This window comes from Thermobia domestica, chromosome 4, assembly GCF_964235325.1.
Source record: "Thermobia domestica chromosome 4, izTheDome1.hap1.1, whole genome shotgun sequence".
Classification (NCBI taxonomy): Eukaryota; Metazoa; Arthropoda; class Insecta; order Zygentoma; family Lepismatidae; genus Thermobia; species Thermobia domestica.
The window spans coordinates 294046468-294190646 of record NC_137457.1 but is presented as its reverse complement, the minus strand read 5'-3'; the positions used below and the strand labels follow the sequence as shown (position 1 = coordinate 294190646).

The 144179-nt window shown below is 36.7% G+C and overlaps 2 protein-coding genes across 2 annotated transcripts; one reads left to right on the top strand and one right to left on the bottom strand.

Moving 5' to 3' along the window:
- The first annotated feature begins 40691 nt into the window (after positions 1 to 40691).
- On the top strand, positions 40692 to 60394 carry LOC145684193 (protein N-lysine methyltransferase METTL21D-like). Its single transcript, XM_081756224.1, has 3 exons — positions 40692 to 41022; positions 44701 to 44887; positions 49773 to 60394. The coding sequence occupies exons 1-3, from the start codon at positions 40790 to 40792 to the stop codon at positions 49992 to 49994; spliced, it is 642 nt and encodes a 213-aa protein (XP_081612350.1). The 5' UTR covers positions 40692 to 40789; the 3' UTR covers positions 49995 to 60394.
- Positions 60395 to 62100: 1706 nt separating this feature from the next.
- Positions 62101 to 114894, bottom strand: LOC145684192 (juvenile hormone epoxide hydrolase 1-like). The gene is made up of 6 exons (XM_081756223.1): positions 114727 to 114894; positions 100505 to 100703; positions 88639 to 89183; positions 82252 to 82457; positions 67155 to 67389; positions 62101 to 65292 (listed from the first exon to the last, which is right to left on the bottom strand). The coding sequence occupies exons 2-6, from the start codon at positions 100694 to 100696 to the stop codon at positions 65058 to 65060; spliced, it is 1413 nt and encodes a 470-aa protein (XP_081612349.1). The 5' UTR covers positions 100697 to 100703; positions 114727 to 114894; the 3' UTR covers positions 62101 to 65057.
- Positions 114895 to 144179: the final 29285 nt, after the last annotated feature.

Genomic DNA, 144179 nt, shown 5'->3' with positions numbered 1-144179 from the left:
AGTAACCTTCACCTTCAAAAACTAAAACGTTGCAAAAATAAAATATATCATGATTATACAATAACCTACCCCAAGAATGATATTAGCTCGGTATAACTTATGTACAAAGACCTTTCTGCTTTATTGTGGAAAAAAACATTTGTTATTCTTTCTCACCATGTCTCCAAAGACTGCGAGATCCAACAGATAGGTATCCGGAGACACCGCAAAGAGTCCAGTTTTACCACACCGGGTAAAACAACCAAGTAAATCTGCTATCTGGATACTTGGCCTGAACTTGAACCCATGATACCAAAACTGTAGTAGCTGATCCAACCTGTCCTGTGTTCCTACATACCGAAAAAAAGCTGTGACGGTGTAACGATTACTCTTAGTTCTCATGGCAAAAAAGGTAGCGGTTTGAAAAAGAGAACTGTGTGCAGTTATACGTGAAACCGAAGACAAAAAATCTGCTTTAATGTCCACCTGTGATAAACTTTCCGAGTCAAAGTCTTTCTTAACAAATTCTGCCATAAACCATTTGTTATAGCGACTATTAAATAAATATGTATCCATCAAATAATCGTCAACAACATCGTTATAGTGGGCATTGTGCTCAATAAAACGTGGATGTATCGAATGATCCAAACGAAAATATCTTACTGTGGACCTAGAGAAAGCAAGATGACCATTATGTCGTACCACAGGGAAATGAGAAACTTCGGCCATTGTAACACACACAAGAAAGCAAAATAATACCAAATTATATATATAAACCAATTTGTACGTATACACTAAAGTACATAAATGTAATATACACAACCAAGAGGGTGGTTGGGTGGGGGAAGTTTCGGTGGGTGGTGTCGCTACACATAAAATAAACAAATAGGTACTACAGAGATCTCACCCAAGTCATCTACCACCATGTAACAGTACACATCATTGGGCTCCAGTCTGCAATTGCATGTATGGCTTTTATACTGAACTACGGGATGAATGCCGTACTTGTATCTTACTCATGCTCACTGTGAGCATCTAACACACCAATGTGTTGTAATACGCATAATTATACATATATTAATTAACTACATTCATTGCTTAATTATATATTATTTAACTATATTCATTAAGGTTAACAAAGTATAAAGAAACAAGACGGCTGCAGACATACAATTCTTTTCTCTTTAAAAAAAAAAAAAAGAAACAAGACAGAAGGTAGTCCTCATTATTTTACGGCCACACACGAGAAAAAAATAGACAACAAGCTTGTAAGTTCGTGGTTTCTTTCATGAAATTTTAGACTGTAGCGTCTTTACCACCCTGGAGAGGAATTTTAACATAGACAATTCATTGACTGATACGAAACAGACCATTTATTTATTTTAAGATTGTTACTTGTAGCTTGTCACCAAGGCACTTTTAAGAAAATGACCATAGAAATAACAGACGAACTGCGGTTTTAAACCGTGGGCGAACCATTTCCCAAAACTAACTAACATACACACAGTCCAGACTATCTGGGGACATACTAACAGAAACAGAATGTCCAATATGTTGTCACATTTATAAGATCAATAAGCACGCAAAATTTTAAGGTATAAATAAAGCTTCGCTACTAAGAGAGTATAATAAAATAGATAACATTGCCGCGAGAGGGATAGTACTATTTAGTAATGCGACGAGCGAGAATAATGAGCTATATAATGGATTATTAGAATTAGACGCGTAGAGATGTGGCAACAGTTAAACACATGTTTGAAAGAAATTACCCCAACGCTGTGAATCTGACACTTCGCTTCGGAAAAGAAGAGAAAACCACCCAAAATAGGCTACGTAAGGGGTCCAGAATAGCTGGCCATGACGCTAGAAAAATATTTTAATTATTCGACACATAAGCGAAAGACACACACCGCATGGTGACAGAAAAGTAACACGGCTAAGTTTTGTGGTCATTTTAAGAAATTTTCTCAAGACTCTCTGGCGTCTTGCGATATTTATTAAGACAAGTAACAAGTACTACGAGGAGACCTAGTTCCCAACAGCGGTCAGTCTGCGGCCGCAAGAGAGAGAGAAAGAAAAGAAAAGGTCTTTGAAAAGCAACCCTAAGAAAAAAACATCACAGAACAAGGAACGTAGAAAGAATAGGGGGTAAAAATACACAGGAAGAAAAAGAGAGTGGGGGAATTTTATTAACTAAAATTACTATAATACGTAAGAATGATCAAAATTGAGTATATTTTATACGCAAATCTAAACAAATAAATGGAGCACTATTTCTTTGAAAGGATTTCCCTATGTCTGTCTGTCTATCTGGCTGTCTTTCTCTATCTCTATGTATATGAGATCTATATATTACATATAATCATATAAGTATTAACAACATCAATTAAGTGCTAGGCAAAAGATCATTCCTAAACTAGTTAAAAGCTGTACATAATCTGTGAAAATATTTAGAATAAAATCTGATTATTATTATTATTATTGTTATTATTATTATTATTATTATTATTATTACTGGTAACTAGTATTTTGCATAAAGAATTATTAAAAAGGAGGATCATTTTAGTTGTGTATAACATATTCAAGTAGATATAGATATTTTATAGGGATACCACAACTATCATTAGTCTTATTTAACCAACAAATATTATTATTATTAACGCTAGAAATATTGTGATAGAAATATTGTTTTATTCAACATTATTAATACCACCACTATTATAGCAAGATAAGATTGTCATAGAAATATAAATATTCGTATTCCAATAAGTAACATCTGAGAAAATCAAATTAAATTGCCACAAAAGAATATAATATTTAATAAATCGGGTTTAATAAATAGTAAAATCTATATTTGAAAATAAGATAATTTCGTAAGGCATTCTCATTTGTCACTGGAGGGTCATTCAAAATTGGTCGCGCGGCAACCTCAGCAGGGTGTCCCTGGCTAAAGAGGGTGACTTTGAAAAAAAGGGTGAGGTCTTTCTTAAGAAACAGGAGGAAAACCAATGAAAAGAGAGGGTGGTCAAGAAAAGGGAGAGAAACCAATAAGACAGAAAATGAAACTTAATGAAACAAAATGAAAAGAACAATTATTGGTTAGATTAGACAAGGGGTGTGTCAAAATGGTCAGAGTGTGTAAAGGACAAATAGGAAAGGAGAAAGAAAAATGAATAAGTAATTAGTGTGAAATGATAAATGAAGAGGACAGAAAGAGGACAAAAAGTTTTTAGTTAGGTTGAGAGAGTCAAGTTGTCGAGATCATCGAATCGCGAAGTCCAGACTGAATTCAGGGGTAACAACCCGTATAATAATACATCTTCGCGCTCTGAGCGGTGAAAGACAGTTTCAGTGGCGCAAGTAGTGGTAAAGATGCGAGAGGCGGCAAGAGTACGCTATTTTCGGCTGTGACAAAAGAACAGTATTGCAATTCTTTCTTGTACCAGAAGACCGTATAATAAGTATAATAATTTAATCAACGTTTTATAAAAGTGTAGCGTCGCCTGTAGTGATAAAACGCAGTAAATGGAGTAAGCGTTTGGAACTTTGCGAACTTTTCAAGAGTGTGAACCATCTAAAACTTTCCGGGGAACGAGACAACAAAGAAACACGGATACATTACACGGAGAGTCAGCGGGGCTACATTGCTAGAAGAAAAGGAAGATGTTCAACGGACAGTCATCAGAAAGAAGGTAAAGTGGCAAACATTTCATTAACTAAATTTGAGTGCAGTGCGCGACAAAGCTAAAATTCCAAATGACACACCCTCAAATTAAGGTCATTTATAATTTGAGTAAAATTAAATTTCCTCCCTCTTGTTTTACAAAATAAATGTAATTATTAGTGTTAAAGAAAAGGTCAACTTATATTCTTGTGCTAGGTGAAGTATAAAATATTTTCAATCAATCTGTAAATTCAATCAGAGTTAAATACAATTCTGCAATTAATATAAAGTTGATATTCTATAAATAACATTTATCATTCAACAACGTGATAACTGGATTTATATTTGTAACTTTCATTTTATCTTTCATTTCAATTATTAAAGTAACTAAATGAACAATGAAGTTTTCATTAACCAAAATTTATTGTTGAGCAAATAAAGAGTTAAAAGAGTTATGGTACAGGTAACTTTAGATGGAAAGCTAGCAGCAAACAGAGGCTCGACAGAAGCCCGAGGCCACGAAACCCTGAGATAAGAGTAAGTAATATTTTTACTTTAAGTTTCAGCAATTTTCACTTTATTACACAGTACGCTTCCAGCCAGCGCGGCTCATTACTATTACACATGGCGCTCCCATCTTTGGGGCCAATGAGCTTCTGTGCAGAGTGTTTGCTATTAGTTTTCTTTCTTAACCATGTTGGCCTAAGTTGTTAAAAAAAAAAGTTGGTCCTTTTCTTTAGCAAAAGTCACTTCTCAACGTCCAGTACCCCGTGTGTAGGATTTTGCTCGTAATTTATTAAATAAGTAGCATGATTTCTGATAACTTTGGTATTGAAGCAAAGTGATTTTCTCAGATGTACTTACTATTTAAGTGTTATTATGTGCTATTTAAGTTTTATGAGTAAATTTACGAATTTGAATTTTGTCATTTTTTCTCATTTTCTCTGCTCTTTTAAAGAGATAGTGCTTTATTTGGTCATTTTGTTGAACTTGATTAGAACGAAATGTTGCGTAAGCCTAGAAAAATCCGCGAAACGCGAACTCAGAAACGGCCAGCTAAGAAAACTAGTAATTTAGTTAGTGAAGGAAGGAATGAACTACACAACATGGATCAGGCAAATAGTAGTCAGGGAAGTAGTAGTCTTAGGTTCGAAGCTAGTGGAAGTGTGGAGAATAGTAACCTTGCGTTAGATAATTCGGTTGGCCAGGGATTAACTTTACTTGATTTAGCGAATATTTTTCGACAAGGTATTGCTAGATTGGAGAAAAAGTTGGATGATGCAGTACAAAACCTAGATTGTAAAATAAATAGTGTGCAGATAGAATCGAGGGAATTAGTAGAGACTCAAGGGGTCGAGTTACGGGAGTTTTGTTGTATGCAAACAGAAGGGTTACGAGAAGAGCTAATTGAACGTTTTGACACCATAGTTCGCGAAAACACAAGTGCTATGCGGGAAGAGCAAAATTCGTTAAACACGCAAATTAGTTCCGTAAGAGAGCAAGTAGAAACTTTGCAAAGAGATTGTTCTTCTGTACGATCTGAAATCAGGAGTTTGAACGTGTTGCCAGTCATACGCGCGGACGATTCAAATCTTGGTAACCCTAGTAATAACATAACACAAACAGTTGGTAATCCACCTTCATTGTGTCAAGATAGCAGCGCGAGTATTTTCTTACATAGAGACCTCAAACTTCCTATATTTTACGGTAGTGAACACGAGGTGCAGGCCTTTAGCTTCATTCACGAGTTAGAAACATACCTGCATTTAACGCAGACACCGCCTGAACAAATGGTCAGTGTCAGTGTACACTCATTACGTAATGACGCAGCTTCTTGGTACAGAATAGTGAAACAAAATATTTCGTCTTTTGAGGAATTCAAGGCAGCATTTATTTCGGAATATTTGGGGGAGGACAAAATGATCGATTTACGAGCGGAAATATTAACATCTCGGTACCAACCTAACTCCGGAAAGAAATTAACCGAATATTTTACAGAGATCTTACAAAAGAATAGTGTTTTAGAAACACCGCTGGATGACAGGACACTTATAAAAGTGGTCAGTAGGCAAATGCCGTATAGGCAAATGCCGTATAATGTAAGGCGGGTATTGATAAGTGCTCAACCACAAACCAAAAGTGAATTACTACGACTACTACGTGAATTGCAAGAAATTCCCACCCATGGGGAGGGGGGAGTAATCAAAACAATGCGCCCCGGCAAAGAGGACATATAAATCACGTACAATATCAGAGAAGTAACAGAGAGAATGGGATGAACTCAAATAATTCTCGTGATTTCCCGCGTTCCGCTAATGCGAACAACAATTACAGAAGACAACCGCGTAGGGAGGATAATTATCAGACAGGACATAGCAGGAATAAGCGAAGAAATGTCAGGAATGGGGGGAGAGAAAACCAGTCGCAGCATAATAATCAAAATCGGTTTTCAAATAATGGTCGAGGCCTTGAGGTCAATCATGTACAATATGGAAGACAAGAAAACAGGGACTATGATCGCGATCCAAATAGTAGAGAGAACGTATCACGCGAAGAAAATGCCCAAGGAAGATTTGCGGGAATCGACCCGGGACCACCGCAAAACACAAACAGAGCGTGACTAACGAGATCACAACAGCAAAATACACCGAGGGGAGAAATTAATCAAACCGTGATAGTAGATAAAAAGGAATCGAACCAAGGAAACGAGATTGATACCGAAGAAGATAAAGAAACTTGTTTGAAAACAAGAGAGCAAATAACTTCAATTTTTGATGAACTCATTACCGAGAATGCGGAAATTCCCAGGCAACAAAATGCTTCAGTGTTGCCAGAAATAAAAGGGGAAATTGGAGAAATAGCTGTAAAAATTCTCTGTGACTCGGGCGCCAGCATTTCTTGTTTGAGTGAGACCCTATGGTCACAAATATTAGAGAAGGATCCTAATGTACCACATGTAAAACCCGGTGCCTTAAAGATTCTTTCTGCTTTTGGTACGAGAGCTGCAAAAGTTATAGCACAGACGTTTTTGTCAGTTAAGATAGGAGGAGAACATTTTGATGTTGCAGCGCTAGTAGTGCGTTCTTTGGTTAGACCATTTATTCTAGGGGGGGACTTTCTTTGAAGAATATAAGGCTGTAATGGATTATCAGCATGGTCTGTTAAAATTAGAGAATGGGAAAAAGGTAGTTAGTGTCCCTTTCGTTCAGGAGGATACGTCTGAAGTGGTAAATATTTTAAATGAACTTACCCTTGTGTTCGAAGAAATACAAGAAGAAGCGAGATTATTGCCCCTTAGAAATATAGAGGGATTCGATCCCTGGACCTTAAAGGGAATGGAACCCATAACATTAAAGACAAACATAAGCGAAATGGGAAGTTATTATAATAACATGGACCAAAATAATGGTAGAGAAATTAAATGTAGTATGATTGAAAATGTAAAGGGGGGAGGAAAGAACAGTGTTGTCAACCCCTATTTACCATTGGAATGCGCGCAAAATATGGGAAAAGAAAGGGAAATTAAAGTAGTAATGGACTCCGTCTCTCCACATGAGTATAGAGAGCATAATAAGTTGTGTTTACATAACACGTCTTTACCCAGCCAAGGGGCGGGAGCAGTTAGTAGTAGAATGTTGCGTTTCAACGAGTTAGAAAGTGATGTTTGTCCCACCGGATCGTGTTTTCCTGTCTTGGCGACTTCTGTTACTAGTAATATCAATTGGTCCAAAGTTCCCACAAGGGCTACCCCTGAACAAATTCGCGAACACGTTATGCAGGCGGAAAATTTAACTGCGGAACAAAGACAGCAGTTGGAAACACTGCTGTTGTCACACCAGAAAGTTTTCGACAATAAACCGGGATTATTAAAGGGATATGAACACCAAATAGAGCTCACAGACCACAAGCTATTTCAAGCAAAATTCTACCCATACCCTTTTAAATATAGGAAGCAAGTGAATGGGGAAGTGGAAAAATTATTAGCTTGGGATATAATAGAAAAACAAAGTACTGAATATACGTCACCTCTTGTGATTGTCCCAAAGAAAAACTCTGAAGATATAAGAATTTGTTTGGATATGCGAAATGTAAATGGGCGAATACGCGGTATGAGCGATATTCCTCCTCAGCCTTTTGAAGTACTACAAAAGTTTGAAGGAAAGAAAATTATTAGTACATTGGATCTTTCGTGTTTTTTCAATCAAATTTCAGTGCGAAAAGAAGATAGAAAATTCTTAGGTTTTGTGCATGGTGGTCAATCGTACGTATATAAAAGATTGTGTTTCGGATTAAAGACAGCAGTATCCTCGAGTATTAGAGCACTAAAGACAGTATTAACAAATGAAATTGATGAGTTTTGCGAGGCGTACATAGATGATGTCATATGTGGCTCGGATTCGTTGAAAACCATTTAAGACACTTAGACATTGTGCTGGGAAAATTAGAAAAGGCAGGCCTAACAATAAAGCTATCAAAATGCAAATTTGCCAGGCATACAGTGCCTATATTAGGCTATGTTTTGACTCCTTCTGGAATCGAAAAAGATCCTCAGAAAATACAAACAATAAACGAGTTCACTCCTCCCAGAAATGTAAAACAGCTGAGGTCTTATCTGGGATTCCTAAATTTCTACAGGGTGTTCCAAAATAAATATGCAGATTTGGTCTCGCCACTTTTGCCACTTTTGCGCAAAGGAACGCCGTTCCGCTGGACTCCTGAATGTCAAACGGCATTTGAAAACATTAAAAGAGCATTTTCAGAGGAGGTCACACTACATCGTCCTATGATGGATAGAGTGTTTTATTTAGCAGTTGATGCAAGCAGTGTTGCCATCGGAGCGCAATGTTTCCAGTATGATGATAATGGGGACATTAGAATAATAGGATTCGCTAGTCGAACGCTGAATAAGCATGAGATCCACTATACAATTACAGAGCTCGAATTTCTATCACTGATATATGGCATATCAAAATTCAGAGTGTACCTGGTTTCATCAAAATTTATTGTGTTGTCTGACCACGCTGCGCTTAAATTCATTTTAAAGTGTAAGTTAGGAAATGCTAGGCTCTCTAGGTGGATATTAGCCATCCAAGACCTGAATTTTGAATTCCGGTTTGTACCTTCAAACCAAAATATGTCAGATTATCTTTCGAGATACCCAATCAATTCTGATTCTGAAAGTTATAAAATAAATCAGAATCCAATTTCGCCTGAGGTGGTGGCTGAGTTAACATGTCGGATACCAGGCGAGTTACGCATGCAGTTAGCTAATTTGTCGACACTGCAACAAAATGACGAGGTCCTAAGTGAAATATTAAAGGAGGTAAAAGACGGTGAGAAACAACAGAGCAAGTACTATAGTTATTTTGTACAAAATGGGTTGTTATGTAAAGAAGATAATAGGGGGACGCGAGTTTGTTTGCCCAAAGAAATTAGACTTCCTGTGATGGAATATTTTCACAATTTAGGACATTTTGCATACGAGAAAACGTTGGCTTCAATTAGTGAGTATTTTGTATGGCCGGGGATGAGGAGAGAAGTCAAACAATTTGCCGCTTCGTGTGACATTCAGAAATCAAGGTACCCTCAGAAATACAAAGCGGGTTCATTAAAGCCCATCATCACAACAGGCGTGGCCCAATGTGTAAGTTTAGATTTCATAGGGCCATTGCCGCGTGAAAGAGGAGGTGTTCAGTATTGTGCAGTGTTTTGCGATCTCTTTAGCAAATATGTAGTAATATACCCTTTAAAAAAGGCAACTACAGAAGCTGTATTAAACAAGCTAAAAAATGAATATTTGCTCGTCAACCCAGGGGTGCAAATCATTATCACGGATCGGGGGACACAGTTCTTAAGTAGGAAATGGAAAAATGGATTAGCGGAACTAGGAATCGAACACAAAACAACTACACCTTATCATCCTGCTGGAAACCCAGTAAAAAATTTGCAACAAAACTGTAGGACGAATTTTGAGAATTCTGTGTCACGAGAAACATAGCAAATGGCCATTGTGTGTTAACTTTGCAGCAAATTGCATAAATTTAGCTGTTCATAGTTCCACGGGGTGCACGCCCTTTGAGTTACATTTTAACAGAAAACCAACAAACGAGCTTTACAAGATTCTAGGGTTGGAGTCGCCCCCTCAGGACACACAAATGAGAATAGAACTAGCTCGTGCCAAACTAAGGAAGAAGGCAGAGCAACGTAAGCGTGCGTTTGACCAATTACACGCTCTTGTGACTTATAAGTTGGGACAGAAGGTTCTTTTGCGAAACTTTCACCATTCAGATGCCTTAAAAGGCGTGACAAAGAAACTCTTATTACTTTTCCTCGGACCGTACCGGATTTCCAGAGTCGTAAATCCCAACGCGTACGAACTCACAGAGGTCAATTCTGGAAAATAGTAGGCGTATACAATGCCATTCATTAAAAGAATATATCGAGAGGCAAGAAACATAAAAAAAATATGAGAGAGAGAACAGACGAGGAAAACATACATATATGTAGAGAGAAAAACAAATAGAGTACCCAAGTTAGTTACGATTTTGTATCATTTCTTTAGTGTAGATACAGAAGGGATGTAGATGTTTAGAAGTAGGAGCAGTGTTGCAAAATCACGTTTTCACATTTTCACGCATTTTCTAAATGATGAAAAACTGAAAACGTGAGGGGGGAAATATGTAATACGCATAATTATACATATATTAATTAACTACATTCATTGCTTAATTATATATTATTTAACTATATTCATTAAGGTTAACAAAGTATAAAGAAACCAGACGGCTGCAGACATACAATTCTTTTCTCTTTAAAAAAAAAAAGAAACAAGACAGAAGGTAGTCCTCATTATTTTACGGCCACACACGAGAAAAAAATAGACAACAAGCTTGTAAGTTCGTGGTTTCTTTCATGAAATTTTAGACTGTAGCGTCTTTACCACCCTGGAGAGGAATTTTAACATAGACAATTCATTGACTGATACGAAACAGACCATTTATTTATTTTAAGATTGTTACTTGTAGCTTGTCACCAAGGCACTTTTAAGAAAATGACCATAGAAATAACAGACGAACTGCGGTTTTAAACCGTGGGTGAACCATTTCCCAAAACTAACTAACATACACACAGTCCAGACTATCTGGGGACATACTAACAGAAACAGAATGTCCAATATGTTGTCACATTTATAAGATCAATAAGCACGCAAAATTTTAAGGTATAAATAAAGCTTCGCTACTAAGAGAGTATAATAAAATAGATAACATTGCCGCGAGAGGGATAGTACTATTTAGTAATGCGACGAGCGAGAATAATGAGCTATATAATGGATTATTAGAATTAGACGCGTAGAGATGTGGCAACAGTTAAACACATGTTTGAAAGAAATTACCCCAACGCTGTGAATCTGACACTTCGCTTCGGAAAAGAAGAGAAAACCACCCAAAATAGGCTACGTAAGGGGTCCAGAATAGCTGGCCATGACGCTAGAAAAATATTTTAATTATTCGACACATAAGCGAAAGACACACACCGCATGGTGACAGAAAAGTAACACGGCTAAGTTTTGTGGTCATTTTAAGAAATTTTCTCAAGACTCTCTGGCGTCTTGCGATATTTATTAAGACAAGTAACAAGTACTACGAGGAGACCTAGTTCCCAACAGCGGTCAGTCTGCGGCCGCAAGAGAGAGAGAAAGAAAAGAAAAGGTCTTTGAAAAGCAACCCTAAGAAAAAAAACATCACAGAACAAGGAACGTAGAAAGAATAGGGGGTAAAAATACACAGGAAGAAAAAGAGAGTGGGGGAATTTTATTAACTAAAATTACTATAATACGTAAGAATGATCAAAATTGAGTATATTTTATACGCAAATCTAAACAAATAAATGGAGCACTATTTCTTTGAAAGGATTTCCCTATGTCTGTCTGTCTATCTGGCTGTCTTTCTCTATCTCTATGTATATGAGATCTATATATTACATATAATCATATAAGTATTAACAACATCAATTAAGTGCTAGGCAAAAGATCATTCCTAAACTAGTTAAAAGCTGTACATAATCTGTGAAAATATTTAGAATAAAATCTGATTATTATTATTATTATTGTTATTATTATTATTATTATTATTATTATTACTGGTAACTAGTATTTTGCATAAAGAATTATTAAAAAGGAGGATCATTTTAGTTGTGTATAACATATTCAAGTAGATATAGATATTTTATAGGGATACCACAACTATCATTAGTCTTATTTAACCAACAAATATTATTATTATTAACGCTAGAAATATTGTGATAGAAATATTGTTTTATTCAACATTATTAATACCACCACTATTATAGCAAGATAAGATTGTCATAGAAATATAAATATTCGTATTCCAATAAGTAACATCTGAGAAAATCAAATTAAATTGCCACAAAAGAATATAATATTTAATAAATCGGGTTTAATAAATAGTAAAATCTATATTTGAAAATAAGATAATTTCGTAAGGCATTCTCATTTGTCACTGGAGGGTCATTCAAAATTGGTCGCGCGGCAACCTCAGCAGGGTGTCCCTGGCTAAAGAGGGTGACTTTGAAAAAAAGGGTGAGGTCTTTCTTAAGAAACAGGAGGAAAACCAATGAAAAGAGAGGGTGGTCAAGAAAAGGGAGAGAAACCAATAAGACAGAAAATGAAACTTAATGAAACAAAATGAAAAGAACAATTATTGGTTAGATTAGACAAGGGGTGTGTCAAAATGGTCAGAGTGTGTAAAGGACAAATAGGAAAGGAGAAAGAAAAATGAATAAGTAATTAGTGTGAAATGATAAATGAAGAGGACAGAAAGAGGACAAAAAGTTTTTAGTTAGGTTGAGAGAGTCAAGTTGTCGAGATCATCGAATCGCGAAGTCCAGACTGAATTCAGGGGTAACAACCCGTATAATAATACATCTTCGCGCTCTGAGCGGTGAAAGACAGTTTCAGTGGCGCAAGTAGTGGTAAAGATGCGAGAGGCGGCAAGAGTACGCTATTTTCGGCTGTGACAAAAGAACAGTATTGCAATTCTTTCTTGTACCAGAAGACCGTATAATAAGTATAATAATTTAATCAACGTTTTATAAAAGTGTAGCGTCGCCTGTAGTGATAAAACGCAGTAAATGGAGTAAGCGTTTGGAACTTTGCGAACTTTTCAAGAGTGTGAACCATCTAAAACTTTCCGGGGAACGAGACAACAAAGAAACACGGATACATTACACGGAGAGTCAGCGGGGCTACATTGCTAGAAGAAAAGGAAGATGTTCAACGGACAGTCATCAGAAAGAAGGTAAAGTGGCAAACATTTCATTAACTAAATTTGAGTGCAGTGCGCGACAAAGCTAAAATTCCAAATGACACACCCTCAAATTAAGGTCATTTATAATTTGAGTAAAATTAAATTTCCTCCCTCTTGTTTTACAAAATAAATGTAATTATTAGTGTTAAAGAAAAGGTCAACTTATATTCTTGTGCTAGGTGAAGTATAAAATATTTTCAATCAATCTGTAAATTCAATCAGAGTTAAATACAATTCTGCAATTAATATAAAGTTGATATTCTATAAATAACATTTATCATTCAACAACGTGATAACTGGATTTATATTTGTAACTTTCATTTTATCTTTCATTTCAATTATTAAAGTAACTAAATGAACAATGAAGTTTTCATTAACCAAAATTTATTGTTGAGCAAATAAAGAGTTAAAAGAGTTATGGTACAGGTAACTTTAGATGGAAAGCTAGCAGCAAACAGAGGCTCGACAGAAGCCCGAGGCCACGAAACCCTGAGATAAGAGTAAGTAATATTTTTACTTTAAGTTTCAGCAATTTTCACTTTATTACACAGTACGCTTCCAGCCAGCGCGGCTCATTACTATTACACATGGCGCTCCCATCTTTGGGGCCAATGAGCTTCTGTGCAGAGTGTTTGCTATTAGTTTTCTTTCTTAACCATGTTGGCCTAAGTTGTTAAAAAAAAAAAGTTGGTCCTTTTCTTTAGCAAAAGTCACTTCTCAACGTCCAGTACCCCGTGTGTAGGATTTTGCTCGTAATTTATTAAATAAGTAGCATGATTTCTGATAACTTTGGTATTGAAGCAAAGTGATTTTCTCAGATGTACTTACTATTTAAGTGTTATTATGTGCTATTTAAGTTTTATGAGTGATTTACGAATTTGAATTTTGTCATTTTTTCTCATTTTCTCTGCTCTTTTAAAGAGATAGTGCTTTATTTGGTCATTTTGTTGAACTTGATTAGAACGAAATGTTGCGTAAGCCTAGAAAAATCCGCGAAACGCGAACTCAGAAACGGCCAGCTAAGAAAACTAGTAATTTAGTTAGTGAAGGAAGGAATGAACTACACAACATGGATCAGGCAAATAGTAGTCAGGGAAGTAGTAGTCTTAGGTTCGAAGCTAGTGGAAGTGTGGAGAATAGTAACCTTGCGTTAGATAATTCGGTTGGCCAGGGATTAACTTTACTTGATTTAGCGAATATTTTTCGACAAGGTATTGCTAGATTGGAGAAAAAGTTGGATGATGCAGTACAAAACCTAGATTGTAAAATAAATAGTGTGCAGATAGAATCGAGGGAATTAGTAGAGACTCAAGGGGTCGAGTTACGGGAGTTTTGTTGTATGCAAACAGAAGGGTTACGAGAAGAGCTAATTGAACGTTTTGACACCATAGTTCGCGAAAACACAAGTGCTATGCGGGAAGAGCAAAATTCGTTAAACACGCAAATTAGTTCCGTAAGAGAGCAAGTAGAAACTTTGCAAAGAGATTGTTCTTCTGTACGATCTGAAATCAGGAGTTTGAACGTGTTGCCAGTCATACGCGCGGACGATTCAAATCTTGGTAACCCTAGTAATAACATAACACAAACAGTTGGTAATCCACCTTCATTGTGTCAAGATAGCAGCGCGAGTATTTTCTTACATAGAGACCTCAAACTTCCTATATTTTACGGTAGTGAACACGAGGTGCAGGCCTTTAGCTTCATTCACGAGTTAGAAACATACCTGCATTTAACGCAGACACCGCCTGAACAAATGGTCAGTGTCAGTGTACACTCATTACGTAATGACGCAGCTTCTTGGTACAGAATAGTGAAACAAAATATTTCGTCTTTTGAGGAATTCACGGCAGCATTTATTTCGGAATATTTGGGGGAGGACAAAATGATCGATTTACGAGCGGAAATATTAACATCTCGGTACCAACCTAACTCCGGAAAGAAATTAACCGAATATTTTACAGAGATCTTACAAAAGAATAGTGTTTTAGAAACACCGCTGGATGACAGGACACTTATAAAAGTGGTCAGTAGGCAAATGCCGTATAGGCAAATGCCGTATAATGTAAGGCGGGTATTGATAAGTGCTCAACCACAAACCAAAAGTGAATTACTACGACTACTACGTGAATTGCAAGAAATTCCCACCCATGGGGAGGGGGGAGTAATCAAAACAATGCGCCCCGGCAAAGAGGACATATAAATCACGTACAATATCAGAGAAGTAACAGAGAGAATGGGATGAACTCAAATAATTCTCGTGATTTCCCGCGTTCCGCTAATGCGAACAACAATTACAGAAGACAACCGCGTAGGGAGGATAATTATCAGACAGGACATAGCAGGAATAAGCGAAGAAATGTCAGGAATGGGGGGAGAGAAAACCAGTCGCAGCATAATAATCAAAATCGGTTTTCAAATAATGGTCGAGGCCTTGAGGTCAATCATGTACAATATGGAAGACAAGAAAACAGGGACTATGATCGCGATCCAAATAGTAGAGAGAACGTATCACGCGAAGAAAATGCCCAAGGAAGATTTGCGGGAATCGACCCGGGACCACCGCAAAACACAAACAGAGCGTGACTAACGAGATCACAACAGCAAAATACACCGAGGGGAGAAATTAATCAAACCGTGATAGTAGATAAAAAGGAATCGAACCAAGGAAACGAGATTGATACCGAAGAAGATAAAGAAACTTGTTTGAAAACAAGAGAGCAAATAACTTCAATTTTTGATGAACTCATTACCGAGAATGCGGAAATTCCCAGGCAACAAAATGCTTCAGTGTTGCCAGAAATAAAAGGGGAAATTGGAGAAATAGCTGTAAAAATTCTCTGTGACTCGGGCGCCAGCATTTCTTGTTTGAGTGAGACCCTATGGTCACAAATATTAGAGAAGGATCCTAATGTACCACATGTAAAACCCGGTGCCTTAAAGATTCTTTCTGCTTTTGGTACGAGAGCTGCAAAAGTTATAGCACAGACGTTTTTGTCAGTTAAGATAGGAGGAGAACATTTTGATGTTGCAGCGCTAGTAGTGCGTTCTTTGGTTAGACCATTTATTCTAGGGGGGGACTTTCTTTGAAGAATATAAGGCTGTAATGGATTATCAGCATGGTCTGTTAAAATTAGAGAATGGGAAAAAGGTAGTTAGTGTCCCTTTCGTTCAGGAGGATACGTCTGAAGTGGTAAATATTTTAAATGAACTTACCCTTGTGTTCGAAGAAATACAAGAAGAAGCGAGATTATTGCCCCTTAGAAATATAGAGGGATTCGATCCCTGGACCTTAAAGGGAATGGAACCCATAACATTAAAGACAAACATAAGCGAAATGGGAAGTTATTATAATAACATGGACCAAAATAATGGTAGAGAAATTAAATGTAGTATGATTGAAAATGTAAAGGGGGGAGGAAAGAACAGTGTTGTCAACCCCTATTTACCATTGGAATGCGCGCAAAATATGGGAAAAGAAAGGGAAATTAAAGTAGTAATGGACTCCGTCTCTCCACATGAGTATAGAGAGCATAATAAGTTGTGTTTACATAACACGTCTTTACCCAGCCAAGGGGCGGGAGCAGTTAGTAGTAGAATGTTGCGTTTCAACGAGTTAGAAAGTGATGTTTGTCCCACCGGATCGTGTTTTCCTGTCTTGGCGACTTCTGTTACTAGTAATATCAATTGGTCCAAAGTTCCCACAAGGGCTACCCCTGAATAAATTCGCGAACACGTTATGCAGGCGGAAAATTTAACTGCGGAACAAAGACAGCAGTTGGAAACACTGCTGTTGTCACACCAGAAAGTTTTCGACAATAAACCGGGATTATTAAAGGGATATGAACACCAAATAGAGCTCACAGACCACAAGCTATTTCAAGCAAAATTCTACCCATACCCTTTTAAATATAGGAAGCAAGTGAATGGGGAAGTGGAAAAATTATTAGCTTGGGATATAATAGAAAAACAAAGTACTGAATATACGTCACCTCTTGTGATTGTCCCAAAGAAAAACTCTGAAGATATAAGAATTTGTTTGGATATGCGAAATGTAAATGTGCGAATACGCGGTATGAGCGACATTCCTCCTCAGCCTTTTGAAGTACTACAAAAGTTTGAAGGAAAGAAAATTATTAGTACATTGGATCTTTCGTGTTTTTTCAATCAAATTTCAGTGCGAAAAGAAGATAGAAAATTCTTAGGTTTTGTGCATGGTGGTCAATCGTACGTATATAAAAGATTGTGTTTCGGATTAAAGACAGCAGTATCCTCGAGTATTAGAGCACTAAAGACAGTATTAACAAATGAAATTGATGAGTTTTGCGAGGCGTACATAGATGATGTCATATGTGGCTCGGATTCGTTGAAAACCATTTAAGACACTTAGACATTGTGCTGGGAAAATTAGAAAAGGCAGGCCTAACAATAAAGCTATCAAAATGCAAATTTGCCAGGCATACAGTGCCTATATTAGGCTATGTTTTGACTCCTTCTGGAATCGAAAAAGATCCTCAGAAAATACAAACAATAAACGAGTTCACTCCTCCCAGAAATGTAAAACAGCTGAGGTCTTATCTGGGATTCCTAAATTTCTACAGGGCGTTCCAAAATAAATATGCAGATTTGGTCTCGCCACTTTTGCCACTTTTGCGCAAAGGAACGCCGTTCCGCTGGACTCCTGAATGTCAAACGGCATTTGAAAACATTAAAAGAGCATTTTCAGAGGAGGTCACACTACATCGTCCTATGATGGATAGAGTGTTTTATTTAGCAGTTGATGCAAGCAGTGTTGCCATCGGAGCGCAATGTTTCCAGTATGATGATAATGGGGACATTAGAATAATAGGATTCGCTAGTCGAACGCTGAATAAGCATGAGATCCACTATACAATTACAGAGCTCGAATTTCTATCACTGATATAAGGCATATCAAAATTCAGAGTGTACCTAGTTTCATCAAAATTTATTGTGTTGTCTGACCACGCTGCGCTTAAATTCATTTTAAAGTGTAAGTTAGGAAATGCTAGGCTCTCTAGGTGGATATTAGCCATCCAAGACCTGAATTTTGAATTCCGGTTTGTACCTTCAAACCAAAATATGTCAGATTATCTTTCGAGATACCCAATCAATTCTGATTCTGAAAGTTATAAAATAAATCAGAATCCAATTTCGCCTGAGGTGGTGGCTGAGTTAACATGTCGGATACCAGGCGAGTTACGCAGGCAGTTAGCTAATTTGTCGACACTGCAACAAAATGACGAGGTCCTAAGTGAAATATTAAAGGAGGTAAAAGACGGTGAGAAACAACAGAGCAAGTACTATAGTTATTTTGTACAAAATGGGTTGTTATGTAAAGAAGATAATAGGGGGACGCGAGTTTGTTTGCCCAAAGAAATTAGACTTCCTGTGATGGAATATTTTCACAATTTAGGACATTTTGCATACGAGAAAACGTTGGCTTCAATTAGTGAGTATTTTGTATGGCCGGGGATGAGGAGAGAAGTCAAACAATTTGCCGCTTCGTGTGACATTCAGAAATCAAGGTACCCTCAGAAATACAAAGCGGGTTCATTAAAGCCCATCATCACAACAGGCGTGGCCCAATGTGTAAGTTTAGATTTCATAGGGCCATTGCCGCGTGAAAGAGGAGGTGTTCAGTATTGTGCAGTGTTTTGCGATCTCTTTAGCAAATATGTAGTAATATACCCTTTAAAAAAGGCAACTACAGAAGCTGTATTAAACAAGCTAAAAAATGAATATTTGCTCGTCAACCCAGGGGTGCAAATCATTATCACGGATCGGGGGACACAGTTCTTAAGTAGGAAATGGAAAAATGGATTAGCGGAACTAGGAATCGAACACAGAACAACTACACCTTATCATCCTGCTGGAAACCCAGTAAAAAAATTTGCAACAAAACTGTAGGACGAATTTTGAGAATTCTGTGTCACGAGAAACATAGCAAATGGCCATTGTGTGTTAACTTTGCAGCAAATTGCATAAATTTAGCTGTTCATAGTTCCACGGGGTGCACGCCCTTTGAGTTACATTTTAACAGAAAACCAACAAACGAGCTTTACAAGATTCTAGGGTTGGAGTCGCCCCCTCAGGACACACAAATGAGAATAGAACTAGCTCGTGCCAAACTAAGGAAGAAGGCAGAGCAACGTAAGCGTGCGTTTGACCAATCACACGCTCTTGTGACTTATAAGTTGGGACAGAAGGTTCTTTTGCGAAACTTTCACCATTCAGATGCCTTAAAAGGCGTGACAAAGAAACTCTTATTAGTTTTCCTCGGACCGTACCGGATTTCCAGAGTCGTAAATCCCAACGCGTACGAACTCACAGAGGTCAATTCTGGAAAAGTAGTAGGCGTATACAATGCCATTCATTTGAAAGAATATATCGAGAGGCAAGAAACATAAAAAAAATATGAGAGAGAGAACAGACGAGGAAAACATACATATATGTAGAGAGAAAAACAAATAGAGTACCCAAGTTAGTTACGATTTTGTATCATTTCTTTAGTGTAGATACAGAAGGGATGTAGATGTTTAGAAGTAGGAGCAGTGTTGCAAAATCACGTTTTCACATTTTCACGCATTTTCTAAATGATGAAAAACTGAAAACGTGAGGGGGGAAATATGTAATACGCATAATTATACATATATTAATTAACTACATTCATTGCTTAATTATATATTATTTAACTATATTCATTAAGGTTAACAAAGTATAAAGAAACCAGACGGCTGCAGACATACAATTCTTTTCTCTTTAAAAAAAAAAGAAACAAGACAGAAGGTAGTCCTCATTATTTTACGGCCACACACGAGAAAAAAATAGACAACAAGCTTGTAAGTTCGTGGTTTCTTTCATGAAATTTTAGACTGTAGCGTCTTTACCACCCTGGAGAGGAATTTTAACATAGACAATTCATTGACTGATACGAAACAGACCATTTATTTATTTTAAGATTGTTACTTGTAGCTTGTCACCAAGGCACTTTTAAGAAAATGACCATAGAAATAACAGACGAACTGCGGTTTTAAACCGTGGGTGAACCATTTCCCAAAACTAACTAACATACACACAGTCCAGACTATCTGGGGACATACTAACAGAAACAGAATGTCCAATATGTTGTCACATTTATAAGATCAATAAGCACGCAAAATTTTAAGGTATAAATAAAGCTTCGCTACTAAGAGAGTATAATAAAATAGATAACATTGCCGCGAGAGGGATAGTACTATTTAGTAATGCGACGAGCGAGAATAATGAGCTATATAATGGATTATTAGAATTAGACGCGTAGAGATGTGGCAACAGTTAAACACATGTTTGAAAGAAATTACCCCAACGCTGTGAATCTGACACTTCGCTTCGGAAAAGAAGAGAAAACCACCCAAAATAGGCTACGTAAGGGGTCCAGAATAGCTGGCCATGACGCTAGAAAAATATTTTAATTATTCGACACATAAGCGAAAGACACACACCGCATGGTGACAGAAAAGTAACACGGCTAAGTTTTGTGGTCATTTTAAGAAATTTTCTCAAGACTCTCTGGCGTCTTGCGATATTTATTGAGACAAGTAACAAGTACTACGAGGAGACCTAGTTCCCAACAGCGGTCAGTCTGCGGCCGCAAGAGAGAGAGAAAGAAAAGAAAAGGTCTTTGAAAAGCAACCCTAAGAAAAAAAACATCACAGAACAAGGAACGTAGAAAGAATAGGGGGTAAAAATACACAGGAAGTAAAAGAGAGTGGGGGAATTTTATTAACTAAAATTACTATAATACGTAAGAATGATCAAAATTGAGTATATTTTATACGCAAATCTAAACAAATAAATGGAGCACTATTTCTTTGAAAGGATTTCCCTATGTCTGTCTGTCTGTCTGGCTGTCTCTCTCTATCTCTATGTATATGAGATCTATATATTACATATAATCATATAAGAATTATCAACATCAATTAAGTGCTAGGCAAAAGATCATTCCTAAACTAGTTAAAAGCTGTACATAATCTGTGAAAATATTTAGAATAAAATCTGATTATTATTATTATTATTATTATTACTGGTAACTAGTATTTTGCATAAAGAATTATTAAAAAGGAGGATCATTTTAGTTGTGTATAACATATTCAAGTAGATATAGATATTTTATAGGGATACCACAACTATCATTAGTCTTATTTAACCAACAAATATTATTATTATTAACGCTAGAAATATTGTGATAGAAATATTGTTTTATTCAACATTATTAATACCACCACTATTATAGCAAGATAAGATTGTCATAGAAATATAAATATTCGTATTCCAATAAGTAACATCTGAGAAAATCAAATTAAATTGCCACAAAAGAATATAATATTTAATAAATCGGGTTTAATAAATAGTAAAATCTATATTTGAAAATAAGATAATTTCGTAAGGCATTCTCATTTGTCACTGGAGGGTCATTCAAAATTGGTCGCGCGGCAACCTCAGCAGGGTGTCCCTGGCTAAAGAGGGTGACTTTGAAAAAAAGGGTGAGGTCTTTCTTAAGAAACAGGAGGAAAACCAATGAAAAGAGAGGGTGGTCAAGAAAAGGGAGAGAAACCAATAAGACAGAAAATGAAACTTAATGAAACAAAATGAAAAGAACAATTATTGGTTAGATTAGACAAGGGGTGTGTCAAAATGGTCAGAGTGTGTAAAGGACAAATAGGAAAGGAGAAAGAAAAATGAATAAGTAATTAGTGTGAAATGATAAATGAAGAGGACAGAAAGAGGACAAAAAGTTTTTAGTTAGGTTGAGAGAGTCAAGTTGTCGAGATCATCGAATCGCGAAGTCCAGACTGAATTCAGGGGTAACAACCCGTATAATAATACATCTTCGCGCTCTGAGCGGTGAAAGACAGTTTCAGTGGCGCAAGTAGTGGTAAAGATGCGAGAGGCGGCAAGAGTACGCTATTTTCGGCTGTGACAAAAGAACAGTATTGCAATTCTTTCTTGTACCAGAAGACCGTATAATAAGTATAATAATTTAATCAACGTTTTATAAAAGTGTAGCGTCGCCTGTAGTGATAAAACGCAGTAAATGGAGTAAGCGTTTGGAACTTTGCGAACTTTTCAAGAGTGTGAACCATCTAAAACTTTCCGGGGAACGAGACAACAAAGAAACACGGATACATTACACGGAGAGTCAGCGGGGCTACATTGCTAGAAGAAAAGGAAGATGTTCAACGGACAGTCATCAGAAAGAAGGTAAAGTGGCAAACACTTCATTAACTAAATTTGAGTGCAGTGCGCGACAAAGCTAAAATTCCAAATGACACACCCTCAAATTAAGGTCATTTATAATTTGAGTAAAATTAAATTTCCTCCCTCTTGTTTTACAAAATAAATGTAATTATTAGTGTTAAAGAAAAGGCCAACTTATATTCTTGTGTTAGGTGAAGTATAAAATATTTTCAATCAATCTGTAAATTCAATCAGAGTTAAATACAATTCTGCAACTAATATAAAGTTGATATTCTATAAATAACATTTATCATTCAACAACGTGATAACTGGATTTATATTTGTAACTTTCATTTTATCTTTCATTTCAATTATTAAAGTAACTAAATGAACAATGAAGTTTTCATTAACCAAAATTTATTGTTGAGCAAATAAAGAGTTAAAAGAGTTATGGTACAGGTAACTTTAGATGGAAAGCTAGCAGCAAACAGAGGCTCGACAGAAGCCCGAGGCCACGAAACCCTGAGATAAGAGTAAGTAATATTTTTACTTTAAGTTTCAGCAATTTTCACTTTATTACACAGTACGCTTCCAGCCAGCGCGGCTCATTTCTATTACAGTGTTCACCACCAATGAGGTTAACTGGAATAAAACAAACACAATTTTAATTTAAGAGACATGAGCGACTAATAAAACATGGGGATGAAAGTAGATCTAGTTATGAGTCTAAGATAAGTAAGATATTAACGTTAAGTTGTCCTGTTTGTGGGTGATAAGTCAAGGCTTATCCTCACGACAGAATGAGGTTCGACGTGAGCTGCGACGCTCTCTTCTCCTCCGTCTGATTGGATCTGATCTAGATTTTCCAAAATGACAAGTTTTTATTGCTATCGAGTGCAACTGGTTGTTGCCCTCACTTCGTGGTATTTTCCTAGTGAACATCCAAATTCAGCTCGATGACGGCACAAAGTGGGCTTAGTGCAAGTGCACTAACGACGGCTTCTTCCAAGTTGGTCATCGACTGGCAGGACGCTGTCCTCGACGCTGTGACGATGTCGCAGAAAACCAAGAATATTGAACTTGATGACATGAAGTAAATACAGGACCACTTAACATAGCAGAAATAAATAGCAAGAAATCAAGACGGAAGGTAAACAGAAAAGTGATGAGAAAGTACAAGAAACTAAAGGCAAAGGAAGAAGTCGCTGACGCTCTAAGTTTATTGTTTTCTAAAGAATTTTACATTCATGCATCAACTGATGTTTGAGACCACAATTTTTTATGAAGAATAATGTCTTTCTGATGATGACGAGATTCTGCACAATGTCCTATGGGGAGACGATGTCCTCGGTAAGGGTAATAACCGTAGGTGTCCCAGGCAGCTGGTCTTGAGATCGATCCTCTCTCTCTGGCAATCAAAGGTATCCAAATAACCCAGCTTATTTGGATATGCAACATTAATGTTATAGTGCACTTGGACGCAAAGTGTCCTAACTCCAAAGTTGGAATTTTCCACAAGTGAAAGTTGAAGTTTAGTATCTCATGAACAATTCAGATTTCTGCTATGTTGGCAACCAAAACCATAACTATATAGTTTATACTTTTTTTGTTTGTTTTCTACTGTTTATAAAAATCATAAGATAATTATATATAGAAGTGAATATAAACACTTGTCCATTTTTCATTGTTTGGAGTTATGTCACTCATCCAAGCGGTCCATTTATTGTAATATATTATGTAAAATAGTCTTATATCCATATCATAACATGAGGTATAGCCTGCAACAAATGTTACGTTATACATTTTCCATAAACTCATGATATGCTACAACACACTAAAGCGTCAAAATAGAAGGCGAAGCGAATAGTTTAGATCTTTAGAAGTTATTATGTAGGATCATTGCGTTCATAGAAATGAAAATACAATAACTATAACCAGTGGCGTAAAAAGACGGGGGCAATGGGGCATTGCCCCCTCCCCCTAAGTTCTGGTAGAACTTATTGGGGGCACCGAAGGTGCCTAATGATTGCTTTGCCTTTTGTTTATAACCGATTGAAGAATGAAAAAGCTTATTTACAAAAGCAGTGTTTTGTATGCACTGTCAAATCTTCGACAAAATATAGAGTGCTTTGTATTATTATAACTGATGGACACTTTCTCTGTTCCTTTTGATGTTGATTGTCTAGGGCACCTTTGATACAATAAAATAAAGAAATAAAAATTACCTATATGACAGTCAAGCAGCGATACAAATATCATCTTAATCCCTTGTTGAACCTCATTATGTACGGGCGCCTGCTTAGGTAGAATACAGAAGGAAATAATGTAACAATGACGGAGCATTGTAATACATTTTAAAGAATCCTCTGGACATAACAGCAATAATATACGGTGATAAGAAACGAATTTACCTTTGAAATCACAATATAGCAATAGAATTCAATTTTCTTTGTGTTTGTACATACATTCCCGGAATATTCCCATTTTGGGGAATCTTCCCGGGAATTTTCCCAGGGAATATTCCCGAAAAATATCTTCCCGGGAATTTACCCATCACTAGTTGTGTTCCTTCTGGCCAGATCAGAACAAGCAAATTTGTGAATGACTGAGCTATTGATGAGCCATTAGCCTTTTCGAGCTCTTCTACAGTCAGGAAAAATGACAACGATGAGGATGTTTCCATGGGTCCAATGATGACGTTGGCTAGGTATCTTTCTGTAGCATCTGTCGTCTCATCTATCGAAATCCAAATCTTTTTCCCACAAACTTCGTCACGAATCTTTTGCAGAGTCTGTTCATAGCAAGCATTTAAATATGTTTTCCTTAGAGTAGATTCTGACGGTACAACTTCCTTCGTGTATTTTTCCAGGAAATTCTTTAGTGTCTTGTTTTCCAGCTTCCAGAAAGATATTCCCGCTGCCATGAAAGCCTTGCATGCGTCAAAAGAAAATTGTAATTGTCTATTGGATGAACAAACAGCTGTTGAAATCAAGGACAATTTCTTCTGTCCCGTCATTTTCAAAGCAGCATCTTTTTGTTTAGCAGTATTCAGATGCTGAGATACAAAGTATTTCTTGTCGTGATTAATTGCTTTGCCACATACTTTGCACAACAAAACTGCACCATCGGTAGTAAACGTATCTGCGCCAAATTCACGGACGTATCTTTGTAACTTACTGCTCAACGGTATGCTAAATTTTTGGCATGTAATGGTATGGACGGGACGAAGTGTAGAAGACTCGGGCAAAACAAACGTGTATTCGAAGGGCAGAATAATAGAGCAAGACTCCACGATAAATGGTACGCGACAAGTAACTGCAACAGTGTCTGTGCATGGAAGTGCATCCGCCTTGACAGATTATGCCTTCCGAGGATATTGGGATTCCGTTTGGAACAGTGAAAAACCACAATTACAACCCGCGATACGATCACTCGTTTGGAGACTACATAATCTACAAAGGACTACCTCTTATGGAATAGCAATTCGGCACCTCACTCCGGAGTGCAAGACATATCATCTTGGATTGGTGATCAAAAGCGCGACCTACCTGTGATTGAAGCCCACTCCTGGACACCGTTTTGTGCGTTTCTTGTTCAATTTTCTTTTGTTTCGTGTGAACAAGAGACATTTCGGCCCACGTCTGTTTAAACAACACTATCTGAAACAAAGTGCGTACGGATGGGAAAGGCCAGCCCTGTTCTAGCTTACATTTCTTTACGAATGTATCTTTTCCTTTGCACGGTTTGCTACACTGTTTCACGACGGTCCCAAACAGTCACAATATCAGAGAAAGACACCAATATCCTCGGAAGGCATAATCTGTCAAGCGGATGCACTTCCATGCACAGACACTGTTGCAGTTACTTGTCGCGTACCATTTATCGTGGGGTCTTACCCTATTATTCTGCCCTTCGAATACACGTTTGTTTTGCCCGAGTCTTCTACACTTCGTCCCGTCCATATCATTACACTTATGTTTTTCGCGGTTACATCATTGGTTTTCCTTTTGCATTTTACTTACATTGATATATCATACACCCCGCTTCTCATTTCAATACCTTACGCTATATTCAAGATGGCGGCTTTCAAGATGGCCGCCAAGTCAGTGTTATAGCATATCAAATATCCTGATATCCTGGTGCTGCCCATCCTTTCAATTTCCTTTCAACATAAACTGGTATCTTGCGATGTTTACCTTATATCATATTGTCGCGTGGTGCGTTATGTTGCGGAGCATATCTCCGGTGTTTCTGGATGGGGGCAGCTCCAATTTGGCATTTTTTCTTCTTTTCTATTCTGTGTTCTCTGGGCGAAGTTTGAGTCGGATCTGATCGTGCCTTGTTCTGTGCATTGCTTGTTAGTTCTTTCTTTCTTTCTTTTTTACACAAGCTCCAATTTCTTTTGATGCCGACTGGAGAAACAATGACCCCGCGAACAACAACTTGAAGGAAATCGCCGCTCTTTGTTGCAAGCGCAGATATTATTTCTGATAGCACGCTACCGCCTTTGTTCGCATTAATTGTTACAATCCCAAAGTTCGCCGACTTTCGTCTAAGCTAGCGTTTTTAAATCAACCTGAACCTGAAGTCAATGTTATTGTTGAACATGATATCACGCTACGCAGACATTTCAATGAATAAATGGCACTATATATATATCCTGTTGTTTTGTTTCTTTTTAAACGGTTTTTTGGGAGCCATTCCCCCTCTTGGGGGATAGATTCATAAAAATTGGTACGTGAAGCAATGAAGTAGGCCACTACATGGTAATATCGTGTATTTGTACTTCTTGCTTATATGGGGGAGCAGGGAGGGGCAAAGTTAGACAATTTTTGGAGTTTCAGTTTTTTGACGTAAATTACCTTTATTTTTACAACAAACATCAATAGTTCAGCCCCTAATTAAGCTAGAAAGATGATTTCGTACCAAAGTATTCCTGAGGAATGAAGCCTTCCGCTAGTATGCATTTTATTGGGGATGGGCACGAGTCGAGCTAAAACTCGACTCGACTCGACTCGAAACTCGAAGCAAATTCTAGTCGAGTTTCGAGTCCAGTCAAAGGTAATTTTCTCGAGTTGAGTTTCGAGCCAAGTCACTGTTTTGAGTTCGAGTTTGATAAACGGCTCGCTCGTTTAGCTCGTTTTAACTCGTTTTGAAACCATGGCCTGATTAGACTGGAAAGTGAAAGTCATAAGAAATGTAAGCAGTAATATAGAACATTTTTAGTGTTGCTCAGAAAATGGGACACTGCTCGCATCTCGTCTCGTTTCGATTAACAAGTCGACTATGGATTTTTATAATGAGACAGCCTCAAATGTGAGTACCAATGTAAACACCGATAGACCCTATATAGGCCTACTGTAGTCCTTACCACCAAGCCTGAGATCTGCACGATCTAACTTTTGAGCCGAAGCAGAAGCCCAACCCATTTAGTGATGTTAACTGGCTCACTTCGGTTCAACTGAGGAGCAGCTCGAGCCGGCTTGGTTGAGATGAGGTTCCGACTCGGCTCAGGTGAGCCATCGGCTCGAGCTGGATCGGTTGGGTGAGCTGTTGGCTCGGTTCGATAGTGAATGAGCTGTGAGCCGAGCCGCTAGAGCCGTTGAGAACCCAAGCCGAGCAGGTTTGAACATGTTTGGCCGACGCAGTCTAACTTTTAACGATTTTTGGTTCGATCCGGCTCGTTTTGGCTCGACTCGATTCGAAACTAGAGTCGAGTTGGAGGAAATTTTTCGAGCCGAGTTCTCGAGTCGAGCTTAATGATGTCGGTTTCGAATCGAGTCGAGTTTCAATGAAAACTCGTTCGTGCCCATCCCAACATTTTATGTATGTAGGGGGTATTTATGTACCGCCGAGAGAGGGTGGATGAAGTTCGTTTTTTCAAATTTTTCATAATTTTTTCATCAGATTTTGGAGGCCATTCCTCCCCCTTTGTGGTGCATCCACAGAAATTAGTATGTGAAGCAATGAAGTAGTCCCCTACATGATAGTAACCTGTATATGTACTTGTGTTTATAGAGGAAGAGGGGGGTCAAATTTGGCTAATTTACATTTAGCTTCAGAACTGTTCCAAGGCAAGATATATTTTACTGAAGTGGTCTAGAAGCATAATTCATGTTCATATACATGATGTGTGCAGCAAATATGATTTGCATATGGACGTGGTACTGTCGTGGGGGAGGGGACAGAATTTTTAATTCAATGAATGTTTTTCTGCGCATTTTTAATACTTCCTATATAAAACAAATTCATTACGCAATGGCAGCAATGCCTACCATTTCTTATATTATTGCCACAAGTATGTGGTCTACACATTAGCATCATTTTGTCAGCGCAGGTGACTGCAAGAGTTGACAGGGTCCCACAAAGTCAATATTTTCATATTTTTTAATGATTTTATGTCTGTTCCTTTCTACAAATACGGCGGGAATTTCACGAGTGTTACGTCGTTGGAATCTGTGGTCTATAAGCCTTCCAACTGTGTATAAATCATGACTCTGTGATAATTAGGAGGGTCACCAGAACCCCGAACGTGAGAGTCTACCATTTTGTTAAAATCGCTGGCGGACGTCTAAAGGTTAATTGTGTTGTTATACCGTAGACACTAATCATTGTTAACTATCCATGTTGCAGATAGAGATGTATCTTTAAAACTGTCTAGTTAAAAAATGTCATTTGCTCCTTGTAGGCTAGTCACTGCTCTTTTCTATGAGTTGTATTGTATGTATTTGTCAGAGTATTTCTTCTAGCTTATGATGTGAGAACTATTCATTATTATGGAAATGATAGTGACCAAAAAATACTCAAGTTTTGAATTTGTGAATTTGGATCTTAGAATAGTGTATAGTATGTTTAACTTTAGTTGTTCTTGGAATTTAATAAATGTTCAAATACTTCAGTTGAATTTTTGTTGGTTTAGTTATACATACATTGTTGTGCAGAATTTCGTTCAGTAATTGCTGTTATAATGAGAATATAACTCTGCTTTTAGTTTATTCCATACATAAATCCTGCGGAGGATGGGTTGTGTTTGTTAGAATATTAAATTAGCTTCCTCAATCTGATATTTTAGTTGTTTTAAACATGTCCAACCACCATCATAAGAAAAAAACGTTTAAAACAATTAACAATTTATTTAGAACGTTTAAAACAAACTGGATAAAACAACAGCCCTCGTTTAAAACATTTTGTTTTAAACATATCAACCCTGGCACACAGCTTCAACAATGAGCAACCTGTACCACTACATTTCACTGTTATGTTTACTGATAGTACATTTTAAATCTGTGCACATTTGCACATGGCGCTATTTCAAGGTTGCATGGGATAACCTGACACATTCTGTAACTGTTTGCGTGAACGCAACGCAACATTTGCCATTTAAGTTGCTATAAACGCCATAGCAATTACAATATATAAATTTTTTTGTTGTTGTTGTTTTGCATTTTTCACGTTGCATTGCTGCTCGCAGAATTTTTGTGAAGACTGGTGCGGAACGAGAACTAACGTCAGTAACATAAGTAGATGCCTCTTCGAAGGCCACTCATACCATCAAACCCAATGAACAAGCCAGTATATGCCAAGAAATGACCATTGACATTACTACTTTTTTTTTATTTTCGTTTATTGAGAAACACTCGAATATGTTCCTCTCCAAAAAGTGGAGACTATTTTTGATCGGTACGTCGGTGAGTGCACCATATGCTTGCTTACATAACTGCAGGAATTTCATGCAGGTACTAGTATAGAGCTTAGTAATAACATTTTAGCAAATTACTGGGAATTTGTAGATAACTATGCTAAGTTCCTTAATACATATTTTATGTAAATGCAGAATTTAGGAAGAAGATTATTTTTATCTTAGCATTGACTTCAATTTTTGGACTAATTTGAAGAAGTAATAATGCTGCCATCTATCGATTGCCTTATTACTAGTTTAATTTTAATACAACTTTGTATAAAGGTAATATTAGAAAAAGAATGTTTTGATTGGAGCATAATCCCTTTGAGCACCAAGCCTACATGAAACATGGTTCTACAGTTCAATGTGCGTTCAGAATTACATAAGCTTCTGCCAAAAACCAAACGCATTTGCTAACCATAAAGCCGAGCTCTACTTTAAAAAAAAACGTGGTCGAGGAATATGCCCAAAGGGCCTGTGACACGTCCATAAGGTGTCTGGGCCATAACAACAGATTTTGATGAAAAAGGACTCGTCTCGTGGCAACACTAACTATATATAGGTAACCCTATGGGCTTGATTTTGGCATGTTTCTTTGATGCATAGATGCCTGCATCACACTGATGTGTTCCAATAGACCGCGATCATAGGCAGGGGCGGACTGGCGACCATAGGGCCCACCGTGCTAAACTGAAATGAGGGCCCACTGTATAAAAATGTAAAAAATGTACTTGGCATTCTTCATATGTATTACACATAAAAGTCCATCTTCGAACCCATAAATAGTATCCCATATATTCATACAAAAGCAAAATATTAATTACAAAAAATCTGAAGTAGGAACATTTTAATAGTAACTCATACAGTGTGTAATTGGCATTATCATTTTTTATTGTAAACACACACAATACCGGAATTGGTGCTTTCAGTTATTTATATAGTGCCATTGTTTTTTTATGTAATGAATTTAAACCATTTATTTAAACAAATGAATGTCTAGATTCAGAAAACCCAAAATATATACATGTGCAATAAGTAAAAACTAATCTCAAGTCAACTTTGAAACACTAAATAATTAAAGCACTGACAGAAATAATGTAAGTTTCTTTCATCATAAATCAGTTCTAACATCAAATTGGTTGAAATTTTCTACTGATTGCATACTGTAACCTAATATAATATAATATTAATACGAATGCCAGAAATTTATCCTAATATTGATATCTTCATTATGCCCCAGTTACACTCACAATTTCAAATATCTACCTAATTCTTTGGAGCTAAACACAAGATCGTCAATCACTTTGTTGTAATCAAACGTATATGATCTTTCTATGTATAAAAGAATAAAGTCTTCCAACAAATCTTGTCCAAGCGATGAACGCAAACGATTTTTGATCACTTTCATAATGGAGAAAATTCTTTCACATGATGCTTGGGTACACGATGAGTTAGAACATACTTATATGCTTTATACAACGATGGATATAATGGACCATAAAGATTTAATTCGTGAAGTGGGTGCAGTGCACAAACTAGACACACTTTACACTGTCTTGCAGGTTTGCATTTCCATTCATCTTCCTCCTCACTCTCAGTTTCATTATCTTCCTCTTCTTCATTTTCCTCTTTTTCACTACTATGAGCATATTGCTCGCTGCCATGCTCATTTCTTAAAATATCCTGCTTTTTACATATTTGTGGATTGTAGTCCCTATAATGACGAGCAAATTGGAGCAGTCCCTCTTGAATTTGTTCTCTTTCCACTTTGTAATAATGTGGTAGAGTATTGAGAGCTGAATCAGATAGTTCTTCTAAAGTACGTATCTCATGGAAACGCGTAGGATCCAGCCATGCAATGTCCTTCATGAGACTGTAATTGCAGATAAACCGAGAATGTAATTGCTCAATTGCTGTATCGAAAATAACATTGAAAACGTTTATCTGAAACACTTTTGATGGAGAATCTAAAATTCTTGCCTCATCATGGGAAAGCTCGTCTGCTTGAAGAGTTGCTACTGGTATTCTCTTTGCAAGGAGAGAAGTTTCAACTGCAACATCGTATCCTGCATCTTCAATTGTCTTTCAAGTCCTTTGAAAACTCCGTAGCTTTAGTCTCAATAGAACAAAACACGTTCCGTTTTTGCTTTAAGTCTGATTATAACGTACAAATCGTTTTTGTAGCCGTTAGATAATCCAAACCAGATTTTTGCAAATACTGCGAAGTAGGTGTACATAGGTCAAAAAGTTTGGCTGAAAACAAAAGCCACAAGAATGTTTTCAAATTTACACCAATTCTGAACCAAACACTTGGCTTTAAATGTGACTTCTGCTTGAAAATCACTCATACTTGCAATAGTGAGTAGACATTGAAGTAGCGTCATGAACCTCTTCCGATCTTGCAAAGATGTCGAAAAATCATCAAAGATACTCTTTAGAGCTCGATCTTTACTCCACCACCTTGTCAGATTTATTTTTTGTAATCGGCGAAGTAGCTGTCTACCACTTGGGTTTTCTTCGTTGTACTTAATCCACACTTGCATTCTTTTATATGAATCGCAGATGAAAGTAACTGTCATTTGAAGTAACCCAAGAAAGTCTTTTGCGACTTTGCAACATACTGTTGCATTTATCATTACTAAATTTAGAATATGCGTGAGACAATGCACATACTGAACATTCGGATTAAGTTTTTTGAGCTGTGCTTGGACACCGTTATACTGACCACTCATGTTACCTGCACCATCAAAAGAACAGCCTATAATATGCGACGTTGACAGTTTCAGCTTACTAAGTTCATCCTCAATCTGTTTGTAAAGACCCAGTCCAACAGACATGGCGTCAGTGTTGGAAACTTGAAAAAGTTGTAACTTTGTGGCCTCAATGCAACACAAAAAATGCGATTGGAGGTAAAGTTGCGATAGATTTCGAAACGCAAGATTTTCCTTGACATAAGTAAGTCATAATATAATATCTTCATGTCGCAGAAAGATTAGATATCGTCTATCGTCTAGTGTAGTCCGCCCATTCCTCGGCTGGACCCAACATCTCTTTTCATATGAAATGCCTACTTTGCACATCACAAGTAATTTTTACATTTTACTACACTTTTGTTTTAAATTAACTTTAAATAACTAAAGGGAAGCTAACATTTACACGATATACACACTGATTTCACTGACAGCATAAGTGTTCAGCACTTTTAGAAGTTACACCAACGCTTAGTGAGCCCAGTGCCGGCAGCTAGTGCTCTCATACGGGTCAGGTCAGGCTTCATCGGGTCAGGGCTCGAGTCGAACCTCCTTGGGTCACAGGTCGGGTCGGGTCAACTTTCTTATGCGTCGTTTCGGCTAAAACCTATTCGGATCATGAATCGGATCGGGTCGACGTTCAACTCGACCCGAGAAGGATTTAGCCGAAACGGCGCATAAGAAAGTTGACCCGAGCCGACCCGTGGCTAGAGCAGCCTGACCCTAGCCTAGGTGACCTGACCCGACCCGTGTCTCCAGCAGGCTTGACTCGACCCCTGACCCATGAAAGCCTGATCTGACCCGTTTGAAAGCACTACACGGCAGCAAACAGTTCAGTTAATTTCGTGTTCGCCTGTCAAAGTAGTGTAATTTCAAGTAAAAATAGCCATAAAAGATAAGCTACAATTGACTGAAATCATCCAAAGACGTGGTGTATACATTATAATTTATAAACACCTTAGACAGAAAAAAAATACCTGGCAACTGTCCTGCAGTACTCGAATGAGTCACATCACGCTCATTTGTTTCTTGGGGCTTCACAGATTCAAATAGCCTACGTTGTTTTGGGTCAGATGCAGCTTTTTGTAAATCACATCTTCGTTTGTGTTCCCGCTTTTTAGCACCACTTTTATTTTTTTTCCTTATAGTAATCTTACAATCACTCCTACCATCCATACTGACATAACCACATCTGTCTTCCACGACAAATGACACGTAACTGGTGTTTCAATAATTGAATTGCTGCTATCGGATTTGCTCTTCAAAGTAATATACAAATAAAACACGAGCCGATGTCAGCAGCTTCATAGTAATTGTTTGAGGTTTGTTTAAAACAATCGTTGATAGTGGCGACCAATTTCTTTTCGCTTTACCGCACTGGAAAAAAAAAACAACTAAGCCTGATCCGATTTATTTCTTCGAAGCAAGGTCTGAGGACAATGCAGTTCAAAGGCGTTCCGGCTCCACCTCCACTTTCCACAATAACAATATCTACGAAACTATTGTTTCTTTAAAACATCGCCACTCGCCGGACCGGAGTAGGCAATGGTATCCAAATCCAATAACAGCCTGAAATCTATTGTGTTTCTTATATTTAAAAAAGTAGTAGTTAACGTGCTCGTTTTTAACAGCTGCTGTATCACAAACCCCGCAATGTTTTAGGGCCTGATTGTCTTATAGACGGAACCTTTTCAAGTCGATAAACGTGAAGAAGAATAAGGTCTGTTCATAAAAGTTTAACTTTTCGTCTTTTTTATGCAAAACACATGTTTGCGGGAGTTAGCCTGACATATTTTTGATGCTGGTAGGTTTAATTGAGCACATCTTTTTAAAATTGGTGGAGGGGGCCCACATGTTTGGGGGCCCACCCTGCATTTGCAGGGTAGCAGGGTGGGCCAGTCCGCCCCTGAAGGATAGATATAAGTTGGTCATTAATTTGACAATTCTTTTTTGTCGCAATCGTTCAGAACACTGAAAGAAATCTGCTCTATGATTAGACTTGCAATGATAGCACTGTGTAGGATTGGAACAATTAGTTTTAGAATAATTTTGACCACAGGCCTGCTTTACACGTACGGTTCGTGTGACCGTATTTTAAACATCCATCAAGGCACTGCCGATTGGCTGGAATATATGGTTCTACAGGAAGTTTGAGAAAGTATAGTTTTACCGTTGATAGTAATTGTTGAGAATTAAAAATGAGAATAACTGTTCTAATGGGAAATTTCTGGTTATTATTTCCATTTCTAAGAATTCGGCGCGCAGAGATAATTGGTATCTCAGAATCCAAGTCCTGTAGTAAGTCATCTGTTGAAACGTCAACATCAATGTCTTTCACGACTCCCGTAGAATATAAAGCATGATTTGGAATATAGGACGACCAGTCCTGTGTTTTATCGATTGGGTGACACATGAATTGATTTGCTTCAGGTCCTGTGTTAAAGTGATTTTTTAAAAGGTTTCTACCAATTGTTTGAATTTTGTTAATGCCAGGGATTTCTGATAGATAGAGTTTCCGACTTATTGACATAATGTGTTTTCTCCCGAATTCTCCATTGTTAGGTTTTAAAAAGATAAAATATGGGGCAGAATGATGATCACTATATAGATTTACAACATAATCATTAAGTTTCGAAAATTTTTGAAATTCCTGTTTCTTATTTTAAATTTTATCTACGATTGGTATTGATTCAGTTTCCTGAGTGTTTTGAACTTCTTTTGTTACTTCCATTTCGTTTGATATTTCCATTGAATCTGAAGAGACAGAGATGATGTTAGTATTTAAGACGAGTTTTTATTTGGGTGACATTTGCATTTCTATGAGACTCCAATGGATGGACACAATTGATCATGAAATGATATGTTTATTTAAAATAAGATAATGTGTTGAAAATAGCTACACCTAAAAACCAATCAAACACAATATTAAAAATTAATGCCACAATTGAATTAATAATGGACAGATCTTACCGATATCAGATAATATTAATTACTCAAAATGTATCATAAACTGTCGATAAATTTTATATCCTCTCTTATTATTAAACATCAGATAATATAACGGGATGACAAGACCTGGTCAAGGGAATAACTACCACTTTTACACAAAATAACATTACTGCTGCGACAAAGTTGTATCATCTCGGTATGTTACCGGATGGTTAGTAATCAGGAGATTGTAACACCGGCTCTGGAGTTTCTCTGGAGTTTCTCTACGCACTAGCATTTTAGGGATTAAGCTACAGTTGAAATGTTTAAAGGAAAATACTTCTGATTCTTTATTTACAAAGAATCACTGATTTTTACTACATTTCCCCAGGTTTTTTTAAATTAGTGGTATAGGTCCATCAAGCGCTGTTTTCCTGGAGGCCGCTAGTATGGGATACGGACAAAATCTCGCGGCCGAAACTTCGTCGCCCAAAATCTCGCAGATCAAAACCTCACCGCCCAAAACCTCGCGGACCAAAATCACACTTGGCCAAAACCTTGCGAAATGAAACTTTTCCTTAAAGTTTATCCAATGAGTTTCTTAATATGCAATTCCATATTACAAATCCTACTACTACTACTACTAATGATAATAATAATAATAATAATAATAAGAAGAAGAAGAAGAAGAAGAAAATGATGATGATGAAGAAGAACAAGAAGATTCAAAATACCGTGAGAGTGGGATTTCTCGGGATATTCCCATTTCCTCCTACTTTCTTCATTCCATCATTTCCTTAATCATCATCATCTACGTCTCTTTTAATCTACAAGACATAATCCAGGGATGTAAAACACAGATATTATTTCATACTTTCATAAATATTATTAGACTTTGTTAGAATTCCCTAAGGTCTCCGTCAAAGTGAAATAAAACCTTGCCAGGCTCAAACCCCATATATGCTGAAAATTTGATCGAGACCAATCGAGTGCTTCAAGAGTTATTAGTCACAAACGCAGCCACTTTCATTTTTATGTATTTCTATATGTCTCCCCCCTTCCCCTCCAACTTCCCGTCAAAGTGAAATGATAAATAGAACATCCCAGGCTCTAATCTGATCTGTATGGCAAATTAGATCGAGATTGGTCTCGTGGTTCAAGAGTTACTAAGTTTTATTTATGTTTAAATACCAACCCCTCCCCTTCGTTGTGCCGTCAAAATGAAATTATAAAGTACATCTCAGGCCCGAACCTCATCGATGTTGAAAATTTGTTCGAGATCGGTCGGGTGGCTCAAGAGGTATGATGTCACAAACATAGTCATTTTCATTTATATATATACAAATTTTCCAAGCACTCGTTAGAATTTTTCTTCTCATTATTTTAGTGCAATTATGTTATTACACAATATATACATATAGCAATACATAGAGCATTCTACATCGAAGAAATCCGTCCTGACGACGTTTTATACTGACGACATTTCTTCCCAGGCGAAATTACGTCCCGCGTAGTTTAGACCAGGCGAGATTCTGTGTCCAAAGTTCAGGATCGCGAGGTTTTGGCCAGGCGAGGTTTCGGTCCGGCGAGATTTTGGGCCGCGAGGTTTTGGTCAGGCGAAGTTTTGTACCCAAACCCGCTAGTATGTTAACATTGTAGCAGAAGTTTTTACCGAGTTGCCAACGTCCAAGAGCGCTCCTAAACTAGGTAGACTAGAGACAAGACCAGAATGTAATCGAGAGGGAGAACCAGTATCGGCAGCAACTAGTAGGTGTTGGTAGTACTCAGTCTCTTATTTTTCTCAAATAATGGGGATATGAACAACAGAGAGAATTATGATTTCAGAAATAATAAAAACTGCTCTCTTCTTTTACTGTATATTAAACAAGACAGATCGATATTAAGATGCTTTGAAAACAATAATAATAATACCAAATTCTTTAATGGATGCTATACATTTGTTCTGTGTCGCCATAATCAATGGGAATTAATTACTTAGTGTACTAATTATTATAGACTAAAACTTTTCTTCAAACGCAAGTGTAATGTTTTACTGCAGTGTATGTTATTTCTAAGTAACTATATCATATTTTAGTATGACTTTGAACATTGAAGCGAATGAGAATGCCGACTGATTTTGCTTTATTTTCTGGTTCTTTGTCGAATACAAAGGAGATAACTAGATAAGAACAGCGGTTAAAAGGAATGTTAGGTGGTGAGGTCAACGCATATGCACCCCACAGATTTCGTGAATTATGTAGATTTTGCTGTACTACAAGCAAAACCGAGTGGAGCTATTTTACTTGGAACGCAGACTATTGCAACATACGGTATTCTGCAGTTGGTAACTCTGTTGTAGAGATGTTTTGGTAGTAGTTTAACTTGTGGCCACGACGCACTTACCATTTGTCGACCTATAGGAACATCACTGTGTATCACTGTGTGGGGGCACTAGAGGGGCCAAGAATTTGAGCAAGGGGGCCTGTCCACCCTGGTCCTCCCTTGGCTTCGCCGTGGTGTGTATTTTTTGTTAACAAGAATTTTAGAAATGATCCCAGAAAATGGATCAAAAGATTGCGATTTTGCCCAAGAATTTTAGGAATTATCAGAAAAATCACGGGCGTCTCTGGCGGGGGGACGAGGGGGACGCGTCCCCCAATATTTTGAAGTACAAAATATTCAATGTTTTATTCTAATTTAACTTATTTACTAACGACAGAATAACATAAATAATAATAATAATTACATTTGTTTCTAATATACTGTAATATTCAGGCTGTGAAACCATTATAACAGAGTTCTTGACATACCTTAGGGGGTCCGTGGAGGTAAGCAGAAAGGTAACAAATGGAATCGAAGATGATAAACAGGTTGGACTAGGTGGTACAATTTAAATCACTTTCTTTGATGTCCTCCCTCCCCCAAATTTTACATGCCAGAGACGCCAGTGCTAAAAATCCATCAAGATTGCAGTCTTAGGTAATATTTTTTTTTTTTTTTTTTTGGATCAGGGTAAAAACATTTTGAACAGCCCCTAAATCGAGTTTTCGTATGTTTTACGGACTAAGGATATCATACTGAGTTAAGTGATAGTTTGGGTTGGCAACACTATATGTAGTTCTCCAGATTTCACCCTTTGAGTTACTTATGGTACAATTTGTACCATACGGGTGTTTCATGGTACATTGCGTTATTTCTCTTCTATTTGAGCTTTTTTGTCCGTTTTTTTTTTTTTCAAGTCCAGAGGCATTGTAGAAGACATTACGTATGGTTTCAGACCGTCCTGCGTCCAGACATAGGAGGTAATGACGTTATACATAATTTTGAAATATATATTTTCTCTTATGAAGCCTATGTTCATTATTTTTGGCGGGCTTATTTTTGAACGTAGAAGATTGAAATTTTTCTGCACAAACATTCACTTCACCGAGTAGTATTTACCAGATTTTTTTCTCAGATTTCTGCGTTAAAACAGGGGGGGTCCAGAGGGGCAAAGGGTTGAAAAAAGGGATATTTGTACCCCAAAAATTCCGTTTTTCGTCATTTTCCCGACTTAGATACATGATGGAGACACGTGAGTCATACCGTCTGAAAGGCTGTTCTATTCTGAAGAAAGTGATCTGCAAACCATGATCCTAGGGTAATTAGGGATGTCTCAGGGAATTTTTACAAAATATCTCTCTGTATACGGGAATATGGTACATTGTCGGTATATATATTTTTGGCGGGCTTACTTTTGCACCTAGAAGATTGAAATTGTCCACAAATATTCAGCCTACCTAGTAGTTTTTATCAGATTTTTTTCAGATCTCTGCGTTAAAACAGGGGGGTCCAGAGGGGAAAAAGTTAAAAAAGGGATATTTAGAACCAAAAAATCCCGTAATTCGTGATTTTTCCGCCTCACATACATGATGGAGACACGTGAGTCATCGTCTGAAAGGCAGTTCCATTCTGAAGAGAATGACGGTCGGATTATTATCCTAGGGTAATTAGGGATGTCTCAGGGAATTTTTATCAAAATATACTTCTGTATAGGGGAATATGGGGTATTGTCGGTATATTTTTTTTGCGGGCTTATTTTTGCACGTAGAAGATTGAAATTTTGCACAAACATTCACTCCACCGAGTAGTATTTACCAGATTTTCCCCGATTTCTGCGTTAAAACAGGGGGGAATTGAAAAAAGGGAAATTTAGACCAAAAATCCCGTAATTCGTGATTTTCCCGCCTTAGATACATGATGCAGACACATGAGTCATACCGTTCGAAAGGCAGTTCTATTCTGAAGAGAATGACGGTCGAATTATTATCCTAGGGTAATTAGGGATGTCTCAGGAATTTTTTTCCCTAAGATCATGGTGTTTTGCGGTAATTTGGGGCATTGTGGAAATTCTTGATAAAATTTCTCCCGCCTTTACTATTCAAGATAGAAACTTGAAATTTGGTACACACATTTAGTCTACCAAGTAATATTTATCAGATTTTTTTTTTTTTTTTGAGATCTCTATGTTCACACAGGGCCGCTCCAGAGGGACCCAAAGTTTGAAAAAAATTCCCCCCTGAAATTATCCCTTTGACATCACTTTTCCCTCTCCTGGTATATGGTATGGGCATGCAAGTGATACCATTTGAAAGCCAGCTCCATTCTGAAGAGAATGAGGTATGAACCATGATCCTAGGATAAATAGTGACGATGCAGTAGCTGCTTGACTGAAAGACTGAAAAATAGCCCAAAAAGCCAGGATCCCCGGGCCACAAAATTTTTGAATGGCCCCTAAATCAAATTTTCGTATTTTCTACGGATAAACACATCGTACTAGGTTAAGTGGTAGTTTGGGTTTGACTACACTTATGTAGTTCTCCAGATGTAATGCCTACAAGAAAAATTTTGACTAAAATATAATGGAGCTTTTGATCCAAAAAAATAGAAGCAAAAACCAAATGAATAAAACAAACGTAGTTGGCGCTTCCTTTAATATAGCTAAATTAATCTTATCACATAACTTTTCGCAAAGGAATTGTATACTTAACGATCTAGGAAAAATTTGATAAGAAAAGGGAAAGTTTTGGATTAGTCGAGGGAAATTTTCTTCAGGAAACCTACGAGAGTACGAACACTGTTCACAGCTGAACCGTTAGGGTAGGTTGATCTGTGTTTTGAAGACGCGTGCAAGGAAGTTTGTCTCTTGTACTATTTTCTTCTGAGTTGTTTTAGTGACACATTCTAAATGACAAATCTGGGTTATTTTACAAGAGAATTTGTTATTAATGGATTATGTGGACCTCTTGTTTTCATTCAGAAAGAAATAGGAGACGTAAGTTGTGTAGTATGGGATGCTGCTCTAGCGCTTGCTAAGTATCTTGAAGTAGAAGTAAGCCGTGGAAATTCAATAATAGAAAGAAAAGTACTAGAATTAGGAGCTGGAGTAGGTTGCGTTGGTATAACAGCTGCTTGTTTGGGGTAGGTATTTTTTAATTCGTATTTACGCACAGATTAAGAATACAGGGACAAATTTCTGTAAAACATTTCCTCGTAGAGATAATATCCTAATGCCTTCTGCGTTCTCTTGTTGCCGGATGCCGGTATTCCACTTGAAACATATAGCTTAAGTTTAGAAGTACTCCTCCAGTTTCAAACCTATGAAAAAGTAGTCAAAACATTAAAAATTGTTAGGTTAGGTTATCTGGTAAGACTTTTGACGGCATTACTCGAGCAGACGGTTCTACCAGATTTTGACACATTTCTTACTTTTCAGGTTAGAGCTTTGTATTTCTTTTAGCAAAGCATTCACTAAATGAGGAGCTCCATTACTATTTGCAGATTGATGTCAGGACGGCTCAGTATAAATACAGTGTGGATATATGGCATAAAAAACTACGGTGCATACAACACGAACCAACTTGTGCTAGGTGGCCACTAAAAAGCACGAATGCTATCGAACCCAATCAGGGCAGGGGCGCAGCAATTGGGCCTCGAGCGTTAACGAGGAGTTGCGTCCGTATGGAGCAGGCACGTCAGCGACGGGGGAATACACATAAACAAGAATAGTTGAAGAACACACTTAGGCCTACACATTAATACGTTCACTATCACTCAAAATCCATTTCAATATGTTGTGCACTGGCAATAATTACTTACATTCACGCTCTCATTCCTTCACGAGAAATGTTTGACATTTTACCTATAAATTTTCTATTTGGTAAAACAGTCTGCTCGAGTGAACCCGTTCTCATAAAAATTTGATACATTCTCTTCATTATTCTTATATAATTCTGTAAAACTCAATGCGGAAATGTCACATTTAACGCACCGATTCGCCATCCTTTACGACTACTATACTGCTGAATCATAGAAACTTTGCGCGTCTACAGATAGTATTCACTACATATCTTTTCTCGTATTAAACATGACTTTACTGCCAAACTTACACACTTAAACATCACATAAGAACTCCAAATCATCATTTCTTAACTCATTACTCCTGTAAATTTTCCTAATTTTTTTATAAAAAATGGAGGAGCGTCTCTAAACTTAAGCCAAACAGATAGGGTTGAGGAGCACTGCTAGAATTAATTGTTCAAAAGTTACAAATCTTTTACTAATAGCAAGTTCTGTGATCTAATTCTCGTGACACCTTCCCCGAACTGCGTAGGATGTATGCCATAATTGATACAGCCTATCTGCAAACTAATGTGCCATTAAAACAATTACTCATGAGAAAAACACGCACTAGCTTTCTAGGCTGGTCCGTACATTGCGTCTCTATTTCGGTTCATCCTAGGATGAAGCTAGGAAAACCACAGGGCATGTCAATGACGGTGTGTATCTGAATGAAAATTTGCGAGAAACACTTTAGTTGGCAACTTTCAAGATGTCTTTGCATTACAATTGCATAGTAATGAGTCACACTTTTAAACGTTTCTATGTTCGTGTTACTCCTGCTAGATGAAGAAATTTTTAAAACATTATCCTTCTTTACTGAGTTAACACAACTTAAAAGTAAATAGAAGATAGAAAAGAAAAGTGTCTCTGTATTCTTAATCTTCAACAGTTTTAGTTCAAACCCGCATAAAAAAGCTAGCTATTTTATTGTACAAAAATTTGTCTTTTAATGCTTTAAAATATCTTAGCGATTTTACATATTTTACTAGCTAGACTATCCTTGCATGTTGGAGTATGAGCTGAGAGTTCGAAATAATTTACTAAGACATCAATAACATTGGACAATGTCAAACAATATACCTATTGCGAACAAATTAATTTTAAAGAACACCACACTGTATGCCACAGAAAACATTTTGTAAACCTACAAAACCCAAAACATACCTTCAAACACAATAGAATCAAGAAATAGAACACTAAAAGAAACTGTGAAACCACATGGCAGAACTTTGTCTTTCTGCGATGAGCTTTTGTAAGTCAAAAGTTTTATGCAGGAGTTCTGCAAAAAATTTCTGCAGAAGAAACACTTGTGATTCCTCAAACTACGCTTTACGCGACGTAAAAAGCAGTTCAAACTATATTTATGCGAGTAGTCCGTCCATTTAAGACATCTACACATAGCAGGCATGTTTCCATACATTTACATATGATTAGTGTGGTGTAGTAAAAACAAAGAAAAGAAAAAAAAAACATGTTGGTGGATTTTTCAAAGATTGAAGTTCGATGTTTTTATTTTCGGTAATAATATATGTGAACGATAAAAAAAAAATCCAAAAATTAGAAGTAAAGAACGAAAAGGAACCAAAACAAGATACGTAAAATATATTCCATTATTTTTATAAAGAGAGACCTGTGTTCTTGAACCTTCCAAAATTGTAGGGTTTAAGTTCCGCAGATACCTGCACAAAATTACACAATTTACGAAGAAATGAAGTGGATTATAGGCTACTTCGAGACAGACAGAGAAGTGGAGATCATTGTCTCTGTTTTTCCTTAAATTTGAATATGTGAAACTTTGAGAGAATCTAAGAACAACACATATCTTGTTTTAGTTTATAAAAGATATGTACCAGAGATATTGCCGTCAAAAATGCTATACAAAAGTTATAAATTGCAATGTATATTTAAACTTGTACAAAACGGCAAATACTAAAAAAAGAAAAAAAGCTTATATATATCTTAATATGGTAAATGTTTATTCTTCCATATTATCGTGTGCTGAATGGAGGGAGTGAAACACCGAAAGATCATCTTGCCTACGCCATTGCATAAAGATGATTATTCATACAAAAGACACACAGCAACCTGTGCAAAGTTGTCACTGCAAGCAATAATTGTATTATTCCAGATCAGATAAGGCAATGCTGGTTGAGTCAGTCAATGGAAGGAGGCACAGAGCGACGGTGGGTAAGCGCAAAAACTTATTACTACGAAAAACACGTACCAATCTGTGCTAGGTAGTCATTACAAACAAGAATTGTATCTGGGTTCCGGTAGATTTACGGGTAGTTTTAACACTGTATTATGATGAGCGAGCTGAACATGCTACTTACATGCACTTTCAACGTTTATTTATTTATATATTTTGCCCTGTTTTTCTTTGCTTGAATGTGTTATGAGATACGATGAATTTGCACTAATTTCGAGATAAAAAGAAGACTTTATGCAGCAAAAACTCATGTGAGCGGTCGCATATATAAGCAATAATGCGGTTTAGTGAAGCAATAGTAATGATTGCATGTATAATCTTTATCTTCTCATAGTAAATACAGTTTTGCTACTTGTGAAGAAATTCTGCGCCAATAAAAATTAATAATCTATACATCCTTCTTACATGTGCAGTCACTCATTGTAATCATATATATTAATGACATCTTGTAAACCTACAACAGTTTTGCATTTCAGACGATGTCTTTTTATTGACGATAATAGATTTAAAAAATTAATGAACAAGTGGTTTCAAAATATTTATTTTCTATATGGAGTATTCTTTCGACTTTAAAAATGTATATATATATGCTGTATATTTAATCATTTTCTACATATTCAGATACCATACGTTTCCTAGTTTCTTTTGCGTGGATTATTTATACCAAGTTACAAACGGGGGCTGAAAATAATATTCTTAGTATAAGAAAAAACTACCGTTCCGAAATGTCCTTGTTTAATAAGGATTTTGTAACTGTTTTTTTCTAGGGCAAATGTAACCGTGACTGATCTGCCGGAAGTTTTGCCTTTGCTAGAAAAAAATATCGAAATTAACGAAAAGCTATGGAGTCAAGGAGGAGGTAGGATCCAGGCAAAACCCTTGAAATGGGGTTTTGTGGATTCAGTTGAGAAACCAGAAATTATCCTCATGGCAGACTGTGTTTATTACAGAGAGGTAAGATCCACGATAGAACATTGTGACGTAGTATGTAAGTCGGAACGAGTAGCATAATTGAGGTTAGCCGCGTACTCATCATTTGGCCTTTTTGAAACTCACATGAGAGCTTCCGCTTACTTTAGCACATGTATCTATTCTACTATGCCTAATGTAATACAGGGAATCATCTAACAACGAGCAGGAGGTGTACACATGTTTCTTAGTGTTACCACTTTAGACCAGGGGCGGCAAAATCTGTCATAACTATATTATTTTAAATAAGTATTTCTTGTTGGAAACAAGACTTCATGATGATCGTTGTTAAATTTACTAAACTGTCCTTCTATTTGAATACTGCGTTCACAAATCATGTTTAGGTCGCATTAGTTTAAAGTCACATAGATAGTGCTAAAACAAATGGGCAAACAAATCCCAGCATTGCGTTCATTAGCGTTCATTTGACCATACAAAGTACACAACTTTGTACATATGCGTGATTGTTCTTTAATACAAGAACTCGATTCTCGAACAGCATCGAACACCTGTTCCGGGAGCCCGGTGGCTCAGTGGTAGAGCGTTCACCTCCGGTGCTTGGGGTCCCTGGTTCGATCCCAGCTCGCGCCGTGTGGACTTTGTGGTAGACAAACACCGTGCTGGTGGGTTTTCTCGGAGTTCTCCCGTTTCCTCCCACTTTCTTCATTTCACTCATCTCTCGTGATCACCGTCCCCTTTAGCCTAACCGGCATAACCAGGACATAAAACTTAAAGATTTCATTTCATTTTCGAACACCTGTTCCACTTAATTAATTATCACAGTTTTGACATGAAAACTAGGCGCAAACCAGTTTCTTATCATTGAAGGTTGAAACAAGATTTTAAAAAAATAACAGATGCAGAAGGAAAATCAAGAAATAAAGATAAAAGAGCTAGTTGCACTGGAATTGCAAACTGGTATACTCAGATTGAAGCTGGATATTGAATTCTATAAAAATGATTACCATCTTTCCTCTGGAGACGTGTTTGCGTTATCTTTCACTAACATAATAAATTATTATTTATAGAAAAAATGATAGACAAAACGAGAGTGTATTTGTAGTGTTTAGGTCTTTTTGAGTGCGAGTGCTATTTCGCTCCCCTTCGTTGTTCATGATGGAGTAGCGTACTTAAAATCGAGGCTTTTAAGATTTGTTTTTTTTTTTTTCTGGAGAAACATGGGGGTGGCAAATTATGCCATTGCACGGGGCAGCAAATTGCCAAGTGCCGGCCCAGCTTCAGATATCTTACGTGTTGCAAAACAGGTGTTTCCATTATTTTGATAATCATCTTTCTATACATAAGTAAAATTTGTTCAATGTGGAGCGTGGATATGATTAATAATAAAACTACAACTGACCAAAGCAGTATATATATATTTTAAGATTATATATTCGTGTTAGAGTTTCGGCTATGTAACTTAGCCTTCCTCATAGCCTTCCTGAGATAATGTGTCTGAAGAAGGCTATCTTACATAGCCGAAACTGTAACACAAATATATAATCTTAAAACATATATATACTGCTTTGGTCAGTTCGAGTTTTATTATTAATATTGAATTTTCCAAAGCTACTGCTACCTACCGTTTCCCTTGGGTGCTGGCTCCTGAAGAACTCCCTAAGAAAACAGCTGATAACAATTCTGGTCCAGGTTCATACTCTGTTTGGACGCTAATTAATAATATTGAAATGTAACAAGTGATTTGACATGAGCCACGTTGGTGCTTTTGAAACTCAGGTTGTATAATACTTACTTTTACATATACACGCATACATATACGCAACTGGCAAGCCGTCTGCTCGCAGGAATTCACACACACATGAATGAAGACGATATTTACTTAGGTAAATTCCTATTTATTGAGTATGAATATATGTGGGTACGGAGCGAAGTATATATATATATTACAACAACACACAGAATTCTCACTTTATAGAGCTAAATGCTCAAACAGAAGGAATTGCACTGAGGCAATCGAATAAACGAAATGAAGAATAAATTTTTAACACTGCATGGCAAATGTAGATATGCGCACACTATTTACGAACACTAGAAGCATAGCCCTTGTTTAAATATCACTTGCACTATAAATTGACTCTTCGCACTGAGTCGAGACTTTCACTTTGTAACAATGATAAGGGGAAAGGGGAAATGTTGGAAAAACGCTGGTCAACAAAGTATCTTGACTCCAAAAGGACGCTACGTATTCCGGAAGTATCTGTTTGTCTCTTTTCTTCACACCCTATCTATTAATATAACACCACAAAGTTTTTCATACTATCACTTCTTGCTATTACTTCTTCTTATAACCAACTTTCTTTGCTAACTCCTTGCTTCCACTCACTCTTGGGAACAACCCGTTTCGACACTTAGGGTTGACAATGCAGTCTATCGAATAATAAAGAAAAATGTTAATGTTTTCTGCATTCATACGCAGTGCCAATGGGTCGATGTTATAATAGAGAACTGGCAACATTTTAATTTGGTCCCGTGAGAAAGAAGCTTGGAAAGAATATTTAAAAAAAAGTGTAGCAGTCTAAATCGATAAATTCTTTCCATGGTTATAGGATTTTTATGCACTACTGTTATACGTGAAACAGTTCAGTGGAAAGGAGCGAACGATGGTAATTGTATGTATGAGTCATTCCACCTACGACTCCTGCAGGATATGAACACTTGTTCTCACGGCAGGAAGGAACTTCGTATCCAAAAATTTTCCCAATCTTAATAAATGTTATTATGAAAAACGTATATGCGGAACAGTCATGGTGACGAAGACTATAAGTTGGAAACTATTTTAAGGAAAGAAAAAAATAAGTTTGCTGCGACGAAACACTCTGTCTAGACGATAAGAGTTGCATTGAAAAACAACAAGTTCTTTTGTTCTATCGTGAGAAACGATAAGATACGACTGAAGAACACCTGCATATACAGAAAGAATTGAAGTTCTCACCAGAAAGAAAAATAGCTGTTCGTTTCTATGAGTAAAATAATAATTTCGTTGCATGAATAAAAGTTAAAAAGAAATACACTGGTCGTCCAAAAACATAGTTTTGGCAGACGGTCACACTACAATGAATAATTTAGAAGTGGATATGATGGAAACTTGGTAGTTGTGAACAAACTCCATGGTCTCGACGAAGACAAATACGTTACCCAATGTTATTATTATTATTATTATTATTATTTACATAATACGGACACTAACTCGGATACGGAAAAGGGGGCGCGGTGGCTCAGTGATAGAGCGTGCACCTCCGGTGCTTGGGGTCCCTGGTTCGATCCCAGCTCGCACCGTGTGGACTTTGTGATGGACAAACACCGTGCTCGTGGGTTTTCTCGGGGTTATCCCGTTTCCTCCCACTTTCTTCATTCCACCATTTCATTTATTTCTCATAATCACCGTCTCCTTTAGCCTAACCGGCATAACCGTAGGACGTTTTTAGTCTCCTAAGCGCTGTTTACTGGTAACTTAGTACACACCTTTTGTCAGGCTATAAATAACGTTGCCATGACAGGTAATGAAAAGAAGCAAGAATGTCCAAATAATATTACTTTTCGCTTTGTCAATGCTGAGTGCCTTTGTGCGTAGCACTCAAAACCAACAATTAGATGGAAAGATCTAAATTTTTGGATAATATTTCTGTTAAAGCCTACTGACCCTACAGTACAATCCATTGACACTTTTACAACTTAGTAAACATACTTGTACCCAAGTTTCTAACAATGAACATCGTGGCTAAGTAACATGTCTCATTGTTTCTTAAAAGTATCGAGGCTAAAGATAAAGACGAAATCTCTGTACTGGAAAATCAGATTTATACGAAACATGGAGAGTGCTAAATGCGGTTTCTTTGAAGCTTTGGCCTTTGGCTAAAATAAATCAGAAGATAGCATTCACTTCATCATTGAAAATCATCCAGTGGAGTCTGTTGAACTCAAGGATAAGGATGTCCCCAGTTAGAAGAAATGTTTCATGGTAACTTTAATTTAAAGATTTATGACTTTTCATAATACATGTCACAAATTTTCTTTGAGGCTTAAGAATTTCTGCCAGTGCCAAGCTCATTACAATATATCAGTTCTGTTCGACACCTCTGTATGCATCGACTTTCAAGCTGAAGTCGATTTTATTTTAGTTTAGCGTCCCTTCCAGCAGCGAGGCTATATGAGACGTGGACCTACAGCTTAACCAGAGTGTCTATCGGTCAGGAAAATCATGAAAAAGTTACGAAATCAGAAAAAGTCACAAAATTTAGCTTTTGAGTCATGATTTTTTAAAATCAGTACAAATATAAGTAAAGGCTGGAAAAAATTGTTCTATGAAACGTCAAAATTCATCGCCAAAAATGTCTATGGTCGGCTTAGACTCTTCCAGATCGCGAATACGTGTATATGTACATCATGTATATTTAGATATGTAATTTTAAGATTAGTGGATTTGTGAGTGTTTGCTGTTCGTTACCGGACAAAACAGACTACATACAGTGAATGTATTTTGAATATGCAATGAATATAGAGATAAGTGCTAAAGAATATAGGTACTATTATTAGTTTTTTGAATGTTCCGAAATGGTTTGGTAAAGAAAAGGTCACGAAATTTCATTTTGGAATTTTACTAGACACCCTGTTAATGTGGGATCCAAACCACATGAGCTCCTGCCAGGAATCAAACCCGGGCTTCCAACGCCAAAGGCATGTACGCTAACCGCTTAACCACGAATGAGCTCCAAGTTGGAGTTGAAATCATCCCTCCTACTCCCTTTATCCTTGATCGATTTTAATTTGAAGCAATAGGGATTATTAATGGCAATAGAATATATAATATTTTAAACTTAGATGCATTATTTGTCTTTATTTTCTTTTCCAGTCCATTGACAGCTTAATAGAAACCTTACTGTCGTTGAGCGGAAAGGAAACTGAAATCATTCTGAGCCAAGAATCCCGTGAATCTGAAGTCCAGAAAGAGATATGGGCTGAATTTATGACCAAACTGAAGAATGACTTCACTGTAGATGAGATACCAACTTCAAAACAACATCCAGACTTCTCCAGTCCAGACATTCATCTGTTGTGTATAAGAAGACAGTAGGGAACCGTATCCTTTGACTTAATAAATACATTCCATTCTACATATTATATTGTATGCATATTGATCTAACAAAACTTGGTTTGAGTAAAGTGTATTTGTTGTGCAGTTGTAAAACGAGTCATATATATATATATAATGTAAGATTTGAATTAAGCAAAAATCGAATCAAGCTAATGAAATTCAATATAGTAGCAGTATTTTCCATTGTTATCTAATGTAGACAATATTTCAAGGGGCTAGGAAGAGGGAAGGGGATTAAAGTAAGATTCGTTTTATTATTATAATAAAAGAACTACGAAACATTCCAAATGTATTATATTTTGGGAGATTCTGTATATTTTCAGCTAGTTTTCAACATTATTTCCATTGATGTTGAAACATTTGTCGTATCGGAAGACAAATTTTTGAAGACCTGTCATAGAAGTTTTTCGCCTGAGAGGCCAATTCGTCCTACACAATTTGGTGAAGAACACAACATGAAGCTTGTGTAAAATTCTCTGATAGCAGGGAAATGGTGACTCTACCGCACGCACAAAATCGTTAGTAATTACAAAGGGTTAGCCTGATCGTGGTTCATCATGAATATTCTCTCACTCTTCCTTAAATTGTCTCATCCACTTACGAACTTTGCTATCACTCATGGTGTTTGGATCATACACTTCACAGATTTGGTGATGCATTTCTGTCGGTGTCATATTTCTAGCAGTCAGGAATAGAATTACTGATCTTATTTTACAATAGACGGCGGACCGCTTGATCTTCTTGAACTCTTGCATTGCACGCTGCTGATGCTATTCCGAATGGCGTCTATTTATAATCAAAGGATATCTGAAAACGCTTCACAAGTACAAAAATCTGTATACTTAGATATTGCCAAGCGTACCTTACTCTAGAATCATCTTTCGTATAAATAATGTGCACCAATATAGGCGAATGGTTTACGCCTTTGGTTCGCGTAGTCTAGAATCAATTTTAGTTAGGGCACGGAATTTTCGTTGTTGATTCAGAATCATGAAGGAAAAAATTGAAATGAAATCTTTCAGTTTAACGACCTATGATCATGCCCTTTAGGCTAAGAGAGACGATGATTAAGGGAAGTGAATGATTATGGAAGAATTAATGGAATGAGAAAATGGGAGTATCCCGAGAAAACCTACGGTCACGATCTTGCCCACCACAAACTTACAGGGATGGGGATCGAACTAGAAACCCACACACCAGAGATAAGCAATCTACCACTGAATCACCATGCCCCCCCCCCAGAATCATGAAGGAATTGGGGGAGCTTCAAATCAAGAGGTACTAAACTCCAGTCTAGAAGCCACAAATAATGGCAATCGAAGCCAATGTAACCACGCTTCACTCAACAGTAGCCGTTCGTCCGACAAAAGCCCATCGTGGGCTAAAGGCTGAGAAATTTTAATCTAGTTTACTAGTAAATACTTAAAAAATACATTGTAACAGGTCAGGTGCCTAATACCTGAGAAGTATTTTACGTATGCTTGTGCAATTAAGTCTTTAGTTTTTATTTATACGTGGTAACGCTAATCCTAATTCACAATCTATTCTTTCACTTCAATTCCTTATTTATTTTTTTTTCAGTTTACCATTTGCCCTTCAGAACCACAAAGGAAAGAAATTGATCATCCTGTCATTGCTATATTACCATCCTTTAAGGGCAGCAGGAAAATGTGTTAACTGCAACGCTAGAATCCAGGAATTTTCTTATTATGACTACCACTCTAAACGTTCAAATTTGGCAACAACGCATTATGGCGTTCTGCGCAAGTTTCTTATCAAAATCTATTTCCATAAATGTAAATTAATATTTAAATAAAATGTGAAACATGACACGAAAAACGGTCAAGCAATATATCTATTTCGTAATAAGATCGTTACTTTAAAATACTTTACACACACAAATAAACATTTCATAAGATCTAACAGCGAGTGCCATCTTGTGTGCTCATTGTAAAACTAATAAAATATTTTCTTTTATTTGTTATCTTTTTCGATGTCAGAAGACACAACCAAATGAATCAGTATCTTGTGTTGTAGCTGAAACATAACTCTACCTTACAGTACAATATTTATAATAAGTAACGTTTCATTGCGCAGTAATTAAGAGAATGAGCTAAAATATGTATTCACTTCCGGGTGGTGATCCACCTTAAGATGAAAGTGATACTGAAACGTACCCTCATCAAGGTTCGTTACGACACTACCAAGATGAAAATTTATGTATATAAAAATGAAGGTAACTACATTTGTTACTTAATATCTCTCTCGATTAAATTTTCAACATAGATAAGGTTCGGGCCTTGGATGCTTTTTATCATTTCACTTCGACGGTAGAACTTAGGGGAGGATGAGAAGGAGGAGGGAGATATATATATATATATATAAACATGATCCAAAATGACGGATATTTGTATTCGAATCCATAGTTGTTGGGATAACTGAGGCGAACAATAACACTTCCGGTGCTGTTTAAATCCAAATTCAGCTCTTTCTGTCCAAAATGAAACGTATTCTCCCTGGGCGAAGAACGGGCACTCTGCTAGTACACTATATGCGTAATGAGATATACCCAAAACTTATGATTAATTCCGAAACTTTAATTTCTGCTTAACTAAAAAATATTGTAGAAAAATGGTAACATATAGAGATCGATAAATGTTATCAATCTGAAAAAAAAAAAGAAAAAAGTGGTATGCTCGAAGGTGACTTCTCATGTGTGGCTCACGAAAAAATAAAACTAATTTTTATAGAGCTAAAAAGTGTCGTTGGTTGCCAATAACAATTGATAGCTTGTATTCTGCTGGATCATTTATTTATTTCGTTATTTTATTTTATTTTAGAAAATCATTTACAAGGATAGTATCAGGTAGTCTAAAAACTTTTATTGAACCTTTTACGCGCGAGATGGCGTTAGTGTATATGAATTGCAGCGGGGTAGCAACAACTGAAGCTAGTAGAGGTGCAAAAATTGCTGCAATTCTAGTACAGATGTAAGACATGGCACCGTGAGAACAAGTGAACTTCCTGCAAAACTGCGCTACATTTTACAATTTTATTTCAATAAAGACGTAAATCCTGCACAGGGCCATGAAGAAAATTTTTCTATTTATGTGCGAGATACGTTATCAAAGGCAACAGCCAAAAGATGGTTCAGATCCTTTCGTTGTGGAAATTTTGATGTCCAAGATAATCCTCGCAGTGAGAAACCAGTCATAGAGAAAGTGGATGATATTCTGGTAAAAGTCGAATAAGACCGGCATGTAAGCTGTCATGACATCACCAATAACCTAAACATCCGTCATTAAATAGTATTAAACTATTTGGAGAAAGCTGATTGGCTACAAAAAAGAAGCTAGACGTTTGTGTGCTATATGATCGAATTTCTGCCTGCGAATCTCTACTGAAACGTAACGAACTCCAGCCATTAATGAAACGGTTGATCACGAGAGAGAAAAAGTGGATAACCTACGGTAAGAATATGCGAAAAAGGTCGTGGTCGAAGCGAAAAGAAGCACCACAATCTGTGCCAAAGCCCATACTGACGTCCAAGAAGGTTATGTTGTGCGTTTAGTGGAATTGGAAGGGCATCGTGCATCACGAACTGCTGCCTCCGAGGATAACGATAGACTCAGACCTGTACTGTTGACAGTAACCATGATTGCACTTAGCAATTCAAAAGAAATGACCGGAACTGGTCAACAGAAAGGATACCTTAAGGCACACCGACAGCTCTAGATTGCATACAGTTTGAACGACCTATCAGAAAATGAGAGAACTTGGCTGGAAGGTTTTTAAATGGATCGAACGTGTAACCAGGACCTGGCACCATCAGACTATGATTTCTTTCGGTCTCTGCGGTACTCACTGAATGATGTTAAGTTAATTTTAAAGGGGTCCTGTGAAAACTGCATAGCTTTTTATTTTTATTTTATTTTATTTATTTATTTTTTTAACCAGAAACTACAAAAGTTCAATGACAACGGGATTGTGGTGTTGCAGGAAAAATGGTAGGTCATTGAACAGAATGTGCATGTGGTTTTAGAAGGTTATTTCCAAATCATAGTAAATGTCTTCTCAAATTTGACCTCCAAAGGCTTAATACTTCCTGGACAATTTGATATATATCGTACATGATCGATGAAATTCGGCCGATTTTGACCAAAATTGGCATGGTGATAGATCTTAACTAGGTTAATCTACATTTGAAATATTACGGTGTGCAGGCCGTTGGTTCCTGGATTATTGTCTATCAAATGAATATTTTATATCGCGTACTATCGGCAATACTTATCTAGTCTTGACCAAATTTGGCATATTAGTAGATCTAGTATAGCTTATTATGGATATAAAATAATGTACTAGACAGATCATTGGGTCTCTGCTTATTTTGAGTAGTGCTGTTGAATTTTTGTGACATTTGCGGTTTTCGGTTTTTGAGAAAACCGATTTTCTGAAAACCGAAAACCGCAGATGCGGTTTTCAAAACCGAAACCGCAGATGCGGTTTTCAAAACCGAAACCGCAGACGCGGTTTTCAAAACCGAAACCGCAAAAGCGGTTTTCAAAACCGAAACCGCAAATGCGGTTTTCCAAACTGAAACCGAAAAAGCTCTTTTCGAAAGCGAAAGCCGCCCGAAACCGTGTTTGCGGTTTTATAAGGGATTGTCCTTTTCAAAGCAGAAACAATGTTTGCTGTTTTTAATTACACCTTTTAACAATTGTGAAAGCATCTGTCGATCGAGACAAATGTATTGATTTATATGTGTGTTTTTACTTTTTTTTATTTGCTCCAAGACTATTATGGTAATATGTGCAGCACAGTGCGAAAGGGATAATTCGATGGTTGTACAAGTCACAGCTAAATTAGGGTGACAAATAATGACGTTCGATCCTTAGCTTTTTTTTTTTTTTTTTTTTTTAGTTATTTCTTTGACGACACTTTCAATGTACCTTTCGGCTGCAGGGAAGCAAACCCGGTGGACCCCACCTGATTTTCATATATGTTGTAAATTAGACCACCAGGAACACGAATCTGAAGGAATTTTGACATTTCGAATGTCGGAACTCAAGATATTCGAACATAAATTGACCATTGAAGCAAACTGGACCCCACCTGATTTTTATATATTTTGTAAAGTAGACCACAAGGAACACGTATCTGAAGGAATTTTGACATTCCGAATTTCGGAACTCGAGATATTCGAACATCAAGTGAAAACGGAAGAAAACTAGACCCCAACTGATTTTTATATATTTTGTAAACTAAACCACGAGAAACACGAATCTGAAGGAATTTTGACATTCCGAATTTCGGAACTCGAGATATTCGAACATAAAGTAACCAGGAAGCAAAAAGGACACTATTTGATTTTTATATATTTTGTAAACTGGACCAAAATTAGCAATTATCTGAACGAATTTTGACATTCCGATTTCCCGATCTCGAGATACTAGAACTTATACAGTAGTTTTATGTAATATGTATAAAAGTAACGAAGAAAGTTCTGTCGCTTTTTGACCTATCACTTAGAGCATAGATATGTCACCAAAGACGTACCTGGAAGATCAAAAATAGTACCCATCAGTATCAATGACCTTCTGCCAACGTTCGGGATGGGCATGGATTCCTTCGCGGTACAACTTGGTTTGCCGTGAAGCGAAGAAGGTATCAAGTGCATTTAGCACCTCTACTACGGAGTTGAACTGGAGTCCTCTAAAGTGAGTGTCCAAGGAAAGGAACACGTGATAACCGGACGGTATAATGTCCGGACAGTATGGCGGATGCAATAGTGTTTCCCATTCAAGGTGTAGGAAGGTGTTCCGGCTCATTCTAGCTATGTGGGGCATAGCGTTGTCCCGTAATGGGGGAACCCCTTAGCGATTGAGAAGTGTTGGCTCCAGGGTTTTGAGTTTTTCTTGAACACGGCTCAACTGCTGACAGTAGACAGTTGCATTTATGTTCTTCTCTGACCGCCCGGTAGCAGTTCCCGATGCACGATGTCGTGAGCAGTCCACCAAACACACAGGAGGACTTTCTGGAACCGGAAACAAATCATCTGGGACACATAGACCCAACTTGTAGTGCTTCCCAAATTGATGGAGGTGCTGGCGAATGGTTTCTCGACTAACATTGAATGTTAGCACCAGTTCCTCACATGTCTGTTCGGCTCAATTGCTACCTGAAGATCCTCATTTTGTACATGTGTTGGTCTTCCGGCACGTGTGGTGCGTCTTTCGTGAGTGTTCCGTCGCCGTCCTTAAACTTGCTAAACCACCCTTGCACTGTCTGCGTAATCACGACACCCTCACCAAAGCCCTGAGGTATCTTCCGCCCCGCTACAGTGGCGTTTGATCCAAGTTGGAACTCGTACAGCATACACGCCCCTATGACGCTCTGTGGAGGTTCCATATTCACTCCGTCCTTACATACGTTTACGTTGTAACTGAACTTCCACAACCAGGTAGAATGTCGGATATACCCACACCAACAACTGACCTTCGCCTTATCTCCATTCGCATTAAACTCACGGTATGAGGGTCAATTTTACACAGAATTCCACAAAAAGCGACAGAACTTTCTTGGTTACCTTTATATATCTCTCAGGACATAATATGTTTCGTATAAAGAACATTGTGTTTTTTTCATATAACGTCTATATTAAACTTTAAGTTTTAATATCTCGAGTTCCGGAGGTCGGAATGTCAAAACGCCTTCAGATTCGTGTTCCTCGTGATCTAGTTTACAAAATATATAAAAATCAGGGGAGGTCCAATTTGCTTCCCTGCATCCTACTTTTCAAACGAAACAGTTTTCCAGAGTGTACATTTTGCTTCAAACTGAGTTCTGCCCTGGCTAAGAAACGTAAATTCGCTTCTATAAGAGTCTTTAAAGTTGTCGTTCGGCATTCTTGTAGCTTGTGAAGGTATGAATAATTCAAGTATGTTTGTTACAACATCTACAAACGAATACTCATTCATATAGAACCTCCAATACATTACATAGAAAACACATGAACTATACAAAGAAAACCATTGTGCATTAGAGCAGATCTCTTATTAGCAAATGATTCTGCACACGCGCACTACTCAGATAGCCCAGAGCTTGAGCCTGAGCGCGAGTCCAAATTTAACTCAATCGCGATTGAAATTGTCAAAGGTGTAGCGGTTTACGTTGAATATACCGTACCAACACTTTATCAACTAAGTCCTCTTAGATTTTTCTCCAATCCCAAAAAGCGGGTGGTTTTTCGTGATTAAGATATGTTTAAGCGGGGGACGAATATATAACCTGAAAATCGGGTGGTACCCGCTAAAATAGGGTAATAAGCCAACACTCAATAGAAATAAGGTATATCCCTATTTAAGATCACTACACATGCAACTCATGAAATTCAATTTGAAATATCATCCACTTAGACTGACATCTTTTATATTATTATTACTCTTTCCCCATATTTTTAAAAATAGTACTGCCACTCTTTCTTTTGTTAACAAAAAGGCACCACCTCCCTTTCTTCATATAAAGAAAGAAAGAAAATCTCTATCGCAATACACAATTTTATTGTTGATTTATTGCCACTCCGATAAATGTGAATGTTGTGGTTTTGCATGTGTCGACTGGCTTCTTATCGCAAGTCCCAGACACCTGCAATAGTTTATACTAGACGGAAACACCGATCATATTTTATTCTGAATCTTTTTACTTCCCAATAACGATAGCCGTGCCTCTTTGAGAAATTGCAACTTATTATTATTATTATATATATATTTTTTTTATTCTGCCAATTGTAAAAGTATAGAATTTCCCTACACTTTAGGACATTTTAAGAAAAAATACCTTCTTTTCCTTCTGCAAATTTTGATCATTTTTCCCTAAGCCGCCGAGGGAAATTTCCCTCCATCTGGCAACTGAGAGCCGGTGTGGGGAAAGATTCTTTGCTGTTTTCTCGTCGTTACTTGATATTAGTGCTGTAGAAATTTTGACATTTGCGGTTTTCAAAACCGAAACCGCAAAAACGATTTTCAAAACTGAAACCGCAAAAGCGGTTTTCAAAACCGAAACCGCAAAAGCGGTTTTCAAAACCGAAACCGCAAATGCGGTTTTCAAAACCGAAACCGCAAATGCGGTTTTCAAAACCGAAACCGCAAAAGCGGTTTTCAAAACCGACATTTCGGTTTTATGAAATTTCACTTTTCAAAAACCGGTTTTCGGTTTTTTCAAAAACCGATTTCGACAGCACTAATTTTGAGCATTCAATTTCAATTTGAACTTACCACATTAAAAAATTTCACTAAGACGCGATTGATGCAACTCATCCGATCTTGTCTAAAATTGAGGGTAACATAACTTCATAAACTTATACACACATGTTATTGTGGTGTCCATGTCTTTCTTCCTCAGGTATTAGGCATCAAATTTAGGGTTGAACTCAGTGAAAGAATATTTTATATCGCATGCAATCGACGATACTAATTTGATCTCGACCAAACTTGGCACCTGATAATCTTGATGAGGTCAGTACGCGTAGGACATATTTATGGTGTGCAGACCACTGGTTCTCGTGTTATTGACCATCAAGGCTGCATTATGTACAGAATATATAAAGTCACACCAGAGCCATGATTATCGGAGCCTAAGCAATTGAACGTGCTGTACAACAATTGATATAAGCATATCTAGTTATTATACTGTATTATTATATGTGCATTACTGTCCTTAATTTTGAAGAAAGGTGGATTATCCGATGTTACTTAGGTCCACATCAGCTTGGATGATCGTGCCTATACTGTACAAGAACAACAACGATAAGCATTCCGTTTGGACTAGTTTACTTAATACCGGAAATTTCTAAAAGACATATTATTCATACTCGTATTAAGTATTGTAGATTATTTTCGCACAAATAGAATTTTATATAGAGATCTTACCTTTATAGACTAAAGAGTGCTTAAACTATTAAGTCCATTTTCCTTAAGAAGTTAAAATTATTTCTGTTCTAAAGCAACATTTAAACGCTATTTCGCATCCAGTATATAACTGCCTTTAAAAAAGTTTTAATACATAATCAAAATCGCGTTTCGAAAAGTAGTTTCTTTGACGTATCAATACTTGAACAGTTATGTTAGATCAATATGAATGCATTTTTGAACGATTTGTTCATGTTTCTAGAATAATATATTTTTGTAAGTTTTGGAATAGTTAATAAAAACATCATGTAATAATGGTATTTTATTTTGTTTACGATTTCGCCTTATATAAATAAACGAGTGTCATTAACCGCACAATGACAATTGTACATTAGTTAGAAGGTGGATCAATACTTCCCGTAAATAACGCACATTTTTTATGGATATGGATATGGATTGTACGGATCTGGAACGTGAAAATTGAAAGAGAAATACTTTGAAGTTCTCCCACTGTAGTCGCCAATTATTCGATCAGCTGTACCTCTAGCGGCATCAATATAGACTACTAAGCAAAAGAAGGCGCGTGCTTTACAATCCTCTACTTGTGAAGAGCAGAGAGGTGTAGTTAGTTTTTTTCTGGCCAAAATGACAAAACCCAAGTGAAATTTACATATAAAGAAGACCGATAGACCGTCCGTTGTGCACGTATAAGGAAGACCGATAGACCGTACCGGCATCTCCAAATGGTGTAAATTCTTTTAAGAGTGTACTGTGAATCTTTCGGATTTGCCACGTACCGAGCGTCCAGTAACAACAAAAAGCGAACAGAATGTTATGGCGATTGAAGAGGCTATTCGTAATGACGACCAAGAGTTTCGTCAACATTTCATAATGATTATGTTGAAGTCAGTTCGGTTGTGCATAGATGACTATACTCCCAAAAGACAGACTTCTATGAACAGTGTAAGAAGTGGATTGATTAGTTTGAAGGAAGATACGGCGCAATGTGATCTCGTGAATATGACACAAGATATGGTAAGGTGGAGGGGAGCAATTAATTAAGTTGACCCCAGCTAACTGGAAAAAGTTTTAGAAGTAGTGTTCCATGATGAAAGAAGTATGTTGAGAGACTTGGCAGCTATGTTGAAAAATAGCTGTAATGTGAGTCTTTACGTTGTATATGTTCTTTCCCTAACGTGTTGTGCATAACTTATTGATCCGCCCTCGTATACTGTAAAAAAAAATAGGGTGAAGCTAGTACGACTATGGTTTTGTAGATGCAGCTTTTAAGAACGTAATACTCAGGCTTTAGAGAAACATGACAGTTTATTAAAGGAACATCTCGGTCAACAGTAGTTAGAAAATCTAGGAATTCCACGAGAATTCAAAGTACTATAAATGACACATTGCTTTAATGACTGTTGAATATTTAATACGGTACGTAAGATACACATACCGACCTCGTTGTTCATATTCCTGTATATGAGTTATATTTCTTTTTAATTTAACTACATTTCAGAGGCTTCCTGTATGCTTCGTCTTGGAATCCAATGAGTGTTGAACACAAAATAGAAACTTAAAGTAACTATGTATACGTAAACAGTAAATGGTAATAGTGTTATTTAATAGCTTTCTCCTGTTAGAAGACTTATTTTCTTTCAAAAGAAGATTGGACGTAAAGATGTAATGGAATTTAATCACTCCGAAGTTTGGACTCTTATTGCTGTTAGGGAGTAATTTAATGGCAAAGAGTAATTCAAGAAGTATTGCACATACTGGATCAAAAATGTGTGTAGTTATATGGATAATCTGAGTGTGTTTAGTTATTTATAGAAATATCTGGTTATTCCTTATTCTGTTTCTCTTCTATACTTGTGGATAACTTCTTCCAGCAATGACAGTTTCACCAATGTTTGATTTAATTATGTTTTAATTTAATTAAGATTTATTGAAAAAACAGATCTAAATATAAATAGTTTTAATACTTGCAGCGTTGTTAATGCCAGACAATTTAGAATTAGCTTAACACGTTAAGTGCCACCTACGTCGCAATACAAACATCCCCTATGGCCAAAATGTATTTTCTTCATTTCTGGTTTGTGTTTAGTAATTGGATCATTTTGATAATTCTGTAGTATCGGTATTATGTAATATAGATACTAGATACTTTTTTGTGATGATATGTTAGTTTCATGCGAACTTTTTCAGATTGTGTCTGGATATTCCCGGGAAAACGTGAATGCATAAATTAGTAACGAGCTTAGTATAGCAGCAACTTCTGCACGCTTTGTTATACTTTTATTCTGTGATTTTTGTCACGCCTTAGTTTTGAATGACTAATAATATATTAGACTTCTGGATAACGTAGAAAGCGTACAACCTATTTTTGCGACTTTGGCTAGAGCCATGAGAGACCACGTTGGACTCAGTTCCACAGGCCATCGCTGTTTCACGTACTACCAAACCGACTGCTATACGCTGCAGTAAGTTTTAATGTAAAAAAGTGAGATCCGTAAGTTACCAAAGGCTATAAGCTAACAAGAGGTTGTGTAAGACCAACGTGGTCTCGCGTGGCAGTTAACCTGTTAAAAAGAGTTTTCAAATTGGTCTTCAGTTACACAATTTTTGGGAACTCAGAACTGGTTCCGTCCTCAGTGGCAAGGTGAAAAGGATTAAAACGGATAGGAGATAAAAGGTGTAAAACAAGGAATACATACCCGTAAAGAATGGATCCTGAAATGTCACGAGCAGAGCGAAGTGCAAAAGGAGTGAACTGAATCAAAGGAAGCGCGGTATCTATGTTACGTCACTATTGCCAGATTAAAAATATACATCAAAGGTAGGTAACTAAAATTCGATCAATGTTGCCAGTATCCAAATTCAAAGCAATTTGTATTTATAAATAAAGAATGATTCTTTAATCTCCCGTTGTTTGTTTTTGCTGAACCTATTACATTAACTGGTTTTATATTATGTTTTAAGTGGAGCGCCAATCCCAGCTTTGAGTTGTAAAATATTTAGGCTTTCCAAGGGAGGGTTTATTGGTAAGTAGCCAATTTTTTTGTCAATTTGAATCATCGGCTCATGCGCCCAAATAATTGTAATATTTAACCTCTGTTTATCGAAGAAATTGTACTCATTTTTTACTAAGTCAGAATGTTCATAAGAAAAAAACCAAATTAATTTCAAGAACTTTATGAAAACAGTATCAAATGCTACAAAAATATTTTCAACTAGTTACAATATGTACTATTACAATAGTACTATTGCTTTACAACACAAAGATCTGTAAAGCAATAGTTCTTCCTAAGGCAGAATCGCTTCATAATGTTATAATCGATTAGAAGAAATATATAAAAGAAAATACATAGCTGCCTTCTGTGTTACGAAATTAAAAAAAAAAAAAAAAGTCACTCTCACTTGTGACTAGCTGAGAAATCATTCACATCATAACAAAATGTAAAATTTCGACACACACATACAATCAAAAGAACATTACAATCCTTGTCCTAACAGAAAAATTGAAAACAGCATAAACATAGTTGAGAAAAGACACTAGCACAACAGGAAGCTTAAACTTACACAAATTTAACAATATTTTGTTTGCCAGTGACATATGTGTTATTTTGCACATGAAGGTTGTAAGGCAACATCTAGCCCATAATTCAGCATTTTCTATTATGTTGAGTCATCAATATTTAAAAAATAACCGTACGTAATGAGTTGTCTATTTAGCAACAGAGCTGTGTATTTTTAAAATTTGTCAATATTGAAACAGTTTTAAAAGAAAACTAACTAGTTGTGTCGTTGCCCTATATAATTTTAGTTGGTAGTGGTATTAAAATTTGAATATTTGTTCGAATAAAAAAAAAACAAAAAAAACGTGAAAGTAATTTGAATGACGTTAACAGGACTAGTTTGCTACCTTATTCACCCAACATATTAGTAAAATGCGTGGCGTTTACAACCTTTCGGGTTTAACATTTTTACCATCTTTCTTTGTCCCTACAAAACTTTACAATAAGAAAATCCATATTGCTGAAAATATTAAGTCACAGATAGAGCTTCTTAAGACTGATATAGCCGACGTTGACCACTTCTAAATTAGTCTATATGGAACAGGCTGTCACCTTTCCAAGATTAAGTCTAGCAGAGCCAATGGCCACATTAAAACCATAAACTTTTAACCTAGTTAGTGCTTTTCTAAAGAAATACTGATTTTCACTCTTCGGAAGATAACTTTATACAAATTGTCTCATATAAAAAGATTACTTTCTATTTCCAGGATATTCGACTTTTACAAATTTTTGTTGCAAGAAGCAATTATATAAGCAATCATGTGTGCGTATGTGTAAATTTTAACAGAAAAGCTGTTTCGTTTTGAATACGCTTCTTCGATACTTTGTACTCAAGAGATTAACGCAACAGGAATATCTTGAGAACATGAATCGTGAATTAGAGTCTTTTGAAAAGTGAATTCCAAATTTAAAAATCTGTAAAGTCTCTTGCAAATATTCTTACAAAGCATTTAATATGCTCACAAAGATACAGCGAATATTTTTTGTATTGCATCAATTCTAAGTATTTGACACAAAACTAATAGGCAGTGCCCGTTACAATCAGAAATTAGTTTTGTTCGCAGTCATTTTTAAGAAAAATAATACAAACTTAAAACAGCTACATGATTTTACGCTATTTTACATAGTGAAATATTCAAAACAAGAAACAAATCATGGAAATTTTGTACTACTTATTTATATTCATTAAGAAAAAGGTGTTAATTGTACTTACACAATGCATATCCATCTGAAACCAATCGAGTTTCTTTTATCAATAATTTCAGAATGAATTAGCTCATTTCGATTGTTTCGTGTTGGCGTTAGAGGAAACTAGTTTTGGAAAAGTTGACAAAAAATTACATTTGATACGGCCATATTGATTGAAATAATAGACAAATGACAATGTAAAGTAAGTATACACTTTCAGGTGATTGTGCACATGTATGTAATTCAACAGTCTTTGTTTAATCACTTTCAGGTAACCTAGTTTTACAGTGATTTTATGTACTAGGAACTTTTTTTTTCCAACCCGTGTTCCTCCTCAATGTGAACTATGTATGTTAATAATTTGTAGGGTTTTTTTTTTTTTTTTTTTTTTTTTTTTTTTTTTTTAAAACAAAGAAAGAAATGGAAATTCCACTAATATTCAGTTTGAAATTACGACGCTATCTGGCGCATTTGAAAATACACTTTTACGTTATGTTGTGTCCAGGTGAAAATTTATGCGGTATTCACGTACTCTCCGAATACGAAACTGTATTTGATAATAATATTGAAAAAAATCTTCAAACTATTATTCTGAATATTTTGTAAGATTAAAGTTATCCCCCCCCCCTCCTTGGACGACTGTTGAGCTGATTATGGCAATTGTGTTATCAAACGAATAGGAGATCTCAATACAAAATGCTTCAAAAGTCATGTTTAACGAAATTAGTTCAAATGGAAGAAAAATATATATATATTTTTTTATCGATCTAAACAATGAATACGAAACTTTGTATCCAAATCGACTTAGGTTAGTAAATTATAAATTCCGACAGTAGATTGATTTTTTTTTTTTTTTTTTAATCATATAGATTACGATAATGAAGAAACAAAGTGTGGTTTAAGCTGACAAAGAGCCCGTATATAATTTTCTTTGGGAAACTATATAAAACAAATATTGTCAAATTTCAATGCTAAAAATATTAAGAAAATGAAAAATAAAGCAGAAAAATATAAAAGATGATTGCTAAAATATATAGTTAGAACAAAGCGGAATTTAGCGGGGGGGGGGAATCTCACGTAATATTTGCTTGATTTTTTTCTATGCAGTATTTTGTGTGTACATAAAAGTACTTAGAACAGCAAATGTGTTTTGACTGCTGGATAGGCATTTTCTAGAATTAAGTTTGATAATAGCAGTGCTTCTTTTGTAAATTTTATGCCGCAAATCTGGCAACACTTGTTCCTTTTCAAATGAAATTATTATTATAATAACTGTCCGTTTTTATCTAAGAATCCAACTTTGTATTCTGTTATTTTCTATTCGTTTGATCACACATATGCTTTAAGGAAGACCCTTAATATTATCTTTATTATTTGGATTTCTTCTTTTCTTGTTGTCGCTTTCTGATTTCTTCAATGATGCCGACAGCATTCCATACGTCATCAGCAACTAATTCAGGTTCTTCAAACGCAGCAAAATGGCCACCTCGAAGCATTCGTGTATAACTAACAAGGTTCGTGTACTTGTCTTTCAAAAAGCTTTTCGGTGTTACTGTTATTTCATTTGGAAACATTGCACACGCAGCAGGAACATTTGTAGGAATTCTGGAAGACAGAAAAGAGTTTATTAACAACATGAACCAGCAAAGTAGGAATAACCGTATAATTATGTTGTCTTTGGTTATCAATTAAAATAGCGCGTTAAACAATGATGTGTCTATACTAGTGTTAAAATTCGAATTATGGATTCTTCAAACAACTATCGCCCTTGTAATTTTCAAACTAATAAATAGGAATCCCTGAAATTTTACACCACCCAAATTTTATTAGGGATACGTTGTTTGTGATACTCTGATACCACAAGGTTAATAGTGTTACCAGCCCAACAGTTTTATTTCTTTCAAATGTTACTAAGCCAGGTTACTGCATATTTCAAATCCATATATAAAAAGAATACTTACAGCACATTTGTCACGTAGTGTGGCAAACTTAGGACTTCACAGCATCACAAACATCGAAAAAGTTTGGAGGATTCTACTACAGTAATAACGCAAGTGAGAAGGATGGAATAATGCACATCCAAAGTACTACAATATCGAATACTATGGTCAGCATATGGCGTATTTCAAACAACTAGAATCAAAGTTACAAGGAATTGAGAATCTGACATTCTCAAATGACTATTTCGAAAAAGTGTTTAGATAAGTATCACACCCAATTATGTGCATTGTTTCTAATAATGATCATAATGCCATTTACAGAAATTTGATATTTCAAACCATTCTGGAAGTGTGTAAGATTTGATATATTGCTTAAAATGGCAAAATTTGTGGGAACTTTTAACTTTTTTTTTTTTAATTTACTTTGCTTCTATAACATTACAACAATATCTTTTGGTAGGTGTAATTAACAACTTCTCGGAATTATACAATTTTGAGTAGCATCAAAATTGCTGTAAACGTCATTGTAATCTTCACATCTATTAAAAACCACCTATGTAATTGGATGAGGTACTTATCTAAAGGTTTTTCGAATTAAAGGCTTTTGGGAAAAAAGTCAAAGTTTCAATCTCTTGTAACTTTGTTCGTATACATTCGATATCCGTCATATCATGAACAAACTAATAGACACTAAATTACATAAAATGTGCATTGCCCCGTCTGTCTCAATTGCGTTCTTACTGCTATATAGAGGCCACCAAAATTTAGATGTTCGTGATACTGAAACATCCTTAGTTTGCAACACTGAATAATATATGTAAGTTTCCACTTAAGAGCCTTACAAACTTTACTATTTTTCTTTTTTGCTTGTTTTCATAAGTGAAAGGAGATTATCTATGATTGTGGTAAGTTACATTTCATTATCTCCTTTCACTTATGAAAAACAAGCAAAAGAAAAATGGTAAATTTTCTATTATTTTTATTTAATGTCAGGTTCTTAACATGTACTGTAGACTTCAAATGTCTAATATCCTGACGTAGTGACATTTGAAAAAACAATTTTATGTTGGGTTGGCAACACTGGTAATCTCGTGGTACCACAAAGTATCCAAAACAATGTCATCCTGCCGTTAGTTGCATGTTACAAAATTCCAGGATTTTTGTCCATTAGTTTAAAAGTTACAAGGGCATATCAAAATAAATTATCCATCCTGGATATATATTCGATGGATGGATTATTTGCTTATGTATTTTCATTGTTTTAATGCCCGAACATCTGGTCTCTATAAAGCTATTTCTGAACTAAGTTTTCCGCCTTTGAAAGTGTTGCTTGCTCAGTCATGCAACTCAGTGGCTAATAGAAACCACACTAGAAGGTGGGTTATAGTACCTATAACTAGAAAATAGCTCATTCGCCGTTAGAAAGAAAAAGCGACACGATAAAACAGACTTGTCTGAGTCATCCTGTACGTTTCTATGGAACTAATACCAAATGAGACTTACGAAAAAAGATAATTGAAAACTTACGCGTCCAGCTGGTAACCTCTCTGTTTTGTGCTCATGTTTTCGCTGTAGAATCTCATTGACGTCGTGATGGAGCCAGACACCCAGTAGATCATTACGTTGTCCAACAGTTCAGTGAGTGTGAATTTCTTGGTAAGGCCTCCATCCGGTAACGACTTCCAACTGGCATTTGTCCACGTGGAAAACTTCTCGATAATGTATGCAGCCAATCCTGCAGGAGAGTCACCCAGTGCAACACCTGCAGAACAATTTAACAATTAGTCTCTGGAAATAATAATCTACCTTGTAATGAACATAGGATTCTGAATGTCATATTTTGACTGTATGAACATCTAGTACAGTGATCTATCTGTAAGAGAGAGATCGCTCACGAATAGTTGTCTTGAATTATTCTGTCCGCTGAAGTAAATTAATTTGTTTCCCTTATTTTCCAAATCTATTCGAATGAAGTATGGCGTTTGTGCTTTCGAAATAGAGATTAGCCAACGAACTACAAAAAAATATTGGGTGCAGATTTGCTTTTAATCAAACCGAATGAGCGCATAAATAAAGCAGAAAGCCTCACGTGCTTAGATTGCCTCCAAGGCTTGCTGCTGTTGTCTTCAATGTCTAATTTTAAACGTTCACAGACCTTTGGATTGAGGAGAGGATTCCATACCATGTCTACTGCAAGTAAGGTCTTAAATCTTTAATTTTTACATTAAGTTTGCATACAAATCTATGTTATATAAAACAGTAAATATTCTTATCACCCAGGATTTAGTGTTTTAAGCAGGAAATGAAATTTGAACAGAATTCTGTTTGCGCCTTTGTCTGCTAGGGCTAATATAACAAGATTTAAAGATTATGTTTATACTGTTCTGATTTGTCACCTAACTTACGGAACATGATACAGTGAGTGCGTGTGAAACAATCAAGTGATTGAAAAATCTATGTGGTATGGTATCTTAGTATATATAGGGTCCCTACTGATCAAGGAAATCAAGGAAAATGGTGCAGGTCGGAAATTTTATAAAATATATTTTTTTCTAACATTAATTGTTCACAAATTTCAGCTTAGACAACCATTAATGATCATAATATGGAACGTTGCTCAGATTTTTATGGATGGTAAGTGGAATGTACGTATGAGCAATTGATTATTATTTGTCTCTAATGGAATAAATGTTCTTATATTGTAACGGTATGGATTGGCATGAATTTTTAAACCAACCCTCGTATTATTCCAACATCAATTCTTGGAAATGAAATGCGACTAATCAACAGTAGAAGGAGAACAAAGCTCAGGAATTTCTCTCCCAAAAGGTACCTCACTTGTCCAGACAGTCTTGCTTCCTCTCGTCAGTCCATATATGGTTGAGGTATTTAGCTACCCTCGAAAGAAACGCCCACGCAGTGAACTCTCATGACGATGACAGAGTTTTACGTGACAATGTGAAGTCTATCAATAATCGTCGATTATACAACTTATTCGAACAATCAGTGTTTTCAATGTGATTTCTATTAACCTATGAACCATTCATTATATGTTATTAGCAATATTATGAAGCAAAACTTGATATTTTCTACGAACTATATTTTAACTTAGTCAGTGTATTCTTGCGCTGTGAACTGGCAGCTATGTAACCCGTGAAGAGAAGTGTGTGTGTTTTCCTAGCCACCATGTGAAGCACAGGGTACCTAGTTTCTGACCACTTAAAGTATAGACATACGTAAAGTTTCAGTGTCTAACTACTCCAATTCACAAGTCGCAATGTCAAGGAGAGCGTCGACACCTGTCAAATAACTTGGACATATTGAACATTCGCTCTCGCATATGTGCAAACCACCTTCACAACATGGAATATAAAACGCCGATAGTTATTTTATAACTTTTGCGATTTCAAATTAGTGAAATATTTTCAATAATCGTAGTTGACAAGTTTGACTGAAAAAAACCCATGGAAGAATGTGCTTGAAAATTGAAGACGACGCACAAACTCATCATTATTCAACGATACATTCGTAAATCCAATTTCGTATGTTCCGGCGTGGTCATCGCGCGCGTTCTAATATCGCATCGAAATCATTCTAAAAAGGGCCAAGTGAAAAAATTATCAATCCTTTGAAAATATTAGTATTGTTTTATATTATATGTGGTCGATGTAATCAAAGTGAAGTGAATTTTAATATAAAATCATTTACAATTCTTGTTATCATTTCTTAAAATGACGATAGTGTTACTCAGATGCGTTTAGTCAGTTATTTTTTCTTTTCTTTTCTTAGTGATTGAAATGTGTACAGGTTAGAGCGTATGTGACATAAAGTGTTTATCAGAAGGTAAGGTATTTATCAATAGAGAAGTTGAAACATTACTTTCGTCTCTCACTATCCATCTGGCGTAAATCATGCATTGCTGCCCCACTTGTATTCTTTTACAGGTATTAATTGGTATATCTTGAAGCTGACGCGGCAGCGAAGGTGGGTAAACGGCAAATGTCTCTAGTTAGTGCTACGCTCGAATCCTAGGACCGTGGAGGAGTGAAGATACTTGTTTATTGCCAGTCTTTTACGTCATTTTACTAATTTGTGCATTTGAATGACGTTATAAAGGAGACTTTGAGAGATCCAAGGTTCGAATCCCAATATTATTATTATTAGTCGGTCTTCTCGAACTGGAACAAGCAAGTATCGAACCCCATTCCCCTTATTTCTGGCGCTTCGAACACGGACATCCGGAACTCGAACCCAGAACCGGCACTCCCATTATATCTGGCTAGGCCCTTCACAGGGACAAATAATCAACGAACTCGGCACCATTATATCTGACGCACCGAACAAAGACAGATGCTTTAGTGGGAAGAAAGCGAATATTTGAACTTCACAATTTTGTATTCAATGCCTGGTGTGTTGTGTTTTGTAGTGTAATATTTTACAATGTCAACGCTCAATGAAATGGAAACACTGCTTGAAGCGGTGAAACAATTGTCCGCAGATTTGGCTGCAACTAACCAAATGCTAAAATCAAATCATAATGAGTTGACCGAACAATTTGAGAATTTAAAAGTACAACTGGCTGAATTACGTGAAAAGTATGAAACGCACAAAAAGGTTGAAAATTCTCATGAGCTGTTAAATCAGCCAAACACTGCTGTACGAACGCAGGTAGGTCCTGGTTTATGCATACAAGAATGCGAAACAATTACTGAAAAGGCAAATTATGAATTTAGCAATTAATGTTTTTCGAAAGAAATATATCCTTGCATTCTTTCACATGTAGTGTTACTTACATTCTTATATGGTGTGTTTGTTTTAGAGTATATGATTCATAAATCCACGTACAAAATGCTAGCGCTAAATTTAATGAATGTAAGAGCACAGATAGAATTACAGCACGCTAATGTAATAAATGAATATAAATATAGTACTGTTCCATTTTGTTTAGAAGAGTTTCAAAATGTTTTAGGCCTCGATGCAGAAACTCATAGTTTCAATAGGGTAGCGAAACTTGCTATTTGTAAACACGTATTTAATTTTAATTGCGAATATAGGAAAAACGTAGAAAAGGAGGTTAATCTCCGTGTACGTGGTATACGTAGAAGTAAGCAATACGAAAAATTGAAAGAAATGTGCTCGCGGCAAAAATGTATATTTTCAGTATGTAGCAAAAAAGTTGAAACTTCAATGTGATGACGTTAATGTCAAGAATAAAGTCATTGAAATAATAGTTGAACGGCTACAGAAAAAGTATCCTAATGATGTTAGTTCTTGTAGTGATCAGGATAGTACGTTCAATGAAAAGGAGAAAGAATTATTTTCAAGCAATGTTGAAAATTCTCCTAAAAGTGTGGTTAGTAGTCTCAAACCTATCCTCAAAAAACGTAGTAAGGATGTTAGTTTACATACTATGTCAGGTAATGTGGGTAAAACCGAAAAGGAAAACAGAATTCCGAAAAAAGTTAAATTTGCAGATGAATTTAACGTGTACCCGTTAGCACATGTTCGTCATAGTCGTCCTTCTGAGGTTAGAACTAAAAGTTGTAAACGAAAATTGGAAAATGTTGCCGATGATGTTGATTTATATCCAAACCCTGTTAAGAAAGGTAGGTTATCTGAGGTCCTAGAATCACATTTTGGTCAAACTAACGAAAGTGAAAATAGGTGGAATGAATTGTTTCAGTTGTTGGATAATAACACCGTACAATTACAAAGCATTACAACTAAGCTGGAAAATATTTCTGTTCTACAGAGTAATGATGTCTTTGCTCAGGGAAACGAAGTAAGTAATGAAAATGTCAATGTAAATGTAAACACCGTGCAGGTTGACTTCATGGAGGCTACCTCCAACAGTAGTATGAGTGTGGTTAACGTAACCACCACTAGGGAAATAAAAGGTGATACTGTTGTAGTATTTTCAGACGAGATTAATGTCTGCACTTGTCCCTTATGTGATAGGAAGTGGGTGGATCAGCTGTTTCCCCCCTCCAGCTCAATGCTACGTGTTCATAAGAAATGTTTGTCTGTAAGTCCTGTAATTTTTGTGGTGTACACACGGCATGTTACGAGTTTTCCCAAAGTAAGCTGCATTAGGCAACCAATTCAGATTGGTGAGTTGCATTACTTTTCCAGTGGTAATATATCTTTAGTGTTGCTGAAAGGTACAGTATGTACACTCGTAATTGTTTGTTTTAATAGAAATGAAACCATTCCATGTTCGCTTGGCATACATCGTGCAACTTGTAAATCGATGAAATTTAAATTCAGAAAAGGTAAGAAAAGGTGTATTGAACTAAATCAAAACGTTCAGATTGATTATCCACCAACCAACACTTTGTACTCAACTCGAAAGGTTATTGAGAAATTTAGGAACAGTAATTTCAATTTGGCATCCAAGAAAAGTAGGCAAAGATTTTTTCACCGTGCGAAAATGAAAAATAACCTGAAGATTCGCAAAAAGCTGCGTAAAGTAAGTAAGGTATTACGCCTACGTAGAAAGTGTAAATTCTTCGCTGCCAATATTTGTAATGACACTCAAATAATGAATGTCCCGAGTGTACAAACAATTCGTAAGGTAACTGTTAGTTCTCATGTCAAGTTAGTACATAAATCTACTGCTTACAGAATATTGCGTTCTTGTATCAACAAAATCCCATGGATGCCTACTATGGAAGTAAAACTCAAAATTTTTGAATGCATGAAAATTTTAATCTACAATGTTGTACTAAATCCAATACGAAAAGGAATTGGGTAAACGACATTAACACATAGCCGGATTGCCCATTTTCCATATTTTGACATGGCAATGAAAATAAATTCTGGTTACATTGCAGAAACTTTTATGCAAAATTTCTTTTGTCGTTAGTAATTCTTTTTCATACTATAAGTACTTTTTAACACTGTTAGTGTTTTATAAAATTTTGAATCTTTAAATAAAAACAATAATATTTTATTGTGTGTATCACGTTAATGGCTGTAGCCGATAAATTCAGGAAAATTTTCAATATTAATTTTTCCACTTCATACATTGTTGCACTTTATAAGATATTGAAAATGTTGCATGAGAGATACCTACAAAAAAAAAAATTCTTGATATTTTAAATACGTATTACGAAATTATTTGTAATAGCATATTTTTTCGTTAAGGCTTCACCACGAAATTTAATTTTTGAATCATGGAGAATATAGTGTTTCTTTTCGAAGTGCAAGAGTGCATTTGCGTAATGAAAATTATCAAATATAGTGAAAAGAAATAAATTTGCGTAGTGAAGATGTGGAAAATCTCTAGTGAGTATTTCATCACAGTGTTGCAATTTTTCAAAATTAAAATGTTTTGAATCACAAATTTAAATATTCTGGTGAGAAACCATTTGGTAATAAACCTAAATAAGCATATTTTAAATTTATGAGTTAAATCTCTGAATTTTTAAATAACAACTATGCGTCAATTAATAGTAATGTATACTTACGATGTGTTATGTCAATTTATTTGTTTTAACCAATCAGTATGCCTCTGGGATTACTAATCAGCTGAGGATACTTGAATTTTGGTGTGGTAAGTTATTGTAGTAGTATTTTACACTTGTACCCACCTTCATGGCGCGTTGTTTAGTAAAAAAAAAAAATCACAGAATCAATGTTCAAATGCAAATGTGAGATTAGTAAAATGAATACTTACATGATAATTGTTAGCAACTATTGTTGCATTCACTGTGTATTAATCTTTTCGTTGAATACGAAAATATTCCAAGTAGTACTTGAAGACATTGAAGCAAAGGTTCCTCCAATATTATGGGTTACTCATATTATGTAATGCCCGGAGTAGGCAATTTTCTTATTAGTCCCCTCTGTATTATTTTTGAATTTTAACCAAACGTTCTATCTTTTCACTTTGCTTCGGGGATGGAAACATATTAATAAATAAATGGGGTAGGGTCTTGCATACTTTATGCAGGCAGTATATCTTTATATACTTTGAGCGTGACGAGCTCACATGTGCCCAGTCTTTAATTTCATAGTAAATGAAATATTTTTAGTGTTACATTTACCCATGTGTTTTTAATATGTAATCTTAATAAAGTATGAACCTATCGTGTGTATTATATCGCATGTTTTAGTTGTGTTGAATTATTTCGAATATTCTTAGTGAATAGCTTGTGTTAGCACGTCAATGAAAGTACATTTTTGAATTTTATGAATAATGTTGATGTTTCCATTGTAATAAATTTTCTACACATATAGTAGGAAGGAATACCTCATTTTCGTGGAAAATAATATTATGATAAGTTGAATTATTTCGTGATATACGATATTCTTGAGTGATATTGTGTGTTCTATTTTAAAATTAAGAGGCATTATTGCAAAATATTAAATCAATTTTACAATTTTAAATTTATTGGTATACAGTTAGTTCGTGTTACTTGTACTTTACTGTGTATTCTTAAATATGGCATTGAATACAATACCTTACCAAATGTAATGTTTTATTAAATATATTGTCGCATTGAGTATATTAATATGTTTGTGTAACTTGGTTTGAATTTTGAAATACGATGTTGAATAGTATTTCGAATTGCAAATAACTATTGATTTATATTTAAATATTGAAATTACCTTTGTGTTTACATTTCAAGAAAAAAAAAATATAAACAAATAATAAAAATGAAAGGACTCAATAGACATTTACGAAATGGCCCTCGCGTTATCGTAAATGGCCCTCGCGTTCGTTATTTTTCGAATTTCGCGATCATGTGCGTCCGAGTGAAGCTACAAACTGTTATTCTTCAGTGAAAACGAACTTCAAATAACATTAACCCTCTATGGACTAATGGAGTGCTGTGATTGTTGTTATGTTGTAATGTGGTTATGAAGAGTTGGATTCCAGGGTTCTTGCCCACTTTTGCGGTACCTTCAGTGGACAGTCCGTCGGGCCCCATATGTAACGGTATGGATTGGCATGAATTTTTAAACCAACCCTCGTATTATTCCAACATCAATTCTTGGAAATGAAATGCGACTAATCAACAGTAGAAGGAGAACAAAGCTCAGGAATTTCTCTCCCAAAAGGTACCTCACTTGTCCAGACAGTCTTGCTTCCTCTCGTCAGTCCATATATGGTTGAGGTATTTAGCTACCCTCGAAAGAAACGCCCACGCAGTGAACTCTCATGACGATGACAGAGTTTTACGTGACAATGTGAAGTCTATCAATAATCGTCGATTATACAACTTATTCGAACAATCAGTGTTTTCAATGTGATTTCTATTAACCTATGAACCATTCATTATATGTTATTAGCAATATTATGAAGCAAAACTTGATATTTTCTACGAACTATATTTTAACTTAGTCAGTGTATTCTTGCGCTGTGAACTGGCAGCTATGTAACCCGTGAAGAGAAGTGTGTGTGTTTTCCTAGCCACCATGTGAAGCACAGGGTACCTAGTTTCTGACCACTTAAAGTATAGACATACGTAAAGTTTCAGTGTCTAACTACTCCAATTCACAAGTCGCAATGTCAAGGAGAGCGTCGACACCTGTCAAATAACTTGGACATATTGAACATTCGCTCTCGGATATGTGCAAACCACCTTCACAACATGGAATATAAAACGCCGATAGTTATTTTATAACTTTTGCGATTTCAAATTAGTGAAATATTTTCAATAATCGTAGTTGACAAGTTTGACTGAAGAAACCCATGGAAGAATGTGCTTGAAAATTGAAGACGACGCACAAACTCATCATTATTCAACGATACATTCGTAAATCCAATTTCGTATGTTCCGGCGTGGTCATCGCGCGCGTTCTAATATCGCATCGAAATCATTCTAAAAAGGGCCAAGTGAAAAAATTATCAATCCTTTGAAAATATTAGTATTGTTTTATATTATATGTGGTCGATGTAATCAAAGTGAAGTGAATTTTAATATAAAATCATTTACAATTCTTGTTATCATTTCTTAAAATGACGATAGTGTTACTCAGATGCGTTTAGTCAGTTATTTTTTCTTTTCTTTTCTTAGTGATTGAAATGTGTACAGGTTAGAGCGTATGTGACATAAAGTGTTTATCAGAAGGTAAGGTATTTATCAATAGAGAAGTTGAAACATTACTTTCGTCTCTCACTATCCATCTGGCGTAAATCATGCATTGCTGCCCCACTTGTATTCTTTTACAGGTATTAATTGGTATATCTTGAAGCTGACGCGGCAGCGAAGGTGGGTAAACGGCAAATGTCTCTAGTTAGTGCTACGCTCGAATCCTAGGACCGTGGAGGAGTGAAGATACTTGTTTATTGCCAGTCTTTTACGTCATTTTACTAATTTGTGCATTTGAATGACGTTATAAAGGAGACTTTGAGAGATCCAAGGTTCGAATCCCAATATTATTATTATTAGTCGGTCTTCTCGAACTGGAACAAGCAAGTATCGAACCCCATTCCCCTTATTTCTGGCGCTTCGAACACGGACATCCGGAACTCGAACCCAGAACCGGCACTCCCATTATATCTGGCTAGGCCCTTCACAGGGACAAATAATCAACGAACTCGGCACCATTATAATATATAAATATTCACTGTTATTTATTCCTTATTCATATGCAGGGTTGGCTGGTTTAAACCAAGGTGGTTTAAACCATGGTTTAAACCAGCTGGTTTTTTCAAAAAAAACCAACTGGTTTAAACCAAAAAACAAAAAAATGTTCGTAAAAGTGTAAGTGTTTGTAAAATCTTGATGAACACACATTTGTGGGTTATCACGTTTCACTCCCGTATATTATTCGTATTATATTCAGACCTAAATTCCCCATTCATTACTCAAAAAGATTATACTACAAAAGCAACTTTTTTTTATAGTTTATCAATGTTTATTTTGTGATTTTTTGTAGTTGTTATTATTGTTATGTAATTGCAATCGAAGAAAAATTCTAAATATTGTTTCGTTTCAATGTTTACTATTGATGAAATACATCGAAAATGCCGTACCTTTTGTGCGTATGTGTGGGGGAGGTCGCACAGACCCCACGAGAGGCATTTAGTGAAATAAGTATCTTTGGTATCTATTTATGTATAAACGAGTCTGAGCCAAAGTGGACTCAAATAATTCGTATCTTTATTCATTTTTCTATTGATATGCAGATTAAGTCGGTGTGTTTCTTTAATTTGGACCAATAAAAGTCGTTGTTAACTAACTTGAACTAAATTAGTTCTTCTGTACTCCGTAGTACTTTGAAATTGTTCATATGTAATTCTGTGTAATGGTTTTACTTGTGCAATTGTTTATCTTTTTGTCCTTCTGAAATGACTCTTGACAGTTATATTAAGAAGCATGTAAAGATCAGTACATCGTTTTTTTTCTTTCTTTTTTTTTTGTTTTGTTTTTTTTATCAGGATTTCTTCGTAAGTGAGTCGGCAGACGTATCGCATTTGTAGCCAATTAGTCCTGGTTCCGAGTTCAAATGGAGGACAATTTCTCTCGGACGTAACTCGAGAAGCGGTTTTTATTCCGCTTTAAGCTTATGTGACCCCTTCCAGCATAACCCGGTTGTTGCATAAGAACATCAAGGCAAAACAAACTTATTTCTGTCCATATATGATATGAATATATAGAGCAAATTATTTAAACCATAAAAACCTGGTTTAAACCAAAAAACCCGGTTTATTTGGTTTTTTTAATAAAAACCATGGTTTTTGCCAACCCTGTTCATATGTCAATGTCATCCAACACCTGTCATGAAAGTCAGGAAAATAGATGTCTCCAGATCAGTAAGAATCCTGATTTAAGTTGTGTTACGTGCAATAAATTTATGAAATATGTCATAAAACTATTTTGTTGATGTCGAATGACATAGCTTTCTTTTCGGACGTGATTTTGTTTAAATTTGACTGTTTAGAAGCTAATCGTCGAATTTTTCGTCTTATAGTAAAACATCCGCTTTCCGCAAGAAAACTACAATTTATCTTTATACTATTCCACTTACAGAAGTGTGCTGCATATCATCCCTTGCTAGGAAATTTTTAAGTTTTACGTCCCACGGTTATGCCGGTTAGGCTAAAGGAGACTATGATGATGAGAGATGAGTGAAACGGTGGAATGAAGAAAGTGGGAGGAAACGGGAGAACCCCGAGAAAACCCACGAGCATAGTGTTTGTCCACCACAAAGTCCACACGGCGCGAGCTGGGATCGAACCAGGGACCCCAAGCACCGGAGGTGAACGCTCTACCACTGAGTCACCGCGCCCCCTCAACCCTTGCTAGGAACCACAAGGAAAACGTTCAGGACACATATACAATTATCAAAATAGTAAAATTTCGTATCAGGAACAAATAAATTCTGAATTAATTTCCTTTAAGAGGAGATCAGAGTAGATCGACCGTATTCTTATTATTTTAAAAGAACACCATCAATGTTTGGAATATACAGCCGAAAAGCACCATGAAAACAAGTGACTAATGTACCCTAGATATTTTTCAGTCCATGATTTATTTGATTGTCATTTATGTAATTTAAGAAGCAGTTGAATTATAATGTATCTCAATTACTTTCTAAGTACTATACACAAGGTTGGGATAGTTTTGGAACTAGGGGTCCAATACAAAGTTAACCTAACCTGAACCAACAAAAAATACAGAAAATATACCCACAAGGTTCCCACCCATTTTTAAAAAAAACTTAGTGCTGGAAAAAATTCACATCAGCATTTTAAAAATTGACGATCTTAGGTTGAGAAAATACTAGTTTCTCTTGTCCTATCCATTTGATTGTTTCAAAACTCGCAGTATTTCGTGAAAATTGTCTTGAAATTTCTTTAATATTTCTCTTTTATATTTTACGGTTGACAATTTACGTCTTTGGACAATTACAGCCAGCATAGTAGTAAAAATAAAAAAGGGGGGGGGGAGTTACATATGCAATTCTGAGAGAAGACTCTTGTTAATATTCATTACCGCCATACCTCCCGACTTATATGTCTTATAAAAGAATTTCATTTCAAGAGAAAGTATAAATTGTCCTTGTATGGGAGCTACAGCTCACTGAATAGAACCATGTATCATATGCTACTATACGTGATTTAAATCACAATTGTAGCAAGTTATAATTAGGGGCAAGAGTTTTTCGCAAGTTGCGAAATCGCGAAAGTTTTCCTACAAAGCCGAGAGTTGGTTTTCCAACGAACTACGTCAGATTGATTAAGGAAATAAGTATTTTGAAGTCGCGACAAAATGCGATAACTGACATTTTGAGCAAAATGTGCCGCAAAAGGCGACAAATTGCGAATTTTTAAAAACGTCAATTTTAGTTGTTAAAATACAGAAATAAAAAGTACAATTTTTCAAAGGGGAGAAAAATTTAAGCTTAAATAACTTGTGCCTGTCGGCAATATGGCTTCCAATAACGAATACTGACTGTGAAAGGATTTTCTAGGATCAATGATAGAAAGCTACAAATGAAAGAAGAAAATGTTGAAACATGCAACATGCTGCACTTTTCATCAGAATAATAATTTGCAGACGAGATATACTAGAAGATACTGCACTAATGTATTGTATGTATGTGATTTTACATGTATATATGTTTTCGGTGTATAACTAATACAATGTGTGTGGTGTTTTGTGATTACAATCGTGATGATACTGTGCTAGTGTATTTTAAGTTTTTGGATTTGTAAAAGAAGAAAGAAGTAATTTGTTGTTAATAACTGCATAAAGAATAACTTCATTGTCCTAAGCAGCAATATTGATTTATTGCTTATTACTTATATTGGGCTTTCATTAGAATTTGCATAATTTATATTAGAGTTTGTAAAATAATTTACTTAGCGACAAAATGAGAAATTTTATATCGCAAAATGCGACAAAATACAAAATTTTTAATTTCAAATGCGAAATATTTAATTACAAATTGCGAAAAACTCCTGCCCCTAAATATAATATATTTATTTAGAAACAAACAGAAATTTCCTTAAGGATAAACTCTTACTTATGTAAAGTGTGTATATATATATACGAGGAGCAGTCAAAACGTTCCCGGAATTCTGTTGTAGCTCTTTATTATCACTATATAAGTACATATTTACTTAATCGCCTTCAACGCTGGCCCCTTCGGAACACACACACACTTGTTACACCGCTCCTGCGATTGGTGGGAACACCGGCGAAAGGCCTCTTTTGATATCTTCCGAAGTTTAGCCATCACGTTGGGTTTGATCTCTTCTGTGTTGGCAAAACGGAAAAGATCCATTTTAGCTTTGGAAAGAGTCAAACATCCGATGATGCTAAACTGTTTTTAAGGCTATCAAACTCTCTGAATCAGATTTTTCCCAACTTGCACATGAACTTGATGTTTACGCGTTGCTCGATCTGTGAAATTGCGCCCAATGATCACTACATATTCCTCCGTTTAGTTTCATTATTCGTACACTGCCTGTTAAGATGTGTTCACACTTGTCAAATTCATAATTAGGCAACCTAAGGACTGTATTGCACAAGATTCATTATAGTTGCATCACAAATGCTAAAACTACATCATTCTGGGAACATTTTGACTGTTTTTCGTGTAAATAATATATATACACTACCGGTCATGGGAGTTCGGACAGTGATACAAACATAAAATAGAGATTTAACGTAAGTACTGTGAGACAAAACACAAATATAACTGTTCATATACCTATATTGATTGCTACAACGATGGAACAAAAGCAAATCACAAGAAAAAAATATTCTTTGACAAAATTACTCACACTTTCGTTTCGTCAAAGAAACTGCCTTTTGCAGATATAACTGCTTTCATTACTCTTGGCATCCGCCTTACTTGTTTTTTCCAACACTTCTGGTTAAATAGCGTTACACTTGTCTGGTAGTATGTTCCACAAGTCATACAGCAACGTTTGGCACTGAGTTCGCTTTCGCCTATCAAGTTCTTCCCACAACTTCTCGATAGGGTTGAGATCGGGTGATTGTGAGGGCCATGTTACTAGCTGTAGGATCCCTGCTTCAGCTTGGGCTTGGAAGTACGTTCTGCGAAGTGCAGACGTCTGTTTGGGATCGTTATCGTGAACTAAAGTGAAATTTTGTCCAATTAAACTGAGACCAGACGAAATGGCTTGTGTTTGAAGAATTTCTCGATAATGTCCTTGTCGCATAATACCATCGATTTTAGTTAACTCGCCGATCCCAGCACATGAAAAACACTCCCAAACTAACACAGACCCTCCACCATGTTTTAATGTCGACATTATGCATTTCGGTAGCATTTTATCACCTGGGGATCTGCGCACAAATAGTCGGAGTCTTTCTCCAAACACTTCAAACTTAGACTTTTCGGTCAACAACATACGTTTCCACTCTCTGACAGTCCAGTTTTTGTGTGCGTATACCCACTTAATCTTTTCTATTTATTACTACGTCTAACCAATGGCTTACGCACGGCTACACGCCCATGTAAGTTTGATTCCTATAGTCGCCGTTTCAAGTTACTAACGGACGCTTTGTTGGAAAGCGTTCTGTTGACCTCTGCCGTTATTTTCGGTGCTGTTAACCTCCTGTTACGCTTACTAAGTAATCGTATTCGCATATCTTTAGCCTCTGTCGCCAAACTAGACGGCCATGGGCGATCACGATATTAATGAAGCCTGAAAGTGGCGTATCGCCTTTTGCATCATTAACGGCAGATTCAGCTATTCTTAACTTTTTAGGGATTTCTCGCACTGAATGCTCTTCTTCATGAAAGGTAACCATCGCTGCCCTTTTCTCAATAGGCACAGGCTTTCGTCGCGACATCGCCTTGAAATTATGCACTTGCTTCTGATCACTATGACGATCTTCACTCATCCAGTTCTACTAGTAACTAACTTTGCCCTTGACAGAAGCAACGGTGTTCCACCTAGTGTATTCTATCTTATTAGAGCGATCGTAATTCTTGTCTAGCTGTTTCACACAATTGCTCGTCCAGGGTGCTCTGCTATATGCATTTGAAACCACCTCCTTGGAGTTTTGCCACTTTACTTGCAAATTTGAGACACTTGTTAGTTTGGTATATTATATACTATATTGCGGTAGCCAAGTTATCACTTGTATCATTTATTAATATTAATGCCAAGCAACAAGGTAAGACGAAAAGTATAGACCAACCTGGGTGCACAAATGCTTCCTTTCGGAGTTATAAGTCCATAGCTCCAAAACTATGGGACCTACTTTAGTCGGGTTAAGACCTCACTTACGAACTAGTATGTGTCCTATCCAAATATCCATGTTGCAGAATCCTCAGGTACTTCCGCAACAAGTTTTGTAGAGGTAGTTGGTAAGTACTTCAAATTATATGCCCGTAGCCTAACGGTCTCCATAAAAAATGTTGCGTGAGCACCGTAGGACTCCGAAACCTGTATTTTTGGATAGTACAAATATTAGTTCCTAAGTGAAGTCTTGACCCGACAACGGTAGGTCCCATAGTAATGGAGCTATGTACCTTTAAAATTTATTTTTTCGTGCTTTCGGCAGCCTATAACTCCGAAAGGAAGCGCGAAACCAGCCTATATGGGTTTGTGTGTTTAGAGTGTTCAAGTATAACAGCATATTTTAAACTTCAATTAATTACTAATGCAAAAAGTTTCGTTACCTACCTATAGTATCAGGTTTAGTGGCTTGAAGGTGGAAATATCCACTTTCCTCAAGTAGATAAGAATAATGATTTGACAGAGGATACAAAATATCTGCTTCTTCCTTTGCCATAAACAATGTCGGCCAGTAGCTTCCAATAAACAACTTCAACATATTCAGCAAAGAGAAAGCATTCGAGCTACACATGTTAGAATGCATGCCAAGAATACTGAAAAAGAAATATTCATTAATAAGTTGTTTTATTCACAACCAATAAAAGTTATTGTAGATACTATAATGAGAACAGAGCCTAAAATATCTTTAATACAATACTCTACACTTTCTTTAAAGGTTACTAGCAATTGTGTGTCTTGTTTCTCAGCCTTGCTGTAAACTGAGGAAACATTTCACAACGACATTAGTACTAACCGTGTGTAATTAATTTCTCACTGCTAAACTGAAATTCTCCATTCTCCAGACTTACTAAAATGGAGAATTTCAGTTTAGCAGTGAGAAATTAATCCAGTTATCAGCAGGTGAAGGTATTGACACCCGACGTTTTGAATGCAGGCGTTGTAATCAAGATTGTAATCAAGAGACCGGAGATGTGGCAAATAGAACACCAATCCAAAGAAAAGCCATATATGTCTTCAGCAACCGAAAAATCAGGACTAGCAGTGCATAGTTTAGAGCAGTGGTGTCCAATTATAATAAGCCCGAGGGCCATAACCATCTTTACTCGTAAAGTGGAGGGCCGCAGCTAATAATAATAATAATAATAATACACTAGAAAAGAAAAATATAAAATTTTATTTGAAATATAATAAACCTATTCAATGTGACAAATGAGGGTGACTAGCAGCGTTTACAAGGGCTGGGATATCTACATCCATTCCTGTTGTTGTGAGCCGCAAGAGATGTAAAAGAGAAGAATTTCCAAGGCAGGTTCTGAAGCGATTCTTCGCAATTTTCATGGTGGAAAATGCACTTTCACACAAATAAGTATTAGCAAAAAACTGACATTTTTCCGCCCAAACTCCAAGATTTAGGGAAAGATGTTGCCATGGATTCCCGTGCCTTTTTGCTGTACAGAATCGCTAAATGGATGCCTTATTTCGAAAGAAGAGTGAAAACATTAAAAGAATGAATCAATATAAATGAAAATAGTATCAGTAATAACAATCGTAAATTGTGAGAGTTTGTGAGCCACAGAAAATGGTTTGGCGGGCCGCATGCGGCCCGCGGGACGTCATTTGGACAGCACTAGTCTGGAGCTTGGATACAGAGTTGATTTTATAAATACAGTGAAACCTCTGAATAACGGACACCAATGGGACATGAATTTTTGTCCGTTACAGAGAGGTTACAGAAATTTAATTTCTCGCAACAGTAATTGTATGCAGTAAATACATTATGTATGAGCGTAAATACGTAAAATTCAATTTGAAAATACTCTATTTAGTACGTAGACCCTATTTGAATTACTGAGAGAGATGAAGGAGAAATTCGTTTCTGTTAATTATTATTATTGATGGGGAATGTGTTAATATATTCGTATACTGCAGAAGATAATGCGTGTATGGTTATTTTCTTAAGTACATGTCACCACCCTGTAAGCGTTTTTCATTTACAGTATTTTTGTTGCGGAAGAAACGTGTGTGAGTGTGTGTGTGTACTGCGGCAGTATATTCGTTGGCGGAATGGATGAAAAGGAAGTTATTGATAGTGCATATATTTATTGACCCAGACTTGTTCCAGCATCATAACTAAAAGAAAAATTTTGTTTTTCCAAAAGAGTAAGAGAAGAAACATTGCTCGTTGAAAATGTTATTGTAAAACAATGTTTGTTTTGTTATTTCTGAAATTATCGGGAAAGATGGAAGGCCCAGAGGAAAAAGGACTAAATTTGTTAGGGAAGGAAAGATCTTTCTCATAGAATTCTTGACCATACAACTGACTCTGCATGAGTGTTATTGCTTATTGAAGGTTTTCTAGATTTCCACCGAAAAGCAGTTTATCGCGGGGAGAAGAAAGGATTTCAAGTTCAGCTTGAAGCTGTTCTGTTTGATAGTTAACCAGTTGTAGACTCATGATAGATACACTTGTGGGGAAAATACTTTTCTGGCTACTGTAATATACCGCAGAACCGAGAATAATTCCTGTCCGTTATGAAGAGGTTATTGAACGTTTGGGTAATAAAAGGACTGTCCGCGTCCGTAGCTGAGTGTCCGTAAAAGGGAGGGTTTTGTTCCGTAATAGAACATATATTTTGGCCGAGACAAAAAATGTGTCCGTATTATAGATGTGTCCGTTACTGAGGGGTGTCCGTTAAGGGAGGTTTCACTGTATCACCATAGTAAAGTATAGCAATTTCTGGGACAGAATAATAAGGAAGCCATAGCTATCTCATGAGAAATGTACAGTCTCAATAGAGCCACTGGGTTTCAACTCAGCTCTATCTGGTCGGCCCTTTTCAGGAACAAACAAACAAACAAAACAGACATTCAACAAAGGCAGTTCAACAACCAATCAAAAGCTAGTATTTCCCTCAGCCAATAACAAGGCCCCATTCATAGCTCAGCCCGTAAGTAGTCACCACATCGATACATATGCCCACATCTCTGGTCTCTTCATTACAATCCCTGAAGATGAATGCAATGTCTGCATTCGAAACGTCGGATGTCAATACCTTCACCTGGCTGACATTCCGCGAAGACTTACCAAAATCATGTCGCCAGGAAAATTTGAATTCTTTATTGAAATTCTACAGTTTTATTAGAGTTTCACGGACAAAAAGTACCAAACATGTTACTTATACCAATGGATAGATTTTGGTAAGCTGAACAAAACTTATGTTTTCTCACGTGTCCAATTCATACGTTCACTTTGTGAATGATGTGTACGATAACGATGAAAATACAATATATATATAATATATATAAAGGACAAATCCTCATGTGTCATGTGGTTCGGATTCCACGTTAATCAGTAGGTCCACGTCTCATATAGCCTCGCTGCTGAACGGGACGTAAAACTCAAAATCCATCCATCCATCCTCATGTGTAGTTTTCGAGAACGTAAAAATTGATGCTGTACGACGAGGCTGGTCTTTTTCCGGTCATGTACAAAAGAATTATGAAGAATCAGATAAGAAATTTGAAGATACAAAATCGCGCCTCTTTTGCGTTCGACTCAAATAATTCTAGAATGACTGTTTATAATCCTCGAGGTCAGCGATGGAGCTTCCATCTATTGAGAGAAGATAAGAATTAAGCAAAGTTAGTCAAATTATTATTATTTTTTTTTTGGCAAAAATTGGGGAAAAATATATGTGAATCGTAAGAATATTAATATGGTTTATTTATTTTATATATTTTGATAATTACGGTGATATGCGATATTAGTATGAATAAGATTTTAGCTTAAAAATTTATAAAAACTGAAATTGCGTCGATTAGCTCACAACCAATTGTTTTTTTTTTTTTTGGGGGGGGGGAAGGGGGAACTGAAAAGACGAGTTTTATCGGGTATTCGTGCTAAGATGGATTAACATACTTATGTTAAAGTGTGTTAGTGGAAACTGTGGCCTGCTGACAGTTATTATAATTATTGCGTTTCAGAAATTGAAGATGTGGCAAAGTGATGAAAGTTGTAGTTCGCTAGAATGTAAAGGGGATCCAGGACTTCTTCCAAAATGTTGTAGAGTGTTAGCCAACGATTTCGAAGATGATCACGGAATGCTTCTTCCCGCGGGTAGCAGATGATATCTTCAGGACAACAGAAATGAATAATCAGGAAAGTAGTATTGTGTATAAGTGGTTTCGGGTTTAAGTGTTCCAAGGAAATGACAGGTAACATTAAATTTTCTTCTCTTGTTTTGAATGCTGCGAGATTTTCCATGGAAGAGCAGTTGGTAAGGTCAAGTAAGGCCTGTGATCCGTGATGCACACTCCCTATATATCCAACTGAAATTCAAATCGTTCTCACAATACAACAAATGTGATATCAGCGACCCTGCCGGCTGCGGTCGAAATTAATCGCGTAGTCTGCTACTGGCAGTAGTTAATTGTATCACTGGATAATTGCATGAAACCCACGCGCTATAAATGATTTGATTCGTTCTTGATTTCAGTAGTTTGTTCTACCCGAACTGTTTTCAGTAGCGGCACCACAATCTCCAGTCATATGATTTAGTTTTAGCGTATAGAGCAGCTGAAACCCCTTATACTATCCTTACTTTATGATGTGGTCAGTATGGAAGATTCTCGGCACATTTTGTAATAAAAGTTCTGCCATTAAAAATAGAACCCCCAAAATAAGCAAAACTGGTGAAAAAACAAAAATCCAGAAGTGTTACGTAACGAAGAGGGGATGGGTTCAATCTTGCATTACGAAGTGTGACAAGGGGAAGGGAGGGAGGAGATAAAAATTGGTCAAAACAGCGGTAATATGTGGACGGCCCCTTGTAATCATACACATTTTGTCGGACAGCGTTATGTAAGTTGTGAGATGCTGAATGTTGATGAGATGCTCGATCTGTAAGAGGTATTGGTTAACAATGATTTCTTCAATCTTATACACATGTGCCTGAATTTTGGTAACCATGAATTCCAGTGTAAGCGCTTTTTAGTTGTATAAATGCTCCAGTCAATTTGATAAAGACATGAGAAAGTGACAGATACAGGAAGTATACAGAAGGTGTATTCTTCACCACATCAAGTCATCCGTAGATACTCAAAGAGAATTGCAGAGAGACGCCAAGTTCTAGTATGTGTGTCTAATTAAGTAGCATATTCTTCGTTGTACTTCGGTAATCAATCAAGTCTTCATCTAAACTAGCATTTAAACAATATTGGCAACTTCACTCATCTGGTGGACAGCCAAGTTTTGGCAGAAATCATTAACAACGTCAGGTATAGACCTGTTATCCTTTCCTTTTATTACTAGAGAACAGTCACTCGGACTCACTTGACATATCGTTACACTAACAATACTTAAAAAAAACTCAGTTATGACCCGAAATACATGTTGTCTACATCTTTAAATTGGGTTTATCATTTACATTCTCGCCTTTGATTGACTTAACAATCAGAGTTCCCTTAACATTACCTAAGAGCACATTATATATGCGTACTTCTAGCATTAACAACATGGGTAATATAAAATGTCACCTGTGTTAATGATAACAATCTCTGAGTACCAAGATTGACTAATTATATATACGGTATATGTAAAGTTTCCGCTGTGTAGTTTAAAGAGTTTTCAATGCCGGATATCCTGGTGTGCGTTCCGTACCCAGGAGAGTATCCAATTCAGACGGGATATCTTCAGAGTGGCTCCGACGGGGTAATGTTTGTTCGGACTTGCTGCAGAGAGAATACGCATGTTGTAGGAACACACATCAAGGCGGTGGCAATGAAGGAATAGAGAAAACAAAAGCTGTAATTTGTGAGCACTGCCTTCGCTGATTTCATTTTGATTGTGTAAGAAAGAAGGATATCTCTAGTATGTCCGCAGTAGTTAGCGCAGATTCATGTGTGGGGGTTGGGAGGCAGTCAAACAACCTCAGTCTAATAAGGGCAACGGTGAAGGATCTCGAAAAGGGAAATAAGGAATTCACACTGAAGAATGGTATTCATATGAATGCACCTGTCGCGACTTCGTCTCCTGTCTCACAAGATAATGACCTTATCGTAATAATGAGACAGATGTACGAAAAAATGGACAAAATAAGTCATTAAGTAATGAGTAGCAGGAACCATATGTTAGTCAGCAAGTAGGAAATGTTAAGAAAGAATTGAATCAGAAAATAGATTACAAATTTGAAGAGTTTAGCGTTCAGATTAACGAGGTGCCAGTGACCTGATGGTAATGTCATTGCTAACTAGTTCACGTCATATGAGAAAGATTTTTTTTTTTCTTTCACTGTAATGAAGTGCGATTTCTGTAACAGAACGCTGGTACAATATAGCCTTAACTGCAGAAGTGTAAATGAGCAACCTCTATCGGAAAATATACTAATTGTTATTATACAAAGTATGTGACGAGGACAACTATTTATCGCAACCTATGCCAACTTTTCAGGTTAATTTCGGTCCCGATAGAACTCCAATGACGCCAGTATAAATATTTCCTAACCATCAACAGAATTTGAATAATTATTGCATGCACTTACCAATATGTTATGCACAAATCAATCAGTTTTATTTAGGTAATTGAACGTTCCGGAGAAAAATGTGTTTGTACAGCAAACGTTTTCATCGGATGTCTATCAAGTTGTAACAACTGCCCGAATTTCTTTGTTTTGGTCTCGTTAAGTGTTGAAGCAGATTTGTTTCATTTATGTTAAGAATAAACTGTGATATTTCCATACTCTTAATATCAAAAATACAACAAAAGTATCAACTTACTTGTCCGGATACAATGTTGCCAAATCGGAAGCAATAAGAGCTCCCCAATCGCCACCTTGCACATAGAATTTCTGGAATCCAAGTCTGCTCATTAATTTCTTCATGATCAGCGCAGTTTCAGCAGCACCTAGACCAGGTTTTCGGGCTCCATCAGAGAATCCGTAACCCGGAAGCGAAGGACAAATAACCTCAAATACAAAATCCCTTCCTTGCCTCTCTGTGGTAAGCAAAGGAATGATTTTGTAGAATTCTCGCACCGAGCCTGGCCATCCGTGAAGCAACAACAGAGGAAGAACTCGTACGTTTGAACTCTTCGTTGTTGGTTTTACGTGAATGAAGTGAATATTTAATCCTGAGATCACAGTCTTGAATTGAGGGAATTTATTCAGAAAAGCCTCCCTGTCACGCCACTTGTACTCGTTCATCCAGAAGTTCAATATTTTCTTCAGGTAAGCAGTGTTAAAACCATACTGGAATCTTACGTCTTCTAAAGGTGGCGTAATGTTGACTGCGAGTTCTAAACGATCTTGAAGATCAGCTAGTACCTTGAAAAAAACAGACAAAGATATTATTTTGATTTTCTGTCTTTTGAATCGCATAACACAACTAATTACTTGATTATTGTTACTATCACAGTGACTGTACATTTAAAGTAAATAATAACAAAAGCGTCAAGACGACAGTTCTTCTCATAAATAAACAATCAATTATTTTGTTCGTAATCTTTGATGAAGAACACCATTCAAAAGTTAAGTTCTGCCTGTGAAAATTTCAATACTCCATATCGTCAGTGTTCTGGCAGAAGTCACTTTAAAAAAATCTTCCAGTACGAAGACGATATACAAGATGAAATGCATGACGTTCTAATATCGTCGCCCGATATCTCTAGCCTACCAATATTAAAACGTCATGTATTTCACCTTTTATATCGTCCTCGTACTGGAAGAATACCTAACTCATCTGTATTTTTTTCTTCTTCAAGTTGGTGGCTTCTGCCAGAATGACTACGATACAGTTAATGCAGTGGAGAATGATTTTCTCCAAGGTAACCTTTTTCTTTAATCAAAATATAATTATTTCCAAATGCAACGGCATCTCTAACCATGTCGTTTGGTTACAAACCTTCCTCCCCCTCTTAGATATAATCTTTCTGAGACTACATAGGTTTTGTTTTCTGCAATGTAGGTCATCAGTATCTTTTGATGATTTTTTTTTTTTTTTTTGACCTGATTCCTTCTAAAATAGGGGCGTATTCATTTAACTTTTGGTTATTCTGACTTAATACTTCCCAACCATATACAGGGTGGTCCAAAAGTAGGTATACAACCCTGCATTGATTATCTTAATAAACCGTCATACTTAATGAGGTTATATGCTTCGGTCTATTCCGACTTTAGCGTATAAGTGAAACGAAATTAAAATCAAATAGTAAACTAGACGAAGTTAAACCTGTATGGATAACAATAAGTAAATTATATAAAATACGGTAAGTCAATCAGTACAAGACTGTATACCTACTTTTGGGCCACCCTGTATATCCCTACTGAGAATCAAATTCAGCCTTCTCAAATCAGAGATAAGAATGTTAAACAATTAAACGTGAGGATCATAGAGAAAGATAGAATAGCCTGATTGTTATGTCATAGGTGAAAATGCTGATCATTTCTGAGAAACATACAGAAATATGGACTTAACCTTATTATTATCTGTCATAAGTAAGAAAGCTGTTCCTTTAACCGTGAGGAACATAATGAAAAGTAAAATTAGCCTTGCTGTTATCTGAAACACATTAAACAACCTCCTTATTAATTTATTTTGTCAGAAGAACGTAACCTTGTACTTGATGAAACATTTACACACTACAAATGCTGACTCATGAAGGGAACAATGTAGATATTGGAACAGTTACTATTTATCGTGAGAAATGCTCCACGATGAAATTTGAAAATAAAAAAAAATTGTCCTCACGAACTTAGTTGATAATATTCTGCCAAAATGACAGGTGTTGAAAGGTAAAGATTAATAGCTCTAATAGCATTGATTAATTACACTTTATAATGGCTTATTTTGTAATGAGTACGTATATACAGTAGATTCCAATGTAAATTTTAAGTAATGGATCAACATATAAAAATGTAGTAATATATTAAATATACAGTATGTACCGTGAAATCTGTATGATCCCGGGTTCGATTCCCAGTGGCGCACTCAATCGAAAAAGTTTTAAAAGCATTTTCAGGCCAACCACCCTGAATGAGTTTTACCTGGAAAATGCCGGGGTGGTACCTAACTTATAGGTCCCAGGCCGCTTGCATCCTTCCCTTTCCTCGGATAGTGTGCTCGCCGAGGGACGTGATCCTTCGTATATGGGACGGGCTAACATGGCCATAGATGACGAAAGCCCAGAAATCTAAATTCTAAATTCCCGAAACCTGTCTATTTTGGCCACCATCGGTTCCATTGAAAATTGGCCAACTTACACAAAATAAGCGTATTTTGAGTCAAAAACAGTTGTGGATTAATTATACAAATTTCTAATAAAGTAACTAGTAATTATTACCTTCGCGTTAGTTTATATTTTATAAATAAAATATAATAAACATTACTTCTGTAATATAAAAAATCTCATATAATATATTTACGTTTGCTCTTAGTACACTATGATCCAAATGTAATTTCAATGTGCTGATTTCGTACGAAACGCTACGGCACCTTCTTTATCGAACGTTTTATTTCTTCTACCTATGACGATAGATGTCGATACAGTCTTTCTACGCCGGCTAGGGATCTGAACGAAGTCATAGATTCTCACGTTGGAGGGGCCTGGTGACCCCCTAAGTAACACAGTCATGCTTGATACATCGTTAGAAAGCTTATGGAACACAGATTTCAACGCGGTAACATTTGTGCGACTCCTATTTTATCTTTTCAACTTGTCAACGACCACCTGAACTCGAGTAAATAATATGCCCTTGCTGGTTTTCTATTATTAGCTTAGGTTGTAGACAAAAATGTAGGTGTGAAAATGATGTTAATTACTCCTTTCTTCCTACAAGAAATTAGTTTTTTTTTTTTTTTTTAACCAAAAAGTGTAATGAATTTGATTCATGTAAGAAATATTCTCACCCAAAAAGTATATTATACACTCATGCTCAAAAATTAAGGATAATTGTAGATTGTGGCACTACACAAAACTGGCGCTAATAGCATAGGCACATAGTGAACACAACATACGAACAAAAGAAACATATCGGTACCACGGTATTGGTGATATCCACGGTATCTACGGCATTGGTGATAAGTTGAGAAACACATGTGCTACACAACGCCACTGTTTCCTGCGCATGTACCCCGACATTAATATGGGATATTATCACTATGCACACATACACAGGCCGCACAACGGGTTGGCATACTCTGGATCAGGTGGTCGAGCAGCTGCTGGGGTATAGCCTCCCATTCTTGCACCAGTGCCTGTCGGAGTTCCTGAAGTATTCTAGGGGTTTGAAGACGTGCAGCGATACGTCGACCGAGAGCATCCCAGGCGTGCTCGATGGGGTTTAGGTCTGGAGAACAGGCAGGCCACTCCATTCGCTTGATGTCTTCTGTTTCACGGTACTCCTCCACGATGGCAGCTCGGTGGGGTCGTGCGTCATCATCCATCAGGAGGAAGGTGGGACCCACTGCATCCCTGAAAAGGCGAACATTCTGATGCAAAATGACGTACCGATACACCTGACCTGCTACAGTTCCTCTGTCAAACACATGCAGGGGTGTACGTGAACCAATCCTAATCCCACCTCACATCATCAAACCACTACCTCCATACAGGTCCCTTTCAAGGACATTATGGGGTTGGTATCTGGATCCTGGTTCACGCCAGATGTTAACTCACCGAGAATCACTGTTCAGACTATACCTGGACTCGTCCATGAACATAACCTGGGACCACTGTTCCATTGACCATGTACTGTGTTCTTGACACCAGGCTGTACGGGCTCTCTTGTGAACAGGGGTCAGTGGAATGCACCTTGCAGGGCGAATAAACCATGTCTGTTCAGTCGTCTGTAGACTGTGTATCGGGAGACAACTGTTCCAATGGCTGTGGCAAGGTCCCGAGCAAGGCTACCTGCTGTACTCCGTGACCGTCTTCGAGCACTGATGGCGAGATATCGGTCTTCTTGTGGTGTTGTACACTGTGCACGTCCCGTACTGTAGCGACTGGACACTTTTTCTGTCTGCTGGAATCGTTGCCATAATCTTGAGATCATACATTGTGGTACACGGAGGGCCCGTGCTACGACCTGCTGTGTTTGACCAGCCTCCAGTTGCCTAGTATTCTACCCCTCACAACGTCATCAATATGTGTTCTTTGAGCTATTTTCAACACACAGTCACCATTACCACGTCTGACAACATCTGCACACTTACACGGTGCACCGTACTCTGACATGCACCAACACACCTCTGCGTATTTGGATTGCTGCCAGCGCCACCGTGCGACGACCGCACCGCGCCAAATGGTCAAATGCACCACATGGTCATACCCCGAGGTGATTTCCAACCGAAAACCGCCCACCAGAGCGTTGTTTCACCATGTATCCGCATTATCCTTAATTTATGAGCACGAGTGTATATTTTATATTTTCAGAATTTGACATCCGCCCCCTCTACCACAGTACCACGTTATATGCACATCATTTTTGCTGCACACATGTACAACAACAAGAAATATGCTTCTAGACCAATTCAGTGAAAGATGTCTTGTCTTATATGGAAACGTTCTGAAAATAAATGTAGTTTACGCCGAGAAACGAACAACGTGAGACAAAAAAAAAAAAAAAAAAAAGTGGCCAACATTTCCCCTCTCTCCATATAAGTAACAAGTACACATGCAGGGTATTACCATGTAGCGAGCTACTTCATTGCTTCACATACCCATTCTTATGAGTGTACCAGCAAAGGAGGGAATAGCCTCGTAAAAAAATGCAAAGAACAAAAAACACGAACTTTAACTTCTCCTTCCTCGGCCGTGGTGCCCCCACACCAATACATAAAATGCATATCAGCGGAAAGTTTCATCCTTCAGGAACACATTGATACTAAAATTATCTTCCTAGCTTAATTAGGGGCCAGTTGTGTCAATGGGAGTTTAAAGGTTAAGGAAATCTCGAAATATCCGTGCTTTCTTAAGTAGCGGCCATTGGTTGTGGATTTACATACAGCTGCCTACATTTCCCTTAGGTTAGGCTATTCGAGAATGCGTTACTTCCCGCAGCGAACGCGACCTAAGTGGCTACTCTGTAATTTTACTTTCGCCAGAGTTATAAATCATACTGTGAGCCAGTCAGGGTTTCCAGATCTTTATTGCCAGGTTTAGGTCTATAATAGCCGAGTTTGAATACTCTGCACAAAGCATCTTCCAACCAGCTGTTTCTTGCTAAAATCCCCTTGTCTGGCAACACATCTTTCCTTTCCCCCCCCCCCTTCCTTTAGACATCTTTTAAACAGCAGGAGGTCTATTGTTTCGAAACGCACCAAAGACGCTCGAGCCTACGTTTTCTGAGCGATTTTATTGGTTTTGCATTTGCAGAGCATTGCGATTAGCCATCTACATTTATATACATGGTCAGCGTATTCCAAGCGTACGCAAGAGCAATAAAAACGCTTTGCGAACGCTTCGAATAGCCATCCAGTTAATGACCATTGACCAAGATCCTTGGCGTTGACCACCAAGTATTTGTGCTGTTATCTGCTTTCTTTTTCTTTCACTTTGCATGACCACCAAGGACATGTGTTATTATCTGTTTTGTTTTTCTTTCACTTTGCAACGTGAATTGATTCGTCATTTGTTACACATTTCCTGTAAGCGTTCAGACGGTAAAGGATTCCAACACGTGCCAAAAACAAAAAGGATACGTAACTCAATAAATCTGTCTCAACTTGACTAACAAATGTCTTGTAATATATAAAAAGATATGAATGGAAAGGCAACTTTTCATACATCAGCCAACAAGATACATAAAAAACGATAAACATACCATCACCACCTGCTTTTTTTCTTTTTTTTAGAAGTTTTTTTTTTCTATGGACAAATCCTCGAGTTCACTGAGCTTTGAAAATATTTAAAGATGTTCTGCAAGAATTTCTTAAAAATGATAATGTGTACTGTCGGATGTTGAGATGTCCAACATACAAAGGTGATTTTAACATTAACAGCATAGAATTGACTGATTTAAGACGGCCAAATTCCGAGATAGACAAGTGGCCAACTTGCAGTGTAAATAATTAATTATACCTAATGGGTAAATGCAAGTTCAACAACGGGATCAACTTAAGCAGATGACAAAGTTAGCAGGTACTGTACTGTATATAGACTGGAATAGTGATGTCATTTACTCTCCGTTACCATGGCGATCGCCGTGTTTTTTTCTATACAAAACGCGTGAAGCGAGTGGTGTAATTTAAAGTCTAGTACAAACATAGACAACGGCTGTAAATTTATTTACAATTATAAAATATTTTAACGACTAATAAAGTTGGTGAGAAAGAGTACAGATTTAGAATATGGAAATGTGTTTAGGAAACTACGAGTAAAATCAAGAAAATTCATAAAGAAAGACTAATATCTAAGGAACTTATTTCTAAAAGCGCCAAATATCTAAGTGATAAGATAGAAATCAAATAATTAATCTAAACGTTGTTATGTAATTAACCTTAATAAGCAATTATACACAATATAAACTCCCCAACTTGACAAACTCTCGGCACAAGGAAAAGTGTAAAAATATACGATATTTTAAAAGAAAAAATATATTTTAGAACAATGTTAATTCTATTGGGATATTTACTTTTCATATGTCCACTCTTCATAATGGAAGTGAACAATATTAATGCCTACAATATAACAAAAAAAAAAAAAAAAAAAAAAGCTTTTGGAAATTTTCAATCCGGACCATCAGTGGATATAGATCAGATCTTTTCTTATATCCCCTATCAACTTTTTTAAAAATAGAAACAGTAATAAGAAAACATTTAATTATGATTGGTTCAGCATATATTCTAAACAACTCTTAAACATTAATCCTGTCCACGAATGCAGTGTCATGAAACTTATATTAATGTATCAAAACTTTTCCAGAATTATTTAAGGTGAATATCTGATCATGAACAAGATGAGTACATTTGTTTTCTTTCTTTTTCTATATCTCTTTTTTAGTTTCATTGATTATAAATATTTAAAAAGAAACAAATATTTCATTCAGTCTAATGTTCGCAATTCAGAATTATTTCGTCACTATTTTCGTTTTGCATTTAGATCCTTTATGTATTTAAGCTACTTGTTGCTTAGAAAATAAAATGGCGATCATCATGGCAACGAAAAGGATGTGACGTCACACTATTTCAGTCTATTCTTACGTATAATCAGATCTAGAGTAAAGCGTGGTTGTCACGTTACATGAATCTTGTTGCTGTCATTAAAAGAAAAAAAAACTTGCAACCCGATCTTTCTATTTACTGTTTACATGTTACAACTTCCTGAAAGCAAGAAAGGTATGTCCACCTACGCAGCACTGCACTCTAGTGGACAAATAGTGAACCTCCTTATTAAAAACTTGTATATTGGCGCGCTTCCCCTCCCTGTCCAAAAGAATCAGTTGTTTCGGAAGCGACGAAACTGGTTTTTCCTTTATGTCAGCGGGAGGGCGATAGCAGGTAGCAAGCAAGACGACCCAGAAAGTTGCAGATTGTTCAACTCCTTGCAAGATGAAAAAAAGTTTTGTATGTCCCTTTCAAGACTATGTTTACATGGAGAAATATTATAAGGTTTCAAGATTTCTTTCTTATGACAGCTACAAGATTCATGTAAAATGGAAACGCCGTCTAAGATAGACGGGACAAGTCGGTCGCATGGAAATAAAAAGATTAATGTGTTTTTATTAAATAAGTGCAGTCTTGTTCAGCAGTGTGTTTATTTTTCTGATTTTATTTGCAAGACGTATGACTATGATTATGTCAGTAAGAAGATTAAGGGAAAAGATTCTTTGTGTGGACAAAAAAAGATGAAAAATAATGTCACAATGCCAAGATAAATTTTAGCAAGAAGTGTAACAATAATTCAGACAGTTGTCTTGCCATAGGCTAGAACCTTTCGTCTGTGTGGTGATAAACTCTGAAGTCATTGAGTTATTTAATTGATTATATGTTTTGAAATTATTTTTTTAAAGAGGCAATTCATTACAAATATTATCTAATTGAAGACGGATACAAATATTTTTAATCAATTTCAGATCATGTACTTCGGAGTTTACTACAAGATCACTAGATAAAATATTGCATAATAATAAGGCCAAAGCACTTACAAAGAACCAAGCATTTTCACGTCAACTTAATTACGATGTTGCCACCCAAACATGAAATTTGCTTTGAAGTTATTTTAAAAATTTGAGCTTTTCGTACTGGTAGTTTCTAGATATCATCTTGTACACTGAGCGACAAAAGTTCTTTCCGTTTGGAAAATTTTTTTGGGGGGGAATAACTGTGGTATGGCTGGAACGTACAGAAAATTATACATTTTTTTTTTAATTTATTGAAAACTGTTCAAATTGTCCTTCCATTTTGAAGGTATTTGCGAAACTAATTTCATCAAACAGAAAGACAGAAAGGCCTTTTGTCGCTGACTGTACAATACAAACGAGCCTCCTCCTTCCCATACCAAGAGTACGGACATTGTGGCCCAGTGGTAGAGTACCCACCTCTATCGTGAAGGATCTCCGGATCGATCCCAGGCTAGAGGGTTAGCGGTGGACAACATTCATATCCATAGACTTTCTCCGGGTTCTTCAGTTTGCTTCCGCATTCTCATTTAAATTTCATAATTATTCACTGCTATTAATCATACGTCTGCCGGGACGACAGAACTTGACAGATTTACCAAAAACAAATAAATAAAAAGTTAACTCAGAATATTAAAAATTATTTACATATTTAATTTTACGTTCTTTTCCTATGATTTTGGAATACAGAAAACGAGCTGCTTCTTTCCCGTAGAGTTGCCTGTGTTAGGACAGTAAGGCTCTTGATCCTTATAGTCTCTTTCTATAAATATCAACAACTCAAAAATAACACTTATACAAATTAGTTGTTTAATACTCATAAAATGTTATATTAAATATTCTACGATTTTAAAGGACTTTTGACATAATGCAAACGTTTTAGAACCCAATGGGCACAAAACGCAAATACTATTCTGTAGGTCCGAAAAACCTAGAAAGTGTTGTTATTCGAATTTAAAAGCATTTTGTTAATATTTATCAGTACTATTTATTCTGATTTATTCACTGAAATTCATTGGCGGCATCAGGATTCCGGAACAGAAAGGCAATGTAAGGTGGGTGCTGATTCTCTTCGAAGCCAAAGTCTTCCATTGCAGCCCTGGCAAGAAGCACTGGCGCAAATCCCAGGAGGATGAGGGGGACTTATCCTCCTCCAATCTTGGAACTAGAGAGGCGGTCTCCCCAATAATTCGATTTGAAATGTGTTTTTTTTTTGGGGGGGGAGAAATGTGATGATTTATGTGCGATTGCCACAAAGGAAAGTGATATTAAATTGATGCCCTCCCCCCCGAATAAGCCTCAAATCTGCCCGCTTCCCAATATTGAATACAACTCTGTTCCCTTGATTCTCCACAGCATTGTTTTTCAACTTCATAAATATTTTGGAGCTAAAAAAAAAAAAAAAAGGATTGAAGGAACAGTCTTTCCCGTTACCCCCAATGTTGAAGACATTTGCAACGCAGTGTGGACACCAGTGGCAATAACAGCAATATGGGCAAGAACATTGTCATGCTTACAAAATAGTTGTTACTGGGACAGTATATGGAATGGAAATAAACATCGAAAAATCGAAAGTCATGAGAATAGCCCGTGGAAACACATCCTTACGGGTCAGAGTAGAACAAAGAACTTGAAGAAGTCGAGCATTTCAAGCATCTGGGAAGTATTTTGACGAGAGATGCTTAAACACCGAACAGATTAGGTCAAGAATTGTCATAGCCAAAGAAGGCTTCAACAAGAAAAGATCACTCTTAAGTAGCAGGCTTAATATTGGATAAAAAAGAAGTTGATCAAGAGCTTTATACATGGAGTATTGGACTATATGGTTCAGAGACTTAGACATTACAGAAGTCAAAGAAATATTTAGAGAGTTTCGAAATATGGTATTGCAGGTATGGTATTGAAATCTAAGTTTTACGTCCCACGGTTATGCCGGTTAGGCTAAAGGAGACGGTGATGATAGATGAGTGAAATGGTGGAATGAAGAAAGTGGGAGGAAACGGGAGAACCCCGAGAAAACCCACGAGCACGGTGTTTGTCCACACGGCGCGAACTGGGATCGAACCAGGGACCCCAAGCACCGGAGGTGAACGCTCTACTATTGAGCCATCAATCATTCACTTGCTTTCATTAAAGACATAATTGTGGGACGTTAAACTAAAATATTTCATTTAACTTCTAACCTCGTACATTTCTATGGAGAAAAGATAATAGTACGAAGATTCCGGAAGAGAAACGTAATAGGGGAAAAGTATAAATTATTTTTAGATTTTAAGGGGTCTAAAGGGGGATGAAAAATTCCAATGTTATTTAAATGGGCGTTTTCTTGGGATACAAAATGTTACTTTTTAGATCAGCGTTTCCCAACCGGTGTGCCGCGAATGGGCCCCTGGTGTGCCGCGAGGAAATCGAAACGAATTATTTAATTCTATAGGAATCAAATTGCAAGACATAGGGGAAAATGTATATTTGTATTTCACATTACTATGAACCTCTACTATAAATCTACAATTTTAAGTTTCATACTTTGTTACTTTTCTGTACATTTTTAATGTTGAAAACGTATTTATCATTGTCATGACCATTATTGCTTCTTTATTGTTGCAGACTATTTCGTAAGTTGAAATTTTAACATATCATTCAATAAATTCAACAAAGCAAATATGCATGGAATTACCTACATTTGTAGGAGATTTCTTTATTTATTCGTTATTTAGTGATCTTCCCTTTTAGTTAAAGGTTAGATACAGTTTTCGAAAGAGAAAGTGGATGTTTAAAAACCCGAGTCCTATATTTCATTGCAATTGTTTTCTATTTTAAAATTAGAATGAAAAATTAGCATAATGATTTACCACGGGGGAAAATCAGTGATCTAGCTTTCTTCTCTGTAAGGAAATCAGTAATCACATAAAAATATCACGGTATTTTATATTTACAAATAATAATACTAATAATATATGTATAAAATATGGGTGTGCCGCGAGAATTCAAGTTACACCTATAGTGTGCCGCAAGTTGAAAAAGGTTGGGAAATTGTTTTAGATAGTTGAAATAGGTAAAGAATTGTTGGTTTAAGAGAGACGACGCCGTAGGCCGAGCAAACGCGGGAGTCTGGGAGCGGGGCCCCCAGCTAACCGGCGAAGGCTAGTATAGACCTATATTATATAGCTGCCATAAATGTGGTACCACTTGCAGCACCGGTGCGGCAATGTAGGAGTTGCGACGGCGGCGAGAAAAGTAGTGCTTATTTCTTCATTCTATAGTAGAAGCCAACACATGAAAACAAAGTCAACAAATCAACATACTAATAGACCTTAATTGTGTCGAGTGACTGTAATCCCAATGCTAATATCAAAATTACGCCGCCAATGATTCCGCCTCGTGGAATGGCTCATGCTATTGTTAAAAAGAGAAAAATGATGAGCAAAATATCTCCACAACTGAACCCTCACAACAGTATGAGATGTAGCACAATATAATGTCCCGTATTCTTTATGATTAATAATTGATACAAAGATAGATTTCTTTACCTCGTCTGATACATGTATTTTGAAAGGTTTTATTGCCACATCTTCTTTAGCTGGTCGTTGCCCTGGGCCCCAGTAAGTGTCTGGTATTTCAGGTAATGGCGGGGGCACCGAGTATTTTCTAACTGCTATAGCTATCAGAAGAACTGTTATTGCAATGGTGAAGAGGAGACGTTTTCCTGTTCCCATTCCCATCTTGGCTCTGAAATAAAAAAAAATATAAAAATAAAAAATCACATAAAAAGTTTATGGGGACACCAAGCCACCTACTATCTTACCTATTTAACATTTTACTCTATATTGATAGAAAACGATTTACCACAAATTTGAAATGTTCCAAACTGATATTTGAGTGCCAGATAATTACGACGTAAGAGAATTGCGTTCCCAAAGTTCAGGCCAAAACTAATGAGCCAGGAACACTTACTAGTCCATATATCTCGTTTAGTTTCTAAATTCCATTTTTTTTTTTTCTATTTTAAGATTTTTCTGTTGGAGTTCAACGTCCCACGGATATGCACCGAGGCTAAGCGAAACTCTATATGATAATGGTGAAACGAATTAAGTGGAAGAAAAATGGGAGAAAACCCACGCACACGCTATTTGTCTACCATAAAACTCACTTAGCGGGAGCTGGAATCAAAGCAAAGACCGTATACACCAGATGGGCTGTCTACCACTGAGTCACTGCAGTCCTCTTCTTCTAAGTGATCTGGGCCGCGGTGGCTCAGTAGTAAAGCGTTCACCTCTGGTGCATGGGGTCCTTGGTTCGATCCCAGCTCGCGCCAAGTGAACTTTGTGTGTGGTGGACAAACACCGTGTGTGTACGTGTGTAAGTTTTATCATGGTTCTCCCGTTTCCTCCCACTTCCTTCATTTCATTCATTTCCATCTTCACTATCTCCTTTTGCCTACCCGGTATAATCGTGGGACGTAAAAGTTTACGTCTGAAATTCAAAGTCACTTTTCAACATCCACGAGTCATGGCGTCTTGACTGACCTACACTAATCGTGTAATACAAACTAAATAGGTACTCCCACTCGAGATAAAAATCAGGTCTCCCAAACTGAACACTAAACAGTTAGTTACAAGAGATCCCCTTATTTTGGAATTGAGAGGAAGTAAACTTGGGTCTCGAAAGCCAGAAATAGTCGATGTACTAAAGACCTCGAGATAGAGATTATAATACTGCTTAAACTTGACCCAAATTTTTCAAATCTCCGGAACGTCTGTGGTATCAAATCGCTGTAAACGGCATTATGATATTTATGTATATTAAAATCCATCTAGGGTATGTAATCAAATATGATATTCATTTCTAAAGAAAAAAATCTTTTACAAAACTTCAATTTTTCAATTCTTGTAACTTCGTACTTATTCATTCTAAATACATCATAACACGATCCGTATTTGACACTACGGTGCTGTGAATATGCATTGTCCCGTTCGTTCTATTACTACTACTTTCGGCACCTCCAAATTTTTTAATAGACTATTTGGATATTGTGGCGCCCTTAGTTTGTAACAGTAAATAATCAATGTGGTTTAGCATGTAGAATTGAACTATGCAGGCGTTTCGGGGGTCAGGTGTTTCGGGGTTTTAACCCAGAGCCGTAAGTTGTGGGGGAAGAAGGAGCAACTCTCTCTCCATGGAAGTTCCTCGCTGTTCAGAAGGAGCCCACTTCAAAATATTCTTTTTTCTCCACATGGTATGAACATGACTGTATAAATGAAGCATCCAATAGGTTCACCACATTAAAATGAAAGAAAAGAATTGAGTAAAACAAATGTGATCTAGGTCCATTTCAATAAAATGTCTATTGTTAGGGCCTCCAGAAATAATATATATTTCTTAAGACTTTAAATTGTGTCAAATATTGTATCCTCAATTTGACTAATGCAGGATGGAATGGTCCAAGAACTGCAAATAATTTAAGGTGCTGCTGCTCCACCACCATCTGAACAAGATGCATTTCCATAAAACGAAGCGTAAATTTAATCTGGGTCATACTTCAGATAATCTCCAACCAGAGTCCCTAGAAATATTTTTTTTAGTGAGCTTTTAATTCTAGGGCCCCAAAATAGATATTTTAGTAGGAGCCCAAACAGGACTGGCCCTAGGCAATTGGCTGTTCCGTACAACCAGGGGCGGATCCAGGACAGACTTTTTGGGGAGCGGTGGGTTGTAATACTGCTACTTAGAGCTACTTTTAAGAGCTCCAAACTCTGGGATGGGTTTTATTTATATATATATATATATATATAAAATAAGAGGGGCAATCGCTCCCCTGGATTCGCCCCTGCGTGCAATGGCATTTTACACCCTCCCTCTTTCTCCAGAAAGAACAAATCTTAAAAGCCACGATTTTAAGTACCGGTATGCTACTCCATCACGAAAAACGAAGGGGAGGAAAAGTGCACTCACACTCAGAAAGGCCTAAAGATAACAAGTATAATCTCGTTGTTTGTTTTTTCTTTAACTAATAGTCTATTATGTTTAAAGCAAACACATCTCCAGAGGAAAGATGGTAATATTTTTATAGAACTCCATATCGAGCTTTAATCTCAATATATCAGTTTGCAATTCCAGTGCAATTAACGTGTTATATTTTTATTTTCCTTCTGTGTCTGTTCAAAATTAAAAAAAACCTTGTCTGTACCTTCGATAAGGATGTGTCAAACATAAGCCTAGTTTTCATATGAAAACTGTGATAACTAACTAAATGGAACAGGTGTTCGCTACTGTTCGAGAATTGAGTTCTTGCATTTGACAACAATCAAGCAATTCATGCTGGGATTTGTTTGACTTTAGCACTGTCCATGTGACCTTAAACTAATAAGACCTAAACATTATAAATGTAGTATTCAGATAGATCAGCTTAGTAAATTTAACTACCATCATCATGATGTATGTTTCCAACGAGAAATATTTATTTTAAATGACATAGTTAGATTTTGTCGCCCCATGCAAATACACGTGTTGCACATATGGTACAACCGATTCTGGGCCCAAATATTAATGCTCTTTCCCCCCCACGATAAGTTCCAAGTTACGGCGCACATTTAGCATCTTGAGCAAGATATACAAAAGTAAACATTTACCACATTAAGGTATACAAAATCTGATATTATATGAACTTGAGAACGTGGACTTCCTCTTGATGAAATTCTGCGTACACCACTACAACAATGTAATAATCTGACGTAATGCAATACGAAAAAAATACTTTATATTGATTTGGCAATACTGTTAATCTGATAACATTGCTGATAAGTGAGGATGTTAAACCATTTCCCCTGTCGATGTATGTCGTACAGAATTTTTTTTAAGCCATAAATTTGAAAATTACAAGGGCATTTCAAGATAATGGTCAACTACATATATCCCAACTAACAGTAACGACACAAGCTTTAATTTCTTGGGATGGGTCAGGAACAAGTGGAGATTTTTTTTTTTCAACCGAAAATAATAGTTTATTACGTATTTGACCTACCTTACAATATGACATTTGATGGAATACGATGCCACCGAAGGGGCGAGGCGCACGGCCCCTTGTCCCCCTCTAGCGTCATCACAGTTAACTACACAGTCGTCGGGTAGTGACTTGAAGTTATTTCTACGAAACATTATCACTAGTCAGTATTACGTAATCGATAAATACGATAAAATACGCGACCTTGTAATCTTCTTCTTCTGCTACTATTAATTTGCTGTGTCACAGAGTATAAAAGGGGAAAAAAAAGAGAAAGATAGACTCGTCAGACCAAATGTCAATAATCAATATCGTTTTAGAATTTCTGCAACAACAATAAGTAGATCGTTTAGAGCATAGCCGGATCTACGGGGAAGGGGGTCAATTCGGGGTATTTGCCCCGGGGTGCAGCTGGTTAGGAATATGTAATGGGCGCAGGGGCGGATCCAGGACGGACTTCTGCGGGGGGTTGTAATACTGCTACTTAGAACTACTTGTAAGAGCTCCAAACGCTGGGATAAATTTTATTTATATATATAAAACAAGATTTCTCTTCTGGGGGGGCATCGCCCCGATCGCCCCCTGAATTCGCCCCTGAATGGGCGCCATTTAGATGCAACATTAATTCGATTTCGATGCAGAGTTTGACTCAAGACGTATGGATGATTACGAGATGATTGGTGGAATGAAGAAAGTGGGAGGAAACGAGAGAATCCCGAGAAAACCCACACACAGGAGTCAAATAAGAGGAATACAGGCACCTTTCCAACATTTATTAATTTTGTTCACTGGGATTAATTCAGCAGTGAATTTACACTTTTTCAGGCCAAAAATAAATCAATTGGTCTTATGAAAAGTGCCGTAAAGACTTTTCCTTTCTTAATTGGCTGGTATTACGTTTTTACGTGTAATGATTAAATTTTGTCAAATGCAATCGATTCTATATTTATTTAATGAAGGCAATAAAACTTTTTAAGTACATTTCAATATGTAAACGTTTTAATCGATTCTATTTCACAATTAAGAAAGGGATATGAGAATCATAGAAAGTCAGTCAAAACCTAACATTTATCTCCAGTTTTTTGACTGAGGTACTGAGACTACTAAACTAAGTATGCAATTACGTTGGGTAAAAGTTTATAATAATTCTTTCTCGATACCAGTAATCTGAGAATATTATTGTAGAATCTAGTATGTTTTAACGAATATCATAAATATTTAATATACATAAAACGTAAACATTAATCTATGTGTTTGTGTTTCGACCAGGGGCGGATCCAGGGGGGACGATCGCCCCCCCATAAGACGAAACGTTCTTATTTTATATATATAAATAAAACCCATACCAAAGTTTAGAGCCCTTAAAAAGTAGCAGTATGACAACCCACCGCCCCCTTCCCCAGAAGTCGGTCCTGGATCCGCCCCTGGTTTCGATTAAACGAGAAAATGTCTTCTGCGATGTATTTTTAATACTACTAACTTTATACACTTTGAATAAACTTCATAATTGGTTTCATGCTCGTATGTGGACACAAATTTCAGTAAAAGTTATAAAAGGGAGAAAGATGACAAACGATTTAAACGTTTTAAAGTGCATATATTAACCTAAGATTTGCTGCAATTCCTAACATGAGGGAGGAAGGGGGCGCTAGAATAACGTCTTTGCCCCGGGCGCAATACTTCGTAGATCCGCCCCTGGTTTAGAGCAGTGGTTCCCAACCTGGGGACCATGAAAAAACGAAAAGCGAGAAATCTCTGACATAAATAAAATGTGAAATTATGAATAAAACAACTTGTAGTAAGCATTTACAGTTTAGCTTTAGCAAATTTCAAAACACTACATATTTGACATTTTATCTTTCCTATTCGTATTAAAGATTTCTACTTTATTAAAAACTACACAATTATACACATTCTTATTACTTTACAAAACTTTCAAAAATGAGTACAAAATGCTATTTCACTGCATAAGATGGATTCAAAAACTAATTAAGGGTAGGGTTGCCAACTCTGGAAAATAAAATTACCGGCACCACCTCAAAATTCCTTATGATATAGGCCTAAGTGTGAAGCATCTCTCTGTTCGAAACCATCCATGGGAAGGAAATGTACTATCATGGACAAAAGTGCATTAGCACTTGTATTCTGCATATCCTTAGTACATTCACTAACAGGAATTTCAGGAATGATCCAAAAAATGGATCAAAAGATTGCGATCTTGGCAAATAATTAGTTTTTGGTTCTTGGGTCACAAAATTTTTGAAGGGATCCTAAATCGATTTTTTTACGGAATAAGCACATCATACTGAGTGAAGTGATAGTTTTGGTTTGGCTACACTATTTGTAGTTCTCCAGATATAAGGCCTACAAGGAAATTTTTGCCTGAAATATATTGAATCTTTTGATCCAATAAACTTAATAGATACATTGTGCTAAAAATTAGAAACTTAAGTCGCTACTGATCATTTTATTTCATTTACCAGTAACTGCCACTTCTTTAATATTATCGAAACAGATGAACAAAAGTAGAGTAATCTTTACCTGACAATTTTGGATTTACGAAATGAAATTTACTCTTTAAACTTATACTTCAACTACAGGAAATTGCTTTAAGAAGTTATTTTCCACTCTCAATAAATGTATAAAATTCCTTATAAGTAAATTTCAAATTTTCCCTGACAGTTCCTGTCACCTCTAAAATTACCTAGAGATAAATAAAATATACTAATCGTTTATAGATGGTGAAAGGTGACAGTTTTGGCATTTACAGAATGAAAGTTACTTTTTTAATTTATACTTAAAACTAGTGCACTTTCAGAACTCGTTTTTCATTTTTAATAAATGTATAAAATTCTTCACAAGTAAATTTCGATGTTTTATTATGGATTACAGGTTTAAAATACTGGTCATAAAAGGATTGGTACGAAGTTTGTATAGTCACCGGTCTTAATTAAAATAATAGCAACATTTCCGGCCAGGCTGGTGAAATACTGGCCAGTTGGCAACCCTAAATAAGGACAAAGGGGGAAAAAAACTCAATGTGATGGTTGACATTACTTTTCGTTCACAAGTTTCTTGATATTCAGTGATAAGTTCGAGAAGGCGCACCTGAGATCACGTTCCACTTCCAAATGGTTGCGGTACTTTGATTTTATTGTGGTCAACTTCGAAAAGTCTGATTCACCGAGGTTAGTTATCGCAGTGGTGCCCACCCCCCCTTATGTCCATGACGCACCCCCCCCCCCAATTGTCTATCCGTAGGTGTTCTTCCATGAAAAAAATCTTTTCGATTAATTTTACCCCCCCATCAAACATATTTATATAGATTTTTAACCCCCCCAAATATTTCAATGACGCAGTTTGCGTCATAGCCCCCCCTTGTGGGCACCCCTGGTTATCGAGAACTGAACAAAAACTTAACGCTTCTTTTTACCCTTGGATAAACAGGCAGGAAATAAGTACAAAATTCTTTGAAAGACGTTGATAAACAGTTCTTTGGCACCTTAATAGCACTTCAATTGCTTCTTCCAGAATATCATGCAGAAGTAGGGGTAAAAGTGGATCTGAACAGGTAGGGGGATGTTTGACATCACGCCGTCCCCCTACCTATCTTCGCCCATTGCATTTTTTTTAGAAAGTGGGGGGACGGCACAGATATTTTTGGAATTGGGACAACGACGTCGCCCGCGTTCCTCCTCACTTTTATCCCTGTGTAGAAGTAAATCAACATCAATGGTGAAAGGTGTTCTTGCTAATTTGCACGGCCAATCTTCTCACGCAAATCAAGAAAATATTACTTGAATTAACCTCAGACTGATACTAGGTGTAAGTTGATATTCTCTCTCCACATGGTTAAATTACAACGATATTCTATATTCATTTTGTGAATTTCTTCTATTTTGATATCTTGGTTTTGAGCAACGGTGCATAAAAGTACACAATCTATCGTGCAGAATAAAAGAAAAAAAAAAAAAATATATATATATATATATATATATATATATATATATATATATATATATATATATGTATGTATGTATGTTTGTGATTCTATATAAAAAGAAATAAGATTGAATCTTAGTAGCTGAAGATACGTATATGTTGATTTTATACGAGGGTCATTCAATAAGTAAAGAAACAAAGTCTATATTTTTAACACTAATCAATTTTTTGTTTGTTTCAGGGGTGTTAGCTGGCAACCTTGGGATATGCTCTGATCTGCTGTTTCGTAATTTTATGTCAACATAACTTCAAAAACATCAATTCATCATGGCAAGTCCTCTAGAAGATTGAACCTTAGAAGAACAGCGCTCAGTCATTAGGTTTTTAGTCGCAGAAGGTGTAAAACCAAGTGAATTTTTTTCTCGAATGTTGAGACAGTACGGTAACAGTTGTATGAACCGTGCGAATGTGTACAAGTGGGTTGATCGGTTTAAAAGTGGCCGAACAAGGTGATGAACCCCGATGTGGACGTCCAGTGGAAGTTTCTGGTTCTTCGTTGGAATCGATGATTGACAGACTTATTCGTGATAACAGAAGAATTACTGTTGAAATGATAGCTGAGGAAGTTCAAGTAAGTGTTGGAACTGTTCACAATGTCATTAGGAGCATTTTAAAGTACAGAAAAACGTGTGCCAGATGGGTTCCCAGACGGTGCAAAGGTGGCTTCGGGGTACATCGAAAGATTTCTTCGCCAAGGGAATTAGGAAGCTGCAAGAAAGATGGGACAAATGCATAACTGTAAAGGGTGATTATATTGAAAAATAGCCTTAGTTTTGAATGATTGAAATAAATCTTTATTGAGTTATAGCAATGTCTCTTTACTTATTGAATGCCCCTCGTATGTATAATCCCCGGTACTCTTCGTTACTGTAACAACAGATAGTTGTTTATTTAAATGTTGCTATGACAACCACCGAAAAAGAAAAGTATTACTAATAAAGTTTTGAGGATAATAAAAGATAATAGTGATACAAGGTGGTGTGTCTTATTTAATGCAATTTGATCGTGTTCATATAGCTAAAAATTACGCGAACTGTGGGCTGGAATGTAACATAAATATAATATTACAAAATCACACTTTATTGTCACAAAGTTCATTAAATTGAGTAAGAGATGATAAGTTGAGCGTTGAAGCATTCAGATGGCGTTTCCATAGTAGGTTCTATTCCATGAAAGTTCTTATCGCGTCATAAGAACTTAGTATGTTCGTGTTTCTACCTTGAGTTTAAAGGTCCGCAAGATATGAAAGAGAAAATACAATTATGTCGTCAGTAAATGAAGTATTTCCTACACTTAGAAGAAATATATCTACATCCGACTTAGGCTCGTACAGCCTACTTAAGATATTACCTTTCGACAACCAACGGACTTCGGTATGGAAAAGTAAAGTTTTAAGTTCAGCCCTGAGGTCGTTGCATAATGTCTCAAACAGACAATTACTCTGAGGACTTGGCTTTACAAAATTAACTTTAATAACAACGATAATGCGTGATTTAGGTTTTCTGGTAAAGTTTTTGCAGCTAAGGTTTGCCTGTGAATTAAACAGTGCGAACCAATGATTGCAGGATTTCTGTCCCCCAGCTTTATAAATTCAGACTGCGAACCTAACATTGCTGGAGCTCCATCAGTGAAGGATTATTTCGCCCAAAAGGGTCCTTTTTCATCATCATTACCCACTCCTTCCTCTGCTTCGATCGCAATATCTTTGGAGTGGTGGTTCTGGTGATATAGATTGTTTATGTATTCCTCCCAGATTCTACGGATTCTTTGATTGTCAGTGACTATCTTCGATTCCAAACGTGAGTATACTTTTGTTAGTCTTCCCTCCTAATTCTTTTGCTTTCTCATACACCAGATTATATTTGCCGCGCCGTTGGTTCCATTATTTCTTCACACACCTGTTACATGTACTTCTCTTTGGCTTTGACAATCTCTCTTCCCAATTAATTATTCAGCCTTCTGTTTTCTTTGATGTCCGTGGTTTTCGCCCTTCTGCGTTCTTCTATTTTTTTAATCATCGCTTCTGTTACCTATGCTTTTCTCGGAGCTCTTTCCATCCTGCCTGCCGGTGCTGTTGTGGAGTGTGTCTAGTAGAGTCTGTTTAAATTTTCTCCAGCTATTTTCTACTCTGCCTACTACATGGACCATTGTACAGTAAGGGACACTTCTGGATGGTACACTTGTGTAAATTTCCATATTGGTGTACCATCCAGAAGTTTCCCTTACTGTACATACTTTTTTCTTCAGTCTTTTCTTTCACATCACTGTCCATACTTCTTAGTCGCTTTAAGTTTCATTTTCGATTTCTCCTTACATTTATCTTTATCGACTTTAACCAGGTTTGCACTTCCGTCATTAGGAGATTATGGTCCGAATTAATGTTCTCTCCTGGTAGTGTCTTCACGTCTCGTACACTATTCCTGAAACGTTGCTTGACAAGAATGTAATAGATTTGGTAGCGTTTCTTATCTCCTGGACTTTTCCATGTACACAGCTCGGTATTTCTTAAACCATGTATTCATCATCACCATATCATGTTACCTACAGAAGCAGATAAGCATCTAGACCTGTGTATTTCTTCAACCTAGTTCAAATAGTCCTACCACCTTACTCGCAGTTCGTTTTCCCATTACGCTGTTGAAGTCTCCTATTACTATAGCGATGAAATTACCTCTCCCCTCCTGATGCAATATGTTACTAATCTCGTCTTATATTACTTCATTGTGTCATGGTCAGCTATTGACATACACACTTGCTTGTATTGTCATAATATTCACATGGTATTGCACTTAGCTTTACAAACATCAAGCGGTCACTGTAGCATTCCACTTTGGTTACGCTTTTTGGTATTTCGTTTCTCATTGCTATTACGATATTATTCTCGGCTTTAGCGCCACCCGAATAGAATATTGTATAATTTTTCAATATTACCTCACTACTTTTTTTTTACCATTCCACTTTTCATTTCTTCATTTCCAACCCGCACGTCGTAAGATTTGTGCGTTCCAGGTTCCTACACTGAAATGAAAGTTATTTTCTCCGAGCGAGGGACTATTTACCTATGGAATGTTCTACCTCAGAAAGAACCATCATTGTATTTATTCTCGTCCTCTGTCCCTCCTGGGGAAAAATAATGTGGTATCGTAGTATTCACATTTCCTTTCCACATCTCTATGCCGTTGATCATCTTGTGAATCCTCTGCCTTTTTGGACAGTTCCTCTCTTAACCCTTGTGTACTACCATGGGGGCTTTTGGGACCCCAGAGTTGTTTATCATTATATAAATCTTATCTTTTAAACAAGTGAGAGAGATTACACTTCAGTCTTTTCTTGTATTCTATTTCAAGGGTATGCTAAAGGTGCCTACTAAAAATTTCAGTTGTCTGCTTGATGGTTCTGCGTGAAGAACACAATTTAGATGGGGTTCTACAAGACCCCATAGTAATTCCTGTGTAACAATTTTCTTGGTAGTACACAAGGGTTAAGAACAAGATGTCCTGAACTCTACGCGCTCATCTTCCTTAACTCCCACGTTATTCCCTTCAGACTAAAGGAGAGAGATAATTAATGAAAGAGAATTAAATATTTGTACTCTTCCATCGGGAATCGAACCCGATCCACGTACACCAAAGCTGCATATGCTAACCATTAAAAAAAAAAAAAGTTCGTTCTAAACGGGATGATAGTCTCTATGACCATCTCTCTTACATTCTACGTAACCCCACGTAATACGTACACGACAGGAACACAAATATCATGGATAATTAAAAATCCCGGCCGTGCTCTTCGGAGAGACTCCAAACCTCCAGTGGATTGCGCCTCCCGATCCGAAGTCGAATGCCCGAGACCACTCGCCCATTGCCACCGGCGAGTGGAGGCGAAGAAAGCATGACTATAAAATTTGTGTTACTGATGTCATTTCACAAAATCATTGATTATTATCAAAATTTTTACGTTGCGTTGACGCAAGCCGGTATGTAATAGGGTTCCCGATCGTTCCTCTTCTCTTGCGATCAGTGATGATTTCAAGTGTATCCTAGAAAGGAAACGTGCTATATCTCTGATCGTGCTCAAGTTGGATTAAACTTTTCAGCTCCCGCGTTAAGTCCCCCCGGGGAAATCTACAATCATGGCTACTTCCGATGCAAACAGCAGCAAATATCGAAGACACGTTATTTTCTTACAGATTTACAAGTAATACAAGTTCAAGTTTTCGCTAGTATGTTCTAATCCAGTGGTTTTCAACCGATGAGTCGCGACACACCATTTGTCACGCAGTCCCCTACGATGTGTCGCGAAATTTTAGAATTTAAAAATCATGAAGAATTTAATAATAATTAGCTAAAATCGAGACAAACTGTACCAGTCAACATCTCCAGCTGTAGCAATAATGCTCAATGCTATATAAAGTCATAATAAAAACAAATTGGATTCACTATTAAAATAGATTTTATTATTATTATTATTATTATTATTATTATTATTATTATTATTATTATTATAATCAAACACGGGTGTCACTGTTCTTGACGTTCAGTAAAGTGTGTCGCCAATCAAAAAAGGTTGAGAACCACTTTTCTGATATATCGTTATTAACTATCTGGAAGTTTCTTCATTAGCAAAGTTAAATTATTAATCATAAAATTTCAACTGTAGTGGTTGCTGTCTGCTGTAGCATTAATGTTATTAAATAAGTCAAAATTCCGTTAGTATTTCTCCACCGTACCATCCCAACATTGGCCCACCAAATGTCTCCAGAAGTCGTAACTAAAACTAAACAACAATGTTAGTGCACGCATAACTTACTCGGCCGTCAAATTCAAAAATATTATTTCAAGTAAAATACAATACAATATTGCGTTTGATATACTTGCTAGGCTAATCCAAAAGAGGGACATCAGCCTACTGTAATTAAACATAACACAATTACAAGGAGCAGTGCTTTATCCGGTCTCCTCGATTTCGGGGAGGGGAATCTGAAGCTCTGAAATTGGACTGGAACTTTGAGGTTAGCGACTCCTTTCAGCAGTAAGGCTATATGAGGCCTATAGCTTACGTAGGATTCGAACCACATGAGCTCCCTACCAGAATCGATTCATAGATCCAGGGCCGGCCCCAGGCAATTTGCCGCCTCCTTTCTCCAGAAAGGACAAATTTTAAAAGCCACGATTTTAAGTATGCTACTCACCATGAATAACAAAGGGGAGGGACAGAACACTCGCACTCAGAAAGGCATAACCATTACAAATACTTCTAGTGTAACTAGCTCTTTTATCTTCATTTCTTGATTTTCCTTCTACATCTGCTAAAAGCTTAAAAAAAATGTTTTCACCTTCAATGATAAGGAACTTGTTTGTAACAAAGACAAGACTAGTTTTCATATCAAAACTGTGATGACTAAATGGAACAGGTGTTCGCTACTGTTCGAAAATTGAGTTCTTGTATTTGACAACAATCAAGCAATTCATGCTGGGATTTGTTTGACTATTTGCTTTTGCACTGTCCCTGTGACAAACAAATGCGACCTAAACATGATTTATGAATGTGGTATTCAAATAGAATGTCAGTTAAGTAAATTTAAATATCATCATCATGAAGTTTGTTTTCAACAAGAAATGTTTTATTTTTAATAATACAGTTATGACATTTTGCCGCTCTTCGAAACAAATGCACGTGTCGCACATATGTTAGAGCCAGCTCTGCATATAATAAATCTTGGAAGGAGACCGTGGACCTTGTTCTTTAACAGTTTGCGCCATCGCAACAGAAAGTCTGCATTTTAGTGTGCGATAATAGACTTAACAGTTTATAATTGATTTTTGCATTTTTTTTTTTTTTTTTTACGTTGTTTCACTCCGCAGTTTGAATATGGCCCCATATTTATCATGCACAAACACCACAGCTTTAAAAAAAAAAAAAAAAAATCGGGAGGAATTCTACAACTTTGGGAATAACTGCCGAATATGTTTCAATGAAACACTGAGAAGTAATTTATGATTATTGGCTTACAGAGAATTACATCTTTATTAGTTTCTTCAATGTCACTTCATTCAGTGACATATCCAAAGGGGTTATCCTTAGGAAATTAAGCACATCTGAAACAATATGAACTTGGCAGCTTGAATCCTCTTTATAAAATTCTGCGCATGCCACTGATTCTGATGGATTTTTCCCCTCTCCACATTATCTTCATGTTGCAACATGATATCTAACGACAGGGGGCACGGAGGTGACAGAGCGTTTACCTCTGCTGCGTGGGGAACCTGATTCGATCTCCGGTTAAGTAAGTTTGTGATGGACAATATCGTATCCGTGGGTTTTGTCGGAGTTTTCCCGTTTCCTCCTACTTTCTCATTCCACAAATACTTCTGTCGTCCCATTAATTTGCCTTAATCATAGTCTCGCTTAGCCTAAAAGGACATAATCATGGAATGTTACACTGAAATATTTCATTTTCATTTCAAATGATATCTGTTTTTCTTCAAAACTCTCTTAAATTTCGTCTGAATTAATACTTCATAACATCCATAGCGCTTCCACCTACAACGCTGTGTTTCATTACATTGTTTTCGATCACGGCATTGTGACTTGCATTTTCCTCAAGTCACACGCCTCTTGACAAAAGTTACGAATCGAAACAATTACAACGCTGTTACGTAAAATACGCTGATAGCAATCTTTATGATTTTCTAAGTGTATAGGCAATGAACGTAAACACTAAATTATGTTAGATTGCAGAGAAATACTCACGTTTCCTTGTTAACACCACTATACACTTCTTTTCACCTTTCGGCTCACAGAACACCACCAACACGCCGTCTGCCTGTCAAGAGTAAACTCGGAGATCGGCGAACAAGCAAACACACGTTCAGCTCGCTGCAATGCGCCTCCGGCTACGGTTCGTGATGTCATTCGCGGGGAGCGGGCACGAGGCAGAGAAGCGCATCACTAACCTTGAACAGGGTTCATCACTGTTGCTAACCCATATTCGATTCATTCAGACCACTTGCATTAATGAAACAAATCTTTCTTTGTCGAATATAATATGTACAGTACATTCGAACTTTAATATCACAAATTGTTTTCGTTTAAGTATACAAGAGCGCACTTACGGAAGAGGTCCGGATTCTCCCCAAAACTTAGCAACCCTTATTAATACTTGTACAGTAAAACCTGTCTTCAACGGACCCTTTATTAAACGGAAATATTTCACGGTCCCATGAATTTTGGAGAACAAAACGTGTAAAACTCCCTTCATTAAGCGGAAACTGTGTTATGCGGACAACGGAAAGAAAAATAAAAAATTAACGGAAAATTCTGAGTTCCGGACTACAGCGTTTAGAAGATGTTTAAACATTCTGTGAGACATATACATTACACTGTCTGCGATAATAATGTTCGTTCTTTTGTTAAATATTTCTGGACAGTGTTGACCTTCCCCAACCACTACTCATATTCACCCCCACAAATTGTCCTTAATCCCCGCAACTTAATCAAGAATCATACGGAATGTCGGAAAGAAGAAAACGAGATAAAGGAAGAAGAGGAATACGATACCGAGTTCCAAGAAGAGTGTAGAATAAATACATATCAAGATTCTCTCAGAAGTTTAAAGGAACTGCAAAAATTTGCCTTACGAAAAAATGATTCTGATTCATTTAGTATAATTTCTCAGGCTAAAGTGTATGCGGAAAGTCAAGCAGCCAAGCAGCAATGTACACAGAAAACCCTGCTTGGCTATTAGAAAAATAAAGAAAACGTGTGCATAGCATATTTTGTATTCATTTTGTGTGTGTGTGTGTGTGTATTTATTCATAGAATAAAGAAGTACTGTAATCGAACAATGTACGTACAGCAATATATTTCCTCAGTATGCCCCTTTATAAGCATGTATTTAAAAAAAAGAAAGGAAAGGTCTACCTCCACTAAGCGGAAACCTGGCTTTAACGGAAATTTTTGCAAGTCCCGCTCGATTCCGCTAAAGACAGGTTTCACTGTAGTATGTCTTCACCAAGAGCGCTATGGGAATCCATCCGGTCCAGACCTCGTTCAGTCTTATGTAGTAACTCTACAGACATTTTTATCGTACACGTTCTTAATGAAATTATACTTGCTTTAGCAGAGAAAAGGCTGTGTGATCTAAATATATGATCTTACATTACATCTGTACTCTTACTTTTTCTATAAAATTATTTAATTATAGTTGTATATTTTTTCCCTGAGAATACAGCTTGAATCAGGCGCGCACCCAGAAACTTTGTTGGAAGGGTCCAAACCATGGGCGGCGATTAAGGGGGGAAAAGGGGGCAGTTGCCCCCACTTTTTTGAAATTACTCATTAATGTATATAGTTTAATGGAAATATAAAGTTTTGTATGTATTATTGGTTCATAGAATAAAAATGGTGCCATAAAATATTTGTCGTTCCATGAGTACGTATTGGTTGTCTTCCCGTGGAATTAAGAAAGCTACAGGAATTGTGTTTGAATTGCCACTAAAAATGGCCCAAAAACTAATCTATTGGAGCGCCACAATTCGAGCGTACTTTCATTTCTTCTTGCAAGGACTCGATATGTTAGTCAGCCGCTCTGGAACTAATTGAGATAACATTTTGCAAAAAAAAGAAATCCTTCACAAGTTATTCTTTAATTGCACAAAAATCAACAGTTCCTAAAATGTATTTTCTTCTTTCTAATAATAAGGAATATTGATTATTTTTTTTTTAGTTTAACTGCAAGGTGTCCAGACGTCTCGTTTTAGCCGGGACAGTCCCTTATTTACAACCGTTGTCCCGTTTTTATCTGATTCTCAAACGGGACGCCTAAATGTCCCGTTTTTAAACAAAAATGATCCAGGTGTCAAGTAATTATTATTCTAAATGAAATGGTCAATGCAAATTCTACACTCTTCCGTACTAGCACTCATTGGGAATGTTCAGCTGTGTCTGGAACTTCTGAATGTTCAAATGGGAATTGAGTGTCCTGTGCTTCAAGTAAAAACTGAGTTGGAATTCTGAGTATTCAAGTAGTTAAAAGTATTGTTTTGTTGTACTTAAGTTAGAAACGGTGTGTTATCATTCTTACTTGTATATTTTGTAAATTGAAAACACTGCTGACTTCCAAAATGCAATGTGGAAGTCAGATATATACCCCCCCCCCCCCGGTCGCCGATTCGTATGCGTCCCGTTTTTGAAAGTAAAAGTTCTGGTCACCTTGGTTTAACATCCTGTTCAGCAGCGAAGTTATATGAGACGTGGAGTTAATGATCAACGTGGAGTCCAAACCACGTGAGCTCCCCGAATCCTCGGAATCGAGCCCGGATCTCCCACGTCAAAGGCGTGTACGCTAACCTCTTAGCCACGAAGGAGCTCAGTGAGGAATACTAATTTTGCAGTGTAATATACGAGTTTAGGGATTACTCACATGGTTTATTACTCACATTTTACCCTCTACATTCCGGCTGAAATAAATGGTGGTGATCTATTAATCCTTGATACTTTTTATCCCCCCGACGAATAGACAGACAGGTAAATATGTATAAAGGAGTTTTGGGTTATAAACCAAATTCCTCAAAAAAACTGGTGATATTTTTTATACTTTTAGACATAATTAACCTTTTTAAGTTTTAGTGCCTATTTTTAGGTAACATAATGTCTTCATTATTCGATCAAAAAAGAACTAATAAAGCTTTTTACTTTTTTTAAAAAAAAAGCATGGAGGCATTGTAGAACACGTTACATATGATTTCAGACTTCTGCGTCGAGATATAGGATGTGATGACCATGGGCGGCCGAAGAAAATTTTCTACGGCGGGGCCATCTCCATGGTTGCTATATTTTGTCTGGTATTTAATATACAGGGTTTGCTATATTACGTATATATTTTCCTGAGCCAGGGGGCCGGACCCCCTTCAGGCGCCATGGTGACGTCATAATTTTAAAAAATATATTTTGATATGCCTATTTTATTATTTTTGGCGGGCTTACTTTTGTATCTAGAAGATTGAGCACACATATTCAGTGAATCCCTTAGAATTTTTCAGTTGATTTTGAGATCCGTGCAGAAATGATAGGGAAATGTGATACAGTGGCGGCGATTGGACGTTAAAAGTGGGGGGGGCAAGACATGCTTTGAATATTTATATATCAGTGTTACTTTCCCTGGTTGCTTCTACTTTGCTTGATGAAAGGTTGTATAACTAGTAGGATACTATCTTTTTCAGTTAAAATACCGTATATAGTATTTCATATTTTAAGTAAATTGACAAGAGCGACGAAGTAGGTACCAGCTCTCTGTACTCTTAAACGAAGGTGTAAGAAAAGATTTGATTTCTTGCTCATGAACATCTTAAAATTCTGTCTGGAAAATTGTGATTAGATTATTTAATAACAAATATGCAAAACAAATAAATAGAAAGAATAATATTAATCATAGTAATGAATAATGTTTTATTTTTTGCAAAAGTTATATTGAAACTGGTGATAATTGAACAACTTATATTTTTAACTAACTGAAATACGGTACACATTCTTCGTATGGGTCAGATAAAATATCTATGTAAACAAACTGAACAACACAAGAAAAAAAATCAGTCATTTTCTACTACCTTTACATGTCACGGTAAACTCTCCCCCTGAAACCCCCCTGGATTGAATTTTGAAAAAATGCTTCGTCCTGGTCTGGGGCTATGACCAAGGAAGGTACCCCTGACCAAAATTTGGTAACTCTCGGTGCACTCGTCTGGTCCCCAGGCAACACACAGACAGATTCCCACATGCTATTAAATATATGTTATTACTCTTAGAAAATGAAAGACAGTAATTACTACAAGCATATCTACGACATTGAAAGAAATACGCAATTGCAATATTAATTGCTTTGAATTCCAATTAAAACGCAATTCCTGTAGCTTTTTCCAACTCCACGGGAAAACAAATAACCAATACATACTCACGCAACAGCTCATGCCAAATATTATATGGCACCATTTTTTTCTATGAACCAGTAATGCATACAAAACTTTACATTTCCAAATTAAATTATATACATTAAAGGTTATTTCAAAAAAAAGTGAGAGGGCAACTGCCCCTTTTGCCCCCTAATCGCCGCCCATGAATGTGAATGATACCGTTTGAAAGGCTGTTCTATTCTGAAGAGAATGAGGTACGAACTATGATCCTAGGATAAATAGGGATGATGCTGTAGCCGCTTAAATTTACCCCCAAAAAAGACATAACTTAAAAGAGTTAAACGGGGGAAGAAAAAAGGTTTGAAAAACGGGTTGAACCCTGTAAAAATTAGTAATCTGTAACCTTATTCAAGATTAATTACCTATAGAGAACCAGGGGCGGATCCAGGACGGACTTCTGGGGGGGGCGGTGGGTTGCAATACTGGTACTTAGAGCTACTTTTAAGAGCTCCAAACTCTAAGAGGGGTTATATATATAATAAGAAAGTTTCCTCTTCTGGGGGGCAATCGCCCCCCCCCTGGATCCGCCACTGTAGAGAACTACATAAGAACAAAGGTAAGATTTTAATTTTTTAAAAAAAGTCTGTTTGGTGTTACGGTTCTCGCCTCTGATCAAAAACCCCTTGAGACTGTCTGCCAGCCACGAGACAAACAAATGTATAGCCTATTTACATATTCGGCCGTTGTTCTTGTGGTTCGTTGGTTGACTCAACATAAATCGTGGGAGTGACTGAGATTTTTTTTTTCTTTCTCATCACGACCAGAGTTTTATATAGGCATTGCTGTGTTGGCATATTAACATCAACCCAGCAGATGTGCTGTGGAATAGCATTTCACTGGAAGACGGAAGCGAACTGAAAGGCTAACGGCATTTTTCACCTTTTTTTTTTTTCTCGCTGGCATGGTAATTTCAGGATACGATTGCTTAGTTTTTTTTTTTTTTTTCATATAGTATGTGAAATACAGTCAAACTTGGGTATGTTGGCTACCTTCAGTTGCATTGAAAAGTGGCCAACTTACAGAAAATATATGTATTTTGTAACACACATATATAGGCTATATAATTAAATATTACGGTCCCAATTCGATTAAAAATTACTTTAATAATCACCAAAACTTATCATGATAATTATTTCAATAAATTAAACGTTTTTGTTACTTTTGAACTTTGTATTTCCTTAATACTTATCATTCATTTTGCAGAAATTAAAAACACACTTCAATCACTTATGACTTCCTCATTTATTATATCTTTAAGAGTCTTCATCCCGGCGAAATTAAAATACCGCTAATTTTACAGTAATTATGTGATATCTTCAAATAGATAAAAGATAATTGAAATATGGAACAAGAGCGCCCTAGGCAATATTATTTTGCGTGAGGTACCGTTATCAAAAGTCACCTAGTGGCTTTATGTTTTCAGCTGTTTAGAAACGCGAAAATAAATGCCGATACTCAAAATGGCTCGAGATCGAAAGCGGATAAGTGAGTCGTGATAACGGTTTCTCATGTAAAATGATATTGTCTAGGGCGCCCGAAGGAAGGCAGGGGTCCTGAGCTCCCCCCTGGCTCACGAAAATGTACACGTAACATATGAAAGCACATATATTAAATAGCAGAAATAACAGACGTAATATATAGCAACCATGAAGATGGACCCCCCTAAAAAATTTTCTTCGGGCGCCCCTGATAATGACTCCTTTTCCCTTTGTAGACACCCCAGGGGAGACTATGATGTATATGTTCATACAACATATATGTAACGGTCCACGTTTCCACTGGTGTTTCAGAAACGATCATTCCAGCCAAAAATAGCTCTATTTTATGAGATTTTTTTAAACGTTACCTCACCTCAGCCAAGATATCGCTGATGCATGTCAGTTTGCTTGCTGCTCGTGAGAACACGCTTGGAACTTAAACATTTCCCATACTTTCTATTTCCATCATTTCTTGTGAAAAGAAAGAACAAAGTATTTATTTAAAAGTTAAACACAAATTCTCAATCAAATAACGAAGCGTGAAAATTCACAAATGTAAAACGGAAAGTGAAAAGAACTGGGAAAAGTTAAAGAATATAAACATCTAATATTTCTTATAATTATACCAAAATCTATTGATAAAGGAATTCTCCTGACCTTTCTGTTTCTATGTCGTCATTTGATAATTAATATGTAAAGTATACGACACGTCAAGTTTATAGCGATAATCCTCTATGTTATATCATTGCCATCTACTTTCACAGTAAGAAAGGACAACTTTTGTTTCTCGTGTATTTCACAGACAGTTATGCCATCTCTTCAGTTTGACCAGCAACTGCCTTTGAGACAAGTCGCATTGCTAAAAAGCTTAAATTTTATCGGTACAAGTTCCTTACAGCTTCAGAAAAGAATATGAGCTACAATAATTAGTAGGCCTACACTAGGTTTGCTTTTTCTCCTTAGCTTGTAAGAATAAACTTAACAGATTTTACCGATGTGAGTTCCCTCAAAAGCCGCCATTGTCGGTTTTTGGTATTCTACGGGGTGCGTCCAGAAAGTAAGTTTCCCTAGAGAGGTAAACACAAAGAACATATATTGACCTTGAAAAAATATTGCCATAGATACAGCAGAGGTGAGGTGGCACTACTTTTCAACATATTAACCTTCAGAATTGACACGTGTCATACCATGGAATTAACTTTTGTATCCCTATGTAAAAGTTAATCGACCGGAAATGGAACCAGCGTATGATAGCTATCTGCAATTGTTCATTAGTGTTAAAGAACTTACAAGACAGGAATTTCTTGAGGTCCTGCCGGGCTAGATCTGACACTATTATTATCTACCCTTTTTAGGTGTGAGATACTGGATTTTTTTCATCACATTACATTGATAAAATTATGTATCCTAAACAGTTAGGGGTGTTCAAATTTTATGCGAAAAATAGATTGTTTTGCGGGTTTTTACCATTATATATACTTTCATTGAGATACGTCCCATAACAGGGGAAATGGTTCAAATACAGTACTTTTCATAAAACCAGGGAAAATGTGATTCTGAAAAGGTAGGGGGACGCATGACGTCACGACGTCCACCGTGCAGGCTGATAGCCAGCCCCAAAGTGTAGGGGAGCCCGGCTGAAGTTAGGGGGACCCGATCCAACAATATTATAGTTCATCACCATATTATAGTTCATTTGCAAGCCTACCGTGAAAGTTAAGGGGGGCAGCAAAACTTATGGGGGGCGGCCCCGCCTAGACCCCCCTGGATAGGGCCTACCACCGTGTTTATCTTTGCCCATTCTAATTTTTAGGAAGTGTAGGGACGCTATAAGTATTTTTGGAAGTGGGGGATCAACGTCCCTCGCGTTCCTCCCACTTTTATCCCTGCATAAAGCCATTCTCTCCGTACGAAGAACAGGTGGGACATGCAAAATAAAATTTCACATGAATTATTGTAATCAATTTGCAAACTTCTGACAAAAGTAGGTCAATTTATTCATTTTTAGTAACCTTTTAGTGTGAGAAATTTAATTCTAAAAATATAAAGTGGAGGAACTTCCTCCCCATCCCCCAGGATTTCATACTATGATTTGGACCACTACTGAGGTTGATGTTTGATGTAAGTCCTTCCGTCACACACATACCAGACTTCAAAGTGATCACGTATATGACCTATAGGGTTGATAACCGTTTTATTAATAGCGGAAGATTTGGTTACAATCTTACGGCTATTATGAACGAAGGGGGGTGGGACACGGTGGCTCAGTGGTAGAGCGCTTAGGCTACCTCTGGTGCGTGGGGTCCCTGGTTCGATCCCCAATCAAGGAAGTTTGTAGTGGACAACATCATGTGAGTGAGTTTTCTCGGGGTACTCCCGTTTCCTCCCACTTTCCCATTCCATCATTATTCATTTGCCTTAATCATTGTCTACTTTAGCCTGAAGGGCATAAACGTGGGACCTTAAACTGAAACATTTTCATTTTTTTTATTATGAACGAATAAAAATGTAGATTTCGTAAAATATTTTATTCCACGTACGGAACTTTTTATATAGAAAAAATCAACCGACTTCAAAAATGCGCTAAAAAGCATAAAATATATTTTTATAAAGCTAAATAAGTTAAGAGAATATAATTTTAAAAAAGCACTTACGTTCATACTATCAATAAAAATGTTGAAGTCTTTACCAAACCAAAATAATAATAATAATAATAATAATAATAATAATAATAATAATAATAATAATAATAATAATAATAATAATAATAATAATAATAATAATAATAATAATAATAATAATAATTATTATTATTATTATTATTATTATTATTATTATTATTATTATTATTATTATTTCTAATAAAGTTGTAGTTTCAACTACCTCAAAAACCAGATCAACCAATAAAACCCTGAGACCGACGTAGTCAAACATTTTAGTATACAAAATTGATCGGAAGGCAGATCACTAATGAGATCACGTATTCAGATGATACGGCTAGAACCGAAGGACTAGGGTCTACTGGAGATAATTGTCAAAGTAGTTGATACTGGGAAGATATATAGAATGGAAATCAACATAGAAAACATCGAAAGTCATGAGAATATCCTGGAGAAACGCACCCACGGGTCAGAATAGAACAAAGAGAACATGAAGAGGTCGATCGTTTGAAGTATGCGGGAAGTATTTTAACTAGAGATGTTTACTGCACCAAAGTCATTAGGTCAAGAATTGCCCCAGCTAAAAAAGGCATCAGCAAGAAAAGATCACTCTTAAGTAGCAAGCTTAATATTGGATTAAAAATGATGATCAAGAGCTAACTTATATATGGAGTATTGGGCTGCATGGTTCAGAGACTTAGACATTACAGAAGTCAGAGAAGAAATATTTAGAGAATTTCGAAATATGGTATTGGAAGAATATGAAGAAGATAAAATAGACAGAGAGACCAACAAACGAAAATGTTTTAAAACGGATAAGAGAGAAGAGGACGCTTCTAGCCAGCATCTTTCATAGAAAGGCAATGGATTGGGCACATCTTACGAAGAAATTATCTTGTTCATACCGCCACAGGAAAGCAAGGGCGCCGATTTCTCTGTAAATTTGGGGGGGGAGGGCATTCAGATGCAGGAGGCATATATATGAGGATTTTAAGACAAATTGCATTTAAATTATGCCAAATATTGTAGATTCATAACTACAATGCGGGGACACACATGAGCTTTGGGGGGGCGGCTCCCCTTCGCCCCACCCCCAGGATCGGCGCCCTTGGAGGAAAGCTAAAAGTAGGAAGAAGAAGAGCACAACTGGTAGATGATTTGAAAAATAGAAGAAAATATTGAGAGTTAAAAGAGGAAGACGAGAATCGAGAAACGTCGGAGAAACATTTCCAGGCCTAAACCTTAAAAAAAAAAAAAAAAAAAAAAAAAAAAAAAAAAAAAAAGGTCCCATGACCTGCCAACAGGCAGAATATTTAATAATAATAATAATAATAATAATAATAATAATAATACCAGTGACGCCTGCAGGATTTTTTGGAAGGAGGGGGGGGGGAGAAAAGACCGAAGCACAAGCCAGGTCACGAATACACACACGCACATACACACTTTTCACGCGTGTGTATATTTAAGTTAGTGTAAAACAACTGTTAACATACAATTGAGCAAATCTAATGTGAATGTCAGTGAGCAAATGTTTGGATATTCATTTCAAAAAACATCCTTCACTAATTCAGGGGAGGGCAATTGGGCCCCTTGTTCCATCCTGTGGGCATTCATAGTAGCCAAGCCACTGTAAAAGTTTCTTACCAAGTAATTGTATTACAGTAAATAGTGCATGAAATGTAGGGTAATTATTCGAATATACAATTTTTTAAAATTAAAAAAAAAACAGGATTTTTTTTAAAGTACTGGATTTCGTGAACTCATTGCATTTGAGTAGTGAATCACAACTGCAGTAGTCGAACCAAGTACTCTGGGGCAAACAAACACTACTTATACAACAACACCGTTGATTAATAAAATATGCTGACGGAACATAAAATGATACATGAATAAACCACCTCGAGGTATTTTCTCTCCTTATCCGGTCAATTAACTCTTGTTCAGCTAACCTAAGTAGTAAAATACGTAAAGAGAGTAAACACATTTTCAAACTGAGAATACCGTTAACAATCTTCCGTCCATCTGTAGTGCATTGTTGAAAAGGAGGCCAACAATGCTACAGAGAAACCGTAGAAAGATTTCTTCTTTTTAGTATCTGCTGTGTCCCCAAAATTAACGGTTTCCTCGTTTCTTTCGTTGTCATCCGATGGTTGATGAAACTGAGTCAGTGGCTGGAAGACCACAAAAGAATATATGACCTACAGACACACAAAAAAGAAAACGAACAGCCTTCGGGGATTCTTTTTATAAAAAACACTTTCTATTAAGGAAGATTCAAACGAGCTATTAAAAAATAAAAGACTAAATTTGAGAACACTTTACGTTGTGGTTTCTGAGTTAGCCGGACTTTAAATCACAAGGGAATAACAGAGTGACACTTTATAATAAATATTCCTTGGTTTCTATGTATGGAGGCAATATAAGACTGGGCCTACAGTTCAGTGATGTATTGCTAGATTTTTGCTAGGTTTGTGCTTGATTGTTTTCAGAAATACAGCGCATATCCATTCTGTTATCCTTCATTATGTCCCTGATTTAAATGAGTATATGCTGATCTATAGAATAATATTAATTGAGTATACACCGTATACCTTCATATATCCCCATTACATGTCTGCTACAATTTTATGTAGAATCTCAACCACGTATGTTCAGCGTTACCAACTTAGAACATTATAAAGTCCTATCTTGAGGGGCAAAAAGTGCCATTTTACCTCTGAATTTCCTATCATAGTTATTACAAATATGTAACATGTAAAACGAAACGTATGTGGGTTAGTAACTTTTCACTGAATCTGAATGAATTATCTTCTATTGATCCATATTTGTGAACTAGTTTATGAATAAGTGTTTCCTTAATTGAGAACAAATGTATTTTGTTGGCAGACATATAGTATCAATACCACGACTGTGTACCATCAGCTTCTACTGGTCGTAGCTATCTGAAAAAAAAAAGAAAAAAAAGAAAAGAAAAGAAAAAGAAAAAAGTTATCCATATATTTTGTGAGAAATATCCTGAAAATTGATTGTTTTTCGTTGGTACTTTCATTTGTTTTCATTTGTTTTATTTTGTCTTTCATATCTTAAGTACCCGAGCACAAGTTGTGTTCCTTGGTGCTTATTTTTAACCGTCACATATGATTAACTCACTTCAGAAACAGCTTCCGCACCAGCATGCGCTCCCAACAGCAAAGGAAAGATTTCGTGCAAAGACTGCGAATTTGACACAAGTGATTTCACATTTATTGATTACTCATTATATGTACTTTCCGTCAAGGGCGCCGATCCTGGGGGGCCAAAGGGGCCCGGGCCCCTCAAAGCTCATGTGGGCCCCCTCACATTGCATTTATGAATATACTATATTTGGTATAATTTGAATGCAAGTTGTCTTGAAATCCTCATATATATCCCTTCTGCATCTGGATGGGTCCCCTCAAATTTACAAAGAAATCGGTGTCCTTGCTTTCTGTCCGTAGAGAATTTTATTAAGATGAGTTTTATGTGCATACATGAAAAAATCCTTATATTCCCTTGCCTTTATTCCGTTATTCTTTATTCCTTTACGAAATATTAACGCCAAAAAATCCAACGAAATATGTTTTCCCCACAGGTTGGCATCACTGGATGTGCTACAGGGTTGCCAACAGGTGCGTTCAGAATATAATATAGGTAGTTAAATGACGCAGTAGGTAGCTAGTTAAAAAAAAAGAAGAAGAAGAAACTTCTGAAATTATAGCTAAAAGAACTTAACATCAAAGCAAGCAAAATATGTCATAATTAATCATATTGTAATATTATTCCTGGTATTCTCAAATTAAATAAAAATAAATAAATAAATAAAATTATACTTAAAAATTAGAGATATACAGGTTTCTTTCCCCATGAAACGGAAATTTTTCGCATTTTGACTTTTTGTGACTTATAGTCCAGTCCAGTCAACGAAGGCTAGAAAAACGCTCATTAGAAAAAATAAATCGTATAGTTTCGAAAAATGGTACAGTTGTGGGAAAGAAGTGCCCTAAACGACATACTAAAAGCCCCCGAGTGGGAGGTCGATGGATAGTACAAGGTAACCAGAACTTTTACTTTCAAAAACGGGACGCATACGAATCGGCGACGGGGGGCGGGGGACTTCCACATTACATTTTGGGACTCACGACTCAGCAGTGTTTTCAATTTACAAAATACAACAAGTAAGAATAACACAGTGTTTCTAACTTAAGTACTACTCAACAATACTTTTAACTACTTCAATACTCAGAATTCCCACTCAATTCCCACTTGAACCACAGAACACTCAATTCTCATTTGAATATTCAGAAGTTCTAGGCACGGCTGAACCTTCCCAATGCGTGTTGGTACGGAAGAATGTAGAATTAGCATTGACCATTTATATTTTGGATAATAATTATGGGACACCTGGGTCATGTTTGCTTAAAAACGGGACATTTAGGCGTCCCGTTTGAGAATGAGAAAAAACGGGACAACGGTTAAAAATAAGGGACTGTCCCGGCTAAAACGGGACGTCTGGTCACCTTGGGATAGTAGCTAGAATGTGGGCCTTTGTTGCACATGATATTGGAGCCTTCTCCGTGCTAGTGGCTAGAATGTGGTCCTTTGTGAACATGATCCCGAATTTGTTTCTCGGAAAAAGATTACAAAAAATACCTTCACAACCATTAGCTTTCAAAAATCATCAGTCTCCTTTAGTCTAAAGCAGTGGTTCTCAAACTTGTTGTTACTGCGATCCACATTAAATAATAAAAGTACTCTATGGCCCACCTACATTTATTCAAATACACATAGACACTCTTTCTCAATAACTGTATCATATGAAACTGTACGCATACGCAAAGAGAGTTAAAGTGTTTCCATAGAAAGGTAACACAGAGCTAACACTACTCCCGACGCAATATCCTACCCCGTGACAGATTTTCACTTACCCCCTCTCCACCCTAACCCTGCATCTCTACTGACTGTACAAAGATCCGGGCTCTGAGTAACAACTTACTCTCTATATCTCATTAACAAACTCTTCCAATTTTCATTTTCTGAGTAGTACTTCACAACATGTTTCTGCATCAAAATAAAATTTCCATAATTAAAAGGAAAAACTTCTTGCAGCCCACCAAAAAACGGCACGAGACCCACCAGTGGGTCGCGACCCACACTTTGAGAATCACTAGTCTAAAGTGTATAATTGTGGGGCATTAAATTAAAAGTTTCACTTTTTACTTACATCGGTGGAAAAATCTTGCCCTTCCAATGCAAAAACTTGAAATAATAATATACTCCTGGCAGGGTCGTCATTTAGGAATGGCAGGAACGGGCAATGACAGCCATGAGTTTGATATACATATATATTTTAATTAATAGTACAGTAATATAATAATGTAAAACGTGAAATATTTATATTGGGGATAATGTAGGTCTTCCTAAGCCAAACCTGAAATGACGCTCCAGATTCAGAAACCATTAAAACCCAAAACAAATTCGCAATCGAGTACAATATTTAAAAAAAAAAAAAAAGGCTATAAAGCATCAATAGCAAACGACATAGTACGTAGTAATGAACAAGTAAAAGACGTCTGACTTTGACAGGTGCTGTAACAGAAATGTAACCATTTCTCTCATATGGAATTCGCAAAGCACCTGTAATACACTCACCCAGCAAGCCTAAACGGCAAGGACGCATACAATTATAAAATAAAATCACAGTTTAACACGGTAAAGAAAACAGATGATGGGTGAATACGATTAAGAGAAAGTGCTATGGAAATATGGAGAGGAACGGGTAAGCCTCGAGAAAACTTACGGACATGATATTAATCATCATATGGCGTAGGATCGAACCAAGGACCTCCCCCACCAAAAGTAACCACTCTATCATTATTATAGTTTACATATTCTCGCCTTAAGTTTATGAAAGAGCGAGCGTATACAGAGATCAGTATGCGACATATTTTTTTAAAAAAATGGTAATGCGTATTCCTACCAAAAATTGAAGCTCTTGGAGCAATATAGTCCTATGCCACATTTGGATGATTTTGATGAGAAATAAGTTTTCAAAAAATTCCATAAATCATAGTTTTTCTTTTTGCTCAGTAAATTATATTAGAAAAGAAGGCCCAACATTTCTTCTACCAACAGAACTCTAATTTGAATCAATTTAAGCATTAGTTACTGAATAAATGAAAAAAAAAAAAAAAAAAAATCAGTAAGGTTAGTGTTGAAGATTGCGGTATAGCAGTATATTGCTGCTAGTCTTTCTTCATAAAAAAATTTACACTGTGTAAAATAATTCCTATGCCACATAATAATAATTTCGAGAAACATGTTAAAGAAGGTTTTAGAAAACAAATCATTACTAATTTAGTACTTTGCCTTCGAAATATATTATCGATAGAGACATTAATGCATAAATGGCCAGAACTTAGAACTATGTTTGAGAAGGTCAATCCAATACGGTAATCCGCACTTTTCTCCTCACATGTATTTCCCACTTTACGTGTATAAAGATTAAAATGGTTGACAAAATATGATAAAAACGAACGTATATTAAGTAATTTGAAGTAGGAAAGTTCTTGGTAAAGCAACACTACAAGAATAATGGAAAGAATAAAATAAATGGTAAACTAATAAAGTTTCCCTTTTATGGGAACAGGGATAAATGTTTCAAACTTTTTTCAGTGGATACCGAACTATGAACATAAATTTTAATAATATTTAACACACTGGGATATCAACAATGTTTGTACAGCATTAAGCTTTAAGTGACAGTAATTATATTGTGTTTAGATTTTCCTCTCATTTAATGCAAATTTTACTCTACACTTAGAGCAAGGGCGCCCATTAGGGGGGCAAGGTGGGGCGTTCGCCCCCTATAGGAAATTGTACTTCGGAATATCGAAAACCTAACAGAATTTTTAGAATATTTGCAACCAGTTTTGAAACCATATTTGAAATGTCGCTTATACTTGTCCCTCCTTGGAAACCACCGCATGGGCGCCCTTGACTTAGAGGGCTATCCTTGTCTTCATTACGTTCATTAGTTGCTACATTTTGGTCACGGATGGTTAAAACGTTGAAAAACCGGCAGCGGTGTAGCCAGCAGGTTTGTGTAGAAAGGGCCCGTCGTTTTTGAGGGGGGGGGGCAGCTACAATGTACAAAGCCCTCAAAAACATGTGTTGCTGCTAGTGTTTTTGAGGCCTGAAAGAAAGAAAAATTTTGGTTTCCTTCTGGAAAACTAAGAGCACTATTTTAGCTTCTTCTTCTTCTTCTTCTTCTTCTTCTTATTATTATTATTATTATTATTATTATTATTATTATTATTATTATTATTATTATTATTATTATCCATAAATTATATTCAAGATAATTATTATGCTTAATCAAGAACTACTGCCCGGGATCAAACGCTATACTTTTGTGTAGTATATAGCTATAAAGGTAACCAAGAAAGTTCTGTCCCTTTTCGTGGAGGTCTGTGTTCAATTGGACCTCACACCGTGAGTTGAATGCAAGTGGAGATAAGGCGAACGTCAGTTGTTGGTGTGGGTATATCCAACATACTACCTGATTGTGGCAATTCAGATACACCGTGAACTTGCGTAAAGACAGAGTTAACATGGGGCATCCACAGAGCGTCATAAGAGCATGTATGCTGAACGAGTTCAAATGGAGATCAAATGTCGCTGTAGCGGGACAGAAGATATGCCAGGCCTTTGGTGAGGGTGTCGTGAGGATGCGGACAGTGCAGCGATGGTTTAACAAGTTTAAGGACGATGACGAAACACCCGAAAACACCACGTGCCAGAAGACCAACACATGTACAATCCGCGGCAAAAAAAAAAAAAAAAAAAAAAAAACCTGCAACATGAGGATGTAAGTTTATTGTGAAACTACGCCTAACAGCACAGGGAATAAACATAACCTCTAAGTGGAACGAATCACGCAAGGATAAACTTCGGCCTCCTACCGTGCACACTCATTTTGGAGCAAAAGACTTCGTCATTTCACAATAAACTTATATGCTCATGTTGCAGTTTTTTTGCCGCGGATTGTACAAAGAGGAACTTGGACTACAATTCAGTATGTGGAGAAACAATTAGGCAGCACATCCATCAACTTGGGAAGCACTATAAGTTGGGTCTATGGCTCTCACATGTTTTGACTCCGGACCAGAAGGCAACGGCAGTCGCCTGTGTTTATTTACTGTTTCGGAGCCATTTCTGAACAGGGCGTTGGCATGTGATAAAAAGTGGGTCCTATACGAAGCTCCACGGCACCGTCATCATTGGTTAGCATCCCATGAACCGATTTCAAAACAGCCGAAACCAGCACTGTACCAAAAGAAGGTCCTTCTGTGTGTTTGGTGCATCGTGCATCGGGAACTGCTACCAGCTGGTCAGAGTATCAATGCAACTGTGTACTCAGCAGTTGAGCTGTGCTCAACAAAAACTCAAAACTCTGGAGCCATCACTTCTGAATTTCAAATGGGTCCTCGTTTACGGGACAACCCTAAGTCCTACGTGGTTAGGATGACTCAGGACACCATTTTCAGCCTTGGATGGGAAACAATATTGCAGCCACTATATTCCCTGGGTATTGCACCGTCCGATTATCACCTGTTCCATTCTTTGGACAATCACCTTAGAGGACGCCAGTTCAAATCCTTAGTAAAAGTCCAAAATGCACCTGATACCTTCTTGGTTTCACGGCCCACTAAGTTCTACCGCGATGGATTCCATGGCCTTCCAGAACGTTTTCAGAGGGTCGTCGATGCTGATGGGAACTATTTCTGATCTTCCAGGTTAGGTGACATATCGATGTTCGAAGGTAGTGGGTGAAAAAGGAACAAAACTTTTCTTGGTTATCTTTATATTTAAATTTAAGACCTTGTATGCAGAACCTATCTACACAAGATTGATTTTCTTTGAAATTTCACTTAATTTCTTTACAGTTTCCTGACAAAAATATTTATTTATTATTCGTGACTTAAAAAAAACAATTATTTTATTACACTGAGTAGAAATAAAAGAGAGAGCGAATGAAATCCAAATTGAGTAAAAACATTGTTTCTCACCAAATTTTCCATCCTCTATGTCTTTTAAAACGCTTATTAAAGCATATAAAAATATACTGTACTTACAAATCAGTACCTTTGTTTTATGCCAGTATTTATAGTACCTTGGTAAAACGTTTGTCTTCAAACTGTCAAATATAAATCGCAGTACGTTGTGTAATCTGCTGTCACAAAAAAGTATCCCATTTTTCGATCGGTATAAGGAAGAGATACTATACTACAGTATTTTTCGATCGGTGTGGACAAACAATATTTCTCCATACTATTTTACCGTAAATTATTAATTGTTAATAAACTTTGTTACTTTTAAATGAATGAAGGGAGATAATGTTACTTTGATGTTTTAAAAGCTGGTCATTTGGAGGGGCCAGGAAACCATTTGGGGGGGGACTTGGCTACACCCCTGAAAACGGGTAATGCACTGGCGGAATAAAGCATAAGAAATCTTGCAAATCCTTGAATTTTTTTACCTTCAATTGGCAAAGTTTCGTCATATCTTCTTCTCAGCTGGGCATTTGTTGGGCGGTCACGTTTGTTAATGTTCGCGGAGATTGTGTTTCCTTCCGCACAAAACTTCACTTCCATTACATCAGAATTTTCAGCATAAAATTCGAAGCTGTAAATTTTCGAAAAATTTAGATTATATCCCTGATCACCAGTATTAGGCTTGCGTATTTCTGACAAAAGACATTCTGTCACATTGAGGAAATCTTCCTGCTCCACACTGATCACAAAAGTTTTGCGTTTGTTGGTATACAGTATTACATTTCTCCATGCATCTCGTGTTTACGCTGCTCAACAAGTGCCCTCTTGAATTTTATTTTATTTTATTTTATTTTCAAAATCTGTCGGTAGGCAGCAGGGTGTGGCCTGAAACCAGAAAGCAGTGTTCAATTGATGAAAATTTTCTAGTTTTTGTTAGGTGATGCCACAAAGCCATAGTTGCTCAATTTTTGTTTTGTCCTGGCCAATTGTTTCTGATTAATCTATTTTCTTATACAGTGTGTTCAGAAAGTAACTATGCAGTTCATAACTTGCCATATTTTATTTTCCATAAGCCACTTGAAACAACTGAAATTAACTCGAAGCTAAAACTTTAATGTCATGGAAGTTATAAGAGATGCTGGGAGTGATCCCCTTGCACTTCAAGACACAGTTGCAGACGTTTCTGCCTGTTCTTGAAGACTTTGTGCAGAACATCGGGAGTGGTGTTTCGAATGTGACGTGTCAGTGCAGCTTGGAGTTCTTGTATGGTGTGTGGATTGGTGTTTAGGTTCCGTACAGCATTGCGGTTAGGCATCTTCACTCCTGGGAACTTTGCTGCAAATGCTGCTTCTACTGCTCAGGTAAACTTCTCTGCATTGCGGAACACATGTTCCACAAGAAACACTCTTTGTTCAATCGTCAGCATTATAACCTGGATCACAATGATGTCACACAAGACGTTGGTCTTCAATCAAACCGGACCTGTGAACAAATACAAATACCTGGTCAAATATGGTTCAAATATGTTAAACAATGGAAAATGTTGTATTACTAATTGACAATCATATCAGTCATCACTTAGCACACCACAACATGGCACTGCATAGTTACTTCCTAAACACCTGGTACTATTAGCATGTACAAAGCTAAATAAAAAGTGGGATAGGCAACATCTTTTTGTAACTTACATTTAATTTTTTTCAGGTTAATAAATTGCGTTCAGCTCGTGTTCTAATTTAATACACAAAAGGGCCCTCGTCCCTCACCTTTTGTGTGCAACCAACGATTTTACTAGGGATGGCCACAAAGTTCCGGTTCCGCGAGGAACCGGTTCTCGGAGACCCGGTTTTCAGAACCGTTTCTAGGCCTGTATCCGAAAACCCGGTTCCAGAACCGGATCTTAGGAACCGGTTCCAGACCTGGATCCGAAAACCCGGTTCCAGAACCGGATCTTAGGAACCGGTTTCAGACCTGGATCCGAAAGCCCCCAAAGACCCGTAAAGGAGGCACAAAGTTCACCTTCAAAAAAAGTGCAAAGAGAACCATGCGCTTGTGCCTTCCCCGCCCAGACCCGCTTGTGCCCCCCCCCCCCAAAAATGTTGGTCCACCAGTGGGTGTTTAGCCAAATGAGTTTGCCAGTTTGCCTGTTTAGCCAATGAGTTTGCCAGTTACCCAGTTTATTTAGCCAAATGAGACAAGCGGCCGCCGCCTCAAGTGATTATAGTGCCTGTCGCTTCCACTATTTCATCTAGCACACTATTCACAGCCTGCTCGGGCTTAGCGTAGGGATGGTCACAAAGTTTCGGTTCCAGACCTGGATCCGAAGAACCGGTTCCAGACCTGGATCCGAAGAACCGGTTCTAGATATGGATCCGAAAAACCGGTTCCGGAACCGGATCTTCTAGAACCGGATCCATTCAGACCCGAAAACCGGTTCCACCAGGAACCGGTTCTGGCCATCCCTAGATTTTACCATGAAACAAAGAAAAGTGCATGACACTATTATGTATCCCGCGCATGGATATGAAGCAGAAAAACACCAATGCAAATGCAGTTTTAAACAAAGCTTTCAGCAACATAGTTCTAAGCCCACATATTTTTCACTAACCTATGACGCCTAAATTAATTTTCCATTGTTTAATGGTTCAAATACCTTTCATAACCTTGGAAAGTATCACCCAATCAGGAATTTATTTTCTCATTTCAATAAACTATTAATATTATTACTATTTCAAACATAGGACCATTTCAAGCGGGAGCACACGAAGAATTTCAGAAAATAGTCCAAAGCCAAATTTTACTTTTAAAACCCTAAATTAACACAGGTTCGCATTCTTGAAACAAATTCTCGTCACTGGAATCCAGGGTACTTTCTTCGTCACTACTACGCAGTAATTCATCAATATGATTTTCAACATTCACGCATGACAATCTTTTTCTGCACGCGTTCTGGAGTTACTTTCGCCCCGTATTGCCTCGATATGTGGCATAGGCTGTTCTTGCTGAAATGTTTTAGTGCCACACATGTGAGGCAAAAAGAAATTGTAGCGCTTGCGCTCCCATTTATTAACATTTCTTGAAAATTTCTACTCCCAATTGAAAGCATTCCAGATGATAACCCACAAGGTACCTTTAGTACATTTTCGTCCAAAGTGTGGCATAGTACTATATCGCGCCAAGCGCCTCAATTCTAGAATTAGATCACTGTAAACATCGATAAAAGCGAGAAAGTTGCAAAAATCCACTTTAAATTGAAATATAGTTTGAACACAAACAAAAGAGACCTTTCCCTCCAAGATCAAGACCTATGGATAACATGATTCAAGAGAACAATAGACAAATCTTTCTTAAGTTCTATAGATATGTCACATTGACTTGACACCTGGTCTTCCGTTGCAAGCGCTGCTATCGGTTGAAGGAATTCCACTCCCACTGGTGCAAGGATCTCTCGCTTAGCAACAGCTGAATTCTTATTGGCTCAACACGTGGGTGTGTCGAGGGTGAGAGTTTAGTTCGCATTTTTGCCGCGAATCAAGACATTTTTAGCAGTACTATAGTAACAAAGGCTGTTTGGAACGATGAGAAAATTCAACTCAGTGAGTCCACGAGTAGCCGCTAATGATATTTTGACAATTTTACTGCAAGTAAAAAGGTTGTTCTTAGTTTGTAAACCAATCATAATGTTGAATATAGTTTTCTGTAGATATCATAGTTTATAAATCCCATTACCTTTTCTCTTGTTAATACTAAGAAGTTAGGGTTGCCATATTGAACTTGAAGGCAAAGCCGGAGACCAGCAACATTTGTGATTGGGAACACAAAGTTGAAATTGAATATTTCTGCACGTTGTTATCACAGATACTTCTAGCTACAGGGATGCAAATAAGCAACAAAATTTTAATAACCCATGAGAAAAAGTCACTAGCCCACATCCCACAATAGAAATCATTTTCTTACCTTCGGTATGATATTAAATACTCGCCCGCACCGATGAACCACGGGCGAGTGGTTATTTGCATCCCTGTTCTAGCACTACCAACTGCTAAAACCAACGCTGCACTTACTACTAAGTAAACGTATACTGTACCAAACTAAATGAAAATAACATAAAACATTAGTGATTATAGTGAGACATACCTAATTAAATTTCATATTACCGTATTTTGAAGCTCCTCACTGCATTAAGCCAGAGTCTATTTTCCAGGGCCATTTTGTGATACACTTCACAGGTCATTCTGAAAACTATCTAAACACAAATTTCAGCCATCGTAAATCCCGTTAATAATGTATCATCTGATCATAAATATTTCATTATATTAAGTACTCACACGCCATGTATATTACTGACTTGTATATCGAAAATGTACTTATTATTTTGAACAGGTTTGGCACATCTGCTTTCTCGAAAAACATGCTCCATAATTTACACAGTGTCAAGTATTGATATTATAGATTTCAAAATAGAAAACTCTTTATATAGTAGTTCATTTCTATCGAAACTTAAATCATTAAATGAAAACAATAGATCATGCCTCCCGATAATACAGGTGCAACAATGACTAGAATTTAAATCTAGCCTTTTGTTCCAATTAAAATATAGCTTGTAAATAAACTAATAACAACTTGGTACAATAAGGCATAGATCAGTGTTTCTTAATTTGTGGTGCGCGGAACCCTAGGGGTCCGTGGAACCAATTTAAGGGTACATGACAATATTTACGTATCATATAAAAAAAAGAAATAATGCTATCGACTTTTTAATGTATATGTTGTATGCTAATAACAATTAGCAAACAGTTGGACAAAATGGAGAAAAGTGGCACGAGTCTTGTGTGATCATAGAGCAATACACCTTGAAGGAAAAGTTCACAAAACAGTAGTGAGACCTGCCATGATACGGAGTGGGACGTTGAACGACGAAGGAAAAAATAGGAACAGAAGGTGAATGTTGCTGAGATGAAGATCTTTCAGTGGATGTACAGAATGACGCGGAAAGACAAAACTAGGAATCAGGTGATCCGAGGAACATTAAAGTCGAGGTCAGTACTGGAAAAACAATAACAGTCGAGGCCAGTACTGTAAGAAGGTGGACTTTGATAGTTTCGGCGTAAATACCAAAATTTAAAGGTGTGGGGTCCGCACCTTGCCTTAAGAATAAAAAGGTGGCTCGTAGTTCTGAAACAATTAGGAACTATTGGCATAGATAAGTTAATTATTGGTAATTTAGTATTTAGCCCGTAAATTCAGATCATTGTCCTTAGACCCGTAAAATGTATTTTTAACCCGGGTATTCCAGACGACGCACGGAGATCCGACAACCTTGTAATCAATAAACTGGTAGAAAGTGAGAAGGAGCACGTACTAGATATTTCAATTTCGTCTGGTATATGTCGACCGCTGAAGGATATTTAGGTCTGCTATACACTATAGAATAGATCCTAGAAAATCTCAGATTTTTCCTAGAGTCAAAATCTTAACGTGTATGCCATCAGATTGCATTCCTATATTCTGAACGATTCTATGAGCTTTCTCTTGTTCAGAGCACGCTCTATTTCGGAAAGAAAATTCGTAAGATTTCAATTTAAGCGACATCAGGTGAAAGAAAGTAATTTTTTTTTTTTTTTTTTTTTTGAGGTGTGCAATTTAACAATTGACAAACATGGGCGTAGTTATCCTGGTGCTATCCTATTTTAGATCTGGCAAAATTGTTAAGTTTAATATAATCTTGAAAGAATATTTCACAAAAAATCCAAGTATGTGGGCGCTGCATCTATGAGTTCAGTATTTTGAGAAATGCATGTTGAACTTCTCAAGCACGTAATCAGGTCAGATAGGAAAAATCTTCAAGTGTATGGCACAGAAAGGTAGGATTTCCTACGAGATATATCGGAACATCTTTCCGAAGATAAATCGTAAGAGATTTCCTCGGATCTACCCTATAGTGTATAGCAGGCCTTTTTGTCATCTAACTTATGTTACTTCTACCATTAAAAAAAAAAAAAAAAAAAAAAAAACTTTTTTTCAAAATATTTATCGTGTGCGCTTACAAACATATATAAGTCGCCATTAGTCCTTAAGATATTAACGATTGATTTCATTAACGAATTTGGCCGAGATAATCACTCTATCTGTCTATTGAAAAAAAGAAATCTCGCTTTCGTTTAAGAGTTACGGACAGACGAGAAAATGAAATGAAATCTTTGAGTTTTACGTCCCACGATTATGCCGGTTAGGCTAAAGGAGAAGGTGATGATGAGTAATAAATGAAAATGGTGGAAAACCCACGCACACGGTGTTTGTCTACCACAAAGTTCACTTGGCAGAGGCTGGGATCGAACCCGGGACCCCAAGCACCAGAAGTGAACGGTCTACCACTGAGCCACCGCGGCCCCGACGGACAAACGAGAAGTATTAACATTGTAATATTATAATATCCACTAGTGTGATCCTAATACACATTTACTATATACACGTATACAAAAATGACACGTGTCCTGTTGGTTTTGAGTTTAACGTTCCTTTCAGTAGCGAGGTTATATGAGACGGGACCTACTAATTAATGTGGAATCCGAACCACATGAGCTTCCGCCGGGAATCGAACCCAGGTCTGCCACGCCAAAGGCGCGTATGCTAACCGCTTAGCCACGAATGAGCTCATGTGTCCTGAAAGGATATGAGATAGAGTGCGTAAACTACCCTTCCCTTAAAAATTCTGCGTATGCCACTGCTACAAGTAAACGTCAAGTAAGTTTAACATATCCATGTAAACGGAATAGGGATGGGCACGAGTCGAGTTTTATAAATGGCTCGCTTGTTTAGCTCGTTTTGAAATCATTGCCTGATTAGACTGGAAAGAGAAAGCTATGAGAAATGTAATTAGTAATGTGGAATATTATTACTGTTGTTCACGAGATGGGGCACTGCTCGCACCTCGTCTCGTCTCGTCTCGATTAACAAGACTACAATGGATTTTTATAACGAGACAGCCTCAAATGTTGTGAGCACCAATACAAGTATATACTGTAGTTCTTACTAACTAGGTTGAGACCTGCACGGTCAAAGTTTTGAGCTGAAGCAGAAGCCCGGTTCAACTGAGCGAACAGCTTGAGCCGGCTCGGTTGAGATGAGGCACCGACTCGGCTCAGGTGAGCCATCGGTTCGAGGCGGCTTAGTTGGAGTGAACCATCAGCTCGGTTGTTTCTGTGAGCCGAGCCGCTCTTGCCGTTGACAATCCGAAACCCGGGCGGAGCAGTTTTGAATATGTTTGGCCGGGTCCCTCTAACTTTTAAAATTTTTGGCTCGAGCCGGATACTTGCTCCTCCTGAACTCAAACCCAGTACCTCGTGAACGACTCCTAGACTCCTAGACTTCACGATTACCGAGGTCAGCAGTCAACTGGTTTTTAGTATTCAGGTACAAACCGCCTAACTTCCATGTTTATACTCGGTATAGTAATAATAATAATAATAATAATAATAATAATAATAATAATAATAATAATAATAATAATAATAATAATAATAATAATAATAAGTTGTAGTATTGTAGTAAATATCATTGCTAATAATTATATTGTGTATGTAGAATACTTGAAGAAAGTACTTAAAACTACACACAGAATTTAGCTCGATTTGGCTCGTTTTGGCTCGACTCCACTCGAAACTCGAGTCAAATTCGAGTCGAGTTTCGAGTTCAGCTGGAGGAAATTTTTCGAGCCGAGTTCTCGAGTCGAGCTCAAAGATGTCTGTTTGGAGTCGAGTCGAGTTTCAATGAAAACTCGCTCGAACTCGCTCGTGCCCATACCTAAAACGGAAACAATAATGTACAGGCCTAATAATTTTATTGTGCACTGCATGGAAAGAAACTTTTGTTTTTCTTGTCAAAACCTTTTTCTTTAAAAAAAATAAAATAAAACAAAGTAACGAGGTCTTTATTTTACTAGTATCACGCAAGTTTGTCCGTCCGTTAGGCCTACTGCTGAACAAAAATCAATTTTGATTTCTTTTTTCTTTTTCTTTTTCTTCTTCTTCTTCTTCTTCTTCTTTTTTTTTTTTTTGCAATAAATTGCTAGAGTGATTATCTCGGCCGAGTTCTTTAATGGAGTCGATCCAATAACATCTTAAGGTGAGTTTAAAGGGACAAGTTTTGCCAATAGATGTCACTACAGTCTTCGTATCTCTCTCATGTATTTTTTACCTTTCACGAAAATTCACGATTTCTCTTACAAATTTCAACCTAGTGACTTCAAATTTTTAGAGAAGGAACTTCATAACCTATCGAAGGCAACAATCCATACCGATTTTTTATTTAGAATATTCTTCATTGTTGAAATGGCTTGTTTGTTTGTAGGGATATCCAAACCTTTAACAATATAACTGTTTCAACAATGAAGAAAATTCTAAATAAGAAATCGGCACGGATTGTTGCCTTCGATAGGTTATGAAGTTCCTTTTCCAAAAATTTGAAGTCTGTACGTTAAAATTTGTAAGAGAAATTGTCAATTTTCGTGAAAGGTAAAAAATACATGAGAGAGATACGAAGACTGCAGTGACATCTATTGGCAAAACTTGTTCCTTCACACCAACCTTAACGGGTAAGGATGACTTACGTCAGTGTTTTAGCCCACACAATAAACGACCCTTTTGGGAGAGTAATACTCCCGGAAGAATACTTTTCCCGCGCTACCCTAGCCAGCTGTTTTAAGTTGGTTACAAGTAAGTAGCTGAGGTTAAATTTACATCATGGGGGTCAAGGTGGAACAAAACGAGCCCTGCGGGGCTTCTAACCCTTTCCTACTACCACTCCTACTTCTTCTACTACTACTAACACTACTACTACTACTTATACTATGAATTCGTATAGCAAAACTGCACGCGTAACGTAAGTTAATCATCACTTTTTGAGTATTATTTTCATCTTATTTTAAGGAAAAAATATTATTTTCTTTTTTAATAAGAAAACTTTCCTTGGGCCGGGTTTGAATCCACGCCACAAGCGACTTTCATTACCATCCGATCACTAGCACGCTCAGCTACGAAGGGCGGAGCATCTGGGGTTTTCTTTTTGCTATATGTATGCTACGTAGCGAGAAACGGATAACGCCAACCAATCAGAACTCTGTATTTAATCCTTACTTCCGGGTGCAAGGAGTCTTCACAACAACTCTTAACGAAAGCGAATTTCAGAATTCCTCTTACTTACTTATTTATTTATTTATTTGCAGTATGTAACTAGTCATTATCTCTGCCGACTTGGTTAAGGCAATCCGTAATCTTAATAGGTAACAATAACTTTAACTATGGCTATACATATCTCATTTTCTGCTATTGAAATAGAATTAGTAGAAGTTACACGTCTCACCGTTAGATGGGAGGAAACGTCCTCCAGCGGTTGACATCTACCGGACGAAGTTGAAACTGTTAGTGCGCCATCCTTTCTTACTGTATAGCAGAGTTTATTTTCCATAGCATCTTGCTCAAAGAGAGGATTACAACCTCGGAACCTCCCCTTTCGAATTCCACTGCCTTGCAGTATTAATTTTGCTAACTAACTCACTCTATGGCCTATGGAACCCGAAGGTTCAATGCAGTGTTCACAAAAGCTCTAAATTGACTTCTATCCTTAGCCAACTGGATCCAATTTCTACTTTTTATTCCTATTTCTGCGAGATCCATCTTAAAATTGTCCTCCTGCATCTAGGCCTTCCAAATGGTCGTTTTCCGATTGGTCTTCCAGTTAAGACTTTGAAAGCGTTCCTGCTTTCTTCCATTCTGGCTACATGACCTGCCCACCTGAGCCTCCTATACTTGATGACCCTAATAATGTTTGGTAAACCCTATAACTTATGTAGTTCCTCGTTATGAAGTTTCCGCCATTCCCTATTCCCGTTCCTCCTGTGTCCGAATATTCATCTCAGTATCTTGTTCTGAAATACTTTCAGTCTACGTTATTCCCTCAGAGTAAAATACCATGTTTCGCAGCCATACAGAATAACATATATTTATCATTTCATAGACTATATTTTAAGCTTCAAATTCCTCGACAGAATTCACGACAACAAAAGATTTTAAACTCAATAATAACACGAATTCCCTGCTTTTAGTCGACATTTAATTTATTCGTGAATATGATTCTCGTCTGTTAATATTGATCCTACAGGTAGATATTCAAAAGTAACCACTTTACCAAAAGTATTATTTGATATTTTAACGCATCCGCAATTTGCCGTATTACGATCCCGACTAACTTCCATTAGTTTTCTTTGCATTTACTTTTAAACCCATGTCCCTGCAAGCGTTTAATAAGACCTCTGCATTTCTTATTATTGTTCTGTTATCATCCCCTATTAAATTTACATCAACATACGCCATAACCTGGCGAATACCATTCGACTCTAGGCCCTGGTTGTTGTCTTTGATTTTTCTTATAGCGTATTCCAGGACAAAGTTGAATAATAATGACGACAATACATTTCCTTGTTTCAGGCCAATATCGACGTGAAAGCTCGTACTCAAAAAATGTCATACTCAGACTTTACTTTGGGATTCATTTAAACATATCTTAATTAATCTAACTAGCTTTTTTGGTATCCAAATTCTGTAAGAATGTTGTACAATGTTTCTCTTCTAACCAAGTCGTAAGCTTCTCTAAATTAATTTTGCTTTCAACTTGTTTTTTTTCAGTTATCATTTTATTCTTGAAGGAAAACATAAAATAAGCTTTGTAATGCTATTAAGCACTTGACATACAACTAGCAATTTGTCAAGTGAAATCAGTGGTGGTAAGTCTAGCAATTTTTTTTTCTTTTTTATCACGTCACGTACTGCTTGATCCGTTTTCGTACGGTGTATATCTAACATGAAGATAGGTTTTATTTATCACCTGGCTGCGGTTTCTAAATTCTGAATATGCAGATGCTGGTTTTTATGACTCGGCGTTCTGCTATTAAATGTTTAAAAAGGAAAAAAAAAAAAAACTACGTAAAGTTTGTCTTTTCAAAGTAAATATTAATAGAACATCCACCAGAAGTAGTGGAAACTCACACTCCATGTACTATTTTACTCTCTGTATGTAAAAACAGGAGGATTACGAGAAAGAGAAAGAAGGAACTTGTGGGTATGAAAAGAATACAGAAAATTATCTGGGTAGAAGGGCTAACCAATGGGCAACTGAAAACTCAGTGTGGAATGCCTCGTCCCTGCAATTGAAAACTTGAAAAACATCCCAAACACATCGGAGTTCTCTTCCTCAGGAGGAAGAAAACATTATAATATTGAATATTTTTGTTTAGAACTAATTTTTAATGAATTGTCTTACTAATTATATTCGTTCGTGTCAGTAGCGTAGCCAGGATTGTTGTTTGGGGGGGCCTTAGTGCTTATATATATATATATATATATATATATATATATATATATATATATATATATATATATGTGTGTGTGTGTGTGTGTGTGTGTGTGTGTGTGTTTGTGTTTTGCTCAGAATGTTTATTATTATTATTATTATTATTATTATTATTATTATTATTATTATTATTATTATTATTATTATTATTATTATTATTATTATTATATCTATTCTGAAGTGCTGACTTCTCTAGATATTTCTTCCTTGCTTCTCAATTGCTGCTTTTGCACACCACTACTATCATTTTTTCGTTCTAGGCGTTTTCTTCCATCGTTCTGCGAGTCTTCCTCTCAATTAATATCTTGTTTAGATTTTTCTCCGTTTTTTTTTTTTTTTTTTTAGTTTCTTTACACATTTTACTCACCGAAATTAACACAATTGCCTTTTTTCCGCTTTAACCACTTTTGTAAAACGTTTTGCGACATTTTGCAATTGCAAAGTAAGTTCTTATTTCGACATCCTGAACTCGTCTAACTTAACCAAATGTTCTGAATTGCTCCAATTGATCAAACATCAGATATTGCTGTGAGATAGTCACTTGCTACAAGTGTTTACTATTGTTTTCCACCCTCTCCTGTTAACATTTTTTCCTCAAATATTTTTCATTTAAATGAA

What these genes read in the sequence shown, in the direction of transcription:
- LOC145684193 (XM_081756224.1), top strand. Translation starts at nt 40,790, where the DNA reads ATGACAAATCTGGGTTATTTTACAAGAGAATTTGTTATTAATGGATTA. An exon ending in ATAACAGCTGCTTGTTTGGG is followed by an intron (nt 41,023 to 44,700) that starts GTAGGTATTTTT and finishes GTTTTTTTCTAG; the next exon opens with GGCAAATGTAACCGTGACTG. An exon ending in ACTGTGTTTATTACAGAGAG is followed by an intron (nt 44,888 to 49,772) that starts GTAAGATCCACG and finishes TTTCTTTTCCAG; the next exon opens with TCCATTGACAGCTTAATAGA.
- LOC145684192 (XM_081756223.1), bottom strand. Translation starts at nt 100,696, where the DNA reads ATGGGAATGGGAACAGGAAAACGTCTCCTCTTCACCATTGCAATAACA. An exon ending in AAATACATGTATCAGACGAG is followed by an intron (nt 89,184 to 100,504) that starts GTAAAGAAATCT and finishes GTTTTTTTCAAG; the next exon opens with GTACTAGCTGATCTTCAAGA. An exon ending in CACTAAACCTGATACTATAG is followed by an intron (nt 67,390 to 82,251) that starts GTAGGTAACGAA and finishes ATTGTTCTGCAG; the next exon opens with GTGTTGCACTGGGTGACTCT.